A 142487-nucleotide genomic window follows, 5' to 3' on the forward strand; every position below is an offset into this window, starting at 1 on the left:
TTTGGAGAAGAACCACATATGGGCGTGATGGGCAAGGGTGCACATACTTTTTGGCTGTAACCTCCTGGGAACCAAGAAAAAAATGTGTCTCTCAATTTCTCTTTTGTTGTGATTTCCTTACTAGGAGTTTCCCAGCAACCCTCCTAGTCACATGATATATCATCGGAAAGCCCAGGATGTACTCTTTACAACACACCAGGATTCAAGTGAATAGCTTGAAAGAGTAAGAGGGTGTGCACGTAAAACAAATGTCAACTACAGAGGACACAAGTCTGTGGGTTGGTTCTCAGGAGGAGATAGTGTATGTTTCTCTTAAACATTTGTGAATAATGATGTTTGCATTTATATACTCTAATGACAGCCAGCACATCAATTCATGTTTGCAGTACAAAAATAAATATATAAATACCTTTTTTCTAAATAAATAAATAAATAAATAAACAATTAGCATCCATCCATTATCCGTAAGCACTTTCATGTAAAAAGTAGACAGTCCCTGTGTCTGAAATCGCTCCCTACTCACTATATAGGGCACTATATAGTGAGGACGCCATTTTGTAGTGCTGTCCGAAATGATAGTGAGGATTATTACACTCTATATAGTGCACTCAAAGTATCCCACAATGCATCACGAAAAGTAGTGTACAACTGATGGTCGCTAATCAAAGCAATATATCCCATCATGCATTGCGGTCGCGCTGAAAGAAATCAAATTAAAAGTCTCAAATGTGATTTAATAAAAGGCAGCAGTGAAGAAGAAAGGATTCAGCCTTGATTTAAAAGAACTGAAAGCTGCCGGTACTGTGTATTGATTAATGTGGGAAATACGCTCAGTATAATATGGATTTATCACAAACACACACGCGTGTATTTATTATTTTGAAACCCACCAGCCGACTGATCTGGCACGTTTTAATTGTGCGACAGTAATGACGTAAATACAAGCGCGACGGACTAGTGTCCGAAAGTGTTTTTACATTTTACCAATGAACTCAATATATAGTCCTCTATATAGTAATTTCCTACATAGGGAGTAGTGAACGAGTGAGCGATTTCGGTCACAGGGAGTGTGAAAGTTGGCCTAGTGGTTAGCGTGTCAGCCTCTCGAATTGGGAGATCACGAGTTCTACTCATGGTCAAGTCATGCCAAAGACCATCATAAAAAACGGTGCCTACTGCTATCTGGTAAGGCACGCTGCAATACAGCTGTGAGTAGGGAGTCGAACTCTCACGGTTACCAGAGGACCCGCCCCTCACTGTAACCCCAGCTATGTAACAGACGAGAGGCCAAGGGCTACAGAAACAGAGATCGGCGCCACACCCATGTGCCTCAGATAGCTGGGTAGTACTGGGACAGGAGACTGTCTGGGAAGACCAGGTCCTGGTGTGGGAGGGACTTTGGCTTTGATGCTCTAGAAGGGAAATTGTGAGTGTTGAATTTCTCGTAAGGTGCGTACAGTGTCCTGAGCGAACGCACGCAGCTGCTCCAGCAGTAGGTGAACACCGATGTTCAGGTTATAATCGTCTTTCTTGAGAGCAGACAGGACAGAGATGGAGCCGAACTGGGTTTCAGAAGCAGGAACACCGGCTAATGCCTGCACCTGAACAGAACACCAACAACAACAACAACAACGTCACTTCCTGTAATAAAAATCAAACGTATCCCCTGTAATACATGCAGGAGAGCAGGACTAACACTAGAAGGAAACTCACCTTATTGATGTGTGTGTTCAGCTCTCTGAGTTCAGCCAGTAACACGCTGAGTTTTCCTGAACAATCCACTTTCTCCTTCACTTCCTGCAGTAGATGCTGATGGAGCTGCAGACCTTCAGATATTCGGCCCAAATTCATCTCCTGCACCAAGAAACATGGTGGGTTACAACAGCTCGGGGCTAAACCCCAAAACCTCACTGTTAATCCACATTCCCTCAGGACTAAATCCCAAAACCTTACTGTTAATCCCACACCCCTTGGGACTAAACCCCCAAACCTTGCTGTTAATCCACATCTACTCGTGACTAACCCCCAAACACTCCCTGTTAATCAACACCCCTCGTGACTAAACCCCTTACACAACCGTGACCCCCAAAGCCTTACTGCTAATCCACACTCCTCAAAACTAAACCCCATGTCCCACTTTTAATCCACTCACTTGGGTACTAAACCCCAAAGTATCATAGTTAATCCACATCCTCTTGGGACTAGACCCCTCAGGATTAAGCCCCTTACACAACTTTAACCCCTAAATCCTTATGGTTAATCCACACTCATCAGGACTAAACTCCAAAATTTCACTGTTAATCCACACCCCCTTGTGACTAAACCCCCCCAGGATGAAACCCCCAAACCTTAAAGCTAATTTTAAACCTTTGAGGAATAAACTCCAAAACAATCCTGTTAATCCACACTCCTCAGGACTTAATCATCTTAAATCTAACCAAAAGCTTCAAAAAGTTTCACCTCTTCAGGACTAAATCACAACTTCACTATTAAATTTAAACTTTAAAGTCCTGATTACATTACAGGTGTTTAACAGACTCTCGGATCCAGAGTGACATACCACAAGATAATTAAAATGATCTTAAATCTTTAAAAACTCGTTAGGACTAAAGCAGAACTGCTCTGGACGAAGCTAAAGCTCATTTAGACGACTCCAGGACTCTTTAAGACAAATAAAAATAAGTCCATAAATCTAATCAATCAAATTTTATTTATATAGCCCTTTACAATAACTGAAAGGTACCCAAAGTGCTTTACATCGAAGCCATAAAACATAACACTAAAACACAAAACACATAAAAACACAGGTTTTGACTGCAGAAGGTGCCACAGTACTGCAGGTTATTAAAAGCCTTTCAGAAGGACATGAAATAGAACAAACGAAACAAAGTACCCCTCAAAAGCAAGACTCCCCTAGTCAGGATTGAATGCCAATCTAAAAAAGTGGGTCTTCAACTTCGATTTAAAAAGGCTGAGATCAATAGTGGTGCGAATCCAAGACTCTTTGGGATTTATCAAAAAGTTCTCAGGACTAACCCTCAACATCTCGCTAAAACTGCTCAGGACCAATTCAGAACTATTACAGTGTCGTGTAAAATGTCTTCGGACCAACCTAGGACTCTTCAAGACTAACTAAAACCTTCTTAGGGCACTTTCAATAAAACCAAAATCTTTTAAGAGATTCTAAACAGGAACATCATCAGCTCCAGAATCTGAGCTAAAATTGAAAATATCTCAGGACTAAACTGAACTGACTAAAACATCAGTTAGGAGTCTTAAGAGTGCTCTAAGATGAATCTAGGACTCTTCAGGACTCTCTGAACTGTCAGGGATTAAAGTCCTGGTAAAAGGTAGAAGTCTTCAAGACTACATCGTAAATCTGTCCCAAGAAAGACTCAGATCTTTTTAAGATTAATCGGAGACTAACCAAAACACATTTTAAAGTATCTTTTTCTCACCAGAGTGTGTGTTTCTGAGAGGGGCGCGAGTTCGGGTGCAGAAGGAATCGCCAGCGTCTTTCTGATGAACTCCAGACTGAAGGGGTCGCTCGTAATGTGCTGAAAAAATCAACAAGACACGTCACTCTCCTCGATCGTATTATTAAATAATGCAAGAACAGAAGGAAATAATTCTGGAAATTGTCCTGACAAACACAAAACACAGCTCTTATTTAACCCCGTGGGAATTGATCCTGGGATAATCCCCAGTGTGTGCAGTGAGTGTGAGTGCTGAGGGTCACATTCGCCTTGTCGAGTTCTGATCAGGATTCAGTGTTGGATTTCTGTAAATAAAAATCTACAGTAGGGTTTCTGTGAAGCTGCTTTGTGATGATGTCTTATTAAAAATGCTATTTACATTAAAAAATGACAAAAAAAGTATAATATTGAATTAAAATATGAATGTTAATACTAAATAAAAATTACGATTAAATACAATTGATATTAATTTATAATACATTTCTAATTTAATCTAATCAATTTCTAATTTCCAATAAAAAAATAATATTCAATAAAAAGTTTAGGGACGCCATGGCCTAATGGTTAGTGAAGCAGCATTAGGACCCAAAGGTTGCTGGTTTGATTCCCTGGACCAGCAGGATTGGCTGAAGTGCCCTTGAGCAAGGCCCCTAACCCCCAGGCTGCCCTGAGTGTGTTGTACATCACTCTGGATAAGAGTGTCTGATAAATCCCTGTGATGTAAAATCAGATGTTGCTCTGTTCAGAAAACAAAAACACCCTCAATTCTTAAAGCTATAATTTTTTTTTTTTTTTAAGATGGGTGGGGGCACTTACTTTTGGAGCAGAAGGTTCATTATTGTGCACTGTAATGTGGGGGTGGGGGTGTTTCTCATATTTCTGTTATAAATGTAATACTTGTAGAAATTATAATTGACATGCAGCTGAACCCTAAACATTTATTTTTTATCTCTGTCTTTGTGTTTCTTCAAATTAAATAAAAAAAAATCAAAATCTTTGGTTCAGTGATGGAGGCGACGCTGTGGCTCTAACGGATAAAATTAACACACAACTTTTGCAACAGAGGAAATCTGACACACTTTATGACCCAGAATGTTCATAACTCAGTAGATTTTTTTACCTTGTTTACACATGATTCATGCACCGCAGGAAGATTCTTCAGTATCTTCGTGACGAGACTCTGTGCATCCTGCACGCTGGACTTGAAGTCGCTGTTTTGTGCACTGTTCCGTTTAACCGGTGAGGAAAAGGACACAAGGGCTAAAGAGCAGTGCAGGAGCAGAACTGAGGGACAGAAACACAACAAAACATCAGCATGCAACAGACGTCACACTGGGACAAGATCAAACACGAGAAGTGCTCAGGACTCAAACAACAACCGAGTAAGAGACAGAAAGAAAATCAGTCGGGATGAATCGGAATCCTCAGGAGCAAGAGAAGCTTTTTAGCTCAGGGCCGGTCTAATATACATCACAACATAAACCTCTTCAGGAGGAACCTCCTAAACTCCTCAAGGTTCAGAACCTAAAACTGCTCAGGACTAAAGTAGAAATTTTCAGGACATAAACTAAAGACTAAAACTTAAATAAATGTGTGACGAACCCTCTCTCAGACCTGCGTCAAAATCAAACCAGGATAAAAACTGGAGCTCTTTAGGACTGATCGAAATCTCCTGAAGAAGAACTTTCAAATCCTCAGAACAAAAACAAAACCCTGTCAGGACGAACATAAACATCTCGAACTCTTCAGCCGAAGTCCAAATCCATTAAAGCAGACGACTTTAAATTCCTCCAACCAAATGAAGCACCTGTCAGGAACTGAACACTTCTGAGGACCAATAGAAGATATTTAGGTCAAAGCCAGAACTCGGACAATAGTCATAATCCTGAGACTGAGCGAGAGAAACCGGAGAGAACCTGGACAGCGTGCGTTCTCAGCACAGGGAGGACTTTGTTCCAGATCAGAAGGTTAAACATTAAACACTTACTGAGGAGAGGAGTCATGATGTCTGGAGAAGATTCACAGAGTGGAGAAGATTCACAGAGTGGAGCAGATCCAGAATGTGCTGCTGCAGGAAATTGAGGCAGTATTTATCTCCTCCTGAGTTGAGCAGAAGGAAATAAGTTGAGGAATCAGGGAAATTTCTGACAATGTCTTTGTGATTTCAAAACTTGATGACTCTTAATGAGATTAACATGAGCTTATGAGTGTTACTGTACAGGATGCTCACCACACACACACACACACACACACACACACACACTCTACACCACACAGTTAGATTAGATTAGATAGAACTTTATTGATCCCTTTGGGCGGGTTCCCTCAGGGAAATTAAGATTCCAGCAGCATCATTACAGGATAAACAGAGGCACTGTTTTGTTTTATTGGCCCAAAACCTGTTTTGATTCTTATTTTAAATAATTATCATCATCAGCTCCAGGGTTCCTGGTTACTCTCAGATCACTCAGAGTCTCCAGTTTCCTCTCACTGTCCAAAAACATGCCAGCAGGTGAATTAGTAAGTCTAAATTGCCCCTAGGTATGAGTGAGTGTGCGAGTGAGTGTGCGAGTGAGTGTGTGTTGAACTGTGACGTACATCCGGGTGCAATTCCCATGACAGAAAGTGTTCCCAGCTCCACCCCAATTAGGATATACCTTTTAATGAAGAGAAATTAATGAATCATCACCCAGTTGAGTGTGTTCAACGTCCTGTCACTTATGCTGTCACACTTGACACGTTTATTCTTTTAATTTCATTTTATCCTCATGGTTTTAATTTTATATGCATATTTTGAACATGTGCAACATGTGAACCTTTTTTTTTCTTTAAACCACATTGAACTTTCCAGATTTCATAACCGGAGGAAGACATAAGGGAAAACCAAGGACAGACGTCAGTCAACTTCCTTTACTATGGAATGTGTGTGTGAGTGTTTGTGGGCGTGTGTGTATATGTGTGTGTGTAAGCGTGAGACGTCACATATTTTTATTCTTGCTTAATCTTTTATTTCCTCTTTCAGATGCATGAACAGACAGAAATCCCTCCATGAGACAGCAGCTTACACACACTCTCACACACACACACACACACACACATCAAATACACACAATCCTCTTTATTTACTTTTATCAAATTTGGAATTTTGCAGCTTTGTGATAATAATAATAATAATAATAATAATAATAATAATAATAATAATAATACACCAAACCAGAAAAAGTTGGGACAGCATGGAAAATGTAAACAAACAAACAAACAAAAATAAATAAAAAGCAGTCATTTGTAAATGTACTTTGGCTTGTACTTCATTGCAGACAGAATAAGCCCGAGATATTTCATGTTTTGTTGGTCAACTTAATTTCATTAGTTAATATCCATCCATTCCTGCGTTTCAGGCTGCAACACATTCCATAAAAGTTGTTACAGGGGAAGTTTAGGGCGAGTAATGAAGTAAAATAATTAAATAATGATGTGATGTGAAACAGGTGATTATAATCCTGATTTGGTATAAAATCCGTATACGGGAAAGGCCGAGTGTTTGAGGAGTAAAGACGAGCCGAGGATCTCCAGTTTATCAACAGATGTGTGAGAAAATTATTGAAATGTTTAAAAACAATGTTCCTCAAAGAAAGATAGGAAGGGATTTGGATATTTCACCCTCTACTAAAATATCATTAAACCGTTCAAGGAATCTGGAGGAATTTCGGTGTGTAAAGGGCTCAAGCCTAATCTGAACCCCCGTGATCTCCGATCCCTCACTGCATCAGGAACCGTCAGTCATCTACAGCTGATAGAACCACATGGGCTCGGGATTACTTTGGAAAACCTTTATCAAGCTACAATACGGAGTTACATCCACAAACACCAGTTACAACTTTACTGTGCTAAAAGGAAGCCTTATGTTAACTGTGTCCAGAAGCGCCGTTGACTTCTCTGGGCTCGGAGGCATCTGGGATGGACCATCACACAGTGGGAACGGGTACTGTGGTCAGATGAATCAGTATTCCAGGTCTTTTTTTAGAAGAAATGGACGCCATGTGCTCTGGACCAAAGAGGAAAAGGACCATCCAGACTGTTCGCAGGAACAAGTCCAAAAGCCAGGGTGTGTCATGGTATGGCGTTGGGTCAGTGCCCTTGGCAAAGGTACCTTACACTTCTGTGATGGAGAATTAATGCAGAAAAGTCCACTGAGATTTTGGAGCAACGCCTGCTGCCTTCAAGACGACGTCTTTTCCAGGGAGATTTCAACAAGACAATACAAAACCACATTCTGCTCACATTACAAAGGCGTAATGATAGAGCATCTTGGTTGGGATTCTCTTGAAGATCGCAGACTTTTCTTTCAAGCCAGTATGTTCTACAAAATCTTAAGATTTTCTCCCTGAAAAAGAAGTCGTCTTGAAGGCAGCAGATGTTGCTCCAAAATCTCAGTGGACTTTTCTGCATTAATGCTCCATCACAGAAGTGTAAGGTACCTTTGCCAAGGGCACTGACCCAACGCCATACCATGACACACCCTGGCTTTTGGACTCGTTCCTGCTAACAGTCTGGATGGTCCTTTTCCTCTTTGGTCCAGAGCACAGGGCGTCCATTTCTTCTAAAAAAAGACCTGGAATACTATGGCAGATAACTTGTGCTGGAATGAGCATATTAATAACATCTGCAAGAAGGAAAATTAAACTCTTGGGCTATTGCGTCGTATCCTTAGTGGATGTGATCCAAAAGTTAAAGATCAAGCCTATCGTTCGTTGGTGCGTCCAAAGCTCGAATATGGTTGTAGTGCGTGGAACCCCTATACTAAGCAGAGAATCGACCAAATTGAAATGGTCCAGCGTCGCGCTGCACGATTCGTCTACAATGACTATTCTCGTTTTAGTCATGTGACTCCAATGATAGAGCGTCTTGGTTGGGATTCTCTTGAAGATCGCAGACTTTTCTTTCAAGCCAGTATGTTCTACAAGATCTTACATGGACATGTTGGCATTTGTTTCCCTTCTGAAGTGCGTTAAATTACAAGAGCTACTAGACTACCAAACACTTGTCCTTTTAATCAAATCAGTGTATCAAATAATGTTTTTAAGTTTTCTTTTTATCCAAGGACGATAATAACATGGAATAATTTACCTATAAATGATGATGTAAATTTAAATAATTTTAAATCCATTGCTCTTGCAGCCATTACGTCATAAGCAAGTATTTTATATAAGTTTTTAGATTATATTGTAAATAGATTTTGTTGACCATTATATTTATATATTCATCTCATCTCATTATCTCTTGCCGCTTTATCCTGTTCTACAGGGTCGCAGGCAAGCTGGAGCCTATCCCAGCTGACTACGGGCGAAAGGCGGGGTTCACCCTGGACAAGTCGCCAGGTCATCACAGGGCTGACACATAGACACAGACAACCATTCACACTCACATTCACACCTACGCTCAATTTAGAGTCACCAGTTAACCTAACCTGCATGTTTTTGGACTGTGGGGGAAACCGGAGCACCCGGAGGAAACCCACGCGGACACGGGGAGAACATGCAAACTCCACACAGAAAGGCCCTCGCCGGCCACGGGGCTCGAACCCGGACCTTCTTGCTGTGAGGCGACAGTGCTAACCACTACACCACCGTGCCACCCAATATTTAACATATCACTCAATTTTAATCACAAAAAGAGAAAATCGCAACAATTTCTCGCAACTTTTACTTCCTCCCGCAATGTAATCGCAACAAAAGCCTAAAAAACACCGCAACTTTAATCGCAATTTTTGGAACCCCCCCCCGCAAGATCAGACATTTTAGCCCGCAACAATCACAAAAAAGGCCCGTGGAATCCTGGGGGGACTGGGTAATGTGCTTTTGTGCTGTTTTCAGTGTAATACAGGTCAAAGATTATTTACAGATCATTGTTTTCAGATTTAATTTCAATTTCAACACACCGTCCTGACTGTTTCTGATTTGGTGTTATATAACACGGGTAAAATTATCCCTAAAACTGTAAATTACTTTTCCTGATAATTTCTTGAGATGGGGATTGTAATTCTAATTTATTGTCCATGTGCACGGTAAGTTAGAGTGAATTCTACTTTGTGTTCCTGTTGTGTTTGTAATTTGTATTATGTAGAGCTATGAATGTAAATTTTTCCACCGTATTCTTCAGTTATGGAATGTAACAGTGGGTTCTCCAAAATGCTGGACATCTGCAATAAATTCTGAGTAATTAAATTCTGAGTAATCAGTGCTGAGTTCCAGATGCTCAAGAGCTCGTGTGTCGAATGACTCAGTCAGAGATGTAACATGCATTGTGATGCACAAACTGTATTTCAAGCTACTCAGATCATGTTAGATTGTGTTTATATGAAAGTCCATTTCTGGGAAGAAAAAAAAAGGCTGAGAGTCAGTAAGGTTCTGGGGCAGTGTGGGTGGGGGTTATGGTGGGTAGGTGGGTAGGGGGTGTTTTTGGGCTCAGAGTGTTAGGGAGGATTTCTACACCTATCTAATTTTCAGAAAACTAACATTACATGAAATACTCATCATTATCTCTGATCGAATCCTCCCTCCTCCTCGCTAACGTTGGCAGTCGAACTGCTTCTTCATTACATCTCAGATATTTTTTTTTTGCATCCTCTACTCTGACCACATTATACAACCCATTTTTCTGGGAGATTGAACATTGATCTTTCTCACCATACGCCAGGTAGATGATTGGTTCATCTGTCAGCTAGACGTCACTCCTCACAATCTGTCGCCATCTTGTTCTGTCTTCATATATCCGTTCTTCATCCACTTGTTCCATCTCTAGGCCTCTCCTCTCCAGTCCGTCCTTCACTCCCTCCATCCATCTCTTCCTCGGCCTGCCAACAGGTCTTCTTCCTTGCGGCGTCCACTCTAGGTATTTTCTTGGTTTTCTGTCTTCCTCCATTCTTTTAATGTGTCCATACCATCTCAGTTTTGATTTTTCCAATTCCTCTAACAGTGATGTAATTCCTAGTTCTCTTATTCTATCATTCCTCATTTTGTCTCTTCTTGTTACCCCTTTTATTAGTCTTAGAACTCTCATTTCGGCATCTTGTACCTTGGACTTGGTCTTGGTGGTCAGTGTCCAACATTCCGCAGCATATGTTAATATTGGTTTTAATATGGTTTTATATATTATTATCTTGCATTTTCTAGGTACGTATTTATCTTTTAGTATCGGATACAGCATGTTTACATTGGCATTATACTTTTCTATCCTTTTATTGAGTTCCACCTCTTGCTCATTTCTTTCATTAAAGTATACTCCTAGATATGTAGAATTTTCTCCTTGCATAAGTTGATGTTCCCCTGCCCTGATGTTTAACTCCTCTCTTCTGCGTCCTACAAACATCACTTCAGTTTTATTTTTATTCATTTTCAAACCATTTCTTTCTAGCCCTGTACTCCATCTCTCTATCTCCTCCTGTAGCTGATCTGCTGTGTCAGCTATCACAGCCACGTCATCTGCATAAACAAAAGTTTCTACATCTGTTCTTTCTTCGCAAATGTGTCTTACTGAACATTGATCATGTAAATAAAATAAAATAAGGTTACCAGTTTCTTTAGTTTAATGAAAAAATAAACATACCAGATGTTCTAGAATAAGAGCAACACTGATGTTCCTGTCTAAGTTTGGAATGTCAGTGTGAAGCTACAGGCAGCAGGTCTGCGATTTTGTTCACTTTAGCTCCCACAGGAACAGGAATACTGCACAGTTTTAGTTTCTTTTTAACGGTGAGATTATTGCTTTAAGAAGTACACACTGAAGAAAACATCGTATTAATCTACAGTGGTGCTTGAAAGTTTGTGAACCCTTTAGAATTTTCTATATTTCTGCATAAATATGATCTAAAACATCATCAGATTTTCACACAAGTCCTAAAAGTAGATAAAGAGAACCACACCGACAGACTGCTCCAAGTGCAGCCATATCCAAAACAAGCAACAGATCTATGTCAGTTATCTACGTAATGCAAAAACACTCTTTAGCCAACAACACTTAGGTGGGGTTTACATTAGACCGTATCAGCGGATCATCAGATTAACGTTTTTAAAACGATTAGCGTGCACACAGCAACACTAATACACGATTTGCGTGCACACAGCAACACCAATACACAGATACGCTCGGCTCCGCAGGCATCCTGCGCTCCAAATCACTCCGCCCTGAACAGCGAGTGCCCTCTGGAGGGTGCGCACTCCGGCCCTGCGCAGCTCACACAGCGCGCGAGTGAAGTGCACGAGCAGTGATTCGGGACTGAGCCGCTGTGCGCAAGTCACTTACCACTTGCAAGTGGAAGGATGGCAAGCCTAAAGACAATCATAACTACACAGTGGGCAGTATTTGCATCAGTATTTGCAGTATTTTCATACTTTTATACTCTTTAATGAAAGGTGATACAAGGCGGAAGTCCGCGCCGTTTTTCAGCAGTCGCGTCACATGACCAACACCAGCGAATCAGGAAGGTGGATGTCACAGTGACGTTGTCCAATGACGACGCCAGCTAGAGCTCAGCACAGCGTATCCGCATATCTTCGTATTCTCAATGTTTACACAGCACCGGAGCTGACACGATCTGGATTGAATACGTGGACCCTGGCGGATTCCCGTTTCCCGGCGTTTCCAGGCGTTTTAATGTAAACAGACAGTGCATCCGCGAAGAAAACGAGACAGATACGGTCTAATGTAAACTTCGCCTTAGGCTATTACATGGCCAAAACAGAGAATAGCCGCGGATGCGCACTTGAGCATCATGATTGTTTCATGATTGTTAATCATGAAACAATAAGCGCTCAAGTGCGCATCCGCGGCTATTCTCTGTTTTGGCCATGTAATAGCCTAAGTGTTGTTGGCTAAAGAGTGTTTTTGCATTACGTAGATAACTGACATAGATCTGTTGCTTGTTTTGAATCTGGCTGCACTTGGAGCAGTCTGTCGGTGTCGTTGAGCAGTCTGGGCTGAAGTAAAGGTCTTTTATGCACTGAACACATTTCGCAGCGAGATATTCCAATGGTGCCTGGCATGTTTTTTTTTTTAAATAAAACAAAGTTGCTTTGTTGATCTGTGTTCTCATTAAAATGACAGTTTAGCAGCTCATTCAAGCAACCATGTTGTGAAGAGCTTCCTGGAGGAAAATATAATAAATGCGTTGAAAACAAGAAACAATCTCAGTGCGTCAAGACTGCAGGGAAACGACACAAGCACTCAGATGTGTTCTCTTTACCAGCGCCGGCAATTGCCTAGAGCGCAAAGTGTGCCCAGGGGCGCCAAGGGCGACCAAACCCCCCCCCAAAAAGGAGGGATGGAGTTATTGAATGGAGATGTTTAAGTGCATCAGTGGTGTACAGTGTTTTCCGACCACTGTGCTGCCGAACTCTAGTACCGCGGAACACTAGTGTGCCGTGAGAGATCACCAAGTGTACCGTGGAAAATTATAGAATGACTGTATATTGTAAATATTGGCAACAGTGTTTTAGTTTCAGTCAACATTTTCTATTGGTGATGTGCCTTGAGATTTTTTCATTGAAAAAAGTGCGCCCTGGCTCATGAAAGGTTGAAAACCTTTTTTACAACACCTCTGATGCGGCTGGGGATGTAGAAATACGCGCTCCTTACCTCTGCTGTTACACTACCTGTGACAGTAGCTTCTGCTGAAAGAAGCTTTTCAAAATTAAAACTGCTGAAGACATACGTAAGGTCAACAATGAGTCAAGAACGTCTGAATGGGCTTGCTCTGATGAGCATCAACCAAGAGATCTCAAGAGAAATATCATTTGATGATATTATCAAGGAATTTGCCATTAGGAAGACCAGACGAGTCCCACTGTAATGTTACTTCAATAACAAAGTACCCATAATAGCACTTTTGTTTGAAAATACAGCCCATTGATGTCCTAACAGGGTGCTTAAGTTTGCACAATTTAGAATTGTAGAATTTTTTATTCATTTAATTTGTTAATTCTTCAGAGATGACTTAACTTTTAATAGCAAAAAAGAAACTAAAAATAATTTCTTGTTTATTGTCCATGCACTACACTTTGAACAGGGTGCGGAAGAGTTTTTGCCCATTATATGGAGATATGTATTGAATTTGTGTGGTCATTTTACTTTGTGACACTTTATATGAATAATGATAACAATAATAACAATAATGAAAAAGATAAAAATGACTTCTTGTTTATTGTCCATGCACCGTACATTGTTTAATAGTAATAGAATAGAGTGATTAGATTAAAGTGTTTAGATGTTATTAGAGGGTTTTTTTCCTGGGGGGGGAGGGGGGCAAAACTCTATCTCGCCTAGGGCAGCCAAAGACCTAGAGCCGGCCCTGGCTGATGCCCATGAGTGTATATCTGAGGCTGAGATTCTGTATGGTACGGCCATATCAGACCATATACCTGTCTCTATGTTATTAAAGCTCAGTTGTCTACTGGAACTGTCTAGCCATAATAGACGCCAACATACATGTAGGAAAATAGATTGGGCTAAGCTCTCTGAACATGACCTTTGGAAATATAATGCATTAACTGATAAAAGCCTCAGCAGTGTTTGTATACCCCATGTGGTATTCTCTTGTGATATTAATTGTAAAAACCAGGAACACCAGAGTAACTTATTTAATATGTATGAAAATATAGTAAATTGTTTGATTAATGATGGTAAGCGTTTTATTCAAGAAAAGAAAAGACAAAAGATCAGGTCTGGTTGGAATGAATATGTATTGGATCTCCATTCTGAGGCTAAAAAAGCTCTACGAAACTGGGTAGCTGCTGGGAAAGTCAGACAAGGCCCAGAGTTTCAGCACAAGAAGGCCACTAATGCCAGGTTTAAATATACTGTACTGTACGTTATATGAAAAGAAATGAGCAGATGATAAGGGCAAACTCCATGGCTAGAAAACTTCAGCAGAACGATGTCCAGGAATTCTGGAAAGAAGTTAAAGTTATTAACAACAGCAAGATGCCTCTTCCAGCTACTGTTAATGGTGTATCTGGGGATGAGAATATTGCTGAGCTGTGGGCGAAGCATTTTGGGAAAATTTTTAACTGTGTTGAGAGTGCTGCTTTTAAAGTAGATGATGTTGCTTATGATGATGGTATGGTTGTTAGACCAGATGAGGTGTGTGATGTGATTGGGAAGCTGGCAGTGAATAAAGCCAGTGGTCCTGACCTAATCACTGCTGAGCATCTGAAGTATGCCAGTTATAGACTCTCAGTGCTACTTGCTTTGTGTTTTTCTGGCCTGTTAGCACATGGCATACTACCTGACTCCTTGTTATCTGTACTATTGGTACCAGTTATTAAAGATAAAACTTGTAAAGCATCTAGTACAGACAACTATAGACCCATTGCATTAGCTAGTATAATATCCAAGGTGTTAGAGCGGATCCTTTTGGAGAGGCTCCAAGTACATGTGGTAACAACTGACAATCAATTTGGTTTTAAACATAAACATGGAACAGATTTGTGTATCTATGCATTAAAAGAGCTTATATCAAAATATAAGAAGAAGAACTCTACAATATTTATGTGTTTTTTAGATGCGTCTAAGGCGTTTGACCGTGTCAACCATGGAAAGCTGTTTCTAAAACTATTTGACCAAGGGGTTCCTTTATACCTGATATGTGTCCTGCATTACTGGTATTCCCATCAAACCATGCAGGTCAGATGGGGCGATGCATGTTCTAGCCCTTTCCTTGTTACCAATGGTGTCAGGCAAGGTGGAATTCTTTCTCCTGTTCTTTTTAATTTATATATGGTTGACCTGTCCAGGAAACTAAAAGATTGTAAGACTGGATGTATGGTTGGGGATAAGCTTGTTAATTATCTATTGTATGCTGATGACTTAGTTGTCCTATCACCCTACTGTATAGTGCTGGTCTCCAGCAATTGCTCAGAGCCTGTTCAGAGTATGGGATGGAGTATGACATCAAATATAATTCAAAAAAGAGTGTTGTCATGATTGCCATGACTAAGGAGGATCAAAAACTACACTTCCCTTTTTTTTATTTACATGACACTGAGCTGACAATTGTACGGTAACTAAAGTAAAATACTTGGGTCATATTCTTAGAAATGATTCATGTGATGATGATGACATTCAGTGTCAGTGTTGCAAACTGTATACTCAAGCGAATATGCTGGCACACAAATTTTATATGTGTACCAATGATGTCAAAATATCTCTCTTTAGAACATACTGTAGTCCACTGTATACAGCTCACCTTTGGTGTAGCTATAGCAAAGCAAAGATGAATAAGATCAGGGAGGCATATAATGATGCACTTAGAATCTTGCTTAAGACGCCTAGGTGGGAAAGTGCAAGTGCTCTGTTTGTAACTGCAAATGTACCCACGTTCCAGGCTCTAATGAGAAACCTCATGTACAAATTTGTGTGTAGGTTAACAGTATCAAGAAATGCCATCATAATGTGTTTGACTAGTATTAAGGAAAGTGATACCCAATACTGTTCTGACATTTGGAAATATTGGAAGAGCCAATTGTATGTATCTTCAATCTGATTTCTTTTTTAATGTGTGTGTATGTGTGCGCGCGTGCGTGTGTGTATATATGAACATATTATAAATGTAAGTGTCTCTTTCCTGTATGTACAATTTTGGATCCCGAGTCTGTAAATAAAGTTTATTATGTGAACCTCTAGGATTAGCAGTTAATTCGAAGATGAAATTAGAGTCAGGTGTTTTCAATCAATGGGATGACAATCAGGTGTGAGTGGGCACCCTGTTTTATTTAAAGAACAGGGATCTATCAAAGTCTGATCTTCACAACACATGTTTGTGGAAGTGTATCATGGCACGAACAAAGGAAATTTCTGAGGACCTCAGAAAAAGCGTTGTTGATGCTCATCAGGCTGGAAAAGGTTACAAAACCATCTCTAAAGAGTTTGGACTCCACCAATCCACAGTCAGACAGATTGTGTACAAATGGAAGAAATTCAAGACCATTGTTACCCTCCCCAGGAGTGGTCGACCAACAAAGATCACTCCAAGAGCAAGGCGTGTAATAGTCGGCAAGGTCACAAAGGACCCCAGGGTAACTTCTAAGCAACTGAAGGCCTCTCTCACATTGGCTAATGTTAATGTTCATGAGTCCACCATCAGGAGAACACTGAACAACAATGGTGTGCATGGCAGGGTTGCAAGGAGAAAGCCACTGCTCTCCAAAAAGAACATTGCTGCTCATCTGCAGTTTGCTAAAGATCACGTGGACAAGCCAGAAGGCTGTTGGAAAAACGTTTTGTGGACGGATGAGACCAGAATAGAACTTTTTGGTTTAAATGAGAAGCGTTATGTTTGGAGAAAGGAAAACACTGCATTCCAGCAGAAGAACCTTATCCCATCTGTGAAACATGGTGGTGGTAGTATCATGGTTTGGGCCTGTTTTGCTGCATCTGGGCCAGGACGGCTTGCCATCACTGATGGAACAATGAATTCTAAAGGAAAATGTCAGGACATCTGTCCATGAACTGAATCTCAAGAGAAGGTGAGTCATGCAGCAAGACAACGACCCTAAGCACACAAGTCGTTCTACCAAAGAATGGTTAAAGAAGAATAAAGTGAATGTTTTGGAATGGCCAAGTCAAAGTCCTGACCTTAATCCAATGGAAATGTTGTGGAAGGACCTGAAGCGAGCAGTTCATGTGAGGAAACCCACCAACATCCCAGAGTCGAAGCTGTTCTGTACGGAGGAATGGACTAAAATTCCTCCAAGCCGGTGTGCAGGACTGATCAACAGTTACCGCAAACGTTTAGTTGCAGTTATTGCTGCACAAGGGGGTCACACCAGATACTGAAAGCAAAGGTTCACATACTTTTGCCACTCACAAATCTGTAATACTGGATCAATTTCCTCAATAAATAAATAACCAAGTATAATATTTTTGTCTCATTTGTTTAACTGGGTTCTCTTTATCTACTTTTAGGACTTGTGTGAAAATCTGATGATATTTTAGGTCATATTTATGCAGAAATATAGAAAATTCTAAAGGGTTCACAAACTTTCAAGCACCACTGTATTTTGTCTTCGGCAGCTGAGCTGCCACTGCTGCTTCGTTTTGCTTTAACATTATTGGAAGTTTTATTTTGTTTGTAACATTTTATTTGTCCCCCGTCTTTATAGGTGGCTTTACTTTTGTGTTTTGTTATTTGGTGCGTTTTATTCTGAGTTGATTGCATGTTGAATTATTTTGCTGTGTGTTTATTTAACCGCCTCATAATGTGACATCTCTGTATTTACCTTTTCTGGGTTTGGTGTAGCTTTTAAATCACTGTTAACCTAGATCCTGTTTTCCCTCCTTTTAGTTTTGTATTCTTAATCTTATTTACTTTTTTTGGAGGTGAAATTAAACTCAATTTTGTTGTGAACTAAGTGAACCACGTCTCTGTTCTTTTGTGAACTTACCTGTGTGGGAACCCCCGGCTTTATTTTATAAGTCAGGTTCAATTATAACAGATTTGGTTTTTTTTTAAATCATTCAAGTGACTATTCCCTGGGTGAAATTCCCAGGATGGCGTAGTTGGACTTTAGTGCAGTAAAAGCCAAAATCTAGCCAAGGCCCTAATTCAGTTACAATTGTAAACAGTATTATTGTACCTGTTTTACCATTACTAATAATTTTACAATACTTCCACTTGGCATACTGAAATTTACAATAACTAATGACTTTCTATTACTACAACTTAGCATATTATACTACTGCTAATAACTTTACTTTAACTACAGCTCACATTATATTTAGCCTTTGCTAATAACTTAATCTTACCGCAACCTACTCCACTATAAATAACTTAAATCTACCACAACTTACTATACAACACACTATATGGCCAGTTGTTTCTTTTCCAACCCTATGCTGAGTGCCCCACCCACATTATCCATACACAATCTGTTGTTCTTTTCTCAGTCTGAAAAACTAGGTCCTTTTGTTGCCGAATGTTGGAGATAACATTATACAACTTACTACACCAAACTTCTACTGTTGTTCATAACCTTGTAATTAAACTTGTTTATATTACACACTTGATACGAGTTATACAATAGCTTACAAAAATGTACTAAGTTTTGATTCCTTTCATTTATATTTATTCTATACACCATAACACTACCACTGTTTACTTTTGTTGTACTTACGATACCTGTAATGTTCGATTAATAATTTTCCTATTCTATATTCTAACAGTAATTACTAACACAGTACTTAATATTCCTTCTAATTTACTATAATTTTGACAAAATATCAACAGTTTATCAAACTTCCCAAATAAATCAAAGCAAGTTAAATTACTACAACTCTTAATATTAGTTACTATAATTAACTTACATCCCTATTAACTATTACACCTCCATTTTTAGTATTGTATACTACATACGATAAACTCCAATAACATTGTGTAGTACAGATTACTACAAACCCACTCGACCTTAGAATTAACTCTAAATTCACTTACTAAAAAAAAAATGCTTTTACTACTTACTAAAATGTAACTATAATTAAAAGTTTTATTACTGATAATAATTGAACATTACTTGGTAAAACTAACTAGATTTTGTGCTCCTGTATCTGTGAAGTGTCTGAAATTTAAATGAACCTTGTTAACTTCCACATTTAAACAGAAAACTCGATGCTTTTCATAGAAAACTTTATTTATACAGTGCATCATCACTCGCACCAGCACGTGAAAGTCCGTTTCATTCCGCAGAAAAGTGATCCGTGTTGCACAGAACACCGGGATGGGAATTCAGCACGTTATCAGGGTGAACTGGGGTAGAAGTGTGATTTATTTAACGTGTTCAGGAATGTTGGCGGTCAGTGAGCAGGACGTCTAATCTGTTAACTCCAGGTCTGCCTGATTATTAACCGAGACCAGAACAAATACAGGGATTTATTAGAGATTACAAAATTAAATGGCACTTTTATCATTTTTAGACAAGGTTTCATGGTGAACTCTTTACACCACGGGGTCTGGATTAATAGTTAATATTGGGTAACTTTATGAAACATTAGTTAGTAGTAAATATTAGAAGTGCAGATGACTCACTGTTTATCATACAACAATTCAGGGATTCATTCACCATCTACTCACTAACGAATGGGTACAAGGTCATTGATTTTAGAATCGTTTATAGAACATAAATTTTTTTCTTTATTATGAAATAATCCTGAACAAATCGAGTATTTAAGTTTGGTCTAAATGAAGTGCACTAACAGCTCTGGAAAAATAATACCAACAATAAATTAATAAATATGATTAGCTTGTGGATATTTAATTAGGTAAACGGTGCTATGGATATTTCACGCTGATGTTAAATCATCGTTATGATGAAGGTGCTAGCGAGGCTGTTTATATAACGATGTAAGATCTTGAGCTAGGTTTCTGTTCTGGGTGATTTTTCCATCGAATCCACACTCGGGCTGCACTGAAACGGCTCTTTAGGTTTTAAAATCAGAGACACACATTATTTACTCGACCGATCATTACCATTTCATCATCTCTACCAGACGTCTGTGTTGCGTACAGTTAACGCCACATTCTGTTTCAGTCTCGCTGCTGCTGTGATAAACTGACTACTGATTAAAGCTCACTAATAAACCAACTCATGACTGGGCCAAAAATACAAATATTAACCGTGTGTGCGAGAGAGAGAGAGATTCAGGTGGTTAGAGCTCACACTGAATAAGTGTCTGATTTAATCATAAATACTGTGGATGTGTATCAGACTTTTTTTTTTTTTTTAATCCAGGCTGAACAGCGGTATGCTACAGGACCGAGCTCTTACTACACAGCAAAAAGAATGCAAATAGACTTAAAAAAAAAAAAAAAGATAACGAAGGAAAAAAAAAAAAAAACCCCAAAAACCAACAGGTCTCAGTTTTAAATTTATGGGAAGCTGTCATCATCATCCTCAGCCATTTCTTTAGCAAACTCCAGATCCTGCTGCTCCCGCTCCCTGCGTTCCTGTAAACACACACACACACACACACACACTTTAAGCATGTTTAAAGAATGATGTGTGTACTCTGAGATGTGTTTGGTGTTGAAAGCGATCCATCCTGTCGTTATAAGTGACCCTCCACTGAACTGGTCCGAAGGCGTGGATTCATTTTCTATAGTCACAGGTTTATTTATAAACAACACACACGTTCTAATACGTTATCGTTTCCATAGTAACAGCTTGTCCACAGAAAGGGATAACAAGTGAGTGTGTTCCTCCCGTACCTCTGCAGACTCCAGGTCCTTGTTGTAGGCCTTGGGTGGGAATCTCATGGCCTGTGGGACGTAAACACACCCTGAGTGAGTGAAGTGAATGTGATCTACAGCGTACCCAGGTCACGCGGTCGCTCGCTCTCCTACCTTGACGGACATGTTGTGGATGTCCAGGCAGAAGGAGATTCGCTGGTGGAAGGCGAGCTGAGGCTCCCGAGTGCCGTAGATGTCCATTGTCTCTTTAGACTGGACGTAACCCTTCTCATGGTTTATACTCGCCTCGATCACACCGTCACGGATCGCCTGCGCAGACACGGACACAACACTCAACACAACCTGGACGAAACAGTCAATGTACACGTGTAGCTCATGCGTGTGTGTGTGTGTGTGTGTGTGTGTGTGACCTTTGCCACAATGAACTCTGCGTCCTCAGGACTGTCCAGCTGCAGTTTCTGAGCAATATCAGTCAGAGAGATCCGCGAATACGACAAGCTGATCATCCTCACACCTACACACACACACACACACCATTTCAGTCTTTTCTATTACAGCTTATAGTCATTGTTATAACTGTTATTTTTGAAAATATCACACAATCCTATAGGTGGAATTATTTTAAGTTTATAATTAAACACACACTACATACATATCCATTTTATATACGTACATCACTTTTATTTTATATTTCAGACTGTACTTTGAATTGTGTTCAATAATGACAGAGAGATGATGATGATGATGTATTAGAGGATGAAGTGCAGGTCTGCGCTCTCTCACCAGTTTTAATCACGTTGTGTCTCAGGCGGATGATGAGTGTGTACGTGCCGTCAGCCTGAAACTTCTCTCCAAACTGATCCAGGACCTGATTAAACTTCGCCAAGTTCCCAGTCCTCACCGCTGTAAACACAAACAAACTTCAACATTCTTTTTATAAAACACTGGGCTTTTCCCAGAAAAAAATCTCAGATGTGGAGCCCAGCCTGTAAGGGCCAGCTGCCGGGGGGTTCGGGAGGGGAATTAGAGACTTCAGATGGTGCATTCTGGTGGCATCTAGGGCTGATTTAGGCACAGGATTCACCTTTATACCTTGTCAAATAAGCAAGGTGTAAAAAATTAGATTTAAAATCAAAACACTGGAACACACACCTTCACTTTCCAATTCCAGGATGCCAGGAACAGAATTGAGGTCAAGTCATGCAACGGCGCCATCTAGTGACCAGCACCAAGAACATGGTTTTATGCATGGCTGCGAATGGCGGTCAGTGCACGCAGTGAAACCCTTCACTTTCACTTCTGGGTCGAGTCCCAGAATAGTCTAGACCTACTGTATATATTACAATATCTTCCCATTTCCATAGTTATCACTTATTTTCAGAGGAGGCATTTAGGTGCGGAAAGTACTCTGCATTGTTCAATTTATGGTATTTATTTATTTTTTTTGTGCAAGTGACAGCGCAGTGCTGACGTCGCAGAGCGCCACATATTGATGCTTTGGGGAAAGCCCTGTAATAAATAAATAAATAAATAAACTAAAACAATACATATATTTTATGTCTTTATTCACTAGATAAAAAAATACATATCAAATGTAATAATATAAATGACAGAAATGCCTAAATGCAAACCTGATCTAAAAACCTACATCAACTTGTACTTAAAAATTAATCTATTTAAAAAAAAAAAAAAACTATTCCTAAAACACTCTGTGCTTATTCTAGGCACAACGCTGGATCTGTTCCTGAGGTGCGCAGAAGATTCCTTTACCTTAGGCAGCAAGCTGAATAGTGGATGATCTGTAACATTAAACTTATTAAACAGTCGGTGGTACCATTAAACTGTAAAGTAATTTAGAAAGAACAATGGAATTAAAAAGGTGATCTATTTCCAATTGCGAGTATCCTTCCTTACGAAGGCTTCTAATCATAAATAGACACTTACTGGCTTCATAGAGCTCAGTCTTAATGTGCAAACTAAATTTGCAGGTAGCCTACAACGTTACCCCTAATATAGTTTTACTATCGCGTTGCCTTATGTTATATATCATCACAAGACACACGTTGTCATCACCCCTCTTACACATAATCAGCTCTTTACATTTCTGTGTATTACAGTTCATGCCATTTCCTACTGTCCAGTCCATGAATTGCTTAAGCGCGTCCGAAGATCGATCGGGCAAATCTCTAGAAACGGTAAATAGAATGGTAGAATCATCCACATACTTAGTGAAAAATGCTGTCCAACTAATTCAAGATCATTCAAAAACAAATCAAACAAATAAGGGCCACTAACACTAACACCGCCCTGTGTTGTTCCTCTGTTCGCCATTTTCCAAACACACACGATTTCATTGCACACTACCCTTTGTTTTCTATCTTCTAAAAAACTTAAATACCAGTTAACCATGAACAGGTTAAGAGGGCTGCCCTGTAACTTATCTGCGAGCATGCTGTGCTTAAAGGAACAGTCCACCGTATTTCCATAATGGAGCTCCGTATCGATGCGCTGCCGAAGCGCGCAGAAGGTGTTAGTACGCCTGTCATTATAGTGCACACTTTCCATAGCATAGAAAATCGCTACGTTTCAATTTGTGTAACTGAACTTGTTTCATATCACTGCTCATATAAACCTATGTAAACAGGAAAAACGCGGAAGAGTTTGGTCGCATCTAACTACAGCCCCAAAAAATACCGTTGGCCATACTGAGCCTAGCTACATTGCTAACAGGAGTGACAGCGCGTCTGACTGCGTCTGACTGACTGGGAGGTCGCGCAAAGCTCGGAGAGGTACGGAGCAGCTCGTCTCAATTCAGGTAAGAGCATATTTCATTATGGAAGTACGGTGGACTGTTCCTTTAACACTATCAAATGCTTTAGAGAAATCCATAGTAAAGAGTCTCACTGCCTGTGTTTCTTTCTTATCTAGAGCAGCGAGATAATTATGTTGCATTTTCAAAAGAGCATTGATGCAGCTGCCGCCTGAGCAATAAGCAAACTGACTGTTAGATAAGTAGCTTTCTAGAGTGTTCTTATTAAAAATGTCATATACGGTTCTTTCAAAGCACCTGGCCATCACGGGGGTTATATTAATGCCTTTATAGTATATTTATGTACTTCATTATGCAATTAGAAACTGAAAACACAGAGAGAGAGAGAGAGAGAGAGAGAGAGAGAGAGATTGATTTACCCTGAGTGAGGAGGAAGTAGGGCATGAGAGAGCGTTTGAGAGACGGCTGGCGGAACTGCAGTCTGTCAGGAATCTCTCCAAGCAACAACTCCACCACTATCAACAACTTATGGACCTGAGAGACAGACAGAAAGAATTATCCCGAGAAGTGCAAATAAACGCGCTACACCGCCAAAAGTATGTGCAACACTAGATTTCTGGGCGTGGCTGTGTGGATTTGTGCTCATTAGTGAGATCAGACCCTGATGTTGGGACGTTGAGGCTCCAGTTCATCCCCAAAGGTGTTCAGTGGGGTTGAGTTCAGTCAGGGCTCTGTACAGGACACTCGAGTTCTTCACTCCAACCTTCACACACCACGGAGCTCCTGTGCTTTGTGTACAGGAGCATCAACATGCTGGAACAAGTTTGGACTCGGAGTTCCAGTGAAGGAAACTGTAACGCTACAGCGTGCGGAGACGTTCTATACAACTCAGGGAGAAACCACATGCCATATGGGCGTGATGCACATACTTTTGGCCTGAGTGTGTACAGTGGTGTATAGGTGAGTCTCTACTGAAAAGCTGATGACGCGGAGATGAAGAGAGACTCACGGTCTGTTTGAAGCCGACAGCAGTGTGCTGTGGTGCTTTACGCAGTGCGTTAGTCAGAGTTCTCCGGGCTTCAGAGTACTCCAGCTGGATGGCCTTGATCCGTCCTGAAAAACACACACCATCAGCATACCCCTGGCATAAAGACACTTCCCACAGGATGGGATTAGCGGTGTAGCGGAGAGACAGGACTGAATTACCGGTGTAGTAGAGGTAGCGAGCCCACTCGTTGTTGTTGGCGAGTTCAGGAAAGATGGATTTGGAGACGAGTTTCTCGGCCTGGTCGTACAGGTTGTAGTGCAGGTAGTTCCTCAGCAGCAGGTTCAGCAGCGTGGCCTGACCGTCCGAGTCGTGGCGTAACGTCGCCGTCCTCAAGCGCGTGTGCAGAAAGCTGGAGAAATAATCATCAGATTACACTCCAAATAATTCCATAAACAAGTTTTAGAACCAGCAGCAAACATCTGGCTGCTGGCATTTAAATACATTTCGCGTATTATAATGAAAAGTGGATAAATCAGAAAAAAAAGTGAATAATCATGACCCAGCAAGACTGTTTCAGATTTAATAAACAGAGAATATTACCCAAATAAATCAATTTATTTGATAATACAGTGGTGCTTGAAAGTTTGTGAACCCTTTAGAATTTTCTATATTTCTGCATAAATATGACCTAAAACATCATCAGATTTTCACACAAGTCCTAAAAGTAGATAAAGAGAACCCAGTTAAACAAATGAGACAAAAATATTATACTTGGTCATTTATTTATTGAGGAAAATGATCCAATATTACATGTCTGTGAGTGGCAAAAGTATGTGAACCTCTAGGATTAGCAGTTAATTTGAAGGTGAAATTAGAGTCAGGTGTTTTCAATCAATGGGATGACAATCAGGTGTGAGTGGGCACCCTGTTTTATTTAAAGAACAGGGATCTATCAAAGTCTGATCTTCACAATACATGTTTATGGAAGTGTAACATGGCACAAACAAAGGAGATTTCTGAGGACCTCAGAAAAAGCGTTTTTGATGCTCATCAGGCTGGAAAAGGTTCCAAAACCATCTCTAAAGAGTTTGGACTCCACCAATCCACAGTCAGACAGATTGTGTACAAATGGAGGAAATTCACGACCATTGTAAAGGACCACTATTGTTCTTGTATGCGTTTTGTCATTTTGCCTGGGAAAAACAACAAATATGTCTAATTTATTTTCTAACTTATTCACAAATATTTCTATTTTTGTGCGTGCTTTGATCCGATTTGTGTGTGAATTTGTGATTGAATATTGTGTGTGCTCATAGTATTGAATTTTGTCCTGTGGGTGACCCCGTAGTTTGCACAAGGGGGAGATGTTTGTAAAGGTAGCCTGCAGGTGGGAGTGATTGGAAGCTGCTTTGTTTGGGCCTAAGCCGCATGAGTTTTATCTCCAAGTTTTTTGTATTTTATTTACACAAGAAAATCTCATTTTGATGTCTGTTTTAACGACAGATTATCATATTATACATTTTTCTTTGCATTCCTTGGTGAGCACAGCGAGGTATGTTTAGACTTAGACTTCTTTATTGTCCATTAAACTTGCATGAAATGGAAATTCCTCTTTAGTAGTGACAGACACACAGAGACAAACACACATCACAGTCAGCATAATACTCAATAAATAAATAAATAAATAAATGGGGAAGAAAAAGTGTTCTTAAGGAACAGTTACTCTGTCCATTTCACTCAGTTAAATATTAAAAAGTTAAAAGATATTAAAAGATGTAGAAACACCATACTAATACTAAAAACTTTTAAGATGCACAACCTAACTAACTATAATGTGCCACTATCGCTTAGGCAGTTCTTTGTTGAGAATGGTCACAGCTGATGGAATAAATGACCGCTTGTAACCATTCTTCCTAGTCATTGGGACTTTAAGTCTCCGTCCTGATGGCAGCATCTGGAAAGCACAGTGTAGAGGGTGAGTGGGGTCCTGGTAGACTTGAAATGCGTTTTTTGTTAGAGCCTGTGTGTATAGGTGTGAAAGTTGCAATTGTTTGTGTCCAATAATTTTTCCAGCCTGGTTGACGATCTGTGCCAGTGTGTTTTTTTGTTTGACAGAGAAGTGCCCATACCATGACACGATGTTAAATGTCAGCACACTCTCTGTCAGTGATTTGTAGACCATGGTCATTGTCCGCTGACTGGTGTTCAGGTTCCTGAGTTTCCTCAGAAGAGCCAGGCGCTGTCTCCCTTTTTTGAATGTATAGTCCACATGTTCTTGAAATTGTAACTGACTGTCTATTATTGTTCCAAGGTATTTGAATTGAGTGACCTGCTCCACCTCCTGACCCTTCATGCTGATTGGCCTGAAGGTGTGCCCAGAATCTTTGTTGCCTCCCTTCTTGCTGCTTCCCAGCCACATCTCCTTGGTCTTGGTGACGTTAAGATCCAGGAAGCTGCTATCAAACCATGCAGCCAGGGTGTTGATGTACTGCAGGTAGGGGGAGCTGTCTGTGTCCCGCAGGCAAGCAATTAGGGCCATGTCATCTGCATACTTGATGAGGGAGAGGTCATCACTGTTGCATTGTATCTCGTTTGTGTATATGGAGAAGAGCAGGGGTGATAATACACATCCTTGAGGAACACCGGTGTTGAGGACTAGAGAGTCAGAGAGGCAGTTGTTAATACACACACGCTGGAGCCGGTTTCTCAGAAAGTCCCTGATGAGAAGGACTAGGCCACTACTGACTTTCAGGTCACAAAGGCGCTGTAAGAGGAGGTGTGGCTGCACAGTATTAAAAGCTGAGGAGAAATCCATGAAGAGAATGCGGGCATGAGTTTTTGGTTTATCCAGGTGACTATGTATGTTGTGTAGGAGGGTGAGTGTGGCGTCCTCCACCCCTCTGTTGGTACGATAGGCAAATTGCATAGGGTCCAGTGATCCTACTACCTGGCGGGTCAGATCATTGTGAATTAGACGCTCCATGCATTTGCTGAGGATGGGTGTGAGAGCAATGGGTCTGAAGTCGTTATTTGTTTTGGCATGGGGAGTTTTAAATACAGGGATGATAGTCGCTGTCTTCCAAGCTTGAGGACAGAAGTTGCAGTCCAGGAACAGCTGGAATACTTTGGTGATAGTTGGACCTAGTTGGGCCGCACATTCCTTTAACACCCTCCCCTTGAGTCCATCTGGGCCTGGGGCTTTGTGAGGGTTAAGCCTCTGGAGTCTGGAAGTTACTGTGTGTTCTTGAATAATCATTGGGTCAGAGGTCAGACCAGTGCAGACTAGCCTGGGCCCGCCCATCCTAAGCGTGACGCAACACGAGGGCCTGTTCCGAGCTTAGTCTGGCCAGGCAGGCTATCTACAGCATTTCCAAGCTCCCGAAAAATCGGGAACCAATCAACTTTGAGCATCTCCAACGGCCCTGGGTAGAGGCGTGTTCAAGGCAGTGACGTAGTAGAACTGCGACCGGAAGCCATAGATTGTTTACAGAATCTATGCTGGAAGCGCTTCATTCACTAGAAACATTACAAACATGGAGCAAGTTCTCATTGAAAACGGAGCAAAGAGCAGCCCTGGAGGTATTTATTGAAAGGAAGGACGTTTTCGCCTTGCTCCCGACCGGCTTTGGTAAGAGTTTAATCTACCAGTTAGCCCCGTCGCATCACATACGTCAGAGGAAAGAGTGATGTGATTGGTTTAAGCTTCGTCACAGCCTTTTCTGGCTTCGACCAGTAGCAAACGGAGGCATTTCAGGGAGGCGGGTCAACCACGGGCTCTGGGAAACGGTTTGGCTTAATAGCTTGGCCAGACCAAATGCTCGGAGAGCTTTGAAGTCGCGTTAGCCGGGCTAAGTGCAGACAGCAGCACACTCTTTTTGAAAATCATGTATATCGAATCTAGAGTAGAATCTGTTTAGATTGTTTGCTAGCTGGACAGGGTCCTCGTCGCACTAGCAGATGTGTTTTTTCTCCCTACCCATCATTTTGTTCAACCCTCTCCATGCATCTCTAGCATTACCAGTCCTCAGTTTTCCTTCAAGCTTATCCTTGTAATCCAATTGGGCCTTTTTTATTAGCCGTCTGACTTCCTTGGTCAGTTCTTTTGTTTTTTCTAGGTTACCCTCCATGAAGGCTATTTTCTTCAGATTTAAATGGTGTTTCAGTTCTTTACTGACCCATGGTTTATTATTGGAATAGATTTTGATTTCTTTTGTTCCAACTAGTGAGTCCACACAAAAAATTAATATAGCTGGTTATAGTGTCAATTAAAAGTTCATTATTGTTCTCACAGTCATTAAAAAATAGTTCCCATTCTGTTGCCTCAAAACAACCCCTCAGTGTGTCTACCGAGCTCTCTGTCCAGGCCTGACAATGAATTACAATGGGTTTGATCCTCTTTAGTGACTGACGGTACTTTGGAAGAAGGTGAATGACGTTGTGATCTGACAGCCCCAGAGGGGGGCGGGACCGGGAAGCGTAGGCACCTTCCACATTCCCATAACATTTATCGAGGGTTTTGTTCAGTCTTGTCGTACATGTGACATATTGTTCCAAATTAGGCAAGTGTGGGGAGACATCACATTTATTAAAGTCCCCTAAGAGGAAAACAGGGTCGTCACCTGAGTGGCGCAGCGCTTTGTTATAACTGGCGGCTATGCTGTCTGCCGCAAGATTGAAATCTGGACCAGGCACATACACCAGGATGACTGTTATCTGGCCAAATTCTCGGGGCAGATAATGCGGTCTAAATGAAACAGTCATTAGTTCATAATGGGCAGTACATTTAGTGTCACGTACCGTGATGTTTGTTGCCCAGCTGGAGTTTATGAACATACACAATCCGCCTCCGATGTGCTTTGCTGTCTGTGTTGTGTCCCTATCATAGCGAACTAGAGAATATCCATCCAAACTTATGTTGTTAATATCGTCGTTCAGCCATGTCTCAGTTAGACATATCATATTTGTTTATTTAGTCATGGTTTGTAAGGTCATATCTATGTATGTATGAAACGTGGTTGTGTATATGATTGTTGCTTTCACATAATGAGAAGTTTGTACTCGTGGAAACTAGATGCCAAGATGTTTATTGTATGTCTTGATACAGTTTTCACGGTGCTATAAGGCTAAGACGAAATGGATTAAAGTTGATACTATTACGAACTAAAATAAAAGAAACCTTAAGCATCTGTCAAGACTCTCTTTGGGATCCAAGGGCTGCTACAACCATTGTTACCCTCCCCAGGAGTGGTCGACCAACAAAGATCACTCCAAGAGCAAGGCGTGTAATAGTCGGCGAGGTCACAAAGGACCCCAGAGTCACTTCTAAGCAACTGAAGGCCTCTCTCACATTGGCTAATGTTAATGTTCATGAGTCCACCATCAGGAGAACACTGAACAACAATGGTGTGCATGGCAGGGTTGCAAGGAGAAAGCCACTGCTCTCCAAAAAGAACATTGCTGCTCGTCTGCAGTTTGCTAAAGATCACGTGGACAAGCCAGAAGGCTACTGGAAAAATGTTTTGTGGACGGATTAGATCAAAATAGAACTTTTTTGTTTAAATGAGAAGCATTATGTTTGGAGAAAGGAAAACACTGCATTCCAGCATAAGAACCTTATGCCATCTGTGAAACATGGTGGTGGTAGTATCATGGTTTGGGCCTGTTTTGCTGCATCTGGGCCAGGACGGCTTGCCATCATTGATGGAACAATGAATTCTGAATTATACCAGCGAATTCTAAAGGAAAATGTAAGGACATCTGTCCATGAACTGAATCTCAAGAGAAGGTGGGTCATGCAGCAAGACAATGACCCTAAGCACACAAGTCGTTCTACCAAAGAATGGTTAAAGAAGAATAAAGTGAATGTTTTGGAATGGCCAAGTCAAAGTCCTGACCTTAATCCAATGGAAATCTTGTGGAAGGACCTGAAGCGAGCAGTTCATGTGAGGAAACCCACCAACATCCCAGAGTTGAAGCTGTTCTGTACGGAGGAACGGGCTAAAATTCCTCCAAGCCGGTGTGCAGGACTGATCAACAGTTACCGGAAACGTTTAGTTGCAGTTATTGCTGCACAAGGGGGTCACACCAGATACTGAAAGCAAAGGGTCACATACTTTTGCCACTCACAGATATGTAATAATATTGGATCATTTTCCTCAATAAATAAATGACCAAGTATAATATTTTTGTCTCATTTGTTTAACTGGGTTCTCTTTATCTACTTTTAGGACTTGTGTGAAAATCTGATGATGTTTTAGGTCATATTTATGCAGAAATATAGAAAATTCTAAAGGGTTCACAAACTTTCAAGCACCACTGTATTATCATATTCACACTCCTATTATAAATCACGTTAATCGATATTAAACACCCCTCATCATTGAGTGATACATAACCCTGTGATGAGCAACAAACACTGATGTATTAGCAACAAGAAGACATGGTCATCACCATCCCCCACCACAAGCATTTTACGAAGACCCCTTAACACTTACGCCTTAAGGCGGCACGGTGGTGTAGTGGTTATCACTGTTGCCTCACAACAAGAAGGTTCTGGGTTCAAACCTTGTGGCTGACAGGGGCCTTTCTGTGCGGAGTTTGCATGTTCTCCCCGTGACTGTGTGGGTTTTCTCCGGGTGCTCCGGTTTCCCCCCCAGTCCAAAGGCATGCAGGTTCGGTACAATGGGGCCACTGTAATTGGCGCAAGCTGCAGTGGTTTCCCAGCCATAATGTATGTATATACAGTGGGGCAAAAAAGTATTTAGTCAGTCACCAATTGTGCAAGTTCTCCCACTTAAAAAGATGAGAGAGGCCTGTAATTTTCATCATAGGTACACTTCAACTATGAGAGACAGAATGAGGAAAAAAATCCAGAAAATCACATTGCCTGATTTTTAAAGAATTTATTTGCAAATTATGGTGGAAAATAAGTATTTGGTCAATAAAAAAAGTTCATCTCAATACTTTGTTATATACCCTTTGTTGGCAATGACAGAGGTCAAACGTTTTCTGTAAGTCTTCACAAGGTTTTCACACACTGTTGCTGGTATTTTGGCCCATTCCTCCATGCAGATCTCCTCTAGAGCAGTGATGTTTTGGGGCTGTCGCTGGGCAACACGGACTTTCAACTCCCTCCAAAGATTTTCTATGGGGTTGAGATCTGGAGACTGGCTAGGCCACTCCAGGACCTTGAAATGCTTCTTACGAAGCCACTCCTTCGTTGCCCGGGCGGTGTGTTTGGGATCATTGTCATGCTGAAAGACCCAGCCACGTTTCATCTTCAATGCCCTTGCTGATGGAAGGAGGTTTTCACTCAAAATCTCACGATACATGGCCCCATTCATTCTTTCCTTTACACGGATCAGTCGTCCTGGTCCCTTTGCAGAAAAACAGCCCCAAAGCATGATGTTTCCACCCCCATGCTTCACAGTAGGTATGGTGTTCTTTGGATGCAACTCAGCATTCTTTCTCCTCCAAACACGACAAGTTGAGTTTTTACCAAAAAGCTCTATTTTGGTTTCATCTGACCATATGACATTCTCCCAATCCTCTTCTGGATCATCCAAATGCTCTCTAGCAAACTTCAGATGGGCCTGGACATGTACTGGCTTAAGCAGGGGGACACGTCTGGCACTGCAGGATTTGAGTCCCTGGCGGTGTAGTGTGTTACTGATGGTAGCCTTTGTTACTTTGGTCCCAGCTCTCTGCAGGTCATTCACTAGGTCCCCCCGTGTGGTTCTGGGATTTTTGCTCACCGTTCTTGTGATCATTTTGACCCCACGGGGTGAGATCTTGCGTGGAGCCCCAGATCGAGGGAGATTATCAGTGGTCTTGTATGTCTTCCATTTTCTAATAATTGCTCCCACAGTTGATTTCTTCACACCAAGCTGCTTACCTATTGCAGATTCAGTCTTCCCAGCCTGGTGCAGGTCTACAATTTTGTTTCTGGTGTCCTTTGACAGCTCTTTGGTCTTGGCCATAGTGGAGTTTGGAGTGTGACTGTTTGAGGTTGTGGACAGGTGTCTTTTATACTGATAACGAGTTCAAACAGGTGCCATTAATACAGGTAACGAGTGGAGGACAGAGGAGCCTCTTAAAGAAGAAGTTACAGGTCTGTGAGAGCCAGAAATCTTGCTTGTTTGTAGGTGACCAAATACTTATTTTACCGAGGAATTTACCAATTAATTCATTAAAAATCCTACAATGTGATTTCCTGGATTCTTTCCCCCCATTCTGTCTCTCATAGTTGAAGTGTACCTATGATGAAAATTACAGGCCTCTCTCATCTTTTTAAGTGGGAGAACTTGCACAATTGGTGGCTGACTAAATACTTTTTTACCCCACTGTATATAGATCTTGCTATGGCAAAGCTAATAAATCAAATCAAAACCTTATCAGCCCATTGCTTTAATACTGACTGATGATGCTGTAAGTGCTACAACACCTTCATTGAACACCACCCAGCTTTTTTCAGTATATGAGCATGCAAAGTTTCATTGATGTAGCTTACGGAGTTTCTGAGAAAACTTGTCTGGATTGAAACAGACAGACTCCATTCCTATATCCCCCTGTGCACCTCGTGGTGGAGGATAATAATACAAGTATGTGCACCTCGCCACACTACTGTGTCAAACATACATTCATGTCAACTACTGCACAGAGTTTTATCACTAGTCTCCCAGAGTTATCGGCTTTGATCAGATCACCATCAGACACCACAGAACTACGGAACATGTATTCCAAGATGGCAGCGCGTACAGACGCAGCGGCCCCCCTCTCTCCACATTTAGTGTCTAAAAGTGCATGTTCTAGTGCATGTCTGTGTGCTTTATGTCTACGTACATGTGCAAGTAGTGCACTGACAATGTCGGTCACAAGATATTGTCGCCACTGCCTTCTAGCTATAGGAAATATGACCAAACATCTCGTCTTGGACCAGAAAGACATTGAGGAACTTTGAGGCCTGGGTCTTCTCCGCCGGACTACATCACTGGGCTTGCCTGCTGTGTCTCACCCAGAGAGGAGGTGCCGGAAGCGGTGTGAGAGGAAACAGAAGCGTGGCAAGCGCAGCGGTATCTGGGCTAGGCTAGCCACTAGCCCACACAGACCCGCGATACCATCCTTCATTCTGGCCAATGTACGCTCACTAGACAACAAAATAGATCACACAGAACTCATCTTTACAGAATCCTGGATGAATAACATCCTGGATGAACGTCATCATCCCGGACTCTGCTATCGAGCTAGCTGGGCTAACATGCTACCGCGCTGACCGAGCCTTTATGGAAGGAGGCAAGACTAGCGGCAGGGGAGGGCGTATTTACATCAGCGATGCTTGGTGCCAGAATGCTACTGTTGTGCACAAACACTGTTCTCTGCTGGCGGAGTTTATCATCAGGTGCCAACCCTTCTACCTACCGAGGGAGTTTACATCGATTCTGCTCGTTGCTGTTTACATCCCTCCCACCGCTAACACTGTTAGGAGCAAGGCACTCAGTGAACTCTACCAGGTCATCAGTGAACAACAGACAGTGCACCCAGACGGATTCCTCATCACAGCAGGTGACTTCAAATCACGCAGCTTTAAAGGTTTTACTGCCCAAATTACATCAACATGTGGACTTTCCAACAAGAGGTGACAACTTACTGGACTTGGTGTACACAACTCACAAAGGAGCTTACAAGGCCTCCCCCTCCCCCACCTGGGCCTCTCTGATCACATCACCATCATGCTAAGACCAGCATACAGACCCAGAGTGAGAGCCATCAGACCAACACAAAAGCAGGTATGTGTGGCCAGAAGGGGCCTCCAATGCTCTGAAAGACTGTTTTAGCACTACACACTGGGACATTTTCAAAGAAGCAGCCACTTACAACGACCACAAAGACTTACAGGAATACACAGAGGTCGTCACAGCATACATCACTAAATGCACTGATGTCACTCACTGCAAAACCATCACTGTTCGTGCTAACCAGAAGCCTTGGCTGACAGGAGAGGTTCACAGGCTCCTGCGGGCTCAAGACGCAGCCTTTAGGGCCGGTGACACCGCAGGACTAACAGCAACCAGAGCCAACCTGTCCCGCGGCATCAGGGAGGCAAAATGTCAGTACAGCAATAAAATATCTGGACACTTCAGCAACACCAGAGATGCACAGTCTCTCTGGCATGGCATTCAAACCCTCACAAACTACAAACCCCCACCATAGACCTGTAAGAGTGACATCACATTGCTAAACTGCCTAAATGACTTCTTTGGATGCTTTGAAACACAAAACACACCAGCACAGAAGACCACTCCTCCCCCAGATGAACAGGCCGTATGTCTGGATCCAGCCAGCGTGGAGAGGACCCTCCCCAGGATCAACCCACGTAAGGCAGCTGGACCAGACAACATACCTGGTCGTGTTCTGAAGGACTGTGCCATGGAGCTCAGGGATGTCCTCGCTGACATCTTTAACATCTCCCTGAACCAAGCCGTTGTCCCCACGTGTTTCAAAGCTACAACCATAATACCAGCGCCAAAGAAGCCCCTCCCATCCAGCTATAACGACTATCGGCCCGTAGCTCTGACTTCCATCATCATGAAGTGCTTTGAGCGACTGGTCATGCAGAACAAGTCCATCCTCCCTCCCTCTCATGACCCGTTCCAGTTTGCATATAGGTCAAACAGGTCCATAGAGGACGCTATCTCCGCTGCTCTCCACCCAGCCCTCACTCACCTGGACTCAAAGAACACCTGTGTGTGAATGCCGTTCTTGGATTCCAATTTGGCATTCAACACAATCATTCCCCAGCAGTTAATACAAAAACTCGGACATTTGGGACTCAACTAGCGCCTCCGATTTTCAGCGATCGCGGAAAAGGGACCAAAATCGCGGAAATTGGGGTCAGAAACGGAATCTACACATTCTGACCTTTTCAAAACTTTTTTCGGAATTAAAATCCATCAATTAGTCCTTTGGTGTGACTGATTGTCCAGGTGAGAACATGACACGATTGCATTGGTCTCATCTTCTGAACAACCTCGCATTTGCTCGCAGTGACGAATTGATTCGACTCTGAATCGACTCGCGTGCAGGAAGCGACTCGAGCATGCTGTGCGTTTTGGTTTGGTGGATGTAAGCCAAACTGAGCGGTCATGCTACAGAAATGCCATGTGTCCTGGATATTTGGACCACTGAACAAAAAAGGAAATGAATGATGTTTGAAACTAGTTATTTATATAATTACCTAATCACTTACTAAGCGCCAGGTCTGTGTTCTCCATGCTCGGGTGAGTTTTGTGATTTGTCCGTGCACCTGCGAAGGGTGCTGGTTTTTTTTTTTTTAAACCTTTTTCTCTGTCTGCGTATTTCAGACAAACAAATGAATTTACAAGTATGCTTTCAGTCGTACACATCCCTCGGGCAATGGGTTTATTATTTATTTATTTAATTTCCCCCCTCCTTTTTCCTCGTTTTTAAATCCATGCAGTGTGAAACCAAACTGAGCAGCAAACGAACCAACGAATCAATTTCTCTCTGATTTCATTATAATGTGAAGGAGGATAATAATAATAATAATAATAATAATAATAATACATTTCTATTTGACGTGTTATACTTTACTAAGGCTATAATCCACAACACTCAGCTGTGTGTAAATTTTATATGTTGAAAATCTAAAAATGCCAATTTAGTTGTCATTTGAGCATATAACAAACTAATTGTCTGAAACGGAATTAGCCATTCTCCGAAACGGAATTTAATGTTTTTTGAAACGGAAAATAGGAGGCTCTACTCAACACCTCTCTTTGTAACTGGGTGCTGGACTTTCTTACAGGGAGGCCACAGAACGTTCGGGTCAGCAGTAACACCTCCAGGACCATCATGCTGAGCACAGGGGCCCCACAAGGGCGTGTGCCCAGCCCACTGCTCTTCACCCTGCTGACTGTGTACCAATCTACAGCACCAACCACATCATCAAGTTTGCAGATGACATGACTGTGGTGGGCCTCATCACTAACAATGATGAAGCCAACTACAGGAATGAGGTGAGCCAACTGGTCCAGTGGAGTAAAGACAACAATCTCTTCCTGAATGTGGAGAAGACCAAAGAGATTGTAGTCGACTTCAGGAGAGGTCACTCACAGCATCCCCGTCTGACCATCGATGGTGCTGCAGTGGAGAGGGTGAGCAGCACCAAATTCTTAGGGGTGCACATCGCTGAGGACCTCTCCTGGTCCAACAACACCACATTGCTGGCCAAGAAGGCTCAAACTCGCCTCTACTTCCTCCACAAACTGAGGAGTGCACAAGTCCCACCCCCCAGCATGTGCTCATTCTACAGGGGCACCATTGAGAGTGTCCTCACTGGCTGCATCACTGCGTGGTACGGAGGCTGCAATGCCTCCTGCCGGAAGACATTCTCCTGCCGGGAGAACATGCAAACTCCGCACAGAAAGGCCCTCGCCAGCCGCTGGGTTCGAACCTGGAACCTTCCTGCTGTGAGGCGACCGTGCTAACCACTACACCGCTGTGCTGCCCGTAAGCATAAGCATCGCTGGTGACACCTCTCACTCTTCACACTCACTCTTCAGCCTCCTGCCCTCAGGGAAAAGGTACCGGAGCCTCCGGGCCTGCGCCACAACACTGCTGAACATCTTCATCCACCAGGCTGACAGGATGCTGAACTCTGTCCACTACCCACCCCCTCCCCCTGGACTGTAACGCATTCATTCACACAAGAAAACTACCTCATCCGTTTGCACATCACACCATAAACATTAGCATTACTGCTGCTATTGCTCATTTGCACTACTGTTCATATTCACCTCATAAGCTGCTCTTCTAGCACCTCCTCCGTTATTGTACTGTATTGCACTACTGCTATTTTGTACATTGTTTGATTTTAGAGTGTACTTATCTATATTTATAAATATTTATATATACTGGTTTTTTTTTTATTTTTTTGTGTGTAATCTTTATCTGTTTTTTACAAGTAAGGTGAGAGAGAAACGGCATTTCGATTCTCCTATATGTCCTGGATATATAGTGAATTGACAATAAAGAATCTTTTGAACTATAAAGCAGTAAGCTGGGGGGACGGTGAGTAGTCAGCAGCGACATGTACTTTAAGTGTTAGTGTGGAAATATTCCACATGCTTCTAAATCAAACTGCACAAGTCGGTGTGTTTTGTTTTAACGGAGTGTAAACACTGAGATCACGCTGTGTGACGTGTTGAGCTGTGTGAGACCCGTTACTCCTGCCTGCTCCTGATGGACTCAGGTCTGTGGCACTTTCACTGCACTTTATTTCATTTCCTTCTTGTAGCTTATGATGTAGTGTATAAAGGATTTGAAAATGTGTGGGTTTTTTGTTTTTTTAACCTGCGCACTGTGTCCATCTGGTTGAGGAACTCATACACTCGGCAGTGATAATAATAACACTTTGCTGCCACCAGGTCCAAGGCCCTGCGGTTCTGAGAGCCGATCTTCTGCAAGAGGTCATCAGACACCTTCTGAGCCTGAAACACACAGAGAGAGAGAGAGAGAACTTAAAGGAATAATCCGGAGTGAAATGCTTTCTAGGTCTATTTTCGCATTATTGGGAGTGCATACGTTGAGTTCCTACCACAATCGCGTCAATCGGATGTGTTTTGAGACGGTTGGTTTTTTGCGATTTCAACCGGAAAGCGCTAACACGGCAGTGCGAGGGGCGTGTCTTTTTGCTGATACAAAACGCTAGTTTTAAAACCATTGCAAAGCTCAAAACAACATGACAGTTGTGTGGAAGTGAGTAGAGGATTCCTACAAACAAAACGAAGTGTCCCTGGCTCTGCAAGCGCACGGACAGAGTGTGTAGAAGAGTAAATTGTGGCATGTTGTGCATTTCCAGCGGGATGGGCTCTGCACTCAGCACTCAACTTTTACAGACTTTCCCCTGAAGATGGCATCTGGAGAACAACTACCGTAAAATATCAAATAATAGCCCGGGCGATTATTTGTCTCAATCGCGTAAGAGACCCGGCGCGTATTAGAGACTAGGCGGCTATTTGGAACAGGCGATTAATTCCTTCTTCACAAACACCTTCCCCAAAATCTACCTCAAAACGGGGAAAAAAATCATTCTCAGATAGGCCTACTTTTAACCAGTATAACTTACAGTTTGTTTAGAGTTAGATTACAGATAGCACGGTGCCGACTTCGGGGAATTTTGAAGACGCAGAATGCATCTTCGCATGGCACAGTCGGGGTGGATAAAGGATAAATCACACACCTTTTCCTGTTAATGACTAGTTAAGCGCATGCTTTACAAAATAATCAAGAAACCACACCATTGTCTGTGCGCAGCACTGTGATTTAATTACTCTGCAAAGTTATGGTCACTTGCTATCACCCTCACCCATGCAGCCTCCACCCTTTGCGCTTCGCGATGTCTGTCAATCTGAAATTGCATGGAGGGCGCGACGTTGAAGCAACATAATTAGGGTGCGAAGTGTCAAACCAAAGGGTTTTTTCTTATGCTGAAAAATAAGTGACCTGCAGTGGCTACATACTGTCATCTTGCATTCTCACGTTTCTCTCCAAGACGTCTCCCTATTTGGCCGATATGAGCCTATTCCCCGAGTGAGTTGGTACGGTGGCTCGACCCCGTAGAAAACTTAAAGTTCGGATGAAAGTTAGTTGAATAGGTTACTGACTTGTAGGCCTACATGTTGCCTGCCTGACGCGTGCTTCTGCCCAACTTGCACGACAGATTACTTGTTGAAAAGGCCCCTTGGATTAGATTGGCCGCGAGCAGACTGAAATGCATGTTAGAACGCTCTCACCTTTTTTGTAAAGCGTCTTCCAGATCCGAATGGGTAAGGGCAAGTGAAATGGTATAAGGTCTTTAATAAAACTCAGTGTGTGCTTTGACGCATGCATTCGGCAATTTAGGTCGTTTAACAGAAGCAGCAGTCCAACCTTGGAAACCCGCAGTCCTCAATGTCACCACACACGCTGGCTTTCGTTGGGTGTACCCAAAGGGGTGGCTAAGACATCTGTCAAAAGTTACGGAGTTGCATTCCTCAAGAAATATTACGGTAGACCAAGATTATAACATTGAAATGGCATGTTTATTATCACGTAACAAAATGTTGTAAACAGTATTATAGAAATAATTTCATTCATTCATTCATATTGTTTCGGTAGAAAACTATGCAATGCAAAATCGTTTAAACACCAGAAAACCAGAAAAGTGCCGGACGCTTTTTTTTTTTTTTTTAGACCCCGGCGGGTATTCGGAACCGGCCTTTATTTGTCACAACACACGCGTACACCCGGCCGTTAAAGGGAACTCGGCGGTTAATTGGAACTCGGCTATTATTTGGTATTTTACGGTACTTCAGGTAAGGTACTGGCTTTATATTTACTCTTCTACACACTCTGTCCGTGCACTTGCAGAGCCAGGGACACTTCGTTTTGTTTGTAGGAATCCTCTACTCACTTCCACACAACTGTCATGTTTTGAGCTTTGCAATGGTTTTAAAACTAGCGTTTTGTATCGGCAAAAAGACACGCCCCTTGCACTGCCGTGTTGGCCCTTTCCGGTTGAAATCGCAAAAAACCAACTGTCTCAAAACACATCCAATTGACGTGATTGTGGTAGCAACTCAACGTATGCACTCCCAATAATGCAAAAATAGACCTAGAAAGCATTTCACTCCGGAGTATTCCTTTAAAAAACAATAGATAAAGTTACTGGCACACCAATTACTATTACTAAAAGGTCTGCAGGTACAACACACACACACAGACAGACAGACAGACAGACAGACAGACAGACAGCGTACCTCAGTGTAGCGTTTGTTGTTGATGAGGTAGACGAGCAGCAGCAGTTGGAGATACGCCTCCACTTCAGGGATGAGAGGAGCAGCTGCTGCTTTACCGGTACGAGGCCTGAACTGAACATCTCCCTCTGTGTCCATGGGCTGGAGATAAACACTCAGATTTAACACTCAAACACACACACGATGTTTAATCCTCTGCACAGACCAACACAGTGTTCATCTCAGAGCAACAAACACTGACCATCACTGAACACTTGGGAATACTGCATCAGAGCCTCGGTTTCAGTTTTAATCCAATGTCTACAGTGTGTGTGTGTGTGTGTGAGAGAGAGAGAGAGAGAGAGAGAGAGAGAGAGAGAGAGAGAGAGAGCGCGAGAGAGAGAGTCAGTCACCTCCTCGAGGAAGCTCAGCAGGAACTCCTTCCCTGCAGCGTTGGAGGTGTAAAAGCCAGAGATGGCTTTGTGGAGGACGTTGGGGTTGAGCCGGCGGCTGGTGGAGGGAAGAGCACGCAGCGCTCTCAGGACGAAGCGTGGCTCCTTACCGGACACAGCCTTCTCGATCTGCTTCACGTGCTCCTTAATATCTACAGACAGGAGACACAGAGAGAGAGAGAGTGAGTGTGAGCAAGCGAATGTACACATATCGAGCTAAATCGAACCCCACAGATCCTTCAGAATTTACCCAAGACTTGAGTAAGCCTGCTGTCAAATCCCAAGCAGAATGAGACTCAATTTATTTTTTTTAAATGAAGTACTTTTAAAAATCAGCAACAGGATTGAGAGAGAGGAAGGGGGGGAGGTGATGCGCTTGGCCACAAATTAGAACAGAATTTAAAAATAATTTAACCAGGTGAATACTTGGGTGATTTTTTTTCATTTCACTTTGATATAAACAGCAAGACTATTTATGATGGCCATTATAAGTGAATATACACAATAAAATACAGCCGTCACGTGACCTGCTGTATCGCAGGATCAGGTATCACGATGTGATATTCATTCATGTCAAACCGTCCAGCTCTTAATGATTAATTTATACATGCTCATTATGACGTGACATCACCAAGATGGTGCCTGCATTCAGTGAGACTACTTTTCAAAATAAAACGACACAAAGCAAAATACACGTAGAGCGGAGGCTACAATCATCGACACCTTTCCAGATTTACCAATACATTTTTTTTTTTTTTACAAAGGTCAGTTTCAGTTACAACAGTTATTACTGGTTAATCAATCAACCGGAAGACCCCCCCGATCTTGTCGTCTGATGACCCAGCTCGTTACCAGAGACGGAACTTTTTTTTTAGAACGATCAGTAATTTTTCGGAAAACCTGGACGTTATCATCGCAGGTAATCATGGTGGAAAGATCATGGACATGTTTTTACTGATCAAATTCACTGATATTTCATGATCTCCTTGTCAAAACCTACTTTGTTTCTTACTCTTTCATTTAACAGTCGCCATTTTGTATCTAAACGCACGTTTGAGAAGTCACGTGAGGTGTCAATAATAGTGATCATTTTCACCGGTGTCCACCATTATCGACACCCTGTGGGATTAAGGGACATTTACGACTGTTATGGATCGATCTCTGTGTCACATTGTTGAAGTACTTTTTTTTTTTTAAATAAAAGTGCTGTGATTTATAATAATTTTTGATTCATAACAGAATGGAATGTTTATAGAGTATTTAGAATCTGATTACAATAAATAGAATTAGACCAGGATTAAATTCCTCGCATATAAAAAAAATTACATACTTGAAATATTCAGATTATTCTATTCCATTCAGAAAATATTTTTTTGCAGTTTGTTGTAAATATCTACCACATATTGTAATATCAGTAGACATTTTATATAGACCCCTTCGCAGTAAACGTCATTCATACGTAAGCGGAAATTGCGCACGCAGCCTGGACCCAAAAAAGACTCAGAAATGCCTAGTTGTTGTGTTGTCGGGTGTCAGAATCGTAGCAGTGATGGGGTTAAAATGTTCAGAATTCCAGCAGGATCTCACCCATTCCAAAAAAATCGCCGACGTCTATGGCTACAAGCCATCAAACGTGTAGACTGGGATGAAAGCGCCATCAAAAATGCGCGGGTTTGCAGCGCCCACTTCATCACAGGTAAGATCAGGCTATTTATTAAATCTTTCTTTATTTATTCTTTCTAGTCTTCGTTTATTGATGTAGCAAAATACTTTGGTAACGTTTGTCTGATTAGCTGGTCATAGTTACACAATGTAATGAATATTGTTAGCATGTTAACTTAGCTTTGCATGCAGTTTTGTTTGTAGGAGAGGTCTCGCTTGACTCAAGCAGTCCAGATTTTGTGCCATCATTATTTGTGTCTGCCAAAAATCACAATTTTAAAGCAAGGATGGAAAGGTAAAATTGTGTGCCCTCACTCTAAATGCCAACTTACGTTGACTGCTCTAACCTAGCTCCCGCCCCGTTCAGTTTCATTTCTGCTCTCTGCCTCTCGCTTTTTACGCAGCTCTGATTTCTCTTAGCTGCACTCTTTACACTATCATTCCTTTCATGCCATCACCTCCTGCAAATTGCTGTTTAGTGTTGGTATTTGCTGTTGTAGCTAAAGCCACATTGCCATCACATCACTGGCATAATTTGATTAAAACAATTTCAGTGTAAAACACGTTCTGTCCATGCCCGCACATAACACATTCATATGCGTGTAAAGACTTGTAGGCACGAAGTTTTTCGTGGGTGTACACTGAAGTCTTGTCAATAAGGTACGAGTATATATCTGGCCATTGTATACCAGGGAACTTACTAACATCGTCCGTCCACTCTTTAATTAAATACGGATCCGGTAGGCGATGTCCACTTGTTAGAGTTAACTTATTTATGTAGCATTCTCGATCTTGTAACGACAATTGTTTGGCATAATCTGACAGCTCATAATGCCGGTCTATGGGCAGCGCCATTGTTTCTGGGTCCAGGCTGCGCGCGCATCCTGGCAACGGTCGGTTTGTTTACAAACATGCGAAGGGTCTATTTTGGTTCGAAGAATGACATGCGACCTTTGACCTGGATTTCCATGCGGTTACAAGGTCAATCACCTGTTGATATTTATTGGTAAACAACAAAACTAGAAATTAATACAAAACAACGAACGATTAACAAAATGCGATCTACGAAAATCCTTAGAAAATCTTTTTGTTCCACTTTCTATCAGTTCATTTGTTTACAAACATTAGAATTACTTCCTCATTTCCGTAAACACCGACATCCTTATATTTATGTAAAATATGTTTTGTACTAAATATAAGTCTATGGAAAACAAATAAAAAAAACTTTTATTAACTTAATATCACATACCGATTTTATTTTTTTTTTTATCAATCATTCATCTGGGTGTCGATAATTGTGGACCGGTGTCACGTGATCTGATAGGCTCAGTCATCAGCTCATTTGCCCCAGTGTTAGTCTGAGTAATTATTCAGGCACTTTGTGTTGAAAGTCTTTTCTACTTTTGCAACGGCCAAAAGATCGTTAAAGTGTCGATAATTGTAGCCGCCGCTCTACTTATAAATAAATAAATAAATAAATAAATACTATAACTGAGGTGATTGTTTTTCTCCGCTAGCATAAACAGCTCGGCTAAACATACATTCTAAACTACTAAGCTAGTCAGGCTAAGCTAAGCTAAGCTAAGCTAATGTACTGTTTATGAACCTCGCTGAGGTGAGAGTGATTTTCTCCGCTCTGGACTGAGGGAGGATGATGATGATGATGTGTTTAAGAGAGAATAGTTGTGATTAAACCTTCCAGAGTGATGGAGTCCTGCTCTTTAGCCGGCTTGGCCGCCACAGAGCTCTCCTCCTCCGGCATCTCCACATCCTGAGTGTCGGGGCCCTGCTGCTGCTGGCTCTCCTTCTGCTTCTCCGCTTTGCTCTCCTTCACCTTCTCGCGTTTCTTCGCCGTTTCTTTCATAATGGCTCTGAAACACCGTAAAAACCTTTAATTTATCTAATAAAGAGGTTGTGAAGCGCCTCAGACACCAGGCCCGCCAGCGCCGCCGCACACACACAATGACTGGCAACTATCTGAGGGGCGCAAAGGATTGTGGGAGTCAGACAGTCCCGAGCGATCCAGAGTGAATCGATTCGAGCAGGCAAGGTGAATCGATTCCCGAGGAGCCGAACACAATTCTTTGTGTTTTTTGTTGTTGTTGTTTTTCTTCCCCCAACAATTTCATACCTCCGACTTATTTTTTTAGACGTGTTAATACACCAAAAACATCAGCAAATACAATAAAACAACAGCATTAACTCCTGTTATTGCTTGGACACTGCACTGAGCAGGAGAACCATGAGAGACACTCACAATCTGTGGGTCACGTTTACACAAGCTATGTTTAAATAAATAGTTTTTGCGTTATTTTAATCTTTTTAATCTCCTGACACACTGCAGTGGTGTATTTCAGCAATAAAAATACAAATTTCCCCATCCACCTTAAAGCTTTAAAAGCTTAAAGTCCTTCCCGCACCTTACAGTACCTGGTATTCCTGGGCAGTCTCCTACTCAAGTACTAACCAGGCCCAACTCTGATGGTGGCGCATCAGGCGGCGCCGATCTCCATTTCCATAGCCCTCGGCCTCTCGCCTATTACATAGCTAGGGTTACAGTGGGGGGCTAGTCCTCTGGTAACCACGAGAGTTTAACTCCCCATGCACATCTGTATTGCAGCATGTCTTGCCAGATGGTAGTAGGTACCATTTTTATGGTCTTTGGTATGACCCGACCGTGAATAGAACTCACGATCTCCTGATCGAGAGGCGGACACGCTACCACTAGGCCACTAGTCGGTCCCCATCCACCTACCTCCACTGAACACAATAGCACCGTGCCTCAAATATACTCATAGCATATGATGGACAAAATCCATCCATCCATCCATCCATTACCTGTAGCCACTTATCCTGTGCAGGGTTGCGGGCGGGCTGGATCCTATCCCAGCTGACTATGGCTGAGAGGCGGGGTACACCCTGGACAAGTCACCAGGTCATCGCAGGGCGACACACAGAGACACACAGCCATTCACACTCACACCTACGGTCAATTTAGAGCCACCAATTATCCTAACCTGCATGTCTTTGGACTGTGGGGGAAACCGGAGCACCCAGAGGAAACCCACGCAGACACGGGGAGAACATGCAAACTCCACACAGAAAGGCCCCCGTCAGCCGCTGGGCTCAAACCCAGAACCTTCTTGCTGTGAGGCAACAGTGATAACTGTTACACCACCGTGCCCCCCCTGTACAAAATACATTATGTACAGAATACAAAGTACATTTTGTTTGTTTGTTTGTTTGTTTGTTTATTCACACAAAAAACAGTGAAGTAATGAAATGAATTTTTAAAAAAAAGTGCAGGAGGAGAGAAGAAGCCTAACAAGGCTTATATATTATATCTATTATATACAAATAGCCACTGGGGGTGCATAAGCGTACTCTTGGTGCCGGTCCCAAGCCCGGATAAATTGGAGAGGGTTGCGTCAGGAAGGGCATCTGGCATAAAACTGTGCCAAATCTAACATGTGGAATGAAAAGATCGTGCACAAAATTGTGCACAACGCCAAATGCGTACCTACTGTCCGTAAAAATATTGACAGATTGCCCTGCAGCCAATTTGCATGCCTCAATAAGGGCACAGAGCTCTGCTGCCTGCGCCAACAGGTTTGAGGACAGACACGACGCCTTGAGGACCTCGTGATCTGAGACTACGGCAAAACCTACTTTGTTCTTTCCCATCTCTGAGTCTCTGGAGGCTGAACCATCCACATAGAGGACCATGTCTGGATTTTCCAAAGGGTCGCTCTTTAAGTCTGCCCTGGGGGAACAAAAATTATTAGTGAGAACAACACAGTCATGTGGCTCTCCATCGTCCTCTGCAGGGAGAAGAGAGGCAGGATTCAGAACAGTACAACGTTTCACAATGATGTTAGGCATATCAAGTATGACAGTGTTATACAAATACTTCAGCCATCTCTGTGCTGACAAATGTGACATCTTTTTCTCCAACAGAAGCAGGGAGACAGCATGTGGGACCAAAAGGGTGAGGTTAGAATACCCCACAATATTTCTGGAGGCAGTTACCGCCTTTTCAGCTGCAGCAACTGCACGCAGGCAAACAGGAAGTCCAGCCACCACTGGATCCAGCCTGCTGGAGAAGTAGGCTACAGGTCTCAATCTATCCCCGTGTTTCTACAAAAGAACAGAGGTCATAAACCCTTCTTTTCATCTACAGTTTGAACAAATGGTTTATTGGGGTCAGGCAGTCCCAGCGTGGGTGTGGTCTGCAGGGCGCCTTTTAGGGCCAGGAATGCTTCTTCAGCCTCTGGTGTCCATATGACAGGTGACGAAGCGGTGAGGGACGAACCATGCACGAGCTCTCTCACTGGGCTTTCCAGGATGGAATAATTCGGAATGAATGCTCTGCAATAGGAACACATACCCAAAAATGACAAAACTTGTTTCACAGTGATCGGCTTGGGAATTTTCTGAATAGCTGAGACCCTGTCCGTAGACAGCGTTTTCCCCTCCCCGTGATGTCATGCCCTAAGAAATGCACCTTCTGTTTTGCAAACTGTAACTTTGTGAGGCTAGCCTTATGACCCTCCTTAGTGAGGTGTCGCAGTAGCATTACTGTGTCATCTTCACATTGAGCTTTAGTTAGGGCACAAATCATTAAATCGTCAACATACTGCAGCAAATCTGATCTTGGTGACAAAGTTAACGAAGCAAGGCTGTCTCTGAGGCATTGGTTGTATATGGTTGGGGACTTGCAGTAACCCTGGCACAAATGAGTGAAAGTGTATGGATGACCATCATACATAAAGGCAAACCAGTACTGGTTATTTTTATGTAGAGGAATAGAAAAGAACGCATTTGCTAGGTCCACCACTGAAAACCACTTACTGTCAGCGGGCACCTGGCCCAAAATGGTGTATGGGTTAGGGACGTCAGGCGCGCACGGAACAACCGCAGCATTGACTGCTTGCAGATCTTGGACTAACCTCCACTCATCGGGCTGGGACGGTTTTCTTGCCTTCTTAACTGGAAAAATAGGAGTGCACACTGGAGAGTCCGAACAAGGGACAATTACACCTGCCTTCAGCAACGAATCAAAGACTGGTCTTATACCTGTGATTGCTTCTGGTTTGAGTGGGTACTGGGTCTGTCTAGGCCTGAAATCTGATTTGGGGGTGATCACCACTGGTTCAGCATTCTTTATTAGGCCTACATCATGTTTACCCTTCGCCCAAACAGAATTTGGAACTCCCGCCAATTTGGGGTGCACCTCTGCTGGAGTTATGCCTGTGGAAACAGAGACAAACAGGCCACTATGGCCAGGGTCCCCAGGATCCCGGTCATCAGTGGCTAATATTACGCTGCGCTTAACATGCACACACATAGCATGACTTTGTTTGTAGACCCCAAGCCTTTGGCAAAACAACACACTAAAGTCCTCTGTTTGGGACCATTCATTGCCATTGGCTGCACACTTCTTGACCCATTTCCCCACATCTTTCCAATGGGTGGCTCGTGGCTTTGCTAATGAGACATGGGGTATAGAATTAACGATGTCAAAGAAATCATGCTGGCAGCAGCCGACCTCAGAGTCCTCTGACACGAGGCCAAGCATAACATGTTTGAGAACATGTTTGATTGATGCAGTTATTCGGACAATGAGTAAAATGGACCTGCACAGCACAATAATGTTTAGACCAATATGTAGTTTTGAGAGTCAATCTTTCACGTGCGTGGGGGTCTGCAAACCAAGTCTTTTCAAACTCTACATCTTGCCCTTGGTGAACATGTGCTGTGCAATGCAAATCTTCCTCATTCATATAATCTGTGTCAACTGATGAGGTGTTCAAGTGTGCGAGCTGTACAAGGTGTTTTGGAGTTTGTGTGAGTTGATCTGAGCAGAGCCGCCAGACATACACATACAGAGGGCTTCCAAACCCATACTGCACACCGCACATTTCACTTACTTCAATAGTTAGTCCATCTGGAGTGGACGTGAGATTTACTCCTAATCTGCACATTAAATCGCGTGCTAACAAATTTACTGGACATGTATGTGAGATGAGGAATGAGGGAGGGAGGGAGGAACTATTCCTCCCTCGCTTTTACATGGGAGGTTGACTGAGAAAGTTTCGGTTACAAGTTGTCCTGAGATGCCCATCGTCTGAATAGAATTTGAGCTGAGCAGTGGGTCTACTGGAAGTACCCCATGTTGTATCACTGAGTGTCCTGCTCCAGAATCTACTAAAAAGGTTAACACATGCCCACACACAGTGAGGGGCATACAAGGGAGTTTGGAGAAGGGAGTAGTTGTGTATTTTAACAAACTTAATGCAACTTCAGGTGTATCTATCTGGACTGGTATATCGAGTGTTTCTGTGTAGTCTTGCTGTTGCATGCAGGTGCTGCTACTAATGTGTTTAATGTTATGTGAATGCTCCTGTCTATGTGTATGTGTATCATCAGGTGTGTGTGTGTGTTACCTCCCCTGTTCTCTGTGCGGGGCCCATTCCTGGAGTCCGCCCATCATTCTGCTTTGCTGTACTCCTCACGGGGCCTCTGGCTGCTACTGTGGAGACAATCTCGAGCAATGTGTCCCTTCTGATTGTAGTTGTAGCAGGTTGCGCCTTTTATCCAGGACGAGTCACCCTAGGTCATCCTGCCTCGGCTCCTATCTCGACCTCTTCCTCTTCGTCCAGGCTGAATAGTCTAGAAAAGAGTGAGAGTGGCAGCGTGTAGGTCTTGATCACTTTGTGCTGACTTTGTCTTCTCCTTCTCTTTCAGCAGCTTTTCTGCATGCAGAGCGTACTGCTCGATCTTGGTGAGGCTGGCGGTTTCCCACAGGAGACAGAGCTGCTTTACTGAGTTGGCCACTGCTAGATTCATACCGTTCATGAAACTGTTCCACAGGTGCGCTTCCCAGACCTCAGGAGTGCCTTCCACTCTAGCCAGGGTCACGGGTCTGGTCAGGCCACTGTGTTTCTCATGCACGGCGGTGAGACAGGCGAGAAACACTGAGACCACTTCTCCATCTTCTTGCTTACACATACTGATCTTAGTCATGTCTAATGTTCAAGGGAAAAGCACTGTCCAGACAAGCACAGAAAGCAGTGATGGTATCTCTGTACTCACCATTGCCAGCTGTGCTCCAGTCTGGTGTAGTCATTCGCTGCTCAGCTTCCGGCCACTCTTTGGAAACTTTGTTCCAATCTATACCCATCTTGGTCATGAGTAGGCAGTGAAGTTCATGGGTGGTTGGTTGGAATTCTCTGCAAAACATCAACAGCTCATTACCAAATCTCTTTCTTCCTACCTCTCTCATGTTGGGAAGAGAAGCCATGCTTTCCTTCATGTCAGCTGTTGTCCAGGATCTGTGGACTAGAAGCACGCCATCAGCTCCAGCCACTTCCACCATTGGAAGATGAAGGACTTCAGACTTTAGTTTACAGCCTTGTGGACCCACTGGTGAGCATGTGGTGAGGTCCAGGAGGGTGTCTCTTCCATCGCCATATGCAAGACCGGATCTTGTGTGTGATGGAGAAGTGAGGGGAGGCGCTGACGCTGGAGGCAGCTGGTAGAGATTCCAGAGGCTCAGTTTTTTTCTTTGTCTTGACTTCTTCCCCTTTCTGTGGGTGAGGCGCTTGTGGGAGTGATGCTCCGCCTTGCTGAGGAGGCAGTGTGTGTCGGGGTGGGGGGGCAGACTCCAGGTCAGGGTCCATCTGAAATTTCAAACACTGAGAAGAGGGTGAGAGCCCTGCCTGTCATTTCTCTCTTTTGTACTCTCTCTTAAGTGTTTCTTCTTTCCATGCAGAAAACGCCCTCCAGTCCCCTAAGAACTTAACATTATCTGCAGACTCTTCTTTTTCCTTCTGTTTCAACTTTTCTTCTAACTGTTCTATCTGCTTGGGACTAAAACTGCCCTTCTCAGGGAATCCTAAGTCCTTTACCCATATATCAAACTGTGCCAAATAATCCTCGCCATACGAGGTTTTCATAAACTAGATGTTTGGGCTGTCATAGGAACATCCAATTCTTATTATAGCACATGTAGCCTCACACTTACTTGCTTTTTCTTTTCTTTCCCTAACTTACCGTTTCTGTTCCTCATTTTACACTGTTATATCAATAGGTTATGACAACAATGGCTGAGTTTTTTTTATTAGGATCACAAGAAGAGCAGGTTGGACTATGTCCAAAAAATGCGACACAATAATCCTTTAGGCGTGTTCTTATTAGTAAACAATTTATCTGACATTTGCCTTAAACTAAAGTAGGTATCATTTAGCACAACAACCTCAAAGACAACTCATGCATGTGTACAAAATCTATTTCTCTGTTTCAGAATTTGGAGGAGGACAGTACTCTGTTAATTCATCAATATTTTGTGTGCACGTCAGTGTGTCTTGGCGACTTCATGATCGAACCTCTCTATCCCATTCCTACGATGGGCCAGTTGTTCACACAGAACAAAGGGACCAAGATTCAATTCTTTCCCAGTTACGAATCGCTGAACATGAGTCCGTCAAGACATGCACCTGTACTTCCCTCGCTCAAGTAGGTGAGCCCAGGGGCGCAGATAGGATTTTTGAACTGGGGGGGACTGAGCTGTCAGCAAATGATTCCATTTTGCGTGTGTGTGTGTGTCTATATATATATATATATATATATATATATATATATATATATAGACACACACACACACACACACACACTAAAGTTCAAAAGTTTGGGGTCACTTTGAAATGTCCTTATTTTTGAAAGAAAAGCACTGTTCTTTTCAATGAAGATCACTTTAAACTAATCAGAAATACACTCTATACATTGCTAATGTGCTAAATGACTATTCTAGCTGCAAATGTCTGGTTTTTGGTGCAATATCTCCATAGGTGTATAGAGGCCCATTTCCAGCAACTATCACTCCAGTGTTCTAATGGTACAATGGGTTTGCTCATTGCCTCAGAAGGCTAATGGATGATTAGAAAACCCTTGTACAATCATGTTAGCACAGCTGAAAACAGTTGAGCTCTTTAGAGAAGCTATAAAACTGACCTTCCTTTGAGCAGATTGAGTTTCTGGAGCATCACATTTGTGGGGTCGATTAAATGCTCAAAATGGCCAGAAAAATGTCTTGACTATATTTTCTATTCATTTTACAACTTATGGTGGTAAATAAAAGTGTGACTTTTCATGGAAAACACAAAATTGTCTGGGTGACCCCAAACTTTTGAACGGTAGTGTGTATACATGTTATTTCACCTCCCTCACTGCCATCACCAGGAACTACCTGCAGGCCAGGACAATGATAACATTTTAACATAGCCTATGGAAATCCAAAGTTTACACATTATCATCACGCACAGAAATTGCAAAACTGCAAAACTAGTTTTAAAACCGCTAAGTTCCAACTGTTAACCATAGCGAGAGGCTGGGCTACGTGTGTGTGTGTAAAGTGTAAACCAGTGCATCCTGACTTTCTAACTATGCCTGTGTGTTGCGTGAGCGGCAGTCAGTCAACAACTCTTCGCGAAGTTTCCTTATGAAACAATATGCTCGCTGAAATTATGGCAGGGAACGCCAGATTAAACATTAAAACTGCCTTCTGAGCACTGTATCTACAGGCTACCACCGAAAGAAGGAGGCTGCCAGAAAGGCATCTCTACTCCGTACGATTTTACTTTCACTACGACATTACTTTGAACAGACTATCAAAAAATTGCAAGGTGATATGATAAAGTAAGGCACAGTTTACTTACAGTCGTTTTTTTTTAAACGATGCAATCGTTTTCTGCCTTTTGGCACCCTTCATCATGCCGTGTTGGGGTTCTGAACTAGGAGGAGCTGTCCCCGATATGCCTATCAAACTTGTTGTGGGTAACCATAGCAACCAAGCTCGAGCTCGCAACATACCTGTCAACTTTGAGGTTTGAAAAAAAGGGATATTTCCCAGATTTTTAACTCAAAATAAGGGAAAATTTCGGAAAGTCATACCCTTCACCAAAAGTGAGTGTGTAGTTGAATGGGGGGCAATTTTCTATCTAGTATTTGTGATTTCCTGTACTCTGGTGCATGTTGGTGATAGCCAAGACCCAAACTCAATATGCTTATGGTTTATAGAGTGCATTTGTGAATAAACTATACATTTATTTTTATTTGCTTTCAGTGGTACCAGTTATTTCCCAAATTAAGGGCTAAAATACGTATCTTATGTTAAAATAAGAAAGGTCATTATATAACCAATCAATAAATTCAATTCCATTGCAATTTATTATGGTTTTACCATAGTCATGGCCTCGGAACACTAGATAGATAGATAAATAGATAGCTAGAGAGATAGAGAGATAAAGAGTAATATAAGATATTAAACCAAGAGTGATTTAAAATGGGTAAGTTTCAGATAGAAAATAAAATAGACAATGAGTGGATAAAACAGTTAATACACCAATTAGTTGACACTAGGCTATTTATGAGGTCTTAGCCAGGACATACTTAATGTAAACATGTGTAGCTTACCTTTGATTATTTGGGAGGCTTTCGTTTTCCCCATGGAAAATTTATTTGCGATGGAAGAGTCTGGGAACATTCCAGCCACGCACATGTTGAATTCATCAAAGAAAGAGAGGCTAATGTTTTTCTTAGCTATTAGCATCGCCATCTTCACCTCAGACCTAATCACTTGTTCAGCCTTGCCTCCGGACGGAGTTATGTAATTACTGATGCCTGAGGTGTTTTTAATGCTTTCTTTAGCCCTCTGGAGAGGGCGGGGACGTGAATTCATGGCCCAACTTCCTGCTGTAAACTCCTGTCAGAGGCGCGTCATGAATTCTGGACCTAACAACTTCTATATTGTGAAAATACGGGATATTTTCGGGAAAATAAAAAAACGGGAAGACAGCGGGAAATAAGTCAAAATAAGGGATTTCCCGGGAAAAACGGGAGGGTTGACAGGTATGGCTCACAACCTGTGCAGTCTAAGCAGTTGCAACTATGTATACACTGCTGTGCACCTCAATAAACCGAATGGTAATTAGTCTTTTGATTTTTCCGTGAGGTTTGCCTTATGCAAAGAAAGACAGCATAGACATTTTTTCCTCCCTATAAGTGGGGGGGACCGAATGAGGTGAATTTAAATCTGGGTGGGACGAATCCCCCCGTCCCCCCCTCTATCTGCGCCCGTGGGTGAGCCGTTACCCAGTCGTCACTTAGGCGGATTTTCTCTTATACAACCCAATAAACTACTCGCGGTTTATTGTCTCAAAATTGTGTTTTATCCGTTTCTGCAAACATATTGATGGCATCACAGCTTAGCAGTCCTCCTGGGCTCGGACAAACTTCTGTCTGTCTCTTATATCAGTCTTCCTTGACTGGGACAATCTCTGTCCATCTCTTATATCAGTCTTCCTTGACTGGACAAATCTCTACACAAGAATGCAAAGTTATCACTTACTGGTTCAGTGAGCCCTGACGGTCTGGTCTTTCATCCGAGTTCTCAGCTCCGCACCGTAGCCTTGGGAGTGTTCCATCGTCCGAGGATCAGACGCGTAGGGCCCACCCAGGGACACCAAATTGTAATGGAAACTTCTAATAAACACTTCAGAACGCTTAGCAGTTGTCTTTTCAGTTATTTATAATAGATCATATAAAACAGATGTGCAGGCAGATGCGTAGTTAGAGAGAACTCAGGCACCCTGCTTATCACCACCAAGGCCACAGAAAGGCGATTACAACATGGGAAAAACAACTTTCTCAGTACACTAGGCCACTTGAGCTCAACACACAGAAACACAGAGAATAGGAATGTTCATCCACTAAATTTCACTCACACAATAAAATTCAGTGTGCATTACAAATCAATAATAATAATAATAATAATAATAATAATAATAATAATAATAATAATAAACAGTAATATTAATATTGATATTCTTACATTAAATAAAATGAATCAGTGAGTACATATTCGAATCGCTCTCTTATACTGATCAGGGATGAGTTTCCCAAAAGCATTGCAGCACAAAGATCATTGTTAAATGGGAGAGCGAGCAGCACAATGAACAGTCTCTCTCCTAGTTAAGACACTCTTAGCGTTAAGAGGCTTTTGTTAAACCTGCCACTGTGATCTCAATAACCACTGAGCTTCTATATAAAATCTGGAGAGCTCATAGGCTGGTCAGAATGAAGCCAGCTGGCCGCCATCTTACCACTCCCATCACAGAGCGGAACTATCATTTAGACGACTGGAAGCTACACAAAATTGGATGAGTTATTTATGTAGTTGGTGTGAAAAGTTAGAAGAAAAATGCCTACATGTGCAGCAGTGAACTGTACAAATCGTCAGGTCAAAGGTTGTGGACGGACATTTCACCTGTGAGTATTGATAGGTAGTGTGTGATCATTTCTTGTCTGCTTTTGTTGAAAATCTGACGTTGATATCTGGGTTGAACACTGTGAATAAAATTTACAGTTGTTTGTCACGTTGTTAGCCAAATTATATTTCTCCTTGTATTTGTTCACCACATTAAAGGTTAACCCATTTGCTCAACATTCTGTGGTCTTAAAAAGAAAAAGCATCAAAACTGATTTTTTTTTGTCTAAAATGACAGTGAATTATGTGACCAATAAATACTGTTAAGACCTGACTGTAAGAATGAGAATATATATAACTTTAATTATTTTATATACAGAAAGAAGAAATATATGAAAGAGAAAGGTACACTGTATTAGAGAAAAACTGAAATAATCTCCGTAAAAATAATTATCCTAGTAAAAAAAAGAGCCATTAAAAAAAAAAGGATCAAACTGAACTGTAAAAGGAAAAAAAACAATAAAAGTGAAGGGGAGCACGATAAAGTTCTGTAAGGAATGGGGGAATAAAGTGGAGATAAGAGGGGGTAAAGTGGAGATAAGAGGGGGTAAAGTGGAGATAAGAGGAGGGGGTAAAGTGGAGATAAGAGGAGAGGGTAAATCGGAGATAAGAGGAGGGGGTAAAGTGGAGATAAGAGGAGGGGGTAAAGTGGAGATAAGAGGAGGGGGTAAATCGTAGATAAGAGGAGGGGGTAAATTGGAGATAAGAGGAGGGGGTAAAGTGGAGATAAGAGGAGGGGGTAAAGTGGAGATAAGGGGGTAAAATGGAAATAAGAGCAGGGGGTAAAGTGGAGATAAGAGGAGGGGGTAAAGTGGAGATAAGAGGAGGGGGTAAATCGTAGATAAGAGGAGGGGGTAAATTGGAGATAAGAGGAGGGGGTAAAGTGGAGATAAGAGGAGGGGGTAAAGTGGAGATAAGGGGGTAAAATGGAAATAAGAGCAGGGGGTAAAGTGGAGATAAGAGGAGGGGTAAATCGGAGATAAGCGGAGGGGTAAAGTGGAGATAAGAGGAGGGGGTAAAGTGGAGATAAGAGGAGGGGGTAAATCGTAGATAAGAGGAGGGGGTAAATTGGAGATAAGAGGAGGGGGTAAAGTGGAGATAAGAGGAGGGGGTAAATCGGAGATAAGAGGAGGGGGTAAAGTGGAGATAAGAGGAGGGGGTAAATCGGAGATAAGAGGAGGGGGTAAAATGGAGATAAGAGGAGGGGGTAAAGTGGAGATAAGAGGAGGGGGTAAATCGGAGATAAGAGGAGGGGGTAAAGTGGAGATAAGAGGAGGAGGTAAATCAGAGATAAGAGGAGGGGGTAAAGTGGAGATAAGAGGAGGAGGTAAATCGGAGATAAGAGGAGGGGGTAAATCGGAGATAAGAGGAGGGGGTAAATCGGAGATAAGAGGAGGGGGTAAATCGGAGATAAGAGGAGGGGGTAAATCGGAGATAAGAGGAGGGGGTAAAGTGGAGATAAGAGGAGGGGTAAATCGGAGATAAGAGGAGGGGGTAAAGTGGAGATAAGAGGAGGAGGTAAATCGGAGATAAGAGGAGGGGGTAAAGTGGAGATAAGAGGAGGGGTAAATCGGAGATAAGAGGAGGGGTAAAGTGGAGATAAGAGGAGGAGGTAAATCGGAGATAAGAGGAGGGGGTAAAGTGGAGATAAGAGGAGGGGGTAAATCAGAGAAAAGAGGAGGGGGTAAATCAGAGAAAAGAGGAGGGGGTAAAGTGGAGATAAGAGGAGGGGGTAAATAGGAGATAAAAGGAGGGAATGAAAGGGGAAAAGTCAGGATATAGTTTTCTTGGGGAAAGTTTGATCGGATCCCTCGGTTTAACACATAAGCCAAATACACGCGATGGGAGTGGTAATATGGCGGCCAGACTCGTCTCTCCAGCAGGGAATAGGCTCAAAGCCCTCCAGGGTTTATCCAGAGCTCAGTGTAAAGAACTCAAATCACTAAAATAGAATCAGGGTTTACAGCTGAAAGTCCCCGGATGTGAAGGTCAGTTCTGATTGGTCGACACACCCACGATGCTGAAGTGGAAATGTAGTTCAGCGTAAACTGACAACTATTATTACAACCCCGATTCCAAAAAAGTTGGGACAAAGTACAAATTGTAAATAAAAACGGAATGCAATGATGTGGAAGTTTCAAAATTCCATATTTTATTCAGAATAGAACATAGATGACATATCAAATGTTTAAACTGAGAAAATGTATCATTTAAAGAGAAAAATTAGGTGATTTTAAATTTCGGGCGGCACGGTGGTGTAGTGGTTAGCGCTGTCGCCTCACAGCAAGAAGGTCCTGGGTTCGAGCCCCGGGGCCGGCGAGGGCCTTTCTGTGTGGAGTTTGCATGTTCTCCCCGTGTCCGCGTGGGTTTCCTCTGGGTGCTCCGGTTTCCCCCACAGTCCAAAGACATGCAGGTTAGGTTAACTGGTGACTCTAAATTGACCGTAGGTGTGAGTGTGAATGGTTGTCTGTGTCTATGTGTCAGCCCTGTGATGACCTGGCGACTTGTCCAGGGTGTACCCCGCCTTTCGCCCGTAGTCAGCTGGGATAGGATCCAGCTTGCCTGCGACCCTGTAGAAGGATAAAGTGGCTAGAGATAATGAGAGATGAGATGACAAAAACACATCTCAAAAAAGTTGGGACAAGGCCATGTTTCCCACTGTGAGACATCCCCTTTTCTCTTTACAACAGTCTGTAAATGTCTGGGGACTGATCCATTTTATGATGCGCCAAATGTTTTCTATGGGTGAAAGATCTGGACTGCAGGCTGGCCAGTTCAGTACCCGGACCCTTCTTCTATGCAGCCATGATGCTGTAATTGATGCAGTGTGTGGTTTGGCATTGTCATGTTGGAAAATGCAAGGTCTTCCCTGAAAGAGACGTCGTCTGGATGGGAGCATATGTTGCTCTAGAACCTGGATATACCTTTCAGCATTGATGGTGTCTTTCCAGATGTGTAAGCTGCCCATGCCACACGCACTAATGCAACCCCATACCATCAGAGATGCAGGCTTCTGAACTGAGCGCTGATAACAACTCGGGTCGTCCTTCTCCTCTTTAGTCCGAATGACACGGCGTCCCTGATTTCCATAAAGAACTTCAAATTTTGATTCGTCTGACCACAGAACAGTTTTCCACTTTGCCACAGTCCATTTTAAATGAGCCTTGGCCCAGAGAAGACGTCTGCGCTTCTGGATCGTGTTTAGATACGGCTTCTTCTTTGAACTATAGAGTTTTAGCTGGCAACGGCGGATGGCACGGTGAATTGTGTTCACAGATAATGTTCTCTGGAAATATTCCTGAGCCCATTTTGTGATTTCCAATACAGAAGCATGCCTGTATGTGATGCAGTGCTGTCTAAGGGCCCGAAGATCACGGGCACCCAGTATGGTTTTCCGGCCTTGACCCTTACGCACAGAGATTCTTCCAGATTCTCTGAATCTTTTGATGATATTATGCACTGTAGATGATGATATGTTCAAACTCTTTGCAATTTTACACTGTCGAACTCCTTTCTGATATTGCTCCACTATTTGTCGGCGCAGAATTAGGCGGATTGGTGATCCTCTTCCCATCTTTACTTCTGAGAGCCGCTGCCACTCCAAGATGCTCTTTTTATACCCAGTCATGTTAATGACCTATTGCCAATTGACCTAATGAGTTGCAATTTGGTCCTCCAGCTGTTCCTTTTTTGTACCTTTAACTTTTCCAGCCTCTTATTGCCCCTGTCCCAACTTTTTTGATATGTGTTGCTGTCATGAAATTTCAAATGAGCCAATATTTGGCATGAAATTTCAAAATGTCTCACTTTCGACATTTGATATGTTGTCTATGTTCTATTGTGAATACAATATCAGTTTTTGAGATTTGTAAATTATTGCATTCCATTTTTATTTGCAATTTGTACTTTGTCCCAACTTTTTTGGAATCGGGGTTGTATTATTAAATAACATTTATCTGTACACACTGACTAATACAGAAAGGAATCTGTATATGATGTAGTAATATAATGCAGTAACAGCGTGTGGAAAGTGTTTATTTGCCCCACAGGCGGAGAGTTAGCCTCACTGTGGCTAACACGTTAGCATGGCGGCGCCTCACACAGGGAAAGGCAGGCCGGCAGGAAGGCTCGCGCGTCACCATGGATACTGCAGAGCCTGCGCACTAGTGTCATAAAGAGTATGGAAGGGCGCGCGCCACCTTGCGGCCATGATGATGACGTAGTATTCTCACGCGCCGTGCAGTGCGCCAGTCTGCGGGTGATGTAAAGGGGGCTGTGAGAGAGAGACAGGCAGGCAGGCAGACAGACAGACAGGCAGGGTGTGGACTGAATCCGGCAGCAAAAAGGAGCAGCGCGGGTTTTAATCCCAATTTATCACCGACAGCAGATTGAAAAGGTTCGAGATCCACAGTCAGGTAATAAACCTCCATCTCCTCCTGCAGGGTTTATTAAAGGCGCTGATTTTCCTGAGCAGATGTGAAGCGCAGAAACATTACTTTATCACCGTTATCTCTCTAATACACATTTATTTTTACTCTACAGCTGTTTAGATGATGTCAGTATTTTCAGTTGGATATAAATGTGTCAGAAATGTGTGCTGGTTATATTTAGTCCAGCTCAGTCACAGCTTTAAATATCTACAGCAAACATTCCTCCAAACACACACACTTTAATATATACCAATAATAATAATAATAATAATAATAATAATAATAAATTAAACATTTGTTTCTTCATTTAAAAAAAAACAAAAAACCAAAGGGTGGCTTATAATAAACCAGTTAGTGCTGTGGGGTTGCCAGATTGGGTCCTACTGTTTCAATGAAATAAATAAATCGATAATATTTTACCATTTATTACCAATGTGATTTAAAATATCCAGTGTGTGGAACCCAATCTGGCAACCCAGAGCTTCATTACACAGCAAAATCCACAGATTAAAAAAAGGTATTTTGTTTGTGTGAAATTAATTTGATGTTCCACACATTCCGAATCGGACAATTAATACCATAAACATTTAAATATCCAGTTTTTTTTTAAACTATAGACTCGTGTGTGTGTTTTATTTTTAGGAGAAACTGTATATGGTGGTGTACAGGGTTGCCAGATTGAGCTTTTCAAAAATTACTTATTAAAATCTCTTCGTAATTCTCTATAAAATATAAATGTAATAAACAGTTAATTCCATATGGAGAAATATATTTTAGATATTTATATATGCAGACGTTTGTAATGCAGTCATTTTTTTTCTTCAGAAAACAATTTAAAAAATTAATAGCTGATATTTTACTTAGAGATTTGATTAATTTAAAAATGTAATTATTGAGAGTTAATGAGGATTTGGGTGTATAATTTTATTTACAGAGAAGATTTGAAGTCCAGTGCACCAAACCTGTCCTTTAATTTCTGACAGAAATGTAATTTAAAGTCTTGGATTTGTTGTTAACTTGCAGATTAAAATGTTGGATGTGCCGAGCAGCCAGTTCGACTCGTTCCTGTTCTGGAGGCAGCCCATCGCCACCGTGGACTTGTCCGAGCTCGAGGACCTGGGACTTGCTGAGCCGAAATCCAAGGACGGGTCTCTGGATGGGAAAATGGGGAAAAGTTCTCCCAAACTGGATGATGATGACCTGGAGCTGTTCCAGTTCTCCACCTTCAACTACTGGAAGGAGCCAATCGCCAGCCTCAACACACTGGACTTCAACCTGCTGCTGCTGTGAAGCCCCGCCCCCACACAACCACAGCCCCACCCCTAGTACCAAAGCCCTGCACCCACACTCACAGCCCACCTCTGGTATCACATGCCCCGCCCCCAGTCCTGGCTCCTCCCCTGACACAGCATAGCCTCCTGATTATTACAACAATTTTCTTTTCCTCTAAATTGTTTTCTGTCCTGACAAAGTGCTGTCACGCATCAAAGTCTCGAGTATTAAATTAAAGAAAGTAAATGTAAATTTTTGATGGAGATGAAAGTGTAAAAAGTGAGCGTCGTCTCATAGCGCAGGTCATTTTCACAGCCGTCATGTTTGTGTCAGCTGTAAAACGTATTCTTCTAAACTTCAGTGTTTCAGTCCTGAGTAGTGATGATGATGATTTCTAATCTCTTTTATTAAACAGGACAGGGTGGAATGTGAATAAAGGTCAGAAGTGTTTTCTCACTGAGTGCTGCTTGTGTGTTTCTTCATCACTTTAAAGTGCTGATGACACGAACATGACTCTATGCAATTTCTTAAATAAACTATACAACATGGCAAATGTTAGATTTCTGTTATAATTACGTGAAAAGAAGCTGTTGTTAGGCGAATATCCAACTTTTAATTGCACAGCGCAAGAAAACTGGGTCCGTGGCTCGCGGCCATGTTGTGACATCAGCAGAAGAACACGCTGCGGTTCACTGGCTGTGTACTCAATGGAAATGGCGCATGAAAACACCAGTGAACTCTCTCGCTCTTCCTCTTCTGGGAGTCTAGAATTGTGTTGTGAGTGGGATAGATAGGAAGAATCAAGTGATGACGAACACGGGTGCATCCAACCGTACAGGTTTGAACCTGTTACTGTGCAATCTGAGAGCAACTCCGACCCCGAGAAGGACAGCGGACAGGCAGACGGCCCAGCATTGACACCACAAGGTTGGATAACAAGGATTGGTAGGTCAACCCGTATTTGTTCAAAATGTTACGGAATCAATAATTTAATATTGTGTATTGTTGTCTTTCATGTGTAAACACTGCTTATATCATGTAAGCTGTATGCTACACTGAATACAAAGTTCCTAATGGAGCATGCAAACGGTTACATGAAAGCCGCAAGCTTTCACAAGCAAATACATGACTGATATCACGCCGACTTTATGATTACATTTATGATTATCATGAATGTGTACTCTATGATGTGTACTCTATGAGCGCTCTGGAGCGAGTCACTTCCAAGATGACCGCGCAGACTGCATGGTTACTATTTTTAGCATCATGTCGGAGCACTCTATAGCTCTACGTACCTTTATCTTATGTTGTTTCTCAACACATGTTCTGACAGGAGGACTGTCTTTGGAGGAGTCGCCTTGTCCCAGGCGACTGCTGGATCCGGCATAGCTACTAGTAGACCCCCTCCGGAATACTGTAGGCACTGCTGATGGTAGCAACACACGTTTGTGCTGAACTGAACACCCAAGAGATTCCTTTAAGCTGGGAAGGGTGTCAAAACAATCCAAATCGAAGTGTTCAGAGCACAGGACGGATGTTGGTGAGGGCTCCCACTTGTCACGAGTGCGCCTGACTTGCTTCACCCACTTCGCATGCAGCTCGGGATCTCTGGGAAACTTGAATAAACTTACCCCATCCTTGTGGGTTTTGGAGCAAAAGCTGGCAACACAACGCAAAGGCATAATAACTATATATATATATATATATATATATATATATATATATATATATATATATATATAAAATGTATAATAATAATACTAATAATGACAAACTGAACACCTGCCGCATCAACAACAAACTGGTAAGTGAGGAGGAAGGTTCTTTCGCTGACGTCATATAGCTCCTCCTCCTCTTCCGTCTCCTGGGTGCTGCAGCCCCGTCAAATTTGCCCAAATAGCCGCATTTTTTATCATAACTTGTAAAATAGGCGCCTTCGTGAATTAATATATGGATCATCGGGAATTACTTTTTATGTTATAAAACATCGCCAAAGATGTCAAAAACGTGTCATCAGCCCTTTAAACACCAACCACATTCACATTATAAAAACTAATAATTACAGGGCTTGATGTTCCACAGTCACATCTTTAGATCCTGTCACTAATTATTTATCTACAATTACAACAACTGTGACTCAGATTTGGAGTCGTATCCATAACTGCACCTGTTAAAATGATGAAAATCCTGAGTACAAATTCAACAAAATGTCAAACATACTGAAAACAGCCTGGCTATTAACAAAAGGAAAAAAAGAACAAACATAATTTTTCTTATATTTTGGAGCAAATGGACTTGTACCTCGTCATGAAAGGCGATTTTACAGCATATTTATTATATCAAATAAAAATATTAAGATTTTATTATATGTTAAATGCAGGGGTGTAGTGGGCGTGGTACGCGGGGGTACGCCGTCCACCCACTTCTCCCGAGGTGAGATTAAAAAAAAAAAAAAAAACTGTCATTCAATGGCCTGAGTTTATCCGCTCTACAGTAAGTGACACGTGCCTTCGTGCTCATCATTAATGCCCCCCCCCCCCAATCGAACGTTACGTAAAACGTAGCGACGCAAAGTAGAATGCATTCTAAACTCAGCCGTTATACGGATTTTATTTTTTCTCTTTCGAGGCAGCACGATCTGTCGGTTTAATGCTTTATGATCTGTCGGTTTAATGCTTTATGATCTGTCGGTTTAATGCTTTATGATCTTTGAAGTTCTAATGCGATTTTTGCTCAGTATAGGCCTATGATTTTGAATAGCCTAATAATAACAGTAGGGTCTCTCTCTCTCTCTCTCTCTCTCTCTCTCTGTGTGTGTGTGTGTGATTTCCGGGCGTTGATGGTAGCAGCACCGAGAGGGCAACAGAACTGATATAATCGCCTGCCTGCTCATCCTTACGCGGATAATTTCACCACATACTGTATTATATATATGATTTGAAATTCATAATCTTTGTGGCCTTCCTGTTGAGTGTTTTGTTGTACAACCAAAAATGTGAAATGACAATAAATTTAAAGAAATACTCAAGTCTTTAAGAAGGAGTGCATGGTAGGGCTTAACCCAATGGCTGCATGTCATGTATTTTGTATCCGCAGGTGCCTCAATCGCGCCAGACTAAATGCTGGATTTATTCGATTGGTGCCTTTTATAATAAATTTCAGCCCGTTGCTGGTTTGTATGCGATGTGAGTGAGTGACGTGACTTTTTTTGAACTTCTGGACACATGCTGTAGCTGTTGCCACGGCAGTAAGTAGGCTAGTAAAAATATCGAATTCCGAATGCAGCTCGGCTCAAATGAACATGAATCGAACATGAACAAAGGTGTTTGTGTATCATAATTTCCAATATTTTGGCTTCACGCCTGATAGTCCATGTTAAACCTATGCAAGGTTTATGTTGAGTTCCAGCAGCAGAGTGGTGCTGTCTACGACGATGCATTCGGAAGGAGAAGGCGAATTTGTTCCTCTTTAGCCATTTCGGCATATTTATTGGAGACAAAATAAACCGCGGCTTTTCGCCATAACAGTTGGGCTGCACTGACAAACACGAATGAAAATTGCACACATAAAAATGTCTGAAAAAAAGTGTCTTCTTGTGCCCTCTTGTGTTGTTAAAAGAACGTAACATTTATACAAATCATTCAGACCAAACAAAGCCTACCGCTTCTGACATGATATCAAATCGATGACGTCACGAATCGCGTACTCCCACTTTAAAAATCTCCACTACACCACTGGTTAAATGGGATTCTTAGAAAAGTCTTTAAGATTTAAAAAATTGTGTATAAATAAGTTATTAGATCACTTTTTAAACAAGCATGGGTTTATTAAATTATTAAGGGTTTATAAATGTAAGTAATTAATGTAGGTTGTGTAAATGAGGTGTATAAATATGTAAATCGTGTGTAAAGGCGATGTTGGTAATAAACGCAGCTCTTTGACAGGACGCTATATTTACGGTTCAGTTTCCCTCCAGACCAGCAGGTGGCGATAAAACACAATTTCTACTTTAATACAAACACACTAATTTTTTTCCTTCGTGTTCATTTTAAAATATAGCTAGTCCAGATTAGTCTCAGGATTTTAATAAAAGATTTAATAAAACGGTAACAATAACACAAATGAATAAAACCGTGAACCAAAATCACTTTAAAATTTAACTTCCGCCTTTTGAAACGCGAAGGCTGAAGAAAAAGAGGAAGAAGAAGAAGTGTTTGTAGCCAATCAGCGCCATCGAGCGGCTGAGTTCTGAATGTTTCCCGCTCCCTCTATAAGCGCCCTATAGCGGTGTGTGTGTGTGTGTGTGTGTATATTAGTGCCTTCTGCGCCCTCCGTAGTGCACTCTGTATAACACATGTGGGGATTTGGGATACGGCGTGAGAAAGTGTTTGTGGGGGAAGCGATTAGCTAAAAAGTGGACAAAAGTTGAGTTAAAGTGAGAAAGTGTGCGTGTGACGGTGAGAAGGTGTGTAAGGTGTAATTGTATATAAAGCGGGGTTTAGTTTGGGCAGAATGCGGGTTAGTTTGGGCAGAATGCGGGTTATTTTGTCGGAGTGTGTCTGTGTGTGTGAGCAGTTTGTGGCTGATTAGCGCCGCTAGCTGAGACATGCTAACAGCGCCTCGGCCGCTTTCCGCTCGCGCTGCGTTTTAACTGCAGTTTAACTTTATAAACATTAAACTTTATAAACATTAAACTTTATAAACATTAAACTTCAGTAATGTGAATCATAGTGGGCGGGGTTTTAATGTGTTTATTAATATAATAACAGTAACTTATTCACGGCTTGGTGTTAAATGGTGTAAATAATGTAAGAGTTTAATTAAATTTATGAATTTAACTTCACAAATATCTAAAATTATAAATAAGTATATAAATATTTTTTGTTGTTTAATGAAGTTTAGCGATAAACCCGAGTGTAAGGGTGAAAACTCTTGTTTTTGATGTTAAAGTGTTTCTTAGTTTTGGATTTTAATTCTAATTTAAATATTTGGTTAAATATTAATGAGGTTTATTTCAAATTTAATTCTGCAGAGTTTTTACTTAAGTGAAAATTTCCGTCTAATCAGCTCTACTGCTCTTCCTGCTTATTATTATTATTATTATTATTATTATTATTATTACACGGTAATAAACACTACACACAGAGAGGAGTCGGTGTGAGTCAGTGATGTCAGTGGTTGTGAGTCAGTGGTTGTGAGTCAGTGATGTCAGTGGAGTCAGTGGTTGTGAGTCAGTGGTGTCAGTGGTTGTGAGTCAGTGGTGTCAGTGGTTGTGAGTCAGTGGTGTCAGTGGTTGTGAGTCAGTGGTTGTGAGTCAGTGATGTCAGTGGAGTCAGTGGTTGTGAGTCAGTGGAGTCAGTGGTTGTGAGTCAGTGGTGTCAGTGGTTGTGAGTCAGTGGTGTCAGTGGTTGTGAGTCAGTGGTGTCAGTGGTTGTGAGTCAGTGGTTGTGAGTCAGTGGTTGTGAGCTTCAGCTCTGACACTCGGTGTGTAAAGCAGCAGGACAGCGGTGTGAGATCATTTATATTTTTATATAAACTGTTTTTTAAAATGATGATAAATTAGTTCATTATTAATTACACCATAAACCCTTCTGTTAATAAATGTATTTTATGTCTTTTTGTGTTTAAAAATATTCCATTTATTTAAAATACATGAACACTGAAAAAGAGGGAGAATTAAATTTTTAAAAATATTTTAATTACAAAAGTTTAACAATTTTAATTTGAAACATATAATTAATAAATAAATGTAATAAGGTATTGTGTTTTTTATTTATGATATTAAAGCATAACTATTGCACTATAGTTCATTCATATTGCACATTGTGTACATGCTGTAAATATCTATCATATCATTATACCATTCCATCCATACCCTGTAACTCCTGCACAGTTATATTTATGTATAAATGTTATTTACTGCTCTGCACTTCCGGTTAGATGCAATCTGCATTTCGTTGCCTTGTACCTGTGATATGTGCGATGACTAAGTTTAATCTAATCTAATCTAAACCCGTCGGTCCTGAACACATTCCAGCTTCTCCTTCAGCACAAAACTTCACCCTGTGAACCAGCCGTTACCATAGAAACCACATCACTCACTAATATAAACCTGCACTATAGTCAGAGCTGCTGTTAGAGAGAATTAATCAACACCTTCTGACCAATCAGAGTCCAGAACTCAGCAGTGGTGTTTTAATATTGTAACACTAAAGAAAGATGACTTTCTCCTTTATTTACGGTACACAGTTATAGAAATATGGAATTAGTTATTAAAAGAAAAATAAAAGGTGTGTAAATGTTTAGTTTGTGTTTATAACTGTTTGTCTGTGGTGCAGATGTCCCTGGTGGATTTGGGGAAGCGGCTTTTAGAGGCTGCGCGGAACGGTGAAGATGAAGAAGTGAGGAAGCTGATGGCCAACGGTGCCCCCTTCACCACAGACTGGGTACAGAAACACACACAGCCTGAGCCCGGTCCCGTGCTCCAGTGTCAGTGTATCACACTCGGCTGTGTTGGAACTCTGTGAACACACTGTCGAGGGTTGAATACTCCGTGGCATTTCAGTTATTTCAATAAATATTCTTATTTATTGATTTTAGTTCAGCTTTTAACACTGTTAGGACCGATATTTTATTAAATTGATTGCTAAAACCTGATACCAATAGCCACCTTCTGTTATGGATCAAGGATTTTTTAACTGACCGTCCTCAACGAGTGTTTGTACAGTGTAACACATCTGATGAGGCTATTTTGAATACAGGGGTGCCTCAGGGCTGCGTCATGTCTCCTGTTTTGTTTTCCATGTACATAAATGAAATGCAGATTTGTAACAGTAATTTCAGCCTGTTTAAATATGCTGATGGCATGGCGATGATTGGTCTAATGGTCAGAGGAAATGGAGAGCTCGAGAGGGCCTACTTTGAGCATATTGACCGCCTTGTGGCATGGTGTGGGGAGAGTGCTCTGCTCCTAAACTCTGACGAGACCAAAGAACTTGTTGTCGGCGCTAGGGGAGGGCAACCTTCATGTCAGCCAGTCACTACTGGGGGCCAACATGTTGAGATTGTGAGCAGTTTTAAATACTTAGGAACTATCCTGGATAGTAACTTTTTAGTTTTAAAGAACATACAGATTACATGTTCAGAGATGCCTACTAGTACGGATTGGCTGTATTTTGTACGGAAAAGTTACGTAAATACGATGTTACGGCAAACAGTGTTATTCTGTACGGAATTATTATAAAGTCTTAAAAAATTCCAGTGAGTTGTTTTTAAATGTCCAAGCGACTTTTTCAATCCAGGTGCAATTCACGGCTATTTATTTTTACGACAGCTGCACTTGCTGTGTGTGACATGCGCAGATTCCCCACATTTGTTCGCGCTATTTTCGATACGGTAGAATGGCCGTGCATTACACCCAGTCAAAAGGGCAATGGATGCGCGCACTGCAAACTGTGTAGAACTGACATTAACATCACTCATGGTGGTCGCGATGACTGCAGGCGGCATGTCAACTACAAAAAAAACACATGGAGTATGCTGAAATGGCGAGTCAGGCGGAAAGTAAATCTGGGGGTATCCAGCAGTTTTTTATGAAATCTGTGGATGAAAAGACACGGAACGTGACGCGTGCTGAAGCGGTGATGGTTGACCTGTGCTTGGAGTTGAACTTGACGATTAGTGCCATGAAATGTGAGTTAAACTTATTCAGTTTCTTTTTACATGTCTGATTTTTATTCACTGAAATATCAAACACTGGCTGGACTTCTTTAATTCAAAGTCTTTTCAGTGTTGCAAGTGCAAATGTACATGTAGTCTGATCAAAAACAGAATTTTATGATTAGTGCTGTTGGGATTGTGGCAAAAAATTGACCATTCCACTGTTTTAAATGCAATTATAAATGCCATTTTATTCAATGTCTCTTCTGAAGCATTATGCTGAAGTATTTATATATTGGGACATTAAGAGAACAATGTCGGACTCTCTTTGGCATGAAATAAGAATTTTTTATTTTATTTTATTAGAATCCGTTAACAGGTAGAACATTTTGCCAGGCAATATAATATAATACTTTTGAGGAGTTACATTCAATACCAATGATTGGTCGTCAACTGTAATGTCTGCAAACAGGGAACACTATTGTATTTATAAAAATGTGATGTATTGTATGCTCTAGAAATTTGTTGAGTGGAAATTCAGTTGACATGGCTGCTCGTGTTTTGTTTATTCAATTCACACAAAACAGTTCTTTTTAATAATTTAAATGTTAAACATTTTGGTATATATACCTCTTTATAATGGAAATGTGCATAAATTCATGTTACTGAAAGTCATTCCAAAATACTGAAAAATGTTTTCAAGAATACTGAAATTCAAAATTTGGGGTAGGCATCTCTGCATGTTTAAAAAGGCAAACCAAAGATTGTTTCTTATAAGGAAACTCAATAGTTTTAACGTAAGCAAAAGAATTCTGAGGATGGTCTATATTAGCTTGTTGGAGTGTGTTATCACGTACAGTATCACATGCTGGTATGGGAATCTTGGGGCTAGGAGCAAAACCAGGCTCACAAAAATAATTAACACAGCCAGTAAGACCATACGGGACCCCCAGAAGCAGCTTGTGGAATTGTACATAACTCAGACAAACAGGAAAGCTTTGCAAATAGTTCAAGGCTCCTCACATCCACTTCACCATGAGTTTGAAAACTCCCCTCAGGAAGACGATGCAGGGTACCCTCAACAACAAGAAACATTTATAAGAAATCTTTTAGACCATCTTCCATTATTTTACTAAATAAATAACTAGGTGCTTAACTTCCCCTTGTACACCGACACTGCTGGGCCTTGTGTATTTATGATAGTGTTTCTATTTATAATGTTATTTATATTGGGCCACTTGATCTTGGGGTCTGTAAGCCCATGGGCTGAGAAGCTCTGCTGTGTCTGTTGTACTGCTGTGAAGTCTTGTGTATATGGATTATATGATTTTATGTTTTGTGGGGCCAAAGATGAATTTCCATAATGTGGACAATAAAGACTTCTATTCTGTTCTATTCTATTAAATCCAATTGTGCGCATGTTCTCTGAGGAACGACACACACTCGGGCAGCTTTCCAGATTTCACACAGCTGTAATTAACAGAGGAACCGTTCTGTAGTCAGTGTGTCATCGACTCGGTCACCGTCACGTCGTTGCTTTGTGAGCTGTGTGTGTGTTTAGGAGTGAGATCAGATACAAATACATCACATTCCTACAACACACACACACACGAGGAGGAGACTGTCCTGAGTTCTCCCTAGTCTGAGATGGGGGATGAGTTTTAGTTGAGTGCAGCAGTAACTTGGATCATAATTCAATTACAAACAGGAAAAAATGTGTGTGTGTGTGTGGCATGCTGTACAGTCGCTCCCAAAATGAAGTGCGTTTGTTTTCTTTCTAATTGTTTTGCACTTTTTTTTTCTCAAAACATCAGACGCTTTTTGCTCCGGCTTCATTTTAAGGTCACTGAGGTGCTGATGTCAGTCACTCTGTGGGCGGAGCTGTGGACCAAGCGTTGCAATCAGTTTACAACTTGGAATTGGGTGTTAAAACGTTCATTCATTTATTCCCCTCCCTCCTTTTTTCTTTTGTAAATGTTCTCCCTGTAATATGGCTTTGTATTAATTAATCTAAATATCAGGATAAAATGAACATCATTGTGCTTCATAAAAGTGTCTCGATGTGATGTATTCACGCTCCCACGCTCGGCTCACTGTGCTGACACTCTGTGCTTGATATGATTATGGATGTGATTGTGTTGTGTGGATGTGTTGTGTGGATGTGGTTGTGTGGATGTGGTTGTGTTGTGTGGTTGTGTTGTGTGGTTGTGTTGTGTGGTTGTGTTGTGTGGATGTGGTTGTGTGGATGTGGTTGTGTTGTGTGGATGTGGTTGTGTTGTGTGGATGTGGTTGTGTTGTGTGGTTGTGTTGTGTGGATGTGGTTGTGTTGTGTGGATGTGGTTGTGTTGTGTGGATGTGGTTGTGTGGATGTGGTTGTGTGGATGTGGTTGTGTGGGTGTGGTTGTGTGGATGTGGTTGTGTGGATGTGGTTGTGTTGTGTGGATGTGGTTGTGTGGTTGTGTTGTGTGGATGTGGTTGTGTTGTGTGGATGTGGTTGTGTGGGTGTGGTTGTGTTGTGTGGATGTGGTTGTGTTTTGTGGTTGTGTTGTGTGGATGTGGTTGTGTTGTGTGGATGTGGATGTGATTGTGTTGTGTGGTTGTGTTGTGTGGATGTGGTTGTGTTGTGTGGATGTGGATGTGGTTGTGTGGATGTGGTTGTGTGGGTGTGGTTGTGTGGGTGTGGTTGTGTTGTGTGGATGTGGTTGTGTGGATGTGGTTGTGTTTGTGTGGTTGTGTTGTGTGGATGTGGTTGTGTGGATGTGGTTGTGTTTGTGTGGATGTGTTGTGTGGATGTGTTGTGTGGATGTGGTTGTGTGGATGTGGTTGTGTTGTGTGGTTGTGTGGGTGTGGTTGTGTGGGTGTGGTTGTGTGGGTGTGGTGATGTGGTTGTGTTGTGTGGATGTGGATGTGGTTGTGTTGTGTGGTTGTGTTGTGTGGATGTGGTTGTGTTGTGTGGATGTGGATGTGGTTGTGTGGGTGTGGTTGTGTTGTGTGGATGTGGTTGTGTTTTGTGGTTGTGTTGTGTGGATGTGGTTGTGTTGTGTGGATGTGGATGTGATTGTGTTGTGTGGTTGTGTTGTGTGGATGTGGTTGTGTTGTGTGGATGTGGATGTGGTTGTGTGGATGTGGTTGTGTGGTTGTGTTGTGTGGATGTGGTTGTGTGGGTGTGGTTGTGTGGATGTGGTTGTGTGGATGTGGTTGTGTGGATGTGGTTGTGTTGTGTGGATGTGGATGTGGTTGTGTTGTGTGGTTGTGTTGTGTGGATGTGGTTGTGTTGTGTGGATGTGGTTGTGTGGGTGTGGTTGTGTTGTGTGGATGTGGTTGTGTTTTGTGGTTGTGTGGATGTGGTTGTGTTGTGTGGATGTGGATGTGATTGTGTTGTGTGGTTGTGTTGTGTGGATGTGGTTGTGTTGTGTGGATGTGGATGTGGTTGTGTGGATGTGGTTGTGTGGGTGTGGTTGTGTGGGTGTAGTTGTGTTGTGTGGATGTGGTTGTGTGGATGTGGTTGTGTTTGTGTGGATGTGTTGTGTGGATGTGTTGTGTGGATGTGGTTGTGTGGATGTGGTTGTGTTGTGTGGTTGTGTTGTGTGGTTGTGTGGATGTGGTTGTGTGGATGTGGTTGTGTGGATGTGGTTGTGTTGTGTGGATGTGGTTGTGGTTGTGTGGATGTGTTGTGTGGATGTGGTTGTGGTTGTGTGGATGTGGTTGTGTTTTGTGGTTGTGGATGTGTTGTGTGGATGTGTTGTGTGGATGTGGTTGTGTGGATGTGTTGTGTTGTGTGGATGTGGTTGTGTTGTGTGGATGTGGTTGTGTTGTGTGGATGTGGTTGTGTTGTGTGGATGTGGATGTGTGGATGTGTTGTGTGGATGTGTTGTGTGGATGTGTTGTGTGGATGTGGTTGTGTTGTGTGGTTGTGTTGTGTGGATGTGGTATGTGGTTGTGTGGATGTGGTTGTGTTGTGTGGATGTGGTTGTGTTGTGTGGATGTGGTTGTGTTGTGTGGATGTGGTTGTGTTGTGTGGATGTGGTTGTGTTGTGTGGTTGTGTTGTGTGGATGTGGTTGTGTTATGTGGTTGTGTTGTGTGGATGTGGTTGTGTGGATGTGGTTGTGTTGTGTGGTGTGGTTGTGTTGTGTGGATGTGGTTGTGTTTTGTGGTTGTGTGGATGTGGTTGTGTTGTGTGGATGTGGTTGTGTGGATGTGTTGTGTGGATGTGTTGTGTGGATGTGTTGTGTGGATGTGGTTGTGTTGTGTGGTTGTGTTGTGTGGATGTGGTATGTGTGGATGTGGTATGTGGTTGTGTGGATGTGGTTGTGTTGTGTGGATGTGGTTGTGTTTTGTGGTTGTGTGGATGTGGTTGTGTTGTGTGGATGTGGTTGTGTGGATGTGGTTGTGTTGTGTGGATGTGGTTGTGTTGTGTGGATGTGGTTGTGTGGATGTGGTTGTGTGTTGTGATTGTGTTGTGTTGTGTGGATGTGGTTGTGTGGATGTGGTTGTGTTGTGTGGATGTGGTTGTGTGGATGTGGTTGTGTTGTGTGGATGTGGTTGTGTGGATGTGGTTGTGTTGTGTGGATGTGGTTGTGTGTTGTGATTGTGTTGTGTGGTTGTGTTGTGTGGATGTGGTTGTGTTGTGTGGATGTGGTTGTGTTGTGTGGATGTGGTTGTGTTGTGTGGATGTGGTTGTGTTGTGTGGATGTGGTTGTGTTGTGGTGTGGATGTGGTTGTGTTGTGGTGTGGATGTGTGGTGTGGTTGTGTTGTGGTGTGGATGTGGATGTGTTGTGTGGATGTGTTGTGTGGATGTGGTTGTGTTGTGTGGTTGTGTTGTGTGGATGTGGTTGTGTGGATGTGGATGTGTTGTGTGGATGTGGTTGTGTTGTGTGGATGTGGTTGTGTGGATGTGGTTGTGTTGTGTGGATGTGGTTGTGTTTTGTGGTTGTGTGGATGTGGTTGTGTGGATGTGTTGTGTGGATGTGGTTGTGTTGTGTGGATGTGGTTGTGTGGATGTGGTTGTGTGGATGTGGTTGTGTTGTGTGGATGTGGTTGTGTTGTGTGGATGTGGTTGTGTTTTGTGGTTGTGTGGATGTGGTTGTGTTGTGTGGTTGTGTTGTGTGGTTGTGTTGTGTGGATGTGGTTGTGTTTTGTGGTTGTGTTGTGTGGATGTGGATGTGGTTGTGTGGATGTGGTTGTGTGGATGTGGTTGTGTTGTGTGGATGTGGTTGTGTTTTGTGGATGTGGTTGTGTGTTGTGGTTGTGTGGATGTGGTTGTGTTGTGTGGATGTGGTTGTGTTGTGGTGTGGATGTGGTTGTGTGGATGTGGTTGTGTGGATGTGGTTGTGGTGTGGATGTGGGTGTGGATGTGGTTGTGGTGTGGATGTGGTTGTGTTGTGGTGTGGATGTGTGGTGTGGTTGTGTTGTGTGGATGTGGTTGTGTTGTGTGGATGTGGTTGTGTTGTGTGGATGTGGTTGTGTGGATGTGGTTGTGTGGATGTGGTTGTGTGGATGTGGTTGTGTGGATGTGGTTGTGTTGTGTGGATGTGGTTGTGTTGTGGTGTGGATGTGTGGTGTGGTTGTGTTGTGTGGTTGTGTTGTGTTGTGTGGTTTTGTTGTGTGGATGTGTTGTGTGGTGTGGTTGTGTGGTGTGGATGTGGTTGTGGTTGTGTTGTGTGGTTGTGTTGTGTGGTTGTGTTGTGTGGATGTGTTGTGTGGATGTGGTTGTGTTGTGGTGTGGATGTGTTGTGTGGATGTGTTGTGTGGTTGTGTTGTGTGGTTGTGTTGTGTGGTTGTGTGGTGTGGATGTGTTGTGTGGTGTGGTGGTGTGGATGTGGTTGTGTTGTGTGGTTGTGTTGTGTGGTTGTGTTGTGTGGTTGTGTTGTGTGGTGTGGTTGTGTGGTGTGGATGTGGTTGTGTTGTGTGGTTGTGTTGTGTGGATGTGTTGTGTGGTTGTGTTGTGTGGATGTGGTTGTGTTGTGTGGATGTGGTTGTGTGATATGGTTGTGTTGTGTGGATGTGGTTGTGGATGTGGTTGTGTTGTGTGGATGTGGTTGTGGATGTGGTTGTGTTGTGTGGATGTGGTTGTGTTGTGTGGATGTGGTTGTGTTGTGTGGATGTGGATATGTGGTTGTGTGGATGTGGTTGTGTGGATGTGTGGTGTGGATGTGTTGTGTGGATGTGGTTGTGTTGTGTGGATGTGGTTGTGTTGTGTGGATGTGGTTGTGTTGTGGTGTGGATGTGTTGTGTGGATGTGGTTGTGTGATGTGGTTGTGTTGTGTGGATGTGGTTGTGGATGTGGTTGTGTTGTGTGGATGTGGTTGTGGATGTGGTTGTGTTGTGTGGATGTGGTTGTGTTGTGTGGATGTGGTTGTGTTGTGTGGATGTGGTTGTGTGGATGTGGTTGTGTTGTGTGGATGTGGTTGTGTTGTGTGGATGTGGTTGTGTTGTGGTGTGGATGTGTGGTGTGGATGTGTTGTGTGGATGTGTTGTGTGGATGTGGTTGTGTGGATGTGGTTGTGTTGTGTGGATGTGGTTGTGTTGTGTTGTGTGGATGTGGTTGTGTTGTGGTGTGGTTGTGTTGTGTGGATGTGGTTGTGTTGTGTTGTGTGGATGTGGTTGTGGTGTGGTTGTGTTGTGTGGATGTGTTGTGTGGATGTGTTGTGTGGTGTGGTTGTGTGGTGTGGATGTGGTTGTGTTGTGTGGATGTGGTTGTGTGGATGTGGTTGTGTTGTGTGGATGTGGTTGTGTTGTGTGGATGTGGTTGTGTTGTGGTGTGGATGTGTGGTGTGGATGTGTTGTGTGGATGTGTTGTGTGGATGTGGTTGTGTGGATGTGGTTGTGTTGTGTGGATGTGGTTGTGTTGTGTTGTGTGGATGTGGTTGTGTTGTGGTGTGGTTGTGTTGTGTGGATGTGGTTGTGTTGTGTTGTGTGGATGTGGTTGTGGTGTGGTTGTGTTGTGTGGATGTGTTGTGTGGATGTGTTGTGTGGTGTGGTTGTGTGGTGTGGATGTGGTTGTGTTGTGTGGTTGTGTTGTGTGGTTGTGTTGTGTGGTTGTGTTGATGTGGTTGTGTTGATGTGGTTGTGTTGATGTGGTTGTGTTGTGTTGTGTGGATGTGGTTGTGTTGTGGTGTGGTTGTGTTGTGTGGATGTGGTTGTGTTGTGTTGTGTGGATGTGGTTGTGGTGTGGTTGTGTTGTGTGGATGTGTTGTGTGGATGTGTTGTGTGGTGTGGTTGTGTGGTGTGGATGTGGTTGTGTTGTGTGGTTGTGTTGTGTGGTTGTGTTGTGTGGTTGTGTTGATGTGGTTGTGTTGATGTGGTTGTGTTGATGTGGTTGTGTTGTGTGGTTGTGTTGATGTGGTTGTGTTGTGTGGTTGTGTGGATGTGGTTGTGTGATGTGGTTGTGGATGTGGTTGTGGATGTGGTTGTGGATGTGGTTGTGTTGTGTGGATGTGGTTGTGTTGTGTGGATGTGGTTGTGTTGTGTGGTTATGTTGTGTGGATGTGGATGTGGTTGTGTGGATGTGGTTGTGTGGATGTGTTGTGTGGATGTGGTTGTGTTGTGTGGATGTGGTTGTGTGGATGTGGTGTGTTGTGTGGATGTGGTGTGGTGTGTTGTGTGGATGTGGTGTGGTGTGTTGTGTGGATGTGGTGTGTTGTGGTGTGTTGTGTGGATGTGGTGTGTTGTGTGGATGTGGTGTGTTGTGGTGTGTTGTGTGGATGTGGTGTGTTGTGGTGTGTGGATGTGGTGTGTTGTGGTGTTGTGTGGTTGTGTGGATGTGGTTGTGTTGTGTGGTTGTGTTGTGTGGTTGTGTTGTGTGGATGTGTTGTGTGGATGTGGTTGTGTGGATGTGGTTGTGTTGTGTGGATGTGGTTGTGTTGTGTGGATGTGGTTGTGTTGTGTGGATGTGGTTGTGTTGTGTGGATGTGGTTGTGTGGTTGTGTTGTGTGGTGTGGTTGTGTTGTGTGGATGTGGTGTGTGGTTGTGTTGTGTGGTGTGGTTGTGTTGTGTGGATGTGGTGTGTTGTGTGGTTGTGTTGTGTGGTGTGGTTGTGTTGTGTGGATGTGTTGTGTGGTTGTGTTGTGGTGTGTGGTTGTGTTGTGTGGATGTGGTGTGTTGTGTGGATGTGGTGTGTTGTGTGGTTGTGGTGTGGTTGTGTTGTGTGGATGTGGTTGTGTGATGTGGTTGTGTTGTGTGGATGTGGTTGTGGATGTGGATGTGGTTGTGGATGTGGTTGTGTTGTGTGGATGTGGTTGTGTTGTGTGGATGTGGTTGTGTTGTGTGGATGTGGTTGTGTTGTGTGGATGTGGTTGTGTGGGTGTGGATGTGTGGTGTGGATGTGGTTGTGTTGTGTGGATGTGTTGTGTGGATGTGATTGTGGTGTGTGGATGTGGTTGTGTTGTGTGGATGTGATTGTGGTGTGTTGTGTGGATGTGATTGTGTGGTTGTGTTGTGTGGATGTCATTGTGGTGTGTGGATGTGGTTGTGTTGTGTGGATGTGATTGTGGTGTGCTGCGTGGATGTGATTGTGGTGTGTGGATGTGATTGTGGTGTGTGGTTGTGTTGTGTGGATGTCATTGTGTTGTGTGGTTGTGTTGTGTGGTTGTGTTGTGTGGTTGTGTTGTGTGGTTGTGTTGTGTGGTTGTGTTGTGTGGATGTGGTTGTGTTGTGTGGTTGTGTTGTGTGGTTGTGTTGTGTGGATGTGGTTGTGTTGTGTGGATGTGATTGTGTTGTGTGGTTGTGTGGATGTGGTTGTGTTGTGTGGATGTGGTTGTGTGGTTGTGTTGTGTGGTTGTGTTGTGTGGATGTGTTGTGTGGATGTGATTGTGGTGTGTTGTGTGGATGTGATTGTGGTGTGGTGTGTGGATGTGATTGTGGTTGTGTTGTGTGGTTGTGTTGTGTGGATGTGGTTGTGTTGTGTGGATGTGGTTGTGTGGATGTGGTTGTGTTGTGTGGATGTGGTTGTGTTGTGTGGATGTGGTTGTGTGGGTGTGGATGTGTGGTGTGGATGTGGTTGTGTTGTGTGGATGTGATTGTGGTGTGTGGATGTGGTTGTGTTGTGTGGATGTGATTGTGGTGTGTTGTGTGGATGTGATTGTGTGGTTGTGTTGTGTGGATGTCATTGTGGTGTGTGGATGTGGTTGTGTTGTGTGGATGTGATTGTGGTGTGCTGCGTGGATGTGATTGTGGTGTGTGGATGTGATTGTGGTGTGTGGTTGTGTTGTGTGGATGTCATTGTGTTGTGTGGTTGTGTTGTGTGGATGTGGTTGTGTGGATGTGGTTGTGTGGATGTGGTTGTGTTGTGTGGATGTGGTTGTGTTGTGTGGTTGTGTTGTGTGGATGTGGTTGTGTTGTGTGGATGTGGTTGTGTTGTGTGGATGTGATTGTGTTGTGTGGTTGTGTGGATGTGGTTGTGTTGTGTGGATGTGGTTGTGTGGTTGTGTTGTGTGGTTGTGTTGTGTGGATGTGTTGTGTGGATGTGATTGTGGTGTGTTGTGTGGATGTGATTGTGGTGTGGTGTGTGGATGTGATTGTGATTGTGTTGTGTGGATGTGGTTGTGTTGTGTTGTGTGGATGTGATTGTGTTGTGCTGCATGTGTATGTTGATGATGTGTTTTTGACCCGTGCAGTTGGGCGCGTCTCCGCTGCACTTGGCGGCGCAGTACGGTCATCGCTCCACAGCCGAGGTGCTGCTCAGGGCCGGCATCTGTAAGGACGCACGCACTAAAGTGGACAGGACGCCACTGCACATGGCCGCCACGGAGGGGCACGAGCTCATCGTCGACTTGCTGATCAGGGTGAGACTCATCCTCATCCTCAGCCTTCGACTCGCGTTTCATTAGTGTGGATAAATCCTGCACAGTGCTGTTCACAACAGCAGAGGGCGCTCCTCATGGACCTTTTAACTCCTCCATTAACACGTTTTTTTTTTTTTTTCTTTTCTTTCTCTCTCGTGTGTGTGTTCGTTCAGAACGGAGCAGACGTAAACGCTAAAGACATGCTGAAGATGACGGCGCTGCACTGGGCGACTCAACACGGACACCACAGCGTTGCTCAGCTGCTCCTCAAACACGGAGCTGACGTTCACGCGCTCAGCAAGTTCGACAAGTCGCCCTTTGACATCGCCCTCGACATCCAGCACGCAGAACTCGCCAACCTCCTGCAGGTGTGATGTCATATCCTGTCTCATTCTCTCACAGGATCACATCTATCCCTCTTATTTGTGTGTGTGTGTGTAGGAGGGCATGCAGAAGCAGGTGAACAGGAACACAGACTCGTCCGTTGCTCCACAGTTCATTATTCAGGGAGGGGTCATTAACATCGCCGAGCTCGTTAAACCCAACACAGGTCCGAGAGAACTCCATTAACTCGACACTAATGAAACGCTGGAGTTTATTACGGTGTGTGATTATTTATTTGTAATTGATCTGCAGGTAACAGCGAGGACGCTGTCGCCGTCAGCGCTCTGGACCAACAGGCAGTGAATGATGCCGGACAGAGGGTGGTTACCATAGTAACAGATCAGCAGGGTCACCTACAGACGAGACTCACACAGCCGCTGTACGTCACGATGCAGAACGGACGGCAAGGTAACGGAATGACGACGAGTCAGTGCTTATTATTATTATTATTATTATTATTATTATTCACATGAGGGAACATGTCGCTCCGAGGGTTTACACCGAGTCACTAAGTGTTAGCACCAGAAAAAATGCAACCCTCATTAATATTCATTATATACTTGTTTATATTAATCATACACACATTAATATTCATAATCAATGTTTATACTCATGTATTATTGGATTCCTTAAAGGAGATCCACAGAACCTTTTATTTTTAAATAAATTTGAGTGGATAGTATCTCCATCCTTGACTCTTGTGTGCTGTATAAATGAGAATAAAAAAAAATATATGGTTTTGAGAGTTAAAATCGACTGCAAAGTTGTGATTGGAGCTGCGCTGCTGAGCCAGCCAGCCCTGAGTGCGTGACGAACCGGCTTTAAGGCCGAGGCCTTTTACAGCTATAGACCAAAGTCTCATAAATAAAAATTATGGTGAAAGTAAGAAATAGCGTTACCGACTCGCTCACCTAAGACTGATTTGACTTCACTGATTGTGGGTTGACTCTCATTAAAACAGGATGGGTGTTAATGATTGGAGCTGCCCCGCTGAGCCAGCCAGCCCTGAATGTGTGACGTCACAGCGGGAACCGGTTTTAAGGCCGAGGCCTTTGATAGCTATAGACCAAAGTCAGACTCGGCAGGCGAGAGTGGTGGCAATGGTCTCTTTGTTCAGATTTATTGGAGAGTCTTCGGATTCCTCAGATAGTAATACATCTGTGATAGTCCTGAAATCAGAGTGTGTGTGTACATGCTACTGCTATACACGTAGAACCGTATTAGTTCGAACCATCGGAAAGTGAATCCGACAGTAACATGTCAGCCACGGAGGCCCCCACCTTACAAAATAAAGCCAGAGAACAAAGTTGTCTAGAGAATTGGATAGAATTGAACTGACAGTCTCATGTGACTCTCATTAAAACAGGATGGGTGCTATAACTTATGCAATGTACATGCATGCATTTTCACTGATAAAACGTAAAAGGCTCATTAAATAATCAGATGAACTGAGACAATCACATTCTGAAGCAAATTAAATAATCTTATACCGCTAACTTAAACACACAATACAGGTTACATGGATTAATCTAAATGCAGGCAAACAACGCGTTTTTGTTTTGTATCCAAATGAGAGTCGGAGCTTACCCGTCTGTGTTCTCACTTCTTGAAGGCCGAGCTTGTGGCCGAATGTTTTGAAACAATCTGACTTTCAGTTGTTTGTTCAGTTCTCTGTTTATTCGCTTCTTCCACGTAAGGGCGAGATGGCAGCAATATTCAGTTTAGAAATAAGACGGCTGTTCCACTCATTCTCTGTTTTCTCCTTACTGTGTATTCCACAATTACTGCTCGGCTCAGGCAATTACTAAAACCCGGGACATCACCGGTTTTAGCAACAACCGCAGAGAGGTCACTGCCTGAGCGATAATATGTCCCGTCCCGGGTTTTAGCAACAACCCTCGGCTCACACTCCGGGAGGACTGGTGCAACTGAACTCGCTTTCCTTTTCCTGTATGTAGCGCTTTTAATGTGTGGGTGGAGCACAGAGGACGGCAGGACACGCTTTGAGGCAGAGAAGGCTGTTTATTTCCACAACTTTTCAGTATACTGTGGCGTAAGCCCATACACACACACACACACTCTCTGCATCTAGTCCCGGATTGCGCTCCCTCTGCTCTCTCTCTGCCTCCTTAAATAGGGAGCGGTTACTGGGAGAACACATACAAAACACAGGTTAACTACCGTCAGGTGTAGCGATTCTGCCACTCACCTTCCCTGGCTCCGCCCTCCGGTCACAGACCGGCGCTTGACCACGCCCCCGCTACCACATACCCCCACCGCCCGACTCAGGCCGGGCGCCGGTCCGGCCTGCAGCTGACTCCCCCCCCTTGACGGGAGAGGAAGTCCGCCACGACCATCTGCGCCCCCGGCCTGTGGACCACCTTGAAGTTGAAGGGTTGGAGTGCCAGATACCAATGGGTGATCTGCGCGTTGGCATCCTTCATGCGGTGGAGCCACTGGAGGGGCGCGTGGTCCGAACAGAGGGTGAAAGGGCGCCCCAGCAGGTAGTAACGGAGGGCGAGGACCGCCCACTTGATCGCCAGGCACTCTTTCTCAATCGTGCTGTAGCGCCCCTCACGCACTGACAGTTTCCGGCTGATGTAAAGGACCGGGCGATCCTCCCCCTCCACCTGCTGGGACAAAACTGCCCCCAGCCCTCTGTCCGACGCATCCGTCTGTAACATAAAAGGGAGAGAGAAGTCAGGGGAGTGTAAAAGTGGCCCCCCCCACAGTACAGCCTTTACCTCAGAGAAAGCCCGCTGGCAGTGCTCCGTCCACTGGACCGGATCTGGCGCCCCCTTTTTAGTGAGGTCAGTCAGTGGGCTGGTGACGTCCGAATAATTAGGTATAAACCTACGATAGTAGCCAGCCAGCCCCAGGAACTGTCTCACCCCCTTTTTGGTCTTGGGCCTCGGGCAGGCCGCAATCGCTGCTGTCTTATTAATTTGGGGACGCACCTGCCCGTTGCCCAAGTGGAAGCCCAGATACCGTACTTCCACCCGCCCAATCGCACACTTCTTTGGGTTGGCAGTGAGTCCCGCCCGCCTCAGCGACCTAAGGACGGCCCTCAGGTGTTGCAGGTGCCGCTGCCAGTCATTACTATAAATGATAATGTTGTCTAAATAAGCGGCCGCATAGGTGGCGTGGGGCCGGAGGACCCTGTCCATCAGCCGCTGAAACATAGCGGGCGCCCCAGACAGCCCAAACGGAAGTGTGACGAACTGGTGTAAGCCGAACGGTGTGGAAAAGGCCATTTTCTCCCGGGATAATGGAGTCAAGGGGATCTGCCAATATCCCTTCGTCAAATCCAGTGCCTAGTCGATCGAGCAGCTCATCAATACGAGGCATTGGGTACGCGTCGAATTTAGACACCGCGTTGACTTTTCTATAGTCCACACAGAACCGGACCGAGCTGTCGGCCTTGGGAACCAAGACCACCGGGCTGCTCCAGTCACTGTGGGACTCCTCGACGATGCCCATTTCGAGCATGGCCTGAAGTTCTTCCCGAACCACCTTTTTCTTGTGTTCGGGTAGCCTGTAAGGGCGGCTACGCACTACCACCCCCAGGGGCGTCTCTATGTGGTGTTCTATGAGGTTAATGTGACCGGGCAGGGGCGAGAACACATCCGAAAACTCGGCCTGCAACTGGGCGACCTCCGTGAGTTGGGTCGGGGAGAGGTGGTCTCCACAGGGGACCGGAGAGGTACGTGCTGCCAATGTCCCTTTTTGAACCTCCGGCCCCAGCTCCGCCTTCTCCGGAACTACCGACACCAACGCCACGGGGACCTCCTCGTTCCAGAGTTTCAGCAGATTGAGGTGGTAGATCTGTAGTGCCCCCTCCCTGTCCGTTCGCCTAACCTCATAGTCGACGTCCCCGACTCGCCGTGTGACCTCAAAGGGTCCTTGCCACTTGGCGATTAATTTGGAGCTCGACGTGGGCAACAGGATGAGTACCTTATCTCCCGGAGTGAACTCTCTAAGGCGCGTGCCCTTGTTGTACAGGCGGGCCTGCCGCAAATTCTCCTGAGTTAGGTGGGTGAGTGTGTGGAGTTTTGCGCACAGGTCCATAACGTACTGAATTTCATTTTTGCTCTGTGAAGGTCCCTCCTCCCAATTTTCCCGCAGTACATCTAAGATGCCGCGCGGCTTACGCCCGTATAATAATTCAAATGGGGAGAACCCCGTGGAGGCTTGGGGGACCTCTCGCACTGCAAATAACAAGGGTTCGAGCCACTTATCCCAGTTACGTGCGTCCTCACTTACGAATTTGTTGATAATATTTTTGAGGGTGCGATTGAACCGTTCAACTAAACCGTCCGTCTGTGGGTGATAAACGCTGGTGCGGATCGGCTTAATACCCAGTAGCCCATACAGTTCACTCCGTGTTCGTGACATAAACGAGGTGCCTTGGTCAGTCAGAATCTCTTTCGGGATTCCAACCCGGGAGATGACGTGGAAGAGGGCCTCTGCAATACTGCGTGCTGAGATATTGCAAAGAGGCACCGCTTCCGGGTATCGCGTTGCATAGTCTACCAGAACCAATATAAAGCGGTACCCTCGTGTTGACCGATCTAATGGCCCGACAAGATCCATCCCAATTCTTTCGAACGGGGTCTCGATTAATGGTAGGGGGCGCAAGGGCCGCTGGGTTTACTAACTGGCATTCGTGGCACGCCGTACACCACTTACGGACGTCGCCGCGAATCCCCGGCCAATAGAATCGGGCCATTATCCGGGCTAGTGTCTTATCCTGCCCGAGGTGTCCAGCCATGGGATTAAAGTGAGCCGCCTGGAATACCAATTCCCGGCGGCTCTTTGGAATTAATAACTAGGTGACTCGCTCTTTCGTCTGAGTGTCCTGCGTCACTCGGTATAATCTATCCTTCAAAATGGAAAAATAGGGGAAGGACGGGGTGGCGTTCGGCTGGAGCGTTTGACCATCGATTACTCTCACTTGGTCAAACGCGTGTCGCAGAGTCTCGTCTCGCGATTGGTCCAGTGGGAAATCCGCGAGGGATTCCCCAATAGAAAGAGGAGGAGCCAGCGGCTCCTCACTCTGTCGCGGAGATGACGTAGATGGCTCTGCGACCGCAGCTCCAGCCAAAGCGACACTGGGACCCTCCCCTGTCAACCGGCAGGACCCACTCTTTACTAGGCGTGCCATTAAACCCTGAAATCCCGGCCAATCAGTCCCCAAAATTAAAGAGTGGGTAAGGCGAGGATTAACCGCTGCCTTCACTATGGATTTTTCCCCTCTGAAATACATGTGGACCGACACCAACGGGTATCTGTGAACATCCCCGTGCACACACAACACCTTCACCCCCTGTGCTCCCCCCAATGCCTCATCTTGCACCAGGCTTTGGCAGATCGAGGTCTGATTGCAACCCAAATCCACCAACGCCTGATATGTAGCCCCTTGTACACTTACCGGTATGCGATACGCTCCGGCCCGATCGAGGGCAGCTTCTGGCGCGTCGGGGATCCACACCACCGCCCCCACCTCCATAGCTGCGCACTGTTGCTGCAGGTGGCCCGGTTCCCCGCAGTGCCAGCAAACCGGCCCGGGCCTTCCCTCTGCAGCTGTGTTCTGGGGCTCACTCACCTGAGGGGGGGAGAGACAGACACAGAAGGGAGAAACGGGAGGGCACCACGGGATGCGGCGGGCCGGCTGGGATGGAGCCGGCCCCCGCCTCCGTAGTGGGGGAATGGGGCGAGGACGGGACACGGGGGGGGGGGGGGGGGGGGGAGAGAGAAGAGGGGAGAAGAGGCAGCGTTGTTGGCCGTCCTGCCGCCAAATGATCCTCCGCCAGTCCTACGGCCTGATCCAGCGACGCCGGGCGGTGGCACTGGACCCACTCCGCGGTTCCGGCTGGTAAGCGGGCAATGAATTGCTCCAGCACCACCTGATCGATGATTCCCTCGGCGTCGCGATCGTCTGCCCTCAGCCACCGCCAGCAGGTGTCCCGGAGTTGCTGGCCGAACGCGAATGGCCGGCCGACTTCCTCCATCCGCAGCGCGCGGAAACGCTGGCGCTGTTGTTCGGGCGTGCGCCCCACGCGCTGGAGGACGGCCCGGCAAAGGTCGGCGTAGGCCAGCCGGCGGTCGGCGGGGAGCTGTAGTGCGGCCAGCTGCGCCTCTCCCGTGAGGAGGGGGAGGAGGCGCGCCACACGCTGCTCCATCGGCCACCCCGAGGCTTCGGCGACTTGCTCAAACAAGGTGATAAATGCCTCGGGGTCGTCCTGCGGGCCCATCTTGGTCATGGTGAGGGCAGACGGGCCTGCGGCCGGGGCGCTGGTGGATCCTGCTGACACGAGGAGATGCCGGAACGCCTCTCGATCTTCCTGCTGGGCCAGCACCAGGGCTTCAAAGCGTCGCTCCTGCTCCTTTCGGAGCGTGACGAGTGCCTGGTGCTGGCTCTGCTGAGCCGTGGTGAGGGCTGGACCAAGTCCGCGAACGGGGAGGATTCCATGGGGCTGCAAAGTTGGTGCTCCACCTTTCCCGGGTTTCAGCACCACTGTAGCGCTTTTAATGTGTGGGTGGAGCACAGAGGACGGCAGGACACGCTTTGAGGCAGAGAAGGCTATTTATTTCCACAACTTTTCAGTATACTGTGGTGTAAGCCCACACACACACACTCTCTGCATCTAGTCCCGGGTTGCGCTCCCTCTGCTCTCTCTCTATCTCCTTAAATAGGGAGCGGTTACTGGGAAAACACACACAAAACACAGGTTAACTACCGTCAGGTGTAACGATTCTGCCACTCACCTTCCCTGGCTCCGCGCTCCTGTCACAGACCGGCGCTTGACCACGCCCCCGCTGCCACACTGTAGTTTTCTTTTCCTTTAATTGTTGGTACTGCACCCTCTTTCAATCCGGGCTTATAGCCAACGCTCCTCAACAGATCAGAGGTCTCGTATGAGTCTTCAGTAAAATGAGCAGAGGAGAGGCCACTTCGTAGGCGCCCAATGTGCCCGTGAACTTCTCACAAAACGCATCTAAATCTTTGCAGTTTGAACATTCTCGGGCCGCGAATGCAACGTAAATCCACCTTTTGTCGTGTTGCTGCACTGGCCAGCAACACATCTACGTGGCATGGCGATAAATTAGCTCAACATAGAGGATCGGAGTTGCAGTCAGCTGTGTGTTTTAGTATAGCGGAAATGGCGATGAGACCGATAGACTTCCTGCTGTGACGTCACAGATGTCAAGGTCATTCACTCAGACCGCTACCTATATAAATCGCTTTAATCATAAACATTACTATATTAGATTTATTGTTAACGCTTAAAACTATTCCTGTGCCATTCTTGAGGTCTCAAGGCATTTATAAACAAAAAGTGAGGCCATGGCTCTGCGTATATGCTTTAAAGGTGTCATTACCTTCTACAGTGTATAAACTCTGTGTCTGGCGGTTCTCCATGCTCTGTGTGTGTGTGTGTGTGTGTTTCAGTGTTGGCCGTCCCCTCTGGTCAGTTCACACAGGAGTCGGCGGATGAAGAAGCTGAACCTCCTGTACGACGAAGGAAAATCGAAGTCATCTCTACAAACCACATCGACAGCAGAGACACGGTGAGACACTCCGTCTCTCTCTCACACGCACACACACCTCTGAATATACACACATCTCATTAAACCTGATGATAAATATCTTGTTTATTTACCTACCTTTACAAATGCCACAGTATGGTATCGTGAATTTCTGTGTTGTGTTTACTGAATGTTGTAAGATGCAGGACTGATAATGGGCGTGTCAATTTAATTTACTCATGAATAATATTGCTGGGTTTCATGTGATGTCACATCCGCCTCATTAGTTATTCAGAACTTTAGCTGGTGGTCGACCAAAGCTCAGTTGACAAAACGTTTGTATGGAGAAGGTTCATTGCTCGCATGAAAACGCCTTACGCTTGCGTTGTTTTAGGTTGTTCGAATCGATCAAACCGTGAAACTGATAAAAGTTTCTTCAGGGTTCCCCGTGAACTAATAATAAAGGGTGACCAAACACAGGATTTCACACAAAGATGTGGAGAAAGGTGGCTTTTGAGCCTCTGTTGCCCCTTTTCCACCAAAGCAGTTCCAGGGCTGGTTCGGGGCCAGTGCTTAGTTTGGAACCGGGTTTTCTGTTTCCACTGATAAAGAACTGGCTCTGGGGCCAGAAAAACCGGTTCCAGGCTAGCACCAACTCTCTGCTGGGCCAGAGGAAAGAACCGCTTACATCAGCGGGGGGGCGGAGTTGTTAAGACCAACAACAATAACAAGACCGCGAAAGGTCGCCATTTTTAAGCGACGAGAAGCCGCAGCTGTACAAACGCGAAGTCAACCATTATTATTATTATTATTATTATTATTGCTATGTGTCGTTATTTTATGGTACTTTTTTTAGTCCCGAAGCGCTAAAGTCCCCAGCTGTTTCTTTGTTTCCTCCTCACAAAGTCCATATGCATGAAGGTCGCAACAAAATTCCTCCCCAGCCGTACAGTTCCAATGCGCCGTGATCACTTCTCCGTCTCGTTTAACTCAGATCCAGGTCTTTAAAGGGGTTTCTGATGATCTTTATGAATGAGTTAGCTGAGAGATAAGAGCCAACACAAGTGAGAATCAAGCCAACTGGTGTTTGTTTACACTTCAACTTGCAGCGCTTCGTTGTAAAGACGGGAACGAAAAGCTTAAAAAAAAAGAAAAATTTAAAAAACCCTATACTTCCACGGGCAAAAACAATCCAGGATTCATTGGGCAGCGACTTGATCCCGAGGTCCTTTACCCAGCCACATACAAAACAGTTGTAAGCCTCCAAACTCTTCCACGCTTTCATCTGTTTTGCGGTGTAGAAGGACGTCTGCAACACCAGATAGTTGGAGATGTCGGGGAACTCGACTGAAGGGTAGTTTTCCAGATCGTATGACGAATCCTTCTTTCCCAGACTGTAGGGGTCGATTCCATTGCACATAGCAATCTTCTGAATATATCTAAAGCGAGCAGCGGCTTCTAGATTACGAGCGTACTCTGATAAGTTGTCGCTAGTTGTTTGCACTACAGGAACCGTTTAGATCAGTGGTTCTCAAACTGGGGGGGGGGGGTGCCCCACACTCGGCAAACTGGGGGGCGTGTGGTCACAGACCACTCAGTGGCAAATCCAAGGGGTTGGTTTACAGTTGCACCAACAAATAACGACTGTCTGTCTTCAGTCCAGCCAATGAAAACGGAGAGTTATTATTTGAAATCTCAGCAAGGAACTTTTTACAGATGCACCTCAAGTGCATAAGAGATCACAGACATCAGAAACACCCCACTGTGCAATCGAGTCGAGCTCGTACCATTGCAGCTTTCATATCGCCTTCTATTAACTTTTTTCAATGACCTTTTACCAGCAGCCTTTTCAAAGGCTATATCCTTCATATACATCTCGCCATCCAGCACTGCTACTGCAGTAATAATTTAAACAGCCTTTTTAAAGACTCTTTCAGCCCTCTTTTCTCACTTTAAAACTCCATTTAAATCCCATCTTACCATCTCTTTCCTACTTGTCAACTTACTCTTTCTCCTTTTCTTTAATCTTTCTCTTACTTTTCTCTCTCTTTCCTCCACCTTTTTTTCTTTGATTAAAAATTGTAAGGTCCAACACCGTATCACAGTTAATTATATTTTAACTTAATTACATTAAGCACGGTTTGTAGATTGCTCATTTTAGCGGCACTAAGTCCGGTGCGTGGTGAGAAGGTGCGAGCATTCTTAGCTGAGCAAGTCCCTTTGCTATGTTCACACTTACAGCATAACCATCTTTTATTGGGTTAATAAACAATATGGACAAATCTCTAATTCGTGAAAAAAGAGCTGGTCCCACTGATGCACCAGTCCCCAAAAAAACAAAACTCCGCAAATATGACGAATGTTATTTACAATACAGTTTTTCTGTTACTGGCACACTGGAACCACGTCCGCAATGTGTCGTTTGTGCAGAGGCGCTCGCCAATGACAGCATGAATCCATGCAAATTAAAGAGGCATTTGGACACCAAGCACCCTGCCTTAAAAATTCTTCTACCTTTCACTTCAACATGCTTGTGTGATGCAGGCTTTTCAAAACTGACCGCACTCAAAACTAAGTACCGCAATCGCGCACAGATTGAGGAAGACCTGAGGCTGTTTAACTAAAATTGAGCCGAGAATTCGAGAACTCTGCCAAACAAAGCAGGCACATGTGTCACACTGAGCCATTCGTTAACACGACCTCCGGTAGAGTTTGTTTGTTTGTTCATGTGTGTGTTTGTTAGCAGCTTTGCAGTAAAAAATGTACAGATGGATTTTCATGAAAATTTTACTAGATACGCGTCTTGGCCCAACGAAGAACTTAAATTTTAGAGGTGATCCGGAACCGTGTCTGGATCCAGAAATTTTTAAAAGGATAAAGGGCAAAATTGAACATTTTCAGTCTCGGACTGTGTTGTCTAACATTGTAATAATACACAACAATAAAAAAACAGCCCAATAATAGCTTATCTGTCTCTTTTTCGGGGGGGAGATCACAAATGTTTTTGAGAACCCCTGGTTTAGACCACCAGCTATTTCACTTCCTGTAAAACCGCTAAGAAGAGTACCGTGACTGAAACCCAGCAATACTGTAATGTGGGTGTGTTTAAACTGCCACTAGAGGGCGCCTCACCGGAGAGTTCAATTCCACATTTCATCGTTTCCACATCGTCTCTTTTATAATTTCTGACATGAAGTCAGCGCTGAGTGATGAGTGGACAGTGTGTAAATGTGTTTCTAATGTGGGTGTGGCTTACAGGAGCAGCTCCAGCGGCGTCTGGCCGAAGCCAACATGGCGGCCCAGTTGTACCGACAGCAGCTGCTGGAGAAGGAGCAGGAGGCGGAGGTGTACCGCATGCAGCTGGAGGCCATGACGGAGCGTGTGATCACGCAGGAGGACGAGTGTGTGGAGGTGAAGCAGGAGGAGCCTGAGGAGGAGGTAGTGCTGCTGGCTGACGGAGATGTGATGCTCAACACAGAGGAGATTGACTCCACCGCCGACATCTCGTAACGCCTCACCTCGCCTCACGGACTCGCATGTTTACGTCCCTGTGTGTGTGTGTGTGTGTGTGTGTGGAGGGGGGTTTCTTTCTTTTTCAGCTCTGGATCAAGAACACCTACAGCTCTATGTTTATGAGAGAGAGACAGAAACTCTACAACTTTCCCTTGTGTTTTTTAATAACTCGTTTCCTGCTTTAGTAAAATGATCCATATTTTCTGTCTGGCTCAGAAAATGTTTTTTTTTTTATAAAGACTAAATATAAATTTGACTCATAATACACCAATTGTGAGCAAGTTCTAAACCCTCGTCTTCAGTGAAGTGTTTGTTTCAGTGAGCGTGCTGAGTGCTGACCCCGAGATTAAACTGATCTTTGCGATGTCAAACTTTTCTATATCAGTCATGAAATAAGTGCACTCCATAGAAACTGTAGACTTTTTCCAACATATTTAAACAACAAATGTTTCACTGTACAGATAAAGGTGATATACTTCCAACAAACATCAAATTAAGTACACCCTTAAGCCTAGGTCACAACCAGCCATATGATTATTTGGCCGTGCGATTTTTGGCGTTTCCCAAATCGCTGCGTTTTTTTTTTTTGTTCGTGGAGAAAGACGCACATTGGCTGTAAGTTTGTCTTGCAACCTGAAAAAAACGTAAGCGCCTGTAGAGTTTGTTTGACATGACAAAGAACCTCTGCGACCAGTCTGCGGCTCGAAAATCAGCACGTCACACGCGCGCCGTCCATGCGTTTCTTGCGTTTTTTGCGCGTAGACCGGCCGTAGGAGCACGTATGGCCGGTTGTGACCGAGGCTTTACATTTACCACACTTTCAAGTCCATAAAATTAGACTCTGCTGGTCCAGATTAGATGCTATTGATTAGAACCTCCTGCAGGTGGAACCCATCTGATTTAACCCTTGGGTGTGTGGTGTCATCATGCTAAAATCTAAAGAGCTCTCTCAGGACCTCCAGAAAAAAAGGTTGTGGATCCTTGTGAAAATTATTTCATTAGATTAGATAGAACTTTATTGATCACTTTGGGAGGGTTCCCTCAGGGAAATTAAGATTCCAGCAGCATCATTACGGGATAAACAGAGAATAAGGAAAGTCATTATAAAGAAAAACATCTACAAGTGGCACACAGTGGTGCTTGAAAGTTTGTGAACTCTTTAGAATTTTCTATATTTCTGCATAAATATGACCTAAAACATCATCAGATTTTCACACAAGTCCTAAAAGTAGATAAAGAGAACCCAGTTAAACAAATGAGACAAAAATATTATACTTGGTCATTTATTTATTGAGGAAAATGATCCGATGTTACATATCTGTGAGTGGCAAAAGTATGTGAACCTCTAGGATTAGCAGTTAATTTGAAGGTGAAATTAGAGTCAGGTGTTTTCAATCAGTGGGATGACAATCAGGTGTGAGTGGGCACCCTGTTTTATTTAAAGAACAGGGATCTATCAAAGTCTGATCTTCACAACACGTATTTGTGGAAGTGTATCATGGCACGAACAAAGGAGATTTCTGAGGACCTCAGAAAAAGCATTGTTGATGCTCATCAGGCTGGAAAAGGTTACAAAACCATCTCTAAAGAGTTTGGACTCCACCAATCCACAGTCAGACAGATTGTGTACAAATGGAGGAAATTCAAGACCATTGTTACCCTCCCCAGGAGTGGTTGACCAACAAAGATCACTCCAAGAGCAAGGCGTGTAATAGTCGGCGAGGTCACAAAGGACCCCAGGGTAACTTCTAAGCAACTGAAGGCCTCTCTCACATTGGCTAATGTTAATGTTCATGAGTCCATCATCAGGAGAACACTGAACAACAATGGTGTGCATGGCAGGGTTGCAAGGAGAAAGCCACTGCTCTCCAAAAAGAACATTGCTGCTCGTCTGCAGTTTGCTAAAGATCACGTGGACAAGTCAGAAGGCTATTGGAAAAATGTTTTGTGGATGGATGAGACCAAAATAGAACTTTTTGGTTTAAATGAGAAGCGTTATGTTTGGAGAAAGGAAAACACTGCATTCCAGCATAAGAACCTTATCCCATCTGTGAAACATGGTGGTGGTAGTATCATGGTTTGGGCCTGTTTTGCTGCATCTGGGCCAGGACGGCTTGCCGTCATTGATGGAACAATGAATTCTGAATTATACCAGCGAATTCTAAAGGAAAATGTCAGGACATCTGTCCATGAACTGAATCTCAAGAGAAGGTGGGTCATGCAGCAAGACAACGACCCTAAGCACACAAGTCGTTCTACCAAAGAATGGTTAAAGAAGAATAAAGTGAATGTTTTGGAATGGCCAAGTCAAAGTCCTGACCTTAATCCAATGGAAATGTTGTGGAAGGACCTGAAGCGAGCAGTTCATGTGAGGAAACCCACCAACATCCCAGAGTTGAAGCTGTTCTGTACGGAGGAACGGGCTAAAATTCCTCCAAGCCGGTGTGCAGGACTGATCAACAGTTACCGCAAACGTTTAGTTGCAGTTATTGCTGCACAAGGGGGTCACACCAGATACTGAAAGCAAAGGGTCACATACTTTTGCCACTTACAGATATGTAATATTGGATCATTTTCCTCAATAAATAAATGACCAAGTATAATATTTTTGTCTCATTTGTTTAACTGGGTTCTCTTTATCTACTTTTAGGACTTGTGTGAAAATCTGATGATGTTTTAGGTCATATTTATGCAGAAATATAGAAAATTCTAAAGGGTTCACAAACTTTCAAGGACCACTGTAGATATCAAATAACTGCCAATTTGTCCAGGACTGGCAGCAAATTCAGCCTAAGAGCAGACCGTCTGATGCTGAAGGAAATCTCCAAGAACCCCAAAATTTCATCACTGGATCTGCAGGTAGCTCTTGCACCTGTTGGTTTGAAAGTGCAAACATCTACAATTAGGAAGAGAATGGACAAATTTGACCTGCATGGGAGGCACATTAGGGAAAAGGCTTTACTCTCCAAAAGGAACATTAAAGCAAGACAACAGTTTGCCAATGAACATCGATGCAAAGGTCAGGCCTTTTGGAATAATGTGCTCTGGCCAGACAAATCAAATGTGTGGTGCAGACCAAAGATGGCTTTTCAGGAGAAGAACCTGATACCACCTGTGAAACATGGTGGTGGAAATGTAATGTGAACCATAACAGGCATTTATCAGATGCTCTTATCCAAAGTGACGTACAACAGAGCAGCCTGGGGAGCAGTTGGGGGTTCGGTGCCTTGCTCAAGGGCACTTCAGCCATTCCTGCTGGTCCAGGGAATCAAACCAGCAAACTTTTGGTCCCAAAGCTGATTCTCTAACCTTTAGGCCATGGCTTCTCCACATGGTTTCTTCAGTGCCTCAGGGACTGGAAAACTTGCATTCATTGATTTCAATTCTGAATCATATCAAAGAGTGCGTGAAGATAATGTGAGGCCATCTGATCAAAAATTGAAGTTGAACCAGAGATGGACCTTTCAACAGGAGAATGATCCTGAGAACATGAGCAAATCCACCAAGGAACGGCTCAAAAAGAAGAAATGGAGGGATATGACTAGGAGGCAGAGTCAAAGCCCAGATTTGAACCCCAGTGAAATGTATAGGTTTGAAAAAACCCTCAAACATCTTGCAACTGAAGGAATTGTGTGTAGAAGACCGGTCAGAAATTTCAACAAATCGATGTCAGAGACTGGTGAACAATTACACAAAACACCTACAAGAAGTTATTTCTGTTAAAGCGGGAATACTGTACCAGCATCTGAAACCAAGGGTGCAGTTACAACCCTGATTCCAAAAAAGTTGGGACAAAGTACAAATTGTAAATAAAAATGGAATGCAATGATGTGGAAGTTTCAAAATTCCATATTTTATTCAGAATAGAACATAGATGACATATCAAATGTTTAAACTGAGAAAATGTATCATTTAAAGAGAAAAATTAGGTGACAGGGCTCGAAATTAACTTTTTTTCTTTGTGTCCCCCAGTGGTCCCGAATTCTGTGTTGTATTGTCCCGAATGGAAGCAATGGTGTCCCCATTTTTTTCCTCTCTGAAATAACCAGTGGTTAATATTATCATATGAAGTTACTATTATATTTGTAACTATGCGATTTTGAACCCTTTATATCATTTTTACAATAAGTCACAAAACACAAGTGACACATGTCCTATACATCATCTACTTCAAAATTACAGTTATTGCATTTTCAGTTTATTAAACTTTGGCGATCTCACTGTATGAATAAATACCCATTTATTTAAAGGGGCCAACTAGCTCATTCAGAAAATGTTTCAACTCACTACATCTGCAGTACACTTTAGTTGAAAATAAGACCCCTTTTATGTTCATTTCATCTACTTGTACCTTGAATATCTGTTGGCATTTATAAGCCCAACTTATCATTTTCACCATTACCGTTATCCATTTTTATGTAATATACCTGTTGCCCCATTCAGAGATGTTTTGAAAGCCATCAGCTATACCATCAATAGATGCAATGCCCTTGAGCAAGGCACCTACCCCAACATTGCTACAGGGACTGTAACACTGTAAAAAACCGTAAAGTCACTTTGGATAAAAGTGTCATATCATATAAGTGCAAACAAAGCAATGTAATCCAAGTTTTTTTTTATTGTAACCTTTAGTCATAGAAATCATTTACATTATTTACAGTGCTTAATTTCATTTTCTTTGACCTAGATAAATTTCCCATTCATTTCTATGGAATTATTTGAAAAACTACACACATTTTCAAACATCCGCTGCTCTGGCATGCTTTCACCTAGAGACATGATTCAAACTTTAAAACGTAGAGAAACTTCTCCTCTGTGGATCTGGCATTCAACTTTTTGCTAGGTTCTATACTTTTGGCTCAGTCCCAGCTCAAACACCATGTGGGTTCCTGGAGAAATTCCGGCTTTATAATGGGTGTCTATTGCGTTACACACCAATGGAGCTCGTTAAGTTAGAGTGTAGAGAGCTTGGAAAAATAGCTCAAACTTTCTCATTTAAACTGTGTTTTCAGCCCCAATTTTCACTCTACACACACAATTTTCTCAAAAGTAGTAGTCACACTTGTCCTGATTCACACAATGTGTCTACCTACACGATAGGACTTGCAGTTTTTGAATGAGAAGCCTGAAAGTGAGGAGAGGACAGGCACGCAGCCCCATAGACTGCCATTATAAACGTGGCTGCGCTTTGACTGTTAAATCAGAAAAGCCACTCGTTTTTAACTCGCTCTAGTGTCCTCAATTTTTACACTACAGACAAAAAAAGTACATCAGTGTGTTCAGGAGACCCTTGTGGCACTCAATGTGAAATAAGTTTGTGAATATCTCCTTCCGTTTTCGTGTAAACCCCCGTTGTTTGGAGGGAGCGCTCTGACGGAAAGCTGCCCTTTTTGTGTGCCCCTCCCCCACCCGCACGCTGAGCAGAGAGAGACAAAAATACAGTCCAGCTCAGCTCCGGCAACTGTGACTGCTACGCGCACTGCATCACTCTCACGATTTCCCCCGGGGGAATTGTCGTCTCTAGATCTATTTTTTTCCATTGTCCCGGGATTGTCCCAGATATGATAATTTTGTGTCCCGATGACATTTTTTATGGTCCCCGGGACATCGGGACACCGTTAGTTTCGAGCGCTGTTAGGTGATTTTAAATTTCATGACAACAACACATCTCAAAAAAGTTGGGACAAGGCCATGTTTCCCACTGTGAGACATCCCCTTTTCTCTTTACAACAGTCTGTAAACGTCTGGGGACTGAGGAGACAAGTTGCTCAAGTTTAGGGAGAGGAATGTTAACCCATTCTTGTCTAATGTAGGATTCTAGTTGCTCAACTGTCTTAGGTCTTTTTTGTCGTATCTTCCGTTTTATGATGCGCCAAATGTTTTCTATGGGTGAAAGATCTGGACTGCAGGCTGGCCAGTTCAGTACCCGGACCCTTCTTCTACGCAGCCATGATGCTGTAATTGATGCAGTATGTGGTTTGGCATTGTCATGTTGGAAAATGCAAGGTCTTCCCTGAAAGAGACGTCGTCTGGATGGGAGCATATGTTGCTCTAGAACCTGGATATACCTTTCAGCATTGATGGGGTCTTTCCAGATGTGTAAGCTGCCCATGCCACACGCACTAACGCAACCCCATACCATCAGAGATGCAGGCTTCTGAACTGAGCGCTGATAACAACTCGGGTCGTCCTTCTCCTCTTTAGTCCGAATGACACGGTGTCCCTGATTTCCATAAAGAACTTCAAATTTTGATTCGTCTGACCACAGAACAGTTTTCCACTTTGCCACAGTCCATTTTAAATGAGCCTTGGCCCAGAGAAGACGTCTGCGCTTCTGGATCATGTTTAGATACGGCTTCTTCTTTGAACTATAGAGTTTTAGCTGGCAACGGCGGATGGCACGGTGAATTGTGTTCACAGATAATGTTCTCTGGAAATATTCCTGAGCCCATTTTGTGATTTCCAATACAGAAGCATGCCTGTATGTGATGCAGTGCCGTCTAAGGGCCCGAAGATCACGGGCACCCGGTATGGTTTTCCGGCCTTGACCCTTACGCACAGAGATTCTTCCAGATTCTCTGAATCTTTTGATGATATTATGCACTGTAGATGATGATATGTTCAAACTCTTTGCAATTTTACACTGTCGAACTCCTTTCTGATATTGCTCCACTATTTGTCGGCGCAGAATTAGGGGGATTGGTGATCCTCTTCCCATCTTTACTTCTGAGAGCCGCTGCCACTCCAAGATGCTCTTTTTATACCCAGTCATGTTAATGACCTATTGCCAATTGACCTAATGAGTTGCAATTTGGTCCTCCAGCTGTTCCTTTTTTGTACCTTTAACTTTTCCAGCCTCTTATTGCCCCTGTCCCAACTTTTTTGAGATGTGTTGCTGTCATGAAATTTCAAATGAGCCAATATTTGGCATGAAATTTCAAAATGTCTCACTTTCGACATTTGATATGTTGTCTATGTTCTATTGTGAATACAATATCAGTTTTTGAGATTTGTAAATTATTGCATTCCGTTTTTATTTACAATTTGTACTTTGTCCCAACTTTTTTGGAATCGGGGTTGTACGTTCTCCACATAACCCCTCAATCAACTTTGATCCCCACATTAAATTCCTCACCAAGACTGTTTTCTTCCACCTCTGGAACACTGCCTGCCTTCTCCCCTTTCTTTCCACTAGTGATGCTCAAACTTTGGTCCACTCCTTCATTATGTCCTGCTTAGATTATTGTAACTCCCTTCTCATTGGCCTCCCCACTAAATCCCTTCAAAGACTACAATGCATTCAGAACAATGCAGCGAGACTCCTCACCCAGACCAAACCATCTGCTCATATCACCCCCATTCTTTCTCAGCTTCATTGGCTACCTGTTCTGTCCACAATTAAAGCATATACGCAGAGCCATGGCCTCACTTTTTGTTTATAAATGCCTTGAGACTTCAAGAATGACACAGGAATAGTTTTAAGCGTTAACAATAAATCTAATATAGTAATGTTTATGATTAAAGCGATTTATATAGGTAGCGGTCTGAGTGAATGACCTTGACATCTGTGACGTCACAGGAAGTCTATCGGTCTCATCGCCATTTCCGCTATATAAAACACAGAGCTGACCGCAACTCCAATCCTCTATTTTGAGCTAATTTATCGCCATGCCATGTAGATGTGTTGCTGGCCGGTGCAGCAACACGACAGAAGGTGGATTTATGTTGCATTCACAGCCCAAGAATGTTCAAACTGCAAAGATTTGGACGCGTTTTGCGAGAAGTTCACGGGCACATTGGGCGCCTACAAAGTGGTCTCTCCTCTGCTCTGCACATTTTACTGAAGACTCGTACGAGACCTCTGATCTGTTGAGCGTTGGCTATAAGCCCGGATTGAAAGAGGGTGCAGTACCAACAGTTAAAGGAAAAGAAAACTACAGGAAAAGGAAATTAAGTTCAGTTGCACCAGTCCTCCCAGAGTGTGAGCCGAGCAGTAATGGCGGAGTACTCAGTATGGAGAAAATGGAGAATGAGTGGAGCAGCTGTCTGATTTCTCCGCTGGATATGCTCGCCTCAGCAGCAATAACTCACCCTTGCGTGGAAGAAGCAAATAAACGGAGAACTGAACAAACAACTTAAAGTCAGATTGTTTCAAAACAATCGGCCACAAGATCGGCCTTCAAAAAGCAAGAACACAGACGGGTAAGCTCCGACTCTCATTTGGATACAAAACAACAAAAACTCGTTGTTTCCCTGCATTTAGATTAATCCATGTAACCTGTATTGTGTGTTTAAGTTAGCGGTATAAGATTATTTAATTTGCTTCAGAATGTGATTGTCTCAGGTCATCTGATTGTTTAATGAGCCTTTTACGTTTTATCAGTGAAAATGCATGCATGTACGTTGCATAAGTTATAGCACCCATCCTGTTTTAATGAGAGTCACATGAGACTGTCAGTTCAATTCTGTCCAATTCTCTAGACAACTTTGTTCTCTGGCTTTATTTTGTAAGGCGGGGGCCTCCGTGGCTGACATGTTACTGTCGGATTCACTTTCCGATGGTTCGAACTAATACGGTTCTATGTGTATAGCAGTAGCATCAGTGGCGTGCACAGACATTTTGGGGGGCAAGTGCTCTGGGGGGAAAAAAGGGCACTTTTTTGCGCATGTGGAACACCTTATTATAAAAGTCTGAGATTTAACCCTCCTCTTGCCACTGACCCATTTTAGTTTTTAAAGGTGTAAAACAACCACTTAATGTTAATTTATTACATCAAGGCTTTTTGACTTTGCCAGGAATCTCTAGTTGAACAAAATAGAAAAATAAATTTTTGTTTTCCTAAATCTGAAAATGGTCTAGCAAAAAATATAATACTTATGTGCAGTTGTTTGTGTATGCGACGGGCTACTTCACGACAAAATAATTACAGCTTGGGCTTAGAGGGCAAACAATACATTTTCACTCGATTCATGTGTTAGCTGGCTGGTGGGGCAGGGGAAGAGCTGACTGACTGATGTGTTGTCTGCGCTACGACAAGGCCGTGGCTTCCAGGACGCTATGCTGCTGCAACCTCACATTGAATGCACTGCACGCTTGTTCACGTGACAGAGCAAGAGAGACAGAGGTCCGGTGTGTGTGCGGAGGGGGCACACATCGGGACATTATTTTCACGCACGCTTTTAATGCCACGGCTTTTCTAAAAGATCATGTCGACATTGGCCTCAGTCGTAGGTTGCGTTAACCGACAATTGTCCGCCATTGACGGATTTTTTTTAGCTATGACGGAAAAATCTGAAGGCCGTCGGTCATTTTGACGGATGTTTACCGTTACCATTACCAATAACAGGCTAATAATAACAATAATAAAACATAATGAAACAATTGAAATGATTGGCAAGTTGTGGCAGAGTTTTCTTACATACAGTATACATAGTCTTCACTGCCGTCACTTTCAATCTGAGCCGACGTTGCGGCGAGTCTTGATGTTCAGTGCATCGGCTACTCATGTATACACTGCAGCCACTGCGCAAGGCTGTTCCGCCCATCGCGCTCCTGACCGCGCTCTCACTTTTCTAACCACTAGCACAGTGAGGTGGATTAATGTTTCCCTTCTCTGCAGAAGACACGTCATTTTTGCTATTAAAAAAAGAGATGCATTGGGTTGTTTGTGTCGTTTCCCTGCCTGTATGTCTTAATGCAATAGCGCTCATTTAGGCTAGTTGTTTCCTTGTTTTTAAAATGAAACAAATGTCGATTTATTGTATTCTTCCCAGCAAGCTTAGGAGCATCACTGCTCGAATATCTGCTAAACTATCATTTTAATGAGAGCACGGGTAGACAAACTAACATTTAAACATAACTTCGTTTTATTTAAGACCTTCCGTGTCAGCCCGCTACGGGTCACCGCGGGGTGCAGCTGCAACACTGGTGCAGAAAGACGGCATGCTGCAGGATTTCCTCCCTATGAAGAGAGGACTAGCAGGGTCGGGAAACCCAACTTTCAGAGGCTCTTGCCGGCTTCTGATCACTTCCCTGGGAGAAATGTTTCCCGACTTCAGAACTTTGGCTGAAGTGGCGCTGGTTATTCCAGCCTCCAGTGTCGCAGCAGAGCGTGGGTTCAGCCTTCAGAATAAAATTAAAACGTCAATGAGAAGTCGTCTGTCCGAGGCAAAGACGCAAAATGTAATGACAATTGCCTCGGCAGCAGTCTCCATTGACAACTCTGATTATGCACAAGCGAGCTCCCGATTTAAATCCATGCGGGCCAGAAGAAAGGTTTGAGCTCACGCAAACAGGTCAGATTAGATTGTCACTTAAATCGTTGTAGTGGACTGTTCATATTTTAACTGCAATTGTCTTGCTACGTTGTAAAATAACATTGTTCATACAGTATGCCCGTTAAGGCACAACAGCCGCAATGTTTTTAGCGGAGGGAAAATGGGTTCACAAGTGACCGAACGTCAGAATCTCTGTTCATCTTTTTGCATCATAAATACATAAATAAATGATTAAATAATACAAGCTTGTTCTGTGAATTATTTTTTAAATGAAAATGAGTCCATGAAAACACAAGTTATTAAATATATAGCATTTATAGCCTATATACATTGTCATTTAAAAGTTAAAATAAAATGACAGATAATAATGGACAATGACGGAATTTTTACGACCCTGTCTGTCAAAATGACGGACAATGAAAAAGTCTAACGCAACCACTGGCCTCAGTAAACTGTAAAAAAAAAAAAATTCAAAAGGGCACTTTTTTGGACAGAGGGCAGAGGGGCAGGTGCTTGAGCACCACCTCGTGTCTATCTGTGCACGCCACTGAGTAGCATGTACACACACACTCTGATTTCAGGACTATCACAGATGTATTACTATCTGAGGAATCCGAAGAATCTCCAATAAATCTGAACAAAGAGACCACTGCCACCACTCTCGCCTGCCGAGTCTGACTTTGATCTATAGCTGTAAAAGGCCTCGGCCTTTAAACCGGTTCCCGCTGTGACGTCACGCACTCAGGGCTGGCTGGCTCAGCTCCAATCACAAGTTTGCTTTCGATTTTAACTCTCAAAAATATATTTTTTAAAATTCCCATTTATGCAGCATACAAGAGGCAAGGACGTTGATATGATCCACTCAAATTTATTTAATAAAAGGTTCTGTGTATCTGCTTTAAGTATAAAATCCTACTACTCACCTTCAAAGCTCTCCATAACCTTGCTCCTCCTTACATCCATGACCTTCTGACCCTTTATACTCCATCCCACTCTCTCAGATCCTCTCGCCATAATCTTGCTGTTCCTCACACTAGACTCTCTACCCTGGATGACAGGTCCTTCAGTGCCACAGTCCCCAAGCTCTGGAATTCCCTTCTTCAACCCCTCCGTGACTGCTCTTCCCTTCCTTTCTTCAAATCTCATCTCAAAACCTGTTTCATGAACACTTCTCCTCCACCACCACATGAACTCACCACTCTTTAGCAACTTCTTTTTTTTGGATGCGTGTTTTCTTTGACCTGTGTAAAGCAACCTTGAGTTTGAGAAAGGCACTCTATAAATGTAACAATATTACATCCATTGATATTTTTGTTGAATAAATGACTGAAAGAGTGAAGGTTCCTTGTTTTGTTCATTACCTTTATCTCTAGGCGCTGTATCAGAAGGGTGAAATGTTTGCTTGTTGAGATATGTTGAGAAGTTTACGATTTCCATGGGGTGTACTTATTTTTCAGACAACTCAAGTTATACAAATCACAAAAGTTTCTAACGTTAAATTCTTACACGAGGAATTTCATGATGTTCGAGTGGATTTCTCAGTTATTTGGATTTATGATTTACAGAGGATGAATGACGTGAAGGAGGCGTGGCCTGACAGCAAAGGCGGCAGGGCCTCTGTGGCCACACCTTTACTAAGACTGAGTAAAGGAAAGGAGGTGTGGCCTCAGAGTCAGTCTTAATAAAGGAGGCATGGCCTCTGTAAGTCAGTTTTGGTAAAGGAGGTGTGGCCTGTGTGTGTTGACCACACCCTACACATGCTGCATAAACACACCGCCTCGTCTTTCAGTATAAAAACGTTTATTTGTAGTTAATCCTGTTAAAGAGCAGAGAAACTGAAAGAGGAGGATCATCAGTGTACAGAGGTTTCTCACAACAGTTTTGTCCTTCAGTAAACTGCTGGAATGAGAAATAAAAAAAAAACAAGCTGTGGTTTGAATAAATCTATGGGTTAAGGGGGGAGGGGTGCTCTGATGGGGGCCCGGGGTGGTGCAGGGGGGCGGGGGGGCATTGGGGGTCTCTGAAAACCAAACGGAGGAGGACGAGGGGGACCTGTGCCGTAACCCGGGGGTGGCATTGGGGGAGGTGGGCCCCTCATCCCGGGGGGCATCGGAGGACCTGAGGGAGAAAAGAAACAAAAAAAGTCATTAAGAACCCACACTGCAGAACCTCTGTTTAAAACGGCTGAAATCTAAAATCTTTCATCAACCATCTGTAACTGATCTGTCAACATACCCATGGGAGGACCAAAAGGTCCCCGGGGGGGCATGCCCATCTGTGGGGGTGGAGGCATTCCAGGTGGGGGTGGGGCCCGGTGCTGGGTGGATCCCGGAGGTCCCGGAGGAGGAGGCGGCACCATTCCAGGAGGTCCAGAGGGAGGCATTGGTGGCATTCCTGAGGAAAACATGGAGGATGGTCATGCTGACGGAACCACAGTCTCCACCGGAGAACTTTTAAGTGCCACAGGGCTGCAGCACTGACGGTTTTAGACTGCAGGTTCTCAATCAAGTACCACCTGGATTCCTGAAATGAAACTCTGAGCAGCTGTGAGACTGGGACATAAATCACCCAACGAAAGGATCCTAAGAACCTGCAAATCTGGAACCACGAACCGGCCTTGAGATTCCAGGCATTTGGATTATTGGTCAAAGCATTCTAATACTCTAGAACTACAACTCTGAGCTCCCACACAGAAGTAGTGCAAAAATGTGAGCGTTCCAGAGCACCAGGCACTTTATTATGACTGTCATGGGATTCTAGAGACAAACTCTGAACACCTCCAAGTGTGGAGCACCGGTCTGCCATGGGGCTCTAGAACACAGATTCTAGATAAAGGAGATTCTAGAGCACCAAACATGGAGATCCTAGGAATATCTAGAATTTTTGTTCTAGGTTATCAAGCTAGATTTGTCAAGGAATTCATTCTAGAGCTAGCTCTATGGAAAGCTGAACAGCTGCAATTCAGGAACAGTGAGATCCTGAAACACCAAGTCTGTAGACATTTGAAAATCTAGAGCTGGAGCTCATTAAGTGGAACTTGTTAAGGACATTAATTGAGCGTGGGACTGTAGAACCCACAATGTCCCAAGTTCTCTGACAGGAGAAGGTGCTCTGTTCTCACCTGGTGGGTGCATGCCTGCTGGAGGGAATGGTGGAGGTCCAGGAGGGGGCACTGCAGAGGCTCCCTGAGGGGCAGGAGTGCCCGGAGCGGGGGGCATGGGCATCCCGGGGGGCATTCCAGGAGGTAAAGAACCCGGTGGGGGTACTGGGGGGAAAGCACCAGGAGGAGGCAGGCCTGTGAACAACAGAGTCAGTACAACATTAACATGGTTCTCACACCGGTTCTTCATATGTCACTCACTCAGAGATAAACGGAGCGTGCTCACTGACCGGGTACCGGGATGGCCGCTCCCAGCGCGGTCATGACGGGGGTGGGGGCGGTAGGAGGGGGCGGCGCGTCGGCGAACAGCTGATGCGGCCGGTCGGCCTGCGAGAGTGGGTTCTGTGCGGCGAGGAGCCTCTCGGCGGCCGAGCCGTGCCTCTCCCCCTTAGAGTCCTTCTTGAAGGCGTAAGACACGGTGATGGGTCGGTTACACAGGTACTGACCGTTCATCGCCTCGATGGCTGCGTCAGATGCGTCGAAGCTGGCAAAGTTGATGAAGGCGTAACCCTTCGAGTTGCCTGTGTCGGGGTCCCTCATGATCTTGGGGGTCTGCAGGATGACGCCAAACGCGCTGAACGTGTCGTACAGCAGCTTCTCGTCAATCTCAGGGTCCAGGTTCCCGATGAAGATGTTCGCTCCCACGTCCAGGTTCTTGTTGTGAGCTGAGGCTTTGTTCACACGGATGGGTTTACCGTACAACTTTATCATGTTCATGATCTTTATGGCGTAATCAGCATCTTCTTCACTGAGGAACTCCACAAAACCGTAACCTACACACAAGGAACATGCTAAAGCCTCTTAGATATGTAAAATCTAATTACTAAAATGTACTGATGATAAATAATCAAATCATCAACATGTTCATATTGCAGACAGAGTGAAGTCTAAGGTTACTAATGACAGACACTCAAACCCCATTGAGCTCAGTGTGTGTGTGTTCAACTCACCCTGATGCTGTCCTGTCACTCTGTCTTTGGGCATGTGTGTGTTCACGACCGGTCCAGCCTGAAGGAAGAGTTCCCATAACAATGGCTCGGACACTTTCTCATCCAGACCACCCACATACACTGTCGCATCTGAGGGCACACACACACACACTCCGTGTGAATAAAGTGAACACACAGTGATGGAGGGAAACACACCGATGCCCTGCTGGACACATGGCTGAGAGACTGTAGGTGTTTAACACCCACTTAACTGCAGGAACACGACTCAGACAGACAGTTTTTCTTTCTTTTTTTTTGAAAGCTTCAGAAAAACACTCCTAAACTTAGAGTTTCTGCAAAAATCCTCATTAGATTAAGAGAAAAAAAAACAGCATCACATATCAGGAGCAGGGCAAAGACGTCTGAACATCCAACACAAACTCAGGCTTCTGATCACAGGGCATAAGTGTTCGCCATACAGCCTCCCTAACGAGCTTCCTGTGGAAATCCAGACTCAGAGGAACCTTCAAGCACAGACTTCACTTCTGGCCTCATCCGTCCTCCACAGTGCACTTCAGGGGAAAGCAACTAGTCATTACACCTCCGCGTCTGCTGAACAGAACTCTTGTGCCCGGGTCGGGTCGGGTCGGTACAGGCGCCGTGCTGAGGAGTGCAGGGAGCTGCTGGAGGTTCAGGGGAATAAATCAGGACGCTGTGTGTGTGTTTATACCTGTAACAGGAAACTACACAATACACACGAAGCTACTACAGATTAAACATCAGACAGCGGTCCATCACAGTCTGGAGCTTTAAAGTCTTCACAGAACTCCACAGCAGCAGTTGATTTCTAACTTTAATTAAATAAACAGGTCTTTATGTGGATTAAAATGTAACTTAAACAAAGAAAAGTGACGTCAGGACTGTTAAACCCATCTACACATGGATATTAAAGTTTAACATGATTATAGTCACATCTTTATGGAATTTAAAGGAGATAAAGTTCAGAAGGGAAGCTAACAGCTAATGCTACCTGACTGAGAGCTAATGCAGCTAGCTAATGTTTAGCACAATATCACTCAATGTGGATAAAGTTACGAATTTAATAAAGTTATTTTATAATAAACGCGAGTTATCGCTTTATAAAATAATATACAGATCACATCAGCATCAGTGGAGCCGCTTAAATAACAGTTTAAAGATTCTATTATACCTTGGTTTCTTTCTGATATCGGTCCCGCCGCCATGACGAAACACTGGCGCGCGCTGCCGGAAGTCGTGTTCTTCTTCACGCGCGGTGTGGAAGCGCGTCGTCAGTTTGAGCTCAGCGCCGCCACCTAGTGACACGGCTGCATGATCACAGCGCACTCACTGGGCTCAAGTGTGAACTGCTGCTGCTGCTAATCTCTGGGTTTAGCTAAAGGGCTACTTCACACTGAACAAACAAACAAACAAACAGAGTGACCAATAACCCAAGAACAACCCCTCATACATGCACTCATTATCTGCGTTTATCTGAAAGCGACTGTCTGAACACAAACAGAGCGTTCAGTACAGAGATCACCTCCACAACACACAAACACACTCATGAAGTTACATAAATATTCACCCCCAACCTTTCCACATTCACGTTGTGTAGTGTTACACCTTAAAAAAACAAAAAAAAAATCAACTAAGGTTAGAAAAGCAGCCTTGGGCCCAAAGGGTCAGTGGTTTGATTCCCAGGACTGACAGGAAAAAATGTGAGTTGAGTGAGTGAACAGCACTTTCCCCTCCCTCTGGATCAGTGGCGGCTGGTAGTCTTTCAAACAGGGGAGGCTGGTCAGTTACGATATTTCCAGATTTTAAAAGAAAAAAGAAAAAACACATAAATTTTGCCCATACTCTTGCCTCTGATCTGGCTGATTGTTGGCAGGGTCACAAACTGTGAAATAACAGGTTCTTTTGGCCCATTAGCCTACTGTCCAATATACATGATGGTGGTGTTGGGGGGGTATATTTTAACATTTTATATTTTAAAATTGTGGCATGTTGTTTAAAAATTGATTATTATTGAAAGCAGCTCTTTGTCAGGAACCTCAGCAGTAACAGCAGAGTGTTCTGGAATAGGCACAAGCACTGACCTTGGGGAACCAAACATAGAGCTGGGTACCACACATTTCATTCAATGACACTTTCCCTATATTTTACTTATTTTGACTGAGAAATGTTTTATTGACAATTTTGATAACCCTTCACTTTTAATCCAGGTCTGTAGTGTGAAATGTTCTCGGCTGTGTTTTTGTTTAAAAATGTTTTCCAAATTGTAGCTGTGTTTAATTCATATCCAGAAAAATATATATTCCAATATAATATACTCAGCATAAACATTTTAAATAGATTCTATATTTTTGGTCCATCCATGACATATTACTAAAGTAGCCTATTTACTGTTGTTGATGTGGGTTAAAAGAAAATTCTCCCCTCCTTTCTTTTTCTAGAAAATGTTCAGTTACCAGGGGCGGCACAGTGGTGTAGTGGTTAGCGCTGTCGCCTCACAGCAAGAAGGTCCGGATTCAAGCCCTGTGGCCAGCGAGGGCCTTTCTGTGTGGAGTTTGCATGTTCTCCCCTTGTCCACGTGGGTTTCCTCCGGGTGCTCCGGTTTCCCCCACAGTCCAAAGACATGCAGGTTAGGTTAACTGGTGACTCTAAATTGAGCGTAGGTGTGAATGTGAGTGTGAATGGTTGTCTGTGTCTATGTGTCAGCCCTGTGATGACCTGGCGACTTGTCCAGGGTGAACCCCACCTTTCGCCCGTAGTCAGCTGGGATAGGCTCCAGCTCGCCTGCGACCCTGTAGAACAGGATAAAGTGGCTACAGATAATGAGATGAGATGAGATGTTCAGTTACCCTGTCATACCAGGTGGGAGTCTTCTCTAGAGACTTCACTAACTTCCTCTCAATTGCAAGTAGAGCAAGGTTGCTGAATCGACTTTGACCCATGGTGTTTCGGCTGTATGACTTCACCCGTTTCAAGCGGGAGAAGCTCCTCTACGCCTGCCGACGTAACCCCAATTGTTGGCATCCGTGCACAGCTTTCTTGCTAGCTGACTAGCCCCCTCAAGTTCAAGTTCAGTCACTCAAATAAATGAAATTTCTGGAACTAAGATAGCAAACTTGACAACACTATATTTACACTTTATTTACAATGAAAATATATACAAACTAAAAAAGCTGGTAGAAACCGTATGTAATGAATGAAATCGAAATGTAAGCTGATCTCTTACAATACACCACAGCACTTGTGAATCCGCATGGGACTGAACTGAGATTCACCGCTGCCTGTCTATATTTGAAACGAGCTGTCAATCAAAGAAAATATCCGGCCGCTTTCACCAATCACCAGTCTCCTCGCGGAAACTGCCATGTCCCTCCCACTGTGAGGCTCGGAGTCCGCGGGCGGGCGTTTTTGCAGTATTTGTCCAATAACCGTCTTGCATTTTGAGATTGAAAAGCGCAGAGCTCCCAAATGCCATTGAAGTGCACTGAGGCTGGGCTGCATCGCGCTGTCACGAGGGGGAAAACTCACGCGCACATTAGGCGAACTGGGGAAAGTTATAAGGGAATGATTTCGCACTGTAGTGGGTTGAGCACATATATTTCTATGATTCTGGATCTGAAATAGCAATGTTATAAGGTCAGCTATAACATAAGCCTAGCGCAATTCATCCTACACGATGTTCGTCATTTTTAGAGGAGGCTGAGCCTCCCTCGTTGTCTTAGAGCAATCGTCCGTGCTCTGTATCATGGCTGAAGTGCACTTGAGCAAGTCACCGAACCCCTATCTGCTCCCCGGGCGCTGTAGCATAGCTGGCCACTGCTCTGGGTATGTGTGTGCGCTCATTGCTCACTTGTGTGTGTTCACTGCTTCAGATGGGTTAAATGCAGAGGAGGAATTTCACCGTGTTTGTATAGATGTGATCAATAAAGTTCTACAAAAAAAAATCTATAAATGAGCTTGACTGCAATTTCATGTCAAATTGTTAGTTTAGAACTCATTAGCACACTTTCAATTCAGTTACGCTCCACAGGAAGGGCTGTGTGTTAAACAGTCAAGTCAAGTTTATTTGTATAGCGCTTTTTACAATAAACATTGTCACAAAGCAGCTTTACAGAATTTCAACGACTTAAAACATGAGCTAATTTTATCCCTAATCTATCCCCAATGAGCGCAACAGTGGCAAGGAAAAACTCCCTCAGACGACATGAGGAAGAAACCTCGAGAGGAACCAGACTCAAAAGGGAACCCATCCTCATTTGGGCAACAACAGACAGCCTGACTATAATATTAACAGTTTTAACATGAAGTCAGTTTCGTTGATGTTATAAACTCTTCATTGATGGAAACTTGAGTGCAAAACTGTTCATGACAACTGCAGTCCTAAAGTTAGCAAGTCAACTGTAGTCCTCAGCCATAAAAGCATTACTGTAAGAGTCCAGAGCGTCCTCCAGGTGTGACTTTCAACTGTCCACATGGGGCCGTCCTCCACAGGAGTGATGTGTTGAGATTCCAACCAGGCACAGGGCACCAGGATGGATCAGGCAGGTCCGAGGAGCAGAAGAGGTTCAGCATTTCGATCCCAGGACCAACATGTAACTCAGAGGGACAGATTTTTTTTTTTGGGGGGGGGAGAGAGAAGGAGAGAAAACACAGGTTGTTAGGTATGCCCAATGTCACCTGAATAAGTAGGAACAGTATACATATTGCACCGAGTACAGGCAGGGACTCCGGCAACTAACTATGACAGCATAACTAAAAGGAGAGAGCCAGAAGGTAACACAGGCATGAGGGGCCCCGGGACATAAAGCAGCAGCCACTACACCGTCAACAAACTCGAGTGAGCAAGCGAGTGGGGACTGACAGCATCCATACATCCCAGTTTACCAAAACACTCTGTCTGAGGACCCTCCAGATCTACACCTTTACCTCATAAACACCATTAACACAAGGCTTGACTAAACAGATCTGTTTTCAGCCGAGACTTAAACACTGAGACTGTGTCTGATTCCCGAACACTACTTGGAAGGCTGTTCCATAACTGTGGGGCTTTGTAAGAAAAGGCTCTGCCCCCTGATGTAGCCTTCACTATACGAGGTACCAGCAGATAGCCTGCACCTTTTGATCTAAGTAGGCGTGGCGGGTCATAGAGGAGCAAAAGTTCACTCAGGTACTGTGGTGCGAGACCATTCAGTGCTTTAAAGGTCAACAGTAGTATTTTATAATCAATACGAAATTTGATTGGGAGCCAATGCGTGTGGATAAGACGGGTGATGGGGTCATATTTTCTAGTTCTAGTAAGGACTCTTGCTGCTGCATTTTGAACTAACTGGAGCTTGTTTATGCACTTATTGGAACATCCAGACAGTAAGGCATTACAATAATCCAACCTGGAGGGAACGAAAGCATGAACTAGTTTTTCTGCATCATGTAGTGACATTACATTTCTTATCTTAGCAATATTTCTGAGATGAAAGAAAGCTATCTGGGTAATGTTATCAATGTGAGTTTCGAATGAAAGACTGGGGTCAATAATCACTCCGAGGTCTTTTACTGCTGCACGTGAAGAAACAGAAAGGCCATCCAGAGTTACTGTGTAATCAGAAAACTTACTTCTAGCTGCATGTGGTCCGAGTACAAGTACTTCAGTCTTGTCAGAGTTAAGCAGAAGGAAGTTAATCAGCATCCAGTGTCTAATGTCCTTCACACATTCCTCAATTCTATTAAGCTGGTGTCTCTCATCAGGTTTTGCAGAAACATACAACTGTGTGTCATCAGCATAACAGTGGAAACTAATACAATGTTTATGAATAATATCACCCAGAGGGAACATGTATAAAGAGAAAAGCAGTGGACCCAAGACAGAACCTTGTGGAACACCAAACTTTACCTCAGTACGTCCAGAAAAATCACCATTTACATCAACATACTGATAACGATCAGTTAAATAAGAGCTGAGCCAGGAGAGGGCCGTTCCCTTAACTCCCACAACATTTTCTAGTCTATCCAGAAGAATGGAATGATCAATGGTATCAAATGCTGCACTAAGGTCAAGCAACACAAGCAGTGAGACACAGCCCTGATCAGATGCCAACAGTAGATCATTTACTACAACCCCGATCCCAAAAAAGTTGGGACAAAGTACAAATTGTAAATAAAAATGGAATGCAATAATTTACAAATCTCAAAAACTGATATTGTATTCACAATAGAACATAGACAACATATCAAATGTCGAAAGTGAGACATTTTGAAATTTCATGCCAAATATTGGCTCATTTGAAATTTCATGACGGCAACACATCTCAAAAAAGTTGGGACAGGGGCAATAAGAGGCTGGAAAAGTTAAAGGTACAAAAAAGGAACAGCTGGAGGACCAAATTGCAACTCATTAGGCCAATTGGCAATAGGTCATTAACATGACTGGGCATAAAAAGAGCATCTTGGAGTGGCAGCGGCTCTCAGAAGTAAAGCTGGGAAGAGGATCACCAATCCCCCTAATTCTGCGCCGACAAATAGTGGAGCAATATCAGAAAGGAGTTCGACAGTGTAAAATTGCAAAGAGTTTGAACATATCATCATCTACAGTGCATAATATCATCAAAAGATTCAGAGAATCTGGAAGAATCTCTGTGCGTAAGGGTCAAGGCCGGAAAACCATACTGGGTGCCCGTGATCTTCAGGCCCTTAGATGGCACTGCATCACATACAGGCATGCTTCTGTATTGGAAATCACAAAATGGGCTCAGGAATATTTCCAGAGAACATTATCTGTGAACACAATTCACCGTGCCATCCGCCGTTGCCAGCTAAAACTCTATAGTTCAAAGAAGAAGCCGTATCTAAACATGATTCAGAAGCGCAGACATCTTCTCTGGGCCAAGGCTCATTTAAAATGGACTGTGGCAAAGTGGAAAACTGTGCTGTGGTCAGACGAATCAAAATTTGAAGTTCTTTATGGAAATCAGGGACGCCGTGTCATTCGGACTAAAGAGGAGAAGGACGACCCGAGTTGTTATCAGCGCTCAGTTCAGAAGCCTGCATCTCTGATGGTATGGGGTTGCATTAGTGCGTGTGGCATGGGCAGCTTACACATCTGGAAAGACACCATCAATGCTGAAAGGTATATCCAGGTTCTAGAGCAACATATGCTCCCATCCAGACGACGTCTCTTTCAGGGAAAACCTTGCATTTTCCAACATGACAATGCCAAACCACATACTGCATCAATTACAGCATCATGGCTGCATAGAAGAAGGGTCCGGGTACTGAACTGGCCAGCCTGCAGTCCAGATCTTTCACCCATAGAAAACATTTGGCGCATCATAAAACGGAAGATACGACAAAAAAGACCTAAGACAGTTGAGCAACTAGAATCCTACATTAGACAAGAATGGGTTAACATTCCTCTCCCTAAACTTGAGCAACTTGTCTCCTCAGTCCCCAGACGTTTACAGACTGTTGTAAAGAGAAAAGGGGATGTCTCACAGTGGGAAACATGGCCTTGTCCCAACTTTTTTGAGATGTGTTGTTGTCATGAAATTTAAAATCACCTAATTTTTCTCTTTAAATGATACATTTTCTCAGTTTAAACATTTGATATGTCATCTATGTTCTATTCTGAATAAAATATGGAATTTTGAAACTTCCACATCATTGCATTCCATTTTTATTTACAATTTGTACTTTGTCCCAACTTTTTTGGAATCGGGGTTGTACTTTAACCAGTGCTGTCTCTGTGCTATGATGAGGTCTAAATCCTGACTGATACATTTCATGGATGTTATTCCTATGTAAATATGAGCATAACTGCTGTGCCACAGCTTTTTCAAGGATCTTGGAGATAAAGGGGAGGTTTGATATCGGCCGATAATTGGACAGCTGACAGGGATCAAGGTCAGGTTTTTTAATCAGGGGTTTGATAACTGCTAGTTTAAAGGATTTGGGTACATAGCCAATTGTAAGAGAAGAATTTATTATTTTTAGAAGCGGTTTAATTACTTCAGGTATTATCTGTTTGAATAGACGTGTCGGTAAGGGATCTAGTACACAAGTTGAGGCTTTTGATGCCGAGATTAATGAAAGTAATTCAGTTTCTCTAAGGGGAGTAAAACATTCTAATTGCTGATCTGATACAGTTATATTGTTAACTACAAGGTCACTTACATTGTCTGACCTTAAATTAGTAGTTTGAATTTTTTGTCGGATATTCTCAATTTTGTCATTAAAAAAATTCATGAAGTCGTTGCTACTCCATACTGCAGGTGTGCATGTGTTGATAGTGGACTTATTCCTGGTTAATTTTGCTACAGTATTAAATAGGAATCTAGGATTATTTTTGTTATCTTCTATTAGGGAGGAGAAATATGTTGATCTCGCAGCACTAAGAGCTTTTCTATACTTCAGGAAGCTCTCCTTCCAAGCTAATTTGAACGCTACCAATTTTGTTTGATGCCATTTACGTTCCAATTTTCGAGTGGTCTGTTTTAAAGTGCGAGTGTCATCATTATACCAGGGTGCTAATTTTTTCTCTCTGATCATTTTTCTTTTAAGAGGAGCTACATTATCTAAGGTATGGCGGAACGTTGACTCTAAGCATTCAGTTGCCTGATCGAGTTCTGCAGGGGCTGACAGTGACCCAATCAAAGTTGTTAACTCTGGGAGATCATTTATAAAGCTCTGTGCAGTAGTTGACGTGAAAGTACGTTTAATACAGTAGCGTGGTGAGGTGCATATATTATTACTCAGACATAGTTTGAATGAGATGAGATAATGATCCGAGATAACTTCAGACTGTGACTATATTTTCTACGTTTAACCTGAATGTTAGTATTAGATCAAGGGTGTGACCACCATTATGGGTCGGTCCTATGACATTCTGCTTAATCCCTACTGAATCTAAAATGGACACAAACGCTGTTTTCAAAGGGTCTTCTGGGTTATCGAAGTGAATATTAAAATCTCCGACAACTAAAGCTTTGTCTAAGGAAATAACCAGATCTGAGATAAAATCTGCAAATTCAGAAAGAAACTCAGAATATGGCCCCGGGGGCCTGTAAATAATAAGTAACAGAATTAACTGGGTAGACTTATTTTTTGAGGCTACATACATTATATGAGTATGAAGAACTTCAAATGTATTAAATTTATAACCAGGTTTGTGTGTTACACCTAGATAATCGTTATAAATTACCGCGACGCCTCCTCCTCTGCCAGTTAGACGAGGCTGGTGTATATAACTGTATCCAGGAGGACTCGCTTCATTTAATGCTATATATTCATTTGGCTTAATCCATGTTTCTGTTAAACACAGTACATTAAACTCCTGATCAGTAATGAGTTCATTAACCATTAGCGCTTTAGATGTAAGAGATCTAATATTTAATAGCCCCACCTTTAGATCAAAGGTGCTGGCAGCAGCTGTACAGTCAGTCTGATCTAATTTTATATTGATTAGGTTACTGGAACAAACTCTCTGAAAATTTCTACCTTTTTATTGAGCTCGGGGAACAGACACAGTCTCGATGTAGTGGGCCCTGAGTGACGACTCTGTGCAGCTAGCAGACAGTCGGTTTAGCCTGTTCGTCTGCTCCCTGGCCTTGGCTCTGGATTGTCAGAAATTAACTAGGCCTGTTCTGAGACTATGACCTATGCTGCAGGAAATGAGAGCAGCACCTTCCCGAGTGGGATGGATACCGTCCCGCCCTAACAGGCCAGCAGTGCCCTCAAAATTAGCCCAATTATCTATAAAGCCCACACTGTTTTCAGAGCACCACCTGGACAACCAGCAGTTCAGCAACCATAACCTGCTGTAAGCTACATCGCCACACCGCATACACCCCTGGGGTATCAGATGGGAAAGTGGGTGTGTCTTTGAGTTAATATATAAGATAGTAATGTGGGTGTGTTTTAGTCTACATGTGAGATGGGAGTGTGGGCGTCTTTCAGTCGATACATGGAAGTCATTCTTATTAATATATGAATATATGACCTCTGAGTGAAGCTACTTTAGAGGGCGGGGTTCATATACAAACTTCAAGACACACCCCTTAGACACCTACTCAAAGCCCCACCCTCATTTTTGTTTAAATGTCACACTGCTGAAAGTCAGAGTGAATGATTTGGTCACACCCTATTATGGTGTGTGTGGTTGGTTAGACCTGTTCTTCCTGACACACCGCTCAGTTGAGTCTCATCAGCACAGGAAGTAAAGCACAATCCCAACAGTATGGAGCTATAACTCATCCGCATCAGAGCTGGATGATTTGATCAGAGTGGAGTTTCCTCATTCCCTCCGTCCTGAGCTGCACTTCGGACTGAGACATGAACATGGCCTCCGATTTTGGATACAACTTTGTTTTTAAAGGTGAGAGTCAGAGTTCTGAGTGTTGTAAGAACAATACACTCTGAAGGTTTCTGGTTTCATGAAGGTAAATTTGGCTCTGACACTAAGAAGTTCACTAAAATTCATGTCTTTGTCTGTCTGTCTGTCTCTCTCTCTCTCTCTCTCTCATTTTGTCAGTGGTGTTAATTGGGGAATCTGGAGTTGGGAAGAGCAACCTGCTGTCCCGATTCACCAAGAGCGAGTTTAACCACGACAGTCGCACCACCATCGGGGTGGAATTCAGCACTCGCAGTGTGCAGCTGGACGGAGTGACCATTAAAGCACAGATTTGGGACACAGCCGGTCTGGAGCGCTACAGAGCCATCACCTCAGCGTGAGTGTGGAACTGCAGACACTCCAACATTACAAGACACTGTTTACCTTTACTCTAAAAAAGCAGTCATTCTTATCAGAGCTCACTTTTTTTATTTACTTTAAAAGTTGCAAAAGTGTTTAACAGATCAGAGCTGAAGTAATCATTTAAAAATTTTGGAACAAATTGCAAATGACCAGGAAGTGAACTCATGATCAGGCAGTGATAAGATGGAGATAAAGATCCTGTCACTCAGGCTTGCCAAGGTCAAGTTGTTGTTGTTGTTGTTTTATGCCAAATTGCATTTTGGAACAAGACTGTAAATCTGCAGGAGGAGTTTTTTTGGGGGGTATTTTATAAAATAATCTGCGGCTGATAAGATCTTGTTTTAAACAAATTCAGTAGACTCCGTTTCCACAGACACAGGCGATGGCAAACAAAGGGACCCAGACTGTGGATCTGAAACGGACAGAGATGTTTCGTGTTGCAGTCGGAGCTGATTACGTTTGTTTTAGGTTGCAGAACCATCCTGAGAACAAGTTGGGGGGTTTTTTTTCATTCCCATTTAAAGTTTTCTTTACGGAAATATAACATTCTTGGAATCTAAAATATCACCTGAAGCGAAGACCCTAAGGTTGCATTTTAAAGTTTACAGAATGTTTCAGAAACAGCGCAGACTTTGTTAAACAAAATAGAATGTTCCAAGAATGTTATAAAATCAATGCCCACAAAAAAAGAAAAACAACAACCCATGAACCAGATGCTAGTGTTGGGAAAATATTCTGCGCTTGCTGGTTCATGTTGCAATGCGTTTTGTGTCAGACAGCTAGCGATCATTCATCCTTTACGTTTCTTCTGATTTACCATCAGAAATCCAGGTCCATCATCTAAACAAGGAAGAAAATATTTCAAAGGTTGCAAGAGAGAAAGACGGGATAATGGAGTGGATAGCGATCGTAGCAGTCGAGGATAAAAAGGCGTGTTGTATGCCAGTGTGAATCAGAAACACGTGTGCACCGCGGTGACACACAGACTGAGCGGCTCTCTTTTCCAGCAGAGTCTCTGTATGACTTCTGAAACGTAGTTGAGGTGGAATTTTTGCCAAGACCGAGCAACCATGTTCACAAATGCACAGCTCAGGTGATTCTTATGGCTTTAAATCATCAGTTAGAATCCACGATCACAACAACAAGCTGCTTGAAAGTGCTGCAGTGAAGGAAAAAAGCAAGCGAAGATGAGGAGAAGCCCCTGAAACCCCGCTGATAAATATGGAGATGGATCTGTGATGCGTTGGTGCTGTGTTTGTGAAGAACAATGTCATCAGGAGTAAGGAGAAGGATCTGTAATTCCTAAATGTTGGACAACTCTCAACACCCACTCCATGCCCTGAAAGTGGTTAACAATAGCAGTTTTAGTCAGAGACTGATTGCACCAATATGTAAAACAGAGAGATTCAGGAAGTCCTTTATACCAGCTGCTATAAGGTTCTATAATGCACAAAAGTAACTGCACTCCTTCTGCTTTATTATTATTATTATTATTATTTTAAATTTTTTTTATATATATTTTAACTTATTAATAGTAGTATTCAATTATTAGAGTTATTGGTGAGGTAATGTGTGATGTGATGTCTGAATGTTGTGCTGCTGTGACACTGTAATTTCCTGTTAAGGATTATTAAAGTATCCATCCATCCATCCATCCATCCCTGGTTGTCTCTGCCAGGAGGTTAAACCCAGGCTGTAGGTAGAAAAACATATTGGGCAATAGTTTACATACATTACTAACTAATTTAAATAATACACAAGTGTATATATATTACTAGCTAATTTATATATCACTCGATAGTTGGATTAGATTAGATAGTTTTATTAAACATAAGATCTACTTAGCTGACGTTGCTTTCCATTAGAGATGTGTATAAACTTATGCTAATAATCTAGATCTCCATTATTGAAGTCATAAAATATATAAGATAACTAATAAAATAAGTAATGTACAGTATAATAGTTTACATACTGGGCAGCATGTTAGTGTAGTGGTTAGCGCTGTCGCCTCACAGCAAGAAGGTCCTGGGTTCGAGCCCCGTGGCCGGCGAGGGCCTTTCTGTGTGGAGTTTGCATGTTCTCCCCGTGTCCGCGTGGGTTTCCTCCGGGTGCTCCGGTTTCCCCCACAGTCCAAAGACATGCAGGTTAGGTTAACTGGTGACTCTAAATTGAGCGTAGGTGTGAATGTGAGTGTGAATGGTTGTCTGTGTCTATGTGTCAGCCCTGTGATGACCTGGCGACTTGTCCAGGGTGAACCCCGCCTTTCACCCGTAGTCAGCTGGGATAGGCTCCAGCCCGCCCGTGACCCTGCACACAATAAGTGGCTACAGGTAATGGATGGATGGATTTTGTCCATCATATACTATGAGTATATTTGAGACACGGTGCTATTGTGTTCAGTGGAGGTAGGTGGATGGGGAAATTTGTGTTTTTATTGCTGAAATACACCACTGCAGTGTGTCAGGAGATTAAAAAAGATTAAAATAACGCAAAAACTATTTATTTAAACATAGCTTGTGTAAAAGTGACCCACAGATTGTGAGTTTCTCTCATGGTTCTCCTGCTCAGTACAGTGTCCAGGGTGAACCCCGCCTTTCGCCCGTAGTCAGCTGGGATAGGCTCCACCCCACCCGTGACCCTGCACAGGATAAGCGGCTACAAATAATGGATGGATGGATAATTTACGTATATTACCAACTAATTTGCATATTACTCCATAATTTACTAATTATTTGGCATAGATACCATAGACCGCGGAACGCATTTGAACAAGGGGGGGCCACAATCACAAGAGGGTGTCACCGAAATGTTAGGTCGGACATGATGCATATAGGCTACATTATACACGGACACGCACGTAATGCTATCAGTCATGACAGCCAGCACAGAACCGCGCAGATTAAAATGCACAAGAAAAGCACCTCGGTGGTCAGTGGTAACTCAACTTAAACAACTTGCTTGTATCAGTACCAATGCAGTATAGAAACATTGAAAACAGAGGAAGCAGTGCACTCGGCGGAGCTAATAGAAGTAACCAATGCAGCACTCACTTGAACAGCTCATCTCAAGACCGTGGGTCTCATGGCGAAGTTGAGGTGGACAGTTAGCCTCAGCGAGGTTTGGTTGAGTTAGCCTTTGCTCAGTCGAAGAACATTCTTCTCTTTTGCTTTGGTCCACGGTCGAAGGTTGGGGCACAGCTGTGCCATCGGATGGTGCTTCGGTTTTAATTTGCTTTCCTTTAAAATATTCAAAAATCGGTTTTTGCCTTTTCATTTTCTTGCTCCGTCTATTCCACACTACAAACAATGATGTCTACTACCACAATCACAACTTCCGCGCGGTATTTTTTCAGCTCTGTGCTGTGTACATTTTGCAACATTTCATGCACGATGTATACACGTTGCTCAACGTCAAAAAATATTGGTTTAGGAAATGTTTAAGCAAATGTTTGATTAAATTACAGCATGGGTTGGGCTTGAGTTCGATTTTGTCGACATGTTTTGAGTTGAAAAACACTTGCAGGCCAACATTTTATTTTTTTAAAAAAATAATTTTCAAAAAGTTACCCGGGCCACAGCCCCCCTGGCCCGGGCGGTTCCGCAGTCTATGATAGAGACTTTAAACTGTGTCTCATCAGACATAGCTGATCTTAAATCTCCGATCTGTCTGATATCTATCCGATCCCGCTCCTAGCGCCACAGTTTAATGATGAAAACAGGTTTGTTTTATTTTATCTGGATTCTTTACAAATATAATTTTTTTTGTGTGCGTTTTTATGATTTTCTGTTCACAGGTGTGCTTCATCAAAAGTTAGTGAAATTTCTTGCCATCTTCATGTGTTTGAGATCAAACAGTCAACAGTAAATAATAAAAATACAGTAAATGTAAAGAAAGGAGGAGGAAACGTTGAATTAGACGATGTGTCCAAACTTTTGACTGGTACTGTATACAGTGGTGCTTGAAAGTTTGTGAACCCTTTAGAATTTTCTATATTTCTGCATAAATATGACCTAAAACATCATCAGATTTTCACACAAGTCCTAAAAGTAGATAAAGAGAACCCAGTTAAACAAATGAGACAAAAATGTTATACTTGGTCATTTATTTATTGAGGAAAATGATCCAATATTACATATCTATGAGTGGCAAAAGTATGTGACCCTTTGCGTTCAGTATCTGGTGTGACCCCCTTGTGCAGCAATAACTGCAACTAAACGTTTGCGGTAACTGTTGATCAGTCCTGCACACCGGCTTGGAGGAATTTTAGCCCGTTCCTCCGTACAGAACAGCTTCAACTCTGGGATGTTGGTGGGTTTCCTCACATGAACTGCTCGCTTCAGGTCCTTTCACAACATTTCCATTGGATTAAGGTCAGGACTTTGACTTGGCCATTCCAAAACATTCACTTTATTCTTCTTTAACCATTCTTTGGTAGAACGACTTGTGTGCTTAGGGTCGTTGTCTTGCTGCATGACCCACCTTCTCTTGAGATTCAGTTCATGGACAGATGTCCTGACATTTTCCTTTAGAATTCGCTGGTATAATTCAGAATTCGTTGTTCCATCAATGATGGCAAGCCGTCCTGGCCCAGATGCAGCAAAACAGGCCCAAACCATGATACTACCACCACCATGTTTCACAGATGGGATAAGGTTCTTATGCTGGAATGCAGTGTTTTCCTTTCTCCAAACATAACGCTTCTCATTTAAACCAAAAAGTTCTATTTTGGTCTCATCCGTCCACAAAACATTTTTCCAGTAGCCTTCTGACTTGTCCATGTGATCTTTAGCAAACTGCAGACGAGCAGCAATGTTCTTTTTGGAGAGCAGTGGCTTTCTCCTTGCAACCCTGCCATGCACACCATTGTTGTTCAGTGTTCTCCTGATGGTGGACTCATGAACATTAACCAATGTGTGAGAGGCCTTCAGTTGCTTAGAAGTGACCCTGGGGTCCTTTGTGACCTCACCGACTATTATACGCCTTGCTCTTGGAGTGATCTTTGTTGGTCGACCACTCCTGGGGAGGGTAACAATGGTCTTGAATTCCCTCCATTTGTACACAATCTGTCTGACTGTGGATTGGTGGAGTCCAAACTCTTTAGAGATGGTTTTGTAACCTTTTCCAGCCTGATGAGCATCAACAACGCTTTTTCTGAGGTCCTCAGAAATCTCCTTTGTTCATGCCATGATACACTTCCACAAACGTGTTGTGAAGATCAGGCTTTGATAGAGCCCTGTTCTTTAAATAAAACAGGGTGCCCACTCACACCTGATTGTCATCCCATTGATTGAAAACATCTGACTCTAATTTCATCTTCAAATTAACTGCTAATCCTAGAGGTTCACATACTTTTGCCACTCACAGATATGTAATATTGGAGCATTTTCCTCAATAAATAAATGACCAAGTATAATATTTTTGTCTCATTTGTTTAACTGGGTTCTCTTTATCTACTTTTAGGACTTGTGTGAAAATCTGATTATGTTTTTGGTCATATTTATGCAGAAATATAGAAAATTCTAAAGGGTTCACAAACTTTCAAGCACCACTGTAAATCTTTATGTATGTATCTGTACAGTACACTCAGTGGCCACTTTAATAGGAACGTGTTGTTGGTTCTAAGATCCCGGTTCTTGGCTGCAGGAGTGGAACCCAATGTGTTGTTCTGCTGTTGCATGCTGAGATGCTTTTCTGCTCACCACGGTTGTAAAGAGTGATTATATGAGTTACTATATCCTTCCTGGCAAAAAATCTCGAACCAATCCGGGGTTGGGTTTCCCAAAAGCCTTTCTCTCCTAGTTAAGATGCTCTTAGTGTTACGAGGCTTCTGAGAAACCCACCCCTGTCCATTTCCCTCTGACCCTCTCTTATCAACAAGGCGTTTATTTCCACCCACAGAACTGTTGCTCACTCTGTTTTTTGTTTTCTGCACCATTCTGTGTAAACTCTAGAGACTGTTGTGTGTGAAAACCCCAGGAGATCAGCAGCTTCTGAAATACTCAAACCAGTCCATCTGGCTCAAACCAACACCCAGACCACAGTGCAAATCACACTTTGAGAATTTTTCCATTCTGATGTTTGAACATTAACTGAAGTTCTTGATTTGTATCTGTAGGATTTGATGCATCGTGCTGCAGGTGGATGTAGGGGGTTCCTAATAAAATGGCCGGCAAGTGTAAATATGTGCTGATGTTCATGAGGGGTGCCAATAATTCTGAGTTTGAGCTGTATAGATGAACATACAGATAATTATGTCTAATTTATAAATATTTGAGTGTGTTTTCTGAGTGTAGCACACAGCTCCACACACCTGTGGCAGGTAATTAAAGTTTGTTACTGTCTCAGGTGTGTTCACTTGGAACAAAAGCAGAAGAATGTGGTCCGGTTGTTGGTGGGGCCTGACTGGAGGCCGTGTGATGTGAAATGTTTTGTTCAGGTATTACAGAGGTGCGGTTGGAGCCCTGCTGGTGTACGACATCAGTAAACACCTGACGTACGAGAATGTGGAGCGGTGGCTGAAGGAGCTGTATGACCACGCCGACCCTCACATTGTCATCATGCTGGTGGGGAATAAGAGTGATCTGGCAACCCAGCGCACCGTCCCCACAGAGGAGGCCCAAGCTTTTGCTGGTAAAGAGAAAAACAATCAGTGTTGATATTTGGGAGGAAGGTGGATTGGGGGATCGGGGGGCAGGTGAATTATTTATTTTATTTATTTATTTGTCCTTTATTTTACTAGGCGATATCCCATTGAGATATTAAATCTCTTTTGCAAGGGAGCCCTGGGAGTACATATAGACAATATAAACACATACTGTTAAGACAAAGAAAACAAAGTATACAATACAAAACAACATCAAAACAAACAGAAAAAATAAAAGAAGCTACATATAATACAGTAGAAACAAAACAAACAAAGAAAAGTAAAACACATTAAATTGATTAGAAATCTGATAGGTAAGGGTCATTGGAAACATGTGCAACAGTCTGATTTCAAGTTTTTTAGTAGCTGTTTAAAGTGCTCTAGTGAAATAAATACACTAAGCTGTATGTCTTTTTGGAGAAGGTTCCAATAGGAAGGAGCAGAATAATTGAAAGCCATTTTACCAAGCTCAGTATTTGAGCGTGGAACTGTGAACAGCAGAGTGTCATTTGAACGCAAACTGTATGTACTATTTTTCCAGGTCAGAAGATTAATAAGGTAACTGGGCAATTTGCCAATAATTGCTTTGTAGATGAAGATGTGCCAGTGAATCCATCTGCGCAGAGCCAGAGAGCTAAGTCCAGCCATCTCATAAAGATGGCAGTGATGTATACGTGATTTGGCATTTAAAATGAAACGCAGTGCACCATGGTACACTGTGTCAAGTGTTTTTAGTGTAGATGAAGCAGTGTCCATAAATATGACATCCCCATAATCCAGTACTGGGAGGAAGGTAGCATTGACCAATTTCTTCCTAGCTTGAAGAGTAAAGCAAGACCTGTTTCTAAAATAAAATCCAAGTTTTACTCTGTTTCTGCACCAGATTTTCAATGTGGACTTTAAAAGTGAGCTTCTCATCAAACCAGATACCTAGATATTTATAGGCAGAGACTTTCTCAATACACTTCCCTTCCAGAGTGGAGATGTTTAGTAAAGTGGGGGTGGAAGGAGAATGAGATTTTGTAAAATGCATAACCTTAGTTTTGTTAGCATTTAAGACTAATCTCAAACTGGAGAAAGAGGCTTGCAGTGTACTGAAACACTGCTGAAGAGATTTGCAAGCTTGAACTAAAGTCGGTGCCATGCAATATAAAACTGTATCATCTGCATACAGGTGAATTTTGCCATTTTCTACTGCAGAGGAAATTGTGTTTATATAAATAGTAAAGAGGATCGGGCCTAGGATGGACCCTTGTGGAACACCTCTTTTAATTCCCAGGGAGTCAGAACTATACCCATCAGCTTTAACAATTTGAGATCTGTTGGTAAAATAGTTATTAAACCAACCGACAGCCTTTTCACCCAAGCCAATGTCCTGTAGTCATTTCAATAAAATACAGTGGTCAACTGTGTCAAAGGCCTTAGACAAGTCAATGAATAGGGCAGTACAGCTCATCTTCTTATCAAGAGTATTGATGATGTCATTGAATACCAGAGTGGCTGCAGTAATGGTACTATACTGGGCCCTAAAGCCTGATTGTGTTGGGCTAAGTATATTGTGGCTCTGGAGAAAGTCCTTAAGCTGAGAATTTACTAGAGATTCTAAGATCTTGGCAAGCGCAGGTAATTTTGAAATAGGGCGGTAATTGTCAAGAATGGAAGGGTCCCCTCCTTTTAATAGGGGCAACACATAATGCTGGGCATACACTGTGCGATTTTTGGCCCGATTTTGACACGATTTTCACTCGTGCGAGTATTTTGGAGATCAGGCCGTTTTGGCTCAATCGTGCGTCTTGGATCGTGTAGTATACATGGGGTAACGACAAGCGATTAACACCTCACGACCTCCTCCCAATCGATCGGATGAAAATCAAACCTGTTTGAAATCCTGAGCATCGGATCCGAGCATCGCATCCGAGCATCGGATCGTATAGTGTGAGAACAGGAATCGTAAGCTGCATGCTGTTTACCCCTGCGATTCACTCGTACAGTGTGAGCAGCAGCTGAATACCGCAATTGAAAAAATCGCAGTGTATGCCCAGCTAATGCAGATTTCCAGACGTCAGGAGTGACATTGAACAAGAGAGACAAGTTAAATATGTGAGCCAGGGGCTCTGCTATGATGTTAGCTGCCAGTTTTAATAAGGCAGGCTCTAGGCCATCAGGGCCATGAAATTTCTTGGGATCAATTTCTTTCAGAGCTTTAAGCACTGCAGAGAGGGGAATGACTTCAAAGTCAAACCTGTCCCATATAATAGAGGCAGGTGATCTAGAGAGGTAATCTGAGGATGAAGAAACATCATCAGGATGGGTTTGTTCAAATAAATCCCCTGCTTTAATAAAATGCTTATTGAATAAATTAACAATAGTGTGTTTGTTTGAAATTTGCTGAGTATCTATAGCTATATGCTGTGGTAGAGTAGTGTCACTAAAAGGATGTGCCAGGGATTTTATAGTTTTCCAGAATTTAAAAGGATTATTCAGATTACTAGATACCAGGGCTTTGAACCGGTTCAAGGAACGAAAACGAAAACCGGGAACTTTTTCTATTTCACATGGAACAGAAACAAAACCAGAAACTTTATTATTTTTTATGTTCTGGAACAGAAACGCTTATTAAAAATAATGGTAACCGGTTAATACCGGTTTTTATTTCGTTCCTCAAAGTTTCCGTAGCCTACAAATAAAATGGCCATTCTTCTCCTGCGCAAGTTTCTATGACCCGCTGGGGTTCACTTCCTGTGTGACGTTCGCTGACTGAATGGAGAGAGCGGGAAGGTGGACTACTATCACGTCTCCATGTGATAATAAGTGAATTACTGAGCGTCTAAGCAAAGAAGAGCCTGAACGATGCAACCTCCCTATTGGCTGTTTGTAAAAATGTATCAATTGTTGCCCTTCCCACGGGAATCATCGCGGGCTCGAGGGACGAGACCTGACGAGTTAGTTCGTTGGTAGCAGAACAAAATGTCTGGACACAAATCGGGTTTTCAGAAAAGGAAAGAAAATAAACGGAGGGTCGAAAATACAAAAAAGGAGGCAGAAAATGCAAAACGAGTTTTAAGGTAGGACAAATGGTTAGTTTTCTGAGGCAGCCCGCCGTGGCTGCCTGCAGGCTTATTTATTATAGCCCATTTAGTTAAAATAGTTGATATAAAATGTTTATAGTTATAGTTATGTGATGGTTGTCCTGATTTAGACTGGGTTTTTTTGGGGGGGGGGTTTGCGCGATGTTGCACCCGGGTCCAGATTAGGGCAGAACAGGCCCTGGCTACATTTCAGATGTAGTTTGTTTTATGTATGTATGTACTTGCATAGATGTGTACTTGGTCTTCCAATATGGCGCCTAACAAAATCTCGCGGCGTGGTGATGTCATGCAGTAGCCCTCTATAGGGCCTGACTAGCCTTTGGTAACACACTAAACGAATTCTCTTTCATTTTTGGCACTTTTTCTGTTTGTGTAGATGGGAAGACATACTGAGAATCCAAATCGCCAACATTTGAAATAATAATTGTTTTGAATTATTTCTTGTCTTATTTAATGAAGGTTGTAATAGAATTAGCCTACATTTGGCTTAAGCTGGATGAGACAGAGACATAATTTTATAGCCATTTGTTAAACAGCTGACAGGGAATGTAATTAACCGTTCCGGGAACGAAATTTTTTTTGTTCTAACCGGTTCGGGAACGTCTATTTAATGGTGGAACCCAAAACCGGAAATGTTAAAATTCCATTTCTGTTCGGAACGAACCAATAGGAAAAAAATTCTGGTTCAAAGCCCTGCTAGATACTGAGTTAAGGAAAAAGTCAGATTTACATTTCCTAATAGCATATGTGCACTTGTTCCTGAGACGCCTGAAGTGAACCCAGTCAGATTGAGAGGCTGTTTCTTGCTAAGGCCCAAGCAGCATTTCTCTCGTGAATAAGGGTGGCCAGCTCAGGGGAAAACCAGGGGTTGTCACGCCCTTTGATTCTGTAACAAGTCAAGGGGGCATGCTTATCAGTGACAGATAGAAAAAGTGATCTAAAATAATTCCATGCAGTATTGACATCAGGAATAGGACTTATTCTAGGGAAATCACAATGATTTAAGTCATGTAAAAAGGCTTGATCATCAAACCTTTTGAAATTTCTCTTAATGAGAATACAGGGCTTGGATTTTGGAAGCCTGGTGTCCCTAATGCATGCTATTGCGCAATGGTCACTGATGTCATTTGAAAACACCCCTACAGATGAATATTTTTGGGGAGCATTGGTGAGTATTAGATCTATTAAAGTTGACTTGTCTGGATATTTTAAACTTAGACAAGTGGGGGAAGGAATAAGCTGTGTAAGATTTAATTCAACACATGAGTGTTTCAGGGACTCAGAATTAGCAGAAAGCCAATCCCAGTTGAGATCTCCCATAAGCACAACTTCATGATCCTGAAACTCAGCTAATGTATCTGCTAATACATTAACAGCTTCCTTAGAAGCAGATGGGGCCTTGTAACAGCCTACGACAGATAAATGAGATGTAGAGGATAGAGAGATAGCTACTGATAAAAACTCAAAGAGCTTGGGTAGTGCAAAAGATTTTGTTACTCTGCAAGTAAACCTGGTTTTAACATAAATGGCAACACCACTGCCCTTGCTTAGTCGATCACTACAGAAGATGTTATAACCATTTATCTGAATAGTAGAATCCAAAACAGATTTCTTCAACCATGTCTCAGATAAAACCAAAATATCTGGATCAGAGGTGGACACCCAAACTTTAACTAAGTCCAGTTTAGGAACAAGACTCCTGATATTTATGTGAAGTAAACCAAGACCATTTTGTTCTTTGAAGTCAGTACCGGGGGGGGGGGGTAGGCCCAGGATTAGATTTAACATTGCCTGACATCAAAAGAAACAAAATTATTAAAAGACGATACTTTTGTCTAACAACAGGAATTGGGAGGAGGTGGGTCAGGGGGGAAGGTGGATCAGGGACAGGTGGATCAGGGGGATCAGGAGAATTGAGAGGAGGTGGGTCGGGGGGAAGGGTGATCAGGGGGAAGGTGGATCGGGGACAGGGTGATCGGGGGATCAGGAGAATTGGGAAGAGGTGGGTCAGGGGGGAAGGTGGATCGGGGGCAGGTGGATCAGGGGGATCAGGAGAATTGGGAGGAGGTGGGTCAGGGGGGAAGGTGGATCGGGGGCAGGTGGATCAGGGGGATCAGGAGAATTGGGAGGAGGTGGGTCAGGGGGGAAGGGTGATCAGGGGGAAGGTGGATTGGGGACAGGGGGATCAGGAGAATTGGGAGGAGGTGGGTCAGGGGGGAAGGGTGATCAGGGGGAAGGTGGATCGGGGACAGGGGGATCAGGAGAATTGGGAGGAGGTGGGTCGGGGGGAAGGGTGATCAGGGGGAAGGTGGATCGGGGGCAGGTGGATCAGGGGGATCAGGAGAATTGGGAGGAGGTGGGTCAGGGGGAAGGTGGATCGGGGGCAGGTGGATCAGGGGGATCAGGAGAATTGGGAGGAGGTGGGTCAGGGGGGAAGAGTGATCAGGGGGAAGGTGGATCAGGGACAGGGGGATCAGGAGAATTGGGAGGAGGTGGGTCAGGGGGGAAGGGTGATCAGGGGGAAGGTGGATCGGGGACAGGTGGATCAGGGGGATCAGGAGAATTGGGAGGAGGTGGGTCGGGGGGAAGGGTGATCAGGGGGAAGGTGGATCAGGGACAGGTGGATCGGGGGATCAGGGGAATTGGGAGGAGGTGGGTCAGGAGGATTGGGGGGGCAGGTGGAGCAGGGAGATGGACCCTAAAAGGTGCATGAGTCTTTAACAGGAAACAAATTATGATGCAAGTCCATATCTAATGAAACAGCATCTCCAAGAGCATTTTGTTGAACTGAAAACCATATTAACCTGATTTATTCCCTCATTTTCAGGTGAATTGATTGCTTTGTTGAGAGAGGGCGGGGCTTAAAGTGTGGAATGCCTTAAATTCAGGTGTGCATGGTTTATTTGGCAGCTTTTTGCTGCTTGGAAAAATGGGTTGAAAAAGAGACCTAACAGATAAAGAAAAGCCAGAAATAGATAACTGGCTTTTGGAAGGATACAAAACCATTGAAACCACAAATATATTGAGATGTTATGATCAGGAGTCCACATAAACAAAAAACAATGTGTTGAGTAGAAAATATGCAAATTAGCCTGGTGGGTCGGGCTGTGGCTGGACAACTGATCCAACATCGCATGCCAGTTTGACTGAAGCGCCAGGAATGTGGGGGAGGGATGATGATGATGATGATGATGATGATTATGGGCTGCTGTTATTGACAGTGGACCATTTTGATTGGAAGATGGATTGGAACTGCTAGTTTCTGGAGGCCACCTTCCTTCAGCAGTCCTCCCAGAAGAAGGTCCATGATAATCATGCAAGATGCTGCTCCATCCCATGCCCCCAAGTAACCCAGAGATCAACCAGTCAGCAAAGGGTTCACACATGGTAAAATGATGACATGGCCCCTTTGATCATCTGATTACAAACCAACCCAACCCAACCTGTGGTCCCACCTAAATATGGAGATTTACAGCCACTGAAAGCAGCACACATCCCTGAACAGCCTGTAGGCTTCTATCTTTGTGTCCAGTTCAACTGAAGAAACTATCTGTGGGTATGAGACTAAAACAAGTGAAAGAAGATGGAGATACTGTTACATAAACATATTTGTTTGCTGTTAAACTACAGAATTCAATGCTTTATCCATCCATTATCTGTAGCCACTTATCCTGTACAGGGCCACGGGCGAACTGGAGCCTATCCCAGCTGACTATGGGTGAGAGGCGGGTTCACCCTGGACAAGTCACCAGATCATCACAGGGCTGACACATAGAAACAAACAACAATTCACATTCACACCTACGGTCAATTTAGAGTCACCAGTTAACCTAACCTGCATGTCTTTGGACTGTGGGGGAAACCGGAGCACCCGGAGGAAACCCACGCGGACACGGGGAGAACATGCAAACTCCGCACAGAAAGGCCTCGGTCAGTCGCTGGGCTCAAACCCAAGACCTTCTGCTGTGAGGCGACAGTGCTAACCACTACACCACCGTGCCACCCTCAATGCTTTATTTCATAATTGTTATTTACAATCATGTAAACAACAACATTTGTGTTGTTTGTTTTATGATGGTGCAGTGGTTATCAAGAAGGTTCTGGGTTCGAATCTTGTGGCTAACCAGGGCCTTTCTGCGTGGAGTTTGCATGTTTTCCTCATCCCTGTGTGGGTTTCCTCAGCTGCTTAATAGCTTCTAAGAAGGTCAGACTGTAACATTCCTGCAATGTTCTAAAACCTTCACTGTAATAAGTTTGCTCACACAGCACACCCAGGTGGGTTCAACTGATCATTCTGGATATGTTGCAGCAACGTTGTACGAATGTTTAGAAATGTTATACACAGACATTCTTAAAACACTCGGAGAACATAACACATGCTGGAAGGTTCTGCTAACATAAAAGTGGCTATTACTACCTATGAACAAAAGTATGTGGGCCCCAACCATCACACCCATATGTGGTTCTTACACAAATGGTATAGAACGTCTCTGTACGCTGTAGCATTAGTTTCCTTCACTGGAACTGAGTCCAAACCTGTTCCAGCATGACGATGCTCCTGTACACAAAGCACAGGAGCTCCATGAAGAACTCGAGTGTCCTGCACAGAGCCCTGACTGAACTCAGCCCCACTGAACACCTTTGGGATGAACTGGAGCCTCAACATCACATCATCAGGGTCTGAGAGAGAAAGAAAGAAAGCACAACTTTATTCATCACACTTGTGAAATTTCCTCTCTGCATTTAACCCATCTGAAGCAGTGAACACACACATGCACATGAGCAATGAGCGCACGCACGCACACACACACACACACACACACACAGAGCAGTGGGCAGCCATGCTAACAGCGCCCGGGCAGCAGTTGGGAGTTAGGTGCCTCGCTCAAGGGCACCTCAGCCCAAGGCCGTCCCATATTAACCTAACTGCATGCGTTTGGGGGAAACCGGAGCACCCGGAGGAAACCCACGCAGACACGGGGAGAACATGCAAACTCCACACAGAAAGGTCCTCGCCGGCCGCTGGGTTCAAACCCAGAACCTTCTTGCTATGAGGCGACCATGCTAACCACTACACCACCGTGCTACCCGTGAGCTCACTAATGAGCATAAATCCACACAGTTATGCCCAGAAATCTAGTGGAGAGCCTTCCCAGGGGATGATCTTAATTTAGAACCTTTTGAGGAACCCATTTTTTTTTCGAAGCATGTACTATTTTGCAGTTAAGGGTTAATGATGTTGGTCTGGGATTTCGCTCAGAACCATAAGCACCAAGGTTCTTATAATGGTTCTTCCACTGATACAGAACCATTCCTGTGGTTCTCCTGGAGAACAGTTCTGTAACAAACACTTTGTGTTCAGAGCAGGTTGATTCGTAGTCAACACTAATGTTCTCTCCATTCTGCTCTTTCCTGCAGAGAGTAAAGGTCTGCTCTTCATCGAAACATCAGCTCTCCAATCAACCAACGTCGAGAGTGCGTTCCTCCAGGTTCTCTCAGGTGTGGGTTCTAAGCATGCTGACATTTTGAACTGTAATGAAGTACAGAAATGAACCGAGATGCCGTCATTAATCAAGATCAACATTTCCTTTAATTTATACTTTTAAATAATCACACACACGATACAGTGGTTTATCAAATGTAAAGACACGGCTCGTGTTAATAAGTCAACTTTGCTAAGTAGTGAACACTACAGAGGGTTAATGTGCACATGTGAAGTGTGTGTGTGTGTGTGTGTGTTTTCTTTATTTATGTCTCAGAAATCCACAGGAAAGTGGCGAGTAAACAGGTAACTCGAGGCTCCATCAGCGCCGTGACTCTCGGCACCACCGGACCCATCATCGAAACGACAGAAGAGAGCCGGAGCTGCTGCAGGAAACAGTGAAGCTCAAAACATCATCTTTGTAGAGATGCCTCCAGCGTTACGAGCTTTATACAGTCTAACAGTGACGCTGATCCCTCGGCTTCGTTCCAATACTGTTCTTCAATGCACACTTGTCCACTTCCCCTAGATTCAGTTCCTTTGGCCAGCGAAGCTTCTTCTTATCAGCTTGAGTGAAATTTGTTCAATGAGGATCAAGTTGATGTCACAGTATTCACTCCACTGGGAAACTCTGTAGAAGGTTTTGAACCTCCGATAGCCAGAGCCAGCATGAGCCAAGTAATGGGTTCTGGACACTCTTAAACACAACTAGAACACAACAGAACCTTCTTTTATTTATGAGGGTAAATCAGAGAATCCAATAGAAACCTTAAAGACCATGAAGTTATCCATGAAACTTCCATGACAGACCACCAGAACCACACCAAAATCCAAACTGGAAAATCTTGTCATGGTATCCATCACATTCCTGAAGGTTTCCATTCAGGATGTTCCAACAGGACATCAGAACCCATTAGCAACCATTAAACAAACCACCGTGACACAGCACCAGAAACCACATGAACCCAGTAGAACTCTGTAAAGATCTCATTTTAATCCTCTTCAGGTTTAACTGGTTAATATTATATTCAGGTTCATTTCTGTCACCTGATGATAAAATGAACCAGTGGTGGTGTTGAACTTGTGAAAGCTTAGAAAGATACAGTGTGATGTATTATTTGCACTGTGTTTATATTATCATACAGGAAACTTAAACACATGTTAGCAGCCTAGCAGTGGATTAGCATAATGAGCTCATGGGTAAGAGGGGAAATGGGAACTTCCTGACGTCTGAGATGGAACGATTTATTTAAACTTGGAATTCTCTGTTTTATGTCAAATACAGGAGGAGAATTGAGACTTTTGGGTTTTTTTTTAATTAAATGTGCTTGTTTTATTTTCAGCACTGTTTTCAGTAAATTAGCGTAGCCTACATCCTACTTTCAATCTTTAAATAAATTGAACACAAACTGAACAGCTTTACTGAGCGTTTATAAACAGGTGTTTGAGATGTTGTTATATGAACACAAACGAGCGCTAGTTTCCTGTGAGCAGCCATTTTAATCCTGAACGTCACCAGCTCAGGGTTGTGCTGATGTTCTGTGGCGGGAAACAGGAAGTTCACAGTTTAATATAATGTGAAAGGTGAAAACATTCTCATTTCTCACAGAGAAATCAGCACCTTTTATTTTAAACTCGCATCTCAGATTTGCGTTACCTTAGTAAATACGCTAACACGTTTTAGCAAGCTTTCACTTTAAGGAAAATCACAGCACGTTTTTCAGTCACTCAGGATCGAGTGTGTTCCTGGTGAATAACACACGGCGATACACAACTGTGTGACGTAAAGCTTCGGAGTTGCTCAGGGAAGTGGATGAATGTGTGTTGAATATGGTATTGGAACCCAGGGCGGGGTTTGGATCATGTGATGGTTGCTGATTTTTTTTATTAAATGTGATTTTATTTTGGAGCCGTATAAAACACGATTCGTGACGATGGTGTAAAGTCAACGATGTCATGTGTGATGTTTAATCACGTTTCTGCTTTAATGAGCTGGAACGAAGTTATGTATTTTGAACTGATGTGACGCAGAGAAGCCGCTCCTACAGAAACGGTTTACATGATGTTCGTATTGTTTTTGTTTGTTGTTTTAAAAAGCAAAGCTGTCACCACAAAAAAAACCCCTAAAATTCTAATATTTTAATATGAATTTTTTTTCAGTATGAACTGTAGAATTCTATAAATCTCATTCCCACTGTGACAATTCACCAAAAATAAACATTAAAATATTGACATATTTACACTCCCCATACTTCATGTGAGGGGATGATGTCTGAAGGGGACTCGATCAAGTGGACTTGCGTATGGGAACACAGCCCACAGGTCAGGTTTCTTTACTGCTAATGAAATGTTAACTTGTGGATCGTTTAAGTGTAATTTCTCTCAGGACTGTTTTCCGTGAAAAAGCTTCATATAGCAAATACAGAATAATCAGAGTTATTTATTGTGGTGCTGAAATCACCTGAGCAGGTAAATATGACGGCCATTATATATATATATATATATATATATATATATATATATTAAAAATAAACAGAGCTGGGGAGGGAGGTAATGTTCCGAGGAAAACCTTCAGAAATGAAAGTTGTAAATTTACAAGAAAAAAAAAAACAAAAATTGTGCTTTGTCAAGAAACCAAATTACTTCACCTCACAAGGTTGGATCAACATCATCACACTGCAGACGCTCCGCCTGAGCAGAGAGCGACAGGAAATACAGCATTTCCTTCTCAATCGCATGATATAAAGGAAAACAGCATTAAGAGATTTAACTACATTTCCCAGAATGCACTGCAGTCAGGAAGCATGTCTCAGAGACTATACAAGTTTTTTTTTCCTCATAAATTTATGACTAATTTCAGAAAATCTGAGGGGTGTTTTTCACGTTATATTATGCCCCTAGGGCGGCACAGTGGTGTAGTGGTTAGCGCTGTCGCCTCACAGCAAGAAGGTCCGGGTTCGAGCCCCGCGGCCGGCGAGGGCCTTTCTGTGCGGAGTTTGCATGTTCTCCCCGTGTCCGCGTGGGTTTCCTCCGGGTGCTCTGGTTTCCCCCACAGTCCAAAGACATGCAGGTTAGGTTAACTGGTGACTCTAAATTGAGCGTAGGTGTGAATGTGAGTGTGAATGGTTGTCTGTGTCTATGTGTCAGCCCTGTGATGACCTGGCGACTTGTCCAGGGTGAACCCCGCCTTTCGCCTGTAGTTAGCTGGGATAGGCTCCAGCCCGCCTGCGACCCTGTAGAACAGGATAAAGCGGCTACAGATAATGAGATGAGATTATGGCCCTCCCTCATATGCCATCACGGGTAAAAGATGCAATTAAAGCAACAAAAATATTAACTTGGTAAAGAACATTGTAAAGCTCTGTGTGTGGTGTTTATTCCTTTTTACAATTTATATACAAATTATACCCCAGAGTAAGTATTTAGGCCAGGCCATAATGTTTAATGGCATTCAGACATTAGGAAATATATTTATTTAATATTTTCCACAGACTGTTAGTGATGACGCACGGTGTACGTTTTAAAGAGAAAAGTGTTCTGAGTGCTCAGAGTGATTAACACCGCTAATCAACACTGCTCTCTCTGGACTCAGTTGAGTCGGAGCACACACTCCGTCCCGGGATACTGCGGCAGGTTCAAGTTGTACTTCCTGTCCAGAGCCGGAGGAACAAATCGCCCACCCAGGTAGTGATAACGGCCCTGAAACTGAGATGCAGCTTTCTTCGGAGCGGTGAGAGAGACTAGCAGATCGGGCTGGATCCCATCAGACGCTCCGTTCTCCACATCCCAACCTGAAGAGACCAACACACACACGATCAGGGTGTGCGTACGTGCTGTTTCAAAAGATAACAAATGATCTTTATGATAAAAGTGAATAAGGTTTTAGGCCCCTGACCTGAGGGGATGTCGACGCTGGCGATGGGAGCGCTGATCTTCTTCAGAGTGGATAACACAGCAGCGAACGGTTCACGCACTGCCCCTTTAAAACTGAAACCGAAGATGGCGTCGATCACCACGTTATAAACCTCATCCACCTCATCGGCCTGAAGGAGCAACAGCAAAGACTTACACGTGTGTGTTCATTTATTATATCAATCATTTATAATTATATTCACTCAATTAGAACACAATAGTGTGTGAGAGAAAGGGGGCGTGGCCTGGGTGTCAGTCCTATTAAAGGATGCATGGTCAGTGTGTGCGTCAGTCCCAGTGAAGTGGGTGTGGCCCGAGCACCTGAGGTAAACTGAACTTTATTTTTTACCTCTGGCATCTCAGACAAGAAGGAAATCTCCATCTTCTCACACTGAGTGGTTAAATTCTGGAAAAGTTGTTTGTTTGGTCGTTTCGGGTACAGAACATCAGGTTCATATCCCTGTGTCACACACGCACATATACACACAATGAAATCTTCAAAATATGATGATCACAATCATCATCTCTGCAAGAGCAGGACTGTGATTTCCTCATGGAGACGCTTCATCACACCCTGATCTGAAGAACAAACAGCCGTAAAGTATAAAAAGTGGAAGAGTGAAACTCACAAACAGTTTGAGATGGCGAGCGCAGACCAGACCGTCACCTCCGTTATTCCCTGGACCACAAATCACTAACACACGGGGAGGGAGTTTCAGCAGAGACTGCAGAGGATATGCCTGACACACACACACAGATAGGGGACGTGTGTGTTTATAGTCACGATGGGGTTTGTTTTAGTCATGTGTTAAAACCTGTCTTTACCTTTGTAACAGCCGTAGCACAGCTGAGTCCGGCGAGTTCCATCAGCTGATCCACACTGAAACTGTACTCAGAGAAAAGCTCCTCGTCGATCTTCTGAGCTTCCTCCTGACTGCACACAGACATGACTGAGCTTTTACTCTACACCGTATTCGTTTAGGTGGACGTATCCTACTCACCCGAGGTACCTGACGGACTGGGCCATGCTGCAGGCCTGCCTAGTGAACCGAGCTGTGTAGGCGTGTTCACACACATGTATGCGTACTGCTCTGTGTGCGAAGACAGCGGCTCCCCGCGATGTCACAAGGAGGCCAATGCCAAACAGAGCCTGCAATCCCAGCATGCACCTGGGTGAATCTGCAATACAGACAGAGGTGAAGGAAATTCTGGATCTTTTCAGCAAGTCAGATTATTTGACTCACTCACAAAGAGTTGACTCTTTCAGCTCCTAAATGGCTCACTGTCTTTTTTTTTTTTTTTTTTACCCCTAGACAAGACCAATTTTGACCATTGATCAGTCCCCCCAGGAGTCCGCGGGCCTTTTTTGTGATTGTTGTGGGCTAAAATGTCTGATGTTGCGGGGGTTTTCCAAAAGATTGCGATGAAAGTTGCGGTGTTTGAGGTTTTTGTTGCGATTACATTGCGGGAGGAAGTGAAAGTTGTGAGAAATTGTTGCGATTTTCTCTTTTTGTGATTAAAATTGAGTGATATGTGAAATATTAAGTTATTACTGAAAAACTATTGATTAAAAAAAACAAAGACACTGAGAAATGGTCCTATAAACAACTTCACCAATATAAAAGATTACCAGGACTACAAAAATGCAGAAAAATAGGCTTTACTTATCCAAATGCACCTGTTGGTTCAAAAGTTAAAGTGCAGAGAACCTCACAGCACAACATGAAGTTACCTCAAAATATAATATAAATGCCTCAGCTTTCATGTAAGAAAAAAAAACTATTAATACTAGTACTGTGTGCAGGCAGTCTCTCCTGAAGACTAAATTAAACAATAATTATAAACTAATAAAATAAATGGTTCAGGCTTCATAGAAGAAAAAAAAAAAAACAATTTGAACAGAATCTCAGTGATGCTGAAGCTGCCTAAACAATGGAAAATAAAATACCATTTTGGCAAAAATGTTGGCATCCACGGGCAATTGCTCTAAGACAACGAGGGAGGCTCAGCCTCCTCTAAAAATGACGAACATTGTGTAGGATGAATTGCGCTAGGCTTATGTTATAGCCAACCTTATAACATTGCTATTTCAGATCCAGAATCATAGAAATATATGTGCTCAACCCAACTACAGTGCGAAATCATTCCCTTATAACTTTCCCCAGTTTGCCTAATGTGTGCATGAGTTTTTCCCCCTCGTGACAGCGCGATGCAGCCCAGCCTCAGTGGATTGGGAGCTATGTGCTTGTCAATCTCAAAATGCAAGACGATTATTGGACAAATACTGCGAAAATGCCCGCCCACGGACTCCGAGCCTCACATGGGAGGGACATGGCAGTTTCCGCGAGGAGACTGGTGATTGGTGAAAGCGGCTGGATATTTTCTTTGATTGACAGCTCATTTCAACTATAGACAGGCAGCGGTACAGTGTTGCCAGATTGGGCGATTTCCCTCCCAGTTGGGCGGTTTTAAGTGCATTTTGACGGGTTTTGAACATATTTTGGGCTGGATAATGTCAGCAGTATCTGGCAACATCAGTACAGTCCCATGCAGATTCGCAAGTGCTGTGGTGTATTGTAAGAGATCGGCTTACATTTCAATTTCATTCATTACATACGGTTTCTACCAGCTTTTTTAGTTTGTATATATTTTCATTGTAAATAAAGTGTAAATATAGTGTTGTCAAGTTTGCTATCTTAGTTCCAGAAATGTCGTTTATTTGAGTGACTGAACTTGAACTTGAGGGGGCTAGTCAGCTAGCAAGAAAGCTGCGCACGGATGCCAAGCATTGCTGATTTAATTTTGGCAAAGCCATTTGCCAGTCTTCCTTTCGAGGAAAAAATTAAAATTAAAGAGCAGGGTAGACCAACGCCTCAAATTGACTTGGTGAAAAAGGTAGGGAATAATACTCGTTCCTTTCAGCTCTCCTGGTACGAGAAAGTGAATTGGCTAACAGCAAGTGACCCACATCAACAACAGGCTATTTTAGTAATATGTCATGGGTGGACCAAAAATATAGAATCTATTTAAAATGTTTATGCTGAGTATATTATATTGGAATATATATTTTTCTGAATATGAATTAAACACAGCTACAATTTGGAAAACATTTTTAAACAAAAACAGCCGAGGTCAATTTTTAAACAACATGCCACAATTTTAAAATATAAAATGTTAAAATATACCCCTCCCCCCCAACACCACCATCATGTATATTGGACAGTAGGCTAATGGGCCAAAAGAACCTGTTATTTCACAGTTTGTGACCCTGCCAACAATCAGCCAGATCAGAGGCAAGAGTATGGGCAAAATTGATGCGTTTTTTCATTTAAAATCTGGAAATATCGTAACCGACCAGCCTCCCCTGTTTGAAAGACTACCAGCTGCCACTGTTGGCATCCATTAATTTCTTGTATTAAGTAAAAAATAATAATGTACGCACACAGTCCTTCACTGTAAACATAACACACTTTCAGTAACAGAATTTAAGCCGACATAAACAGTGACTCGCACATGCAGTGTTGCCAGATAAAGAAAATAAAGAGTCGACTCTTTCAGCTCCTAAATGGCTCACTGCATTTTTTTTCCTCCCTAGACAAGACCAACTTTGTGAAGTTTTGGCCAGTGATGATCTCTGATGTAAAGCAGACACTGTTTCAGGAAACCTTAGTCAACCTTATAATCATAAAATATATATAATAATAAATATCAGTAACATCAACTGTGAAATATCTGCACACTCATACCGTCATTCTGTGCGCACTGTATATTTATATTTACTAATTCATCCTTGCACTATGCTGTCTGTACATATATTTACCCTTCTGCATGTACAGAGCGTTTTGCTTTTGTCTACACTTTTTATCTGTTTATACTGAGAGAGCGAAGTGAAACCGGAGTCAAATTCCTCGTGTATTCACATACCTGGCAAATAAAGTTTATTATTATTATTAATAATAATAATAATAATTCACTAAATAACAGCAATAATAATGGCTCCCTTTTAGGAGTCGACTCTCAACGTTCACCTAAATGAACCGAGTCTAAGAACCGATTCATTTGCGACTCTTCACGAAGAAGCACAAAAACAGGTGAAAAGGTTAACATTACATTTTAATAACAAAAACAAAACAGCTAGACTCACATTTACCTCAGATTTAGTCGATGTGACAGTATGTTATAACCAGGGATTTGGTTTCAGAAGCATTTACGGTCACATTAAGTTATGAGCGCTTATAAGCACCGCTCATGGACCCGCCCATATTTTCTTCCTCTCAGCTACAAAAACACAACTCATACGTCACATCCGGTTTCTACATCGTCCTGCATTACTCACAATATTGACCAAGTCTTCCTTCGAAACAGTTAAATAAACACCTCTGTGAAAATGCCAAAGCTTTATTATCGAGGTCATTTTATTAACTGTGCTTTCCAAAACCTGAACACATTCCTAAATTACCTCACCGTGTGTACTGGGTCAGTTAGCTCCACACTTAGCCGCCAGCTTCACTACGAGCTGCTTATAAATAATCACGCGCTTTCTTATTAAACATTTAAATCACAAGAAAACTAAACTTGTTCAGTTATATGAGTAAAAACACACAAGCTTGTTGATTTAACATGGAATTATTTACCTGCGCGAGCGGGTTACTGGGATTTTAAATCAGGCGGCTACAGCAGACACCCAAAGGGGTCCTCACGACACCGGACGTTTCAAAATAAACGCCACAGCCTCACTGAGCTCTGTATAAACTGGCTCAGAGCCCCTCCCCCTCTGGAGAGATGAGTGACGCCATCTGGCCGCCATCTTACCACTCGCATCGCGTGGATTTGATTTACGTGTTAAAGGGTATCTGATCAAATTTGCCCCAAGAAAAGTATCTCCTGACTTTTTCCCCTTTCCTTCCCTCCTCTTATTTTCTCCACTTTACCCCCCATTCCTTACAGCGCTCCCCTTCACTGTTATTGTTTTCCCTTTTCCAGTTTAGTCTCTGATCATTTTTTTTGAACGGCTCTTTTACTACTATAATTATTTTTACAGAGATTTTCAGTTTTTCTCTTATAGACCCTTCCCACTGACGTCACCGGAAACCGGAAGTAAACAGACCCTGCGCCATATTGGAAGACCAACAAACTCGTGATTGGGGGAAATAACGGCAGCGCGCGGAATTTAAATCCACGAGGCACTTGATTCATCATAAACCTACCATGGTAAACTTTTGTGCTGCGTTCGGGTTCCAACAAAGCTGAAAAGAAGTCTTTCTACAGAATACCAGCTGTGATTGAGACACAAGGGGAGCAAACCAAGGAGCTTTCTGCCAGGAGACAGAGAATAAGTGCATTACTGAGTGTCTGTGAGCAAAGGAGAGCCTGAACCTTGCAACCTCCCTATTGGCTGTTTATTGGCTGTTTGTAAAAATGTATCAATTGTTGCCCTTCATCGCGGACTCGAGAGACGAGACCTGACGAGTTAGTTCGCTGGTAGCAGAACAAAATGTCTGGACACAAATCGGGTTTTCAGAAAAGGAAAGAAAATAAATGCAGGGTCGAAAATACAAAAAAGGAGGCAGAAAAAGCAAAACGAGTGAAGGTAGGACAAATGGTTAGTTTTCTGAGGCAGCCCGCCGTGGCTGCCTGCAGGCTTATTTATTATAGCCCATTTAGTTAAAATAGTTGATCTAAAATGTTTATAGTTATAGTTATGTGATGGTTGTCCTCAGTGTTCGAACTATGCCGATATTTTCGGGGGGTCCCTTTTTTTCCCTGGGGGGTGTGTGTGCTTGCGCTTGTCTCGGAGTGCGGATCTCCAAACACATGAGAAGCCTCTCTTACGCACATATCCCGCGGACTCCACACCTCCACACACGCATCGCGTCTGAAGTCGTAACTCATCAGGGGAAATCGTGTCCGCATTGGCATGTTCAAAAAACAACCTCGCGTCAACAATGATACCACACGCAAGAAAAAAAAACAGTCAGGCTACTCAACAACCAACCTGGCAGCAGCAGTCGTTGTCACATCGGTTTATTTTATCTTTGATGTAAACACAACACTTCGGATATGCAAATGCTTCCCGTTACACACGATTGCTATGTCAATAAACATCATTTTGCCAATATTTTAGAGACCCCCCAACATTTCCCAAATCATGTTTTCAAGGGATCTCATGTCTGTTTCAGGGGATCTCGGATCCCCCGAGTACCCCCGTAGTTCAAACACTGGTTGTCCTGATTTAGACTGGTGTGTTTTTTTTTTTTTGGGGGGGGGGTTGCGCGATGTTGCACCCGGGTCCAGATTAGGGCAGAACCGGCCCTGGCTACATTTCAGGTGTAGTTTGTTTTATGTATGTATGTACTTGCATAGATGTGTACTTGGTCTTCCAATATGGTGCCTAACAAAATCTCGCGGCGCGGTGACGTCGTGCGGTAGCCCTCTATACAGTGTGCCTTTCAGATATTTCTTTTTCCTTCCTTCCTTCTTATCTATTTATTATACCAACCCAAAGGCTGTACAGTACTTCCTTTCTGTTTAGGACAGTTGTTGAAACAGGATTATTTTCTCGTGTTATTTGCCCTTTTCACTTCATTCTCACAGTCGGGTCTTAACAGTATTTATTGGTCACATAATTCACTGTCACAATATTCATACAGCTTGTGACCAACATGACCAATAAATACTGTTAAGACCCGACTGTGAGAATGAAGTGAAAAGGGCAAATAACACGAGAAAATAATCCTGTTTCAACAACTGTCCTAAACAGAAAGGAAGTACTGTACAGCCTTTGGGTTGGTATAATAAATAGATAAGAAGGAAGGAAGGAAAAAGAAATATCTGAAAGGCACACTGTATAAGAGAAAAACTGAAAATCTCTGTAAAAATAATTATAGTAGTAAAAGAGCCGTTCAAAAAAAATGATCAGAGACTAAACTGGAAAAGGGAAAATAACAGTGAAGGGGAGCGCTGTAAGGAATGGGGGGGTAAAGTGGAGAAAATAAGAGGAGGGAAGGAAAGGGGAAAAAGTCAGGAGATACTTTTCTTGGGGCAAATTTGATCAGATACCCCTTAACACGTAAATCAAATCCACGCGATGTGAGTGGTAAGATGGCGGCCAGATGGCTCCACTCATCTCTCCAGAGGGGGAGGGGCTCTGAGCCCTCCGGAGTTTGTACAGAGCTCAGTGCACAGAACACGTGTTTTTCGGACTTTTAAAAAAATCTTTTCATCCGTGTCACATCATGAGTCATGTCACAGAGAGAATATCTTTTATTATCTGAATATTATTTTGATTAAAAAATTACTTATTTTTTAATTAATAACTGACTATTGATTTATTAATTGCCTGGGACTCCAGCCCTTTTATTAGTCTGTGGGCACAACAAACATATTCAGCATTATTTCAGAATTCAGAAAAATCTACAACTCCGATTCCAAAAAAGTTGGGACAAAGTACAAATTGTAAATAAAAACAGAATGCAATAATTTACAAATCTCAAAAACTGATATTGTATTCACAATAGAACACAGACAACATATCAAATGTCGAAAGTGAGACATTTTGAAATTTCATGCCAAATATTGGCTCATTTGAAATTTCATGACAGCAACACATCTCAAAAAAGTTGGGACAGGGGCAATAAGAGGCTGGAAAAGTTAAAGGTACAAAAAAGGAACAGCTGGAGGACCAAATTGCAACTCATTAGGTCAATTGGCAATAGGTCATTAACATGACTGGGTATAAAAAGAGCATCTTGGAGTGGCAGCGGCTCTCAGAAGTAAAGATGGGAAGAGGATCACCAATCCCCCTAATTCTGCGCCGACAAATAGTGGAGCAATATCAGAAAGGAGTTCGACAGTGTAAAATTGCAAAGAGTTTGAACATATCATCATCTACAGTGCATAATATCATCAAAAGATTCAGAGAATCTGGAAGAATCTCTGTGCGTAAGGGTCAAGGCCGGAAAACCATACTGGGTGCCCGTGATCTTCGGGCCCTTAGATGGCACTGCGTCACATACAGGCATGCTTCTGTATTGGAAATCACAAAATGGGCTCAGGAATATTTCCAGAGAACATTATCTGTGAACACAATTCACCGTGCCATCCGCCGTTGCCAGCTAAAACTCTATAGTTCAAAGAAGAAGCCGTATCTAAACATGATCCAGAAGCGCAGACGTCTTCTCTGGGCCAAGGCTCATTTAAAATGGACTGTGGCAAAGTGGAAAACTGTTCTGTGGTCAGACGAATCAAAATTTGAAGTTCTTTATGGAAATCAGGGACGCCGTGTCATTCGGACTAAAGAAGAGAAGGACGTCCCGAGTTGTTATCAGCGCTCAGTTCAGAAGCCTGCATCTCTGATGGTATGGGGTTGCATTAGTGCGTGTGGCATGGGCAGCTTACACATCTGGAAAGACACCATCAATGCTGAAAGGTATATCCAGGTTCTAGAGCAACATATGCTCCCATCCAGACGACGTCTCTTTCAGGGAAGACCTTGCATTTTCCAACATGACAATGCCAAACCACATACTGCATCAATTACAGCATCATGGCTGCGTAGAAGAAGGGTCCGGGTACTGAACTGGCCAGCCTGCAGTCCAGATCTTTCACCCATAGAAAACATTTGGCGCATCATAAAACGGAAGATACGACAAAAAAGACCTAAGACAGTTGAGCAACTAGAATCCTACATTAGACAAGAATGGGTTAACATTCCTCTCCCTAAACTTGAGCAACTTGTCTCCTCAGTCCCCAGACGTTTACAGACTGTTGTAAAGAGAAAAGGGGATGTCTCACAGTGGGAAACATGGCCTTGTCCCAACTTTTTTGAGATGTGTTGTTGTCATGAAATTTAAAATCACCTAATTTTTCTCTTTAAATGATACATTTTCTCAGTTTAAACATTTGATATGTCATCTATGTTCTATTCTGAATAAAATATGGAA

At 43.1% G+C, this 142487-nt stretch overlaps 8 protein-coding genes across 13 annotated transcripts; 3 read left to right on the forward strand and 5 right to left on the reverse strand.

Annotated features, from left to right (window-relative positions):
• Positions 1-19135: 19135 nt before the first annotated feature.
• Positions 19136-44372, reverse strand: psmd3 (proteasome 26S subunit, non-ATPase 3). Its single transcript, XM_060942316.1, has 12 exons — positions 44074-44372; positions 40678-40868; positions 40289-40426; positions 37842-37978; positions 24689-24879; positions 24492-24595; positions 23902-24016; positions 21496-21615; positions 21123-21226; positions 20866-21021; positions 20731-20781; positions 19136-20469 (listed from the first exon to the last, which is right to left on the reverse strand). The coding sequence occupies exons 1-12, from the start codon at positions 44240-44242 to the stop codon at positions 20392-20394; spliced, it is 1554 nt and encodes a 517-aa protein (XP_060798299.1). The 5' UTR covers positions 44243-44372; the 3' UTR covers positions 19136-20391.
• Positions 44373-45781: 1409 nt separating this feature from the next.
• LOC132899889 (uncharacterized) lies at positions 45782-49853 on the reverse strand. 3 transcript variants are annotated; one of them, XM_060941942.1, is made up of 4 exons: positions 49474-49853; positions 47455-49050; positions 47230-47367; positions 45782-46141 (listed from the first exon to the last, which is right to left on the reverse strand). In XM_060941942.1, the coding sequence occupies exons 2-4, from the start codon at positions 47954-47956 to the stop codon at positions 46131-46133; spliced, it is 651 nt and encodes a 216-aa protein (XP_060797925.1). In that variant the 5' UTR covers positions 47957-49050; positions 49474-49853; the 3' UTR covers positions 45782-46130. The 3 variants fall into 3 exon arrangements, with proteins under 3 accessions (XP_060797925.1, XP_060797923.1, XP_060797924.1); XM_060941940.1 differs by lacking the exon at positions 45782-46141 and having other exon boundaries at positions 46298-47367; XM_060941941.1 differs by lacking the exons at positions 45782-46141; positions 49474-49853 and having other exon boundaries at positions 46298-47367; positions 47455-49109.
• Positions 49854-54567: 4714 nt separating this feature from the next.
• Positions 54568-59133, reverse strand: LOC132901019 (uncharacterized). Its single transcript, XM_060943433.1, has 3 exons — positions 59082-59133; positions 55183-56513; positions 54568-54582 (listed from the first exon to the last, which is right to left on the reverse strand). Exons 1-3 carry the CDS (start codon positions 59131-59133, stop codon positions 54568-54570), a joined length of 1398 nt encoding a protein of 465 aa, XP_060799416.1.
• On the forward strand, positions 58971-60909 carry mllt11 (MLLT11 transcription factor 7 cofactor). Its single transcript, XM_060941943.1, has 2 exons — positions 58971-59118; positions 60157-60909. Exon 2 carries the CDS (start codon positions 60163-60165, stop codon positions 60421-60423), a length of 261 nt encoding a protein of 86 aa, XP_060797926.1. The 5' UTR covers positions 58971-59118; positions 60157-60162; the 3' UTR covers positions 60424-60909.
• Positions 60910-64761: 3852 nt separating this feature from the next.
• gabpb2a (GA binding protein transcription factor subunit beta 2a) lies at positions 64762-89479 on the forward strand. Its single transcript, XM_060942317.1, has 8 exons — positions 64762-64870; positions 66744-66851; positions 77681-77848; positions 78022-78216; positions 78290-78398; positions 78485-78640; positions 85686-85804; positions 89021-89479. Exons 2-8 carry the CDS (start codon positions 66744-66746, stop codon positions 89270-89272), a joined length of 1107 nt encoding a protein of 368 aa, XP_060798300.1. The 5' UTR covers positions 64762-64870; the 3' UTR covers positions 89273-89479.
• Positions 89480-101336: 11857 nt separating this feature from the next.
• sf3b4 (splicing factor 3b, subunit 4) lies at positions 101337-104956 on the reverse strand. The gene is made up of 6 exons (XM_060942318.1): positions 104853-104956; positions 103664-103792; positions 102944-103486; positions 102675-102848; positions 101789-101947; positions 101337-101671 (listed from the first exon to the last, which is right to left on the reverse strand). Exons 1-6 carry the CDS (start codon positions 104884-104886, stop codon positions 101505-101507), a joined length of 1206 nt encoding a protein of 401 aa, XP_060798301.1. The 5' UTR covers positions 104887-104956; the 3' UTR covers positions 101337-101504.
• Positions 104957-113841: 8885 nt separating this feature from the next.
• rab25a (RAB25, member RAS oncogene family a) lies at positions 113842-131869 on the forward strand. The gene is made up of 5 exons (XM_060942323.1): positions 113842-114041; positions 114198-114393; positions 120856-121049; positions 129570-129650; positions 129911-131869. Exons 1-5 carry the CDS (start codon positions 113999-114001, stop codon positions 130033-130035), a joined length of 639 nt encoding a protein of 212 aa, XP_060798306.1. The 5' UTR covers positions 113842-113998; the 3' UTR covers positions 130036-131869.
• A 1185-nt stretch (positions 131870-133054) lies between these two features.
• naxe (NAD(P)HX epimerase) lies at positions 133055-138274 on the reverse strand. 4 transcript variants are annotated; one of them, XM_060942320.1, is made up of 7 exons: positions 138180-138274; positions 134547-134724; positions 134371-134479; positions 134175-134285; positions 133895-134005; positions 133529-133676; positions 133055-133424 (listed from the first exon to the last, which is right to left on the reverse strand). In XM_060942320.1, exons 2-7 carry the CDS (start codon positions 134708-134710, stop codon positions 133222-133224), a joined length of 846 nt encoding a protein of 281 aa, XP_060798303.1. In that variant the 5' UTR covers positions 134711-134724; positions 138180-138274; the 3' UTR covers positions 133055-133221. The 4 variants fall into 4 exon arrangements, with proteins under 4 accessions (XP_060798303.1, XP_060798305.1, XP_060798304.1 ...); XM_060942322.1 differs by lacking the exon at positions 138180-138274 and adding an exon at positions 138010-138036; XM_060942321.1 differs by lacking the exon at positions 138180-138274 and adding an exon at positions 137690-137877.
• Positions 138275-142487: the final 4213 nt, after the last annotated feature.

The sequence above is a fragment of the Neoarius graeffei genome, chromosome 16, assembly GCF_027579695.1.
Source record: "Neoarius graeffei isolate fNeoGra1 chromosome 16, fNeoGra1.pri, whole genome shotgun sequence".
Taxonomy (NCBI): domain Eukaryota; kingdom Metazoa; phylum Chordata; class Actinopteri; order Siluriformes; family Ariidae; genus Neoarius; species Neoarius graeffei.

Coding starts and splice junctions, on each gene's coding strand:
- psmd3 (XM_060942316.1), bottom strand. CDS start 44,242: ATGAAAGAAACGGCGAAGAAACGCGAGAAGGTGAAGGAGAGCAAAGCG. Junction 24,017..24,491: donor CTGTCGGCTTCAAACAGACC/GTGAGTCTCTCT, acceptor TCTGTCTCTCAG/GTCCATAAGTTGTTGATAGT. Junction 20,470..20,730: donor AGGACCTGGAGTCTGCAGAG/GTACGGGAGGAA, acceptor GTGTGTTTACAG/GAACGCAGGGAGCGGGAGCA.
- LOC132899889 (XM_060941940.1), bottom strand. CDS start 47,956: ATGCTTGGCCTCGTGTCAGAGGACTCTGAGGTCGGCTGCTGCCAGCAT. Junction 47,368..47,454: donor CAAACCAGAAGCAATCACAG/GTATAAGACCAG, acceptor CTATTTTTCCAG/TTAAGAAGGCAAGAAAACCG.
- LOC132901019 (XM_060943433.1), bottom strand. CDS start 59,133: ATGGAGGTTTATTACCTGACTGTGGATCTCGAACCTTTTCAATCTGCT. Junction 56,514..59,081: donor ACCTTTTCAATCTGCTGTCG/GTGATAAATTGG, acceptor TGTTAAACCGAG/GGATCCGATCAAACTTTCCC.
- mllt11 (XM_060941943.1), top strand. CDS start 60,163: ATGTTGGATGTGCCGAGCAGCCAGTTCGACTCGTTCCTGTTCTGGAGG.
- gabpb2a (XM_060942317.1), top strand. CDS start 66,744: ATGTCCCTGGTGGATTTGGGGAAGCGGCTTTTAGAGGCTGCGCGGAAC. Junction 77,849..78,021: donor TCGTCGACTTGCTGATCAGG/GTGAGACTCATC, acceptor GTGTTCGTTCAG/AACGGAGCAGACGTAAACGC. Junction 78,641..85,685: donor GATGCAGAACGGACGGCAAG/GTAACGGAATGA, acceptor TGTGTGTTTCAG/TGTTGGCCGTCCCCTCTGGT.
- sf3b4 (XM_060942318.1), bottom strand. CDS start 104,886: ATGGCGGCGGGACCGATATCAGAAAGAAACCAAG. Junction 103,487..103,663: donor AGTGACAGGACAGCATCAGG/GTGAGTTGAACA, acceptor CCTTGTGTGTAG/GTTACGGTTTTGTGGAGTTC. Junction 101,948..102,674: donor AGCAGGCATGCACCCACCAG/GTGAGAACAGAG, acceptor TGTTTTCCTCAG/GAATGCCACCAATGCCTCCC.
- rab25a (XM_060942323.1), top strand. CDS start 113,999: ATGAACATGGCCTCCGATTTTGGATACAACTTTGTTTTTAAAG. Junction 121,050..129,569: donor GGAGGCCCAAGCTTTTGCTG/GTAAAGAGAAAA, acceptor TCTTTCCTGCAG/AGAGTAAAGGTCTGCTCTTC. Junction 129,651..129,910: donor GTTCCTCCAGGTTCTCTCAG/GTGTGGGTTCTA, acceptor TTTATGTCTCAG/AAATCCACAGGAAAGTGGCG.
- naxe (XM_060942320.1), bottom strand. CDS start 134,710: ATGCTGGGATTGCAGGCTCTGTTTGGCATTGGCCTCCTTGTGACATCG. Junction 134,006..134,174: donor CTCGCCATCTCAAACTGTTT/GTGAGTTTCACT, acceptor TGTGTGACACAG/GGATATGAACCTGATGTTCT. Junction 133,677..133,894: donor TCTTGTCTGAGATGCCAGAG/GTAAAAAATAAA, acceptor TTGCTCCTTCAG/GCCGATGAGGTGGATGAGGT.